This window comes from Doryrhamphus excisus, linkage group LG6 (assembly GCF_037039965.1).
Source record: "Doryrhamphus excisus strain RoL-2023G ecotype Guam linkage group LG6, RoL_Dexc_Guam_v1.1, whole genome shotgun sequence".
NCBI lineage: Eukaryota > Metazoa > Chordata > Actinopteri > Syngnathiformes > Syngnathidae > Doryrhamphus > Doryrhamphus excisus.
Window position 1 is genome coordinate 9,067,662 of NC_136362.1, and position 107,228 is coordinate 9,174,889.

The 107,228-nt window shown below is 40.9% G+C and overlaps 2 protein-coding genes and 59 non-coding genes across 67 annotated transcripts; all 61 read left to right on the plus strand.

Moving 5' to 3' along the window:
* Positions 1-11,731: 11,731 nt before the first annotated feature.
* map4l (microtubule associated protein 4 like) lies at positions 11,732-87,922 on the plus strand. Of its 7 annotated transcripts, XM_058066067.2 has the most exons (16): positions 11,732-11,788; positions 23,797-23,996; positions 28,465-28,551; positions 28,743-28,820; positions 29,047-29,286; positions 50,057-50,415; positions 51,653-51,820; positions 52,075-52,183; positions 54,020-54,079; positions 54,306-54,562; positions 57,262-57,321; positions 79,234-79,326; positions 83,341-83,422; positions 84,098-84,207; positions 84,300-84,498; positions 85,597-87,922. In XM_058066067.2, exons 2-16 carry the CDS (start codon positions 23,807-23,809, stop codon positions 85,599-85,601), a joined length of 2,097 nt encoding a protein of 698 aa, XP_057922050.2. In that variant the 5' UTR covers positions 11,732-11,788; positions 23,797-23,806; the 3' UTR covers positions 85,602-87,922. The 7 variants fall into 7 exon arrangements, with proteins under 7 accessions (XP_057922050.2, XP_057922045.2, XP_057922047.2 ...); XM_058066062.2 differs by lacking the exons at positions 11,732-11,788; positions 23,797-23,996; positions 28,465-28,551; positions 28,743-28,820; positions 29,047-29,286 and adding an exon at positions 42,519-44,356; XM_058066064.2 differs by lacking the exons at positions 11,732-11,788; positions 23,797-23,996; positions 28,465-28,551; ... (1 more) ...; positions 29,047-29,286; positions 79,234-79,326 and adding an exon at positions 42,519-44,356.
* On the plus strand, positions 59,478-59,549 carry trnah-gug (transfer RNA histidin (anticodon GUG)). Its single transcript has one exon. It is a non-coding gene; the product is annotated as a tRNA-His (tRNA).
* On the plus strand, positions 59,638-59,710 carry trnar-acg (transfer RNA arginine (anticodon ACG)). The gene has a single exon. It is a non-coding gene; the product is annotated as a tRNA-Arg (tRNA).
* On the plus strand, positions 60,382-60,453 carry trnah-gug (transfer RNA histidin (anticodon GUG)). Its single transcript has one exon. It is a non-coding gene; the product is annotated as a tRNA-His (tRNA).
* On the plus strand, positions 60,850-60,922 carry trnar-acg (transfer RNA arginine (anticodon ACG)). Its single transcript has one exon. It is a non-coding gene; the product is annotated as a tRNA-Arg (tRNA).
* Positions 60,995-61,066, plus strand: trnah-gug (transfer RNA histidin (anticodon GUG)). The gene has a single exon. It is a non-coding gene; the product is annotated as a tRNA-His (tRNA).
* Positions 61,463-61,535, plus strand: trnar-acg (transfer RNA arginine (anticodon ACG)). Its single transcript has one exon. It is a non-coding gene; the product is annotated as a tRNA-Arg (tRNA).
* trnah-aug (transfer RNA histidin (anticodon AUG)) lies at positions 61,767-61,839 on the plus strand. Its single transcript has one exon. It is a non-coding gene; the product is annotated as a tRNA-His (tRNA).
* Positions 61,913-61,984, plus strand: trnah-gug (transfer RNA histidin (anticodon GUG)). Its single transcript has one exon. It is a non-coding gene; the product is annotated as a tRNA-His (tRNA).
* Positions 62,219-62,290, plus strand: trnah-gug (transfer RNA histidin (anticodon GUG)). Its single transcript has one exon. It is a non-coding gene; the product is annotated as a tRNA-His (tRNA).
* On the plus strand, positions 62,380-62,452 carry trnar-acg (transfer RNA arginine (anticodon ACG)). Its single transcript has one exon. It is a non-coding gene; the product is annotated as a tRNA-Arg (tRNA).
* trnar-acg (transfer RNA arginine (anticodon ACG)) lies at positions 62,887-62,959 on the plus strand. Its single transcript has one exon. It is a non-coding gene; the product is annotated as a tRNA-Arg (tRNA).
* Positions 64,399-64,471, plus strand: trnar-acg (transfer RNA arginine (anticodon ACG)). The gene has a single exon. It is a non-coding gene; the product is annotated as a tRNA-Arg (tRNA).
* On the plus strand, positions 64,704-64,776 carry trnar-acg (transfer RNA arginine (anticodon ACG)). The gene has a single exon. It is a non-coding gene; the product is annotated as a tRNA-Arg (tRNA).
* Positions 64,849-64,920, plus strand: trnah-gug (transfer RNA histidin (anticodon GUG)). Its single transcript has one exon. It is a non-coding gene; the product is annotated as a tRNA-His (tRNA).
* trnar-acg (transfer RNA arginine (anticodon ACG)) lies at positions 65,211-65,283 on the plus strand. The gene has a single exon. It is a non-coding gene; the product is annotated as a tRNA-Arg (tRNA).
* Positions 65,519-65,591, plus strand: trnah-aug (transfer RNA histidin (anticodon AUG)). The gene has a single exon. It is a non-coding gene; the product is annotated as a tRNA-His (tRNA).
* On the plus strand, positions 66,638-66,710 carry trnar-acg (transfer RNA arginine (anticodon ACG)). Its single transcript has one exon. It is a non-coding gene; the product is annotated as a tRNA-Arg (tRNA).
* Positions 67,589-67,660, plus strand: trnah-gug (transfer RNA histidin (anticodon GUG)). The gene has a single exon. It is a non-coding gene; the product is annotated as a tRNA-His (tRNA).
* On the plus strand, positions 67,749-67,821 carry trnar-acg (transfer RNA arginine (anticodon ACG)). Its single transcript has one exon. It is a non-coding gene; the product is annotated as a tRNA-Arg (tRNA).
* Positions 68,057-68,129, plus strand: trnar-acg (transfer RNA arginine (anticodon ACG)). Its single transcript has one exon. It is a non-coding gene; the product is annotated as a tRNA-Arg (tRNA).
* On the plus strand, positions 68,363-68,435 carry trnar-acg (transfer RNA arginine (anticodon ACG)). Its single transcript has one exon. It is a non-coding gene; the product is annotated as a tRNA-Arg (tRNA).
* Positions 68,508-68,579, plus strand: trnah-gug (transfer RNA histidin (anticodon GUG)). The gene has a single exon. It is a non-coding gene; the product is annotated as a tRNA-His (tRNA).
* trnah-gug (transfer RNA histidin (anticodon GUG)) lies at positions 69,122-69,193 on the plus strand. Its single transcript has one exon. It is a non-coding gene; the product is annotated as a tRNA-His (tRNA).
* Positions 69,282-69,354, plus strand: trnar-acg (transfer RNA arginine (anticodon ACG)). Its single transcript has one exon. It is a non-coding gene; the product is annotated as a tRNA-Arg (tRNA).
* trnah-gug (transfer RNA histidin (anticodon GUG)) lies at positions 69,428-69,499 on the plus strand. The gene has a single exon. It is a non-coding gene; the product is annotated as a tRNA-His (tRNA).
* trnar-acg (transfer RNA arginine (anticodon ACG)) lies at positions 69,787-69,859 on the plus strand. Its single transcript has one exon. It is a non-coding gene; the product is annotated as a tRNA-Arg (tRNA).
* Positions 69,932-70,003, plus strand: trnah-gug (transfer RNA histidin (anticodon GUG)). The gene has a single exon. It is a non-coding gene; the product is annotated as a tRNA-His (tRNA).
* On the plus strand, positions 70,093-70,165 carry trnar-acg (transfer RNA arginine (anticodon ACG)). The gene has a single exon. It is a non-coding gene; the product is annotated as a tRNA-Arg (tRNA).
* On the plus strand, positions 70,238-70,309 carry trnah-gug (transfer RNA histidin (anticodon GUG)). Its single transcript has one exon. It is a non-coding gene; the product is annotated as a tRNA-His (tRNA).
* On the plus strand, positions 70,399-70,471 carry trnar-acg (transfer RNA arginine (anticodon ACG)). The gene has a single exon. It is a non-coding gene; the product is annotated as a tRNA-Arg (tRNA).
* On the plus strand, positions 70,544-70,615 carry trnah-gug (transfer RNA histidin (anticodon GUG)). Its single transcript has one exon. It is a non-coding gene; the product is annotated as a tRNA-His (tRNA).
* On the plus strand, positions 70,705-70,777 carry trnar-acg (transfer RNA arginine (anticodon ACG)). Its single transcript has one exon. It is a non-coding gene; the product is annotated as a tRNA-Arg (tRNA).
* trnah-gug (transfer RNA histidin (anticodon GUG)) lies at positions 70,850-70,921 on the plus strand. Its single transcript has one exon. It is a non-coding gene; the product is annotated as a tRNA-His (tRNA).
* On the plus strand, positions 71,011-71,083 carry trnar-acg (transfer RNA arginine (anticodon ACG)). The gene has a single exon. It is a non-coding gene; the product is annotated as a tRNA-Arg (tRNA).
* trnah-gug (transfer RNA histidin (anticodon GUG)) lies at positions 71,156-71,227 on the plus strand. The gene has a single exon. It is a non-coding gene; the product is annotated as a tRNA-His (tRNA).
* Positions 71,317-71,389, plus strand: trnar-acg (transfer RNA arginine (anticodon ACG)). Its single transcript has one exon. It is a non-coding gene; the product is annotated as a tRNA-Arg (tRNA).
* On the plus strand, positions 71,622-71,694 carry trnar-acg (transfer RNA arginine (anticodon ACG)). Its single transcript has one exon. It is a non-coding gene; the product is annotated as a tRNA-Arg (tRNA).
* trnah-gug (transfer RNA histidin (anticodon GUG)) lies at positions 71,767-71,838 on the plus strand. The gene has a single exon. It is a non-coding gene; the product is annotated as a tRNA-His (tRNA).
* trnar-acg (transfer RNA arginine (anticodon ACG)) lies at positions 71,928-72,000 on the plus strand. Its single transcript has one exon. It is a non-coding gene; the product is annotated as a tRNA-Arg (tRNA).
* Positions 72,073-72,144, plus strand: trnah-gug (transfer RNA histidin (anticodon GUG)). Its single transcript has one exon. It is a non-coding gene; the product is annotated as a tRNA-His (tRNA).
* Positions 72,739-72,811, plus strand: trnar-acg (transfer RNA arginine (anticodon ACG)). Its single transcript has one exon. It is a non-coding gene; the product is annotated as a tRNA-Arg (tRNA).
* On the plus strand, positions 73,550-73,622 carry trnar-acg (transfer RNA arginine (anticodon ACG)). Its single transcript has one exon. It is a non-coding gene; the product is annotated as a tRNA-Arg (tRNA).
* trnah-gug (transfer RNA histidin (anticodon GUG)) lies at positions 74,003-74,074 on the plus strand. The gene has a single exon. It is a non-coding gene; the product is annotated as a tRNA-His (tRNA).
* Positions 74,164-74,236, plus strand: trnar-acg (transfer RNA arginine (anticodon ACG)). The gene has a single exon. It is a non-coding gene; the product is annotated as a tRNA-Arg (tRNA).
* Positions 74,669-74,741, plus strand: trnar-acg (transfer RNA arginine (anticodon ACG)). The gene has a single exon. It is a non-coding gene; the product is annotated as a tRNA-Arg (tRNA).
* trnah-gug (transfer RNA histidin (anticodon GUG)) lies at positions 75,318-75,389 on the plus strand. The gene has a single exon. It is a non-coding gene; the product is annotated as a tRNA-His (tRNA).
* trnar-acg (transfer RNA arginine (anticodon ACG)) lies at positions 75,479-75,551 on the plus strand. Its single transcript has one exon. It is a non-coding gene; the product is annotated as a tRNA-Arg (tRNA).
* On the plus strand, positions 76,090-76,162 carry trnar-acg (transfer RNA arginine (anticodon ACG)). The gene has a single exon. It is a non-coding gene; the product is annotated as a tRNA-Arg (tRNA).
* trnah-gug (transfer RNA histidin (anticodon GUG)) lies at positions 76,236-76,307 on the plus strand. The gene has a single exon. It is a non-coding gene; the product is annotated as a tRNA-His (tRNA).
* Positions 77,470-77,541, plus strand: trnah-gug (transfer RNA histidin (anticodon GUG)). The gene has a single exon. It is a non-coding gene; the product is annotated as a tRNA-His (tRNA).
* On the plus strand, positions 78,384-78,455 carry trnah-gug (transfer RNA histidin (anticodon GUG)). Its single transcript has one exon. It is a non-coding gene; the product is annotated as a tRNA-His (tRNA).
* On the plus strand, positions 80,036-80,108 carry trnar-acg (transfer RNA arginine (anticodon ACG)). The gene has a single exon. It is a non-coding gene; the product is annotated as a tRNA-Arg (tRNA).
* On the plus strand, positions 80,180-80,251 carry trnah-gug (transfer RNA histidin (anticodon GUG)). Its single transcript has one exon. It is a non-coding gene; the product is annotated as a tRNA-His (tRNA).
* trnar-acg (transfer RNA arginine (anticodon ACG)) lies at positions 80,473-80,545 on the plus strand. The gene has a single exon. It is a non-coding gene; the product is annotated as a tRNA-Arg (tRNA).
* On the plus strand, positions 80,900-80,972 carry trnar-acg (transfer RNA arginine (anticodon ACG)). The gene has a single exon. It is a non-coding gene; the product is annotated as a tRNA-Arg (tRNA).
* On the plus strand, positions 81,045-81,116 carry trnah-gug (transfer RNA histidin (anticodon GUG)). The gene has a single exon. It is a non-coding gene; the product is annotated as a tRNA-His (tRNA).
* Positions 81,491-81,562, plus strand: trnah-gug (transfer RNA histidin (anticodon GUG)). The gene has a single exon. It is a non-coding gene; the product is annotated as a tRNA-His (tRNA).
* trnar-acg (transfer RNA arginine (anticodon ACG)) lies at positions 81,651-81,723 on the plus strand. The gene has a single exon. It is a non-coding gene; the product is annotated as a tRNA-Arg (tRNA).
* A 10,770-nt stretch (positions 87,923-98,692) lies between the features above and the next one.
* On the plus strand, positions 98,693-98,764 carry trnah-gug (transfer RNA histidin (anticodon GUG)). Its single transcript has one exon. It is a non-coding gene; the product is annotated as a tRNA-His (tRNA).
* A 351-nt stretch (positions 98,765-99,115) lies between these two features.
* On the plus strand, positions 99,116-106,955 carry nop9 (NOP9 nucleolar protein). The gene is made up of 12 exons (XM_058068534.2): positions 99,116-99,192; positions 99,912-100,138; positions 100,223-100,459; positions 100,586-100,783; positions 102,054-102,161; positions 103,826-103,967; positions 104,045-104,237; positions 104,300-104,440; positions 104,508-104,627; positions 106,086-106,298; positions 106,475-106,580; positions 106,694-106,955. The coding sequence occupies exons 2-12, from the start codon at positions 99,913-99,915 to the stop codon at positions 106,846-106,848; spliced, it is 1,839 nt and encodes a 612-aa protein (XP_057924517.2). The 5' UTR covers positions 99,116-99,192; position 99,912; the 3' UTR covers positions 106,849-106,955.
* The last annotated feature ends 273 nt before the right edge of the window (positions 106,956-107,228 follow it).

Consider the following 107,228-nt stretch of genomic DNA (forward strand, 5'->3'; position numbering starts at 1 on the left):
TATAAAAAAAAAATATTTTATTACTATTCTATTCTATTTACGGAGTCGCCACAGCAAATTTTTGAATGACTGATTGATTTGAATGATTAAAATAAAAATGTCAAAACACTGAAAAATATATATATCAAATGAGCTATAAAAAAAGACTTCAGTAAAAACTATCAACTATAAAGAACTATACAAAAATAACAATTATAAACAAGCAGTTGAAAATAATAATTTAAAATAAATGAACGATTAAAAAAATACCTTTTAAAAGTAACAAAAAACAAAAAAGAGCTGAAAAACACTGAATAATATATATATCAAATGAGCTATAAAAATGACTTCAGTAAAAACTATCAACTATAAAAACTATAAAATGAAAATAATGTGTGAAAATAATAATTTAAAATAAATGAGCGATTAAAAAAATACCTTTTAAAAGTAACAAAAACAAAAAAAAGAGCTGGTAAAAATAACAATATAACATAAGAATTACAAAAAAAACCAAAAAATAACTGGACACATAGCAGGGAGCTCCTCCTTTACATGTTGTACTTCTAAACCGCCGTTAGAAGTACTTCTAAACTGCAGTTAGAAGTACAACTGCAGCTTTTACATGACTTCAGGATTGTGAGTCAAATTCCATAAAAGAGTCAAGATACAAGATCATCCACATTTTTCCTTCCTTGATAACGTCTGTCGCCCGTTTATCCAAGTCACGCAACAACATATCAACATATCATATGTGTCCATATCTCAACTCACCGCGCTGCTGGAGACAACCTTCAACATTTTCCATGCAGGAACATGAGGCAACCCCACCGGCTTCACTTCCACCTCATTTGAAAAGCTCAGCGCACCTCCCACACTGACCCCTCGTGCTGGAGAAAAGGGTGGTGGGATGGGTGGGCGAGGCCTCTTGCAGTGCAGCATTGCTGCTGATAGTAAGACATTATGCTGGAGGGGGGTGCTGGAGCCTATCCCAGCTGTCTTCGAGCGATAGGCGGGGTACACCCTGGACTGGTGGCCAGCCAATCACAGGGCACATATAGACAAACAACCATTCACACTCACATTCATACCTATGGACAATTTGGAGTCGCTAATTAACCTAGCATGCAAAAAATCGAATCATAGCCCCGAAAAAAGGATCCCATCGACTGGGATCATCCCCGACCCAAATGGAGGTGGTTACATCCATCCATCTTCTATCCATGCATCCATCTATCCATCATCCACAGATCCATCCATCCACCCACCCATCCATCCATCCATCCATCCAACCGACTCCATCCAACCCCTTCATCCACCCATCCTTCTTTGGGCCCACACATCCATGGATCCATCCACTCTTCCACTCACCCATCCATCAATCCATCCACCCACCCATCCATCCATCCATCCATCCATCCATCCATCCATCCAACCGACTCCATCCAACCCCTTCATCCACCCATCCTTCTTTGGGCCCACACATCCATGGATCCATCCACTCTTCCACTCACCCATCCATCAATCTATCCACCCACCCACCCATCCATCCATCCATCCATCCATCCATCCATCCATCCATCCATCCATCCAACCAACTCCATCCAACCCCTTCATCCAGCCATCCTTCTTTGGGCCCACACATCCATGGATCCATCCACTCATCCACTCACCCATCCATCCATCCATTCATCCATCCTTCCTTCCCTCAGTGGTGATCAAGACCCAGAGATATTTGCACTCATCCATCCGGGCCAACCCACTCTTTTCAGACTGAGAACCACAACCTCGGATGTGAAGGTGCTGAGTCTCATTCCAGAAGCTTCACACTTCGATGCAAACCGCCCCACTAAACATTGAAGGTCACAGCTCGATGAGGCCATCAGGACCACATGGTCTGCAAATAGCAGAGACCAGGTCGTATGGTTCCCAAACTGGACACTCTCTCACACACACACACACACACACACAACACACACACACACCATATGCCATGACCAAGTCCCTCAACATGCACTACTGTAAAGCAAAACAAGTGAATGTTTGTGAGATGCTAGGATGTTTTTGCTAGCGAGGGGAAGCCAAACCCAACCTTGCTGACATTTCATTCATGATACCAGTTTAGCACCACAATCCCTTTGCCAAAATAAGATTCATTCCGCCTCAATAATAAAAACAACCTGATTTCCTTTACGATGATCTTTTTCATTTAGTTTTATCATTATTATTACTCTAACCCTAACCTTAACGCTTTAACTCTAACCCTAATCCTAACCTCAATCCTAACCCTCTATCTCTAACACTAACCTTAATCCTAACTTTCTAACCCGAATCCGAACCTCAACCCTACCCTCTATCTCTAACCCTAACCTTAATCCTAACTTTCCAACTCTAACCCTAATCCTAACCTCAATCCTAACCCTCTATCTCTAACCCCAACATTAATCCTAACTTTCTCACTCTAACCCTAATCCTAACCTCAATCCTAACCCTCTATATCTAACCCTAACCTTAATCCTAACCCTCTAACGCTAACCCTAACCTTAATCCTAACCTTCTAACTCTAATCCTAATCCGAACCTCAATCCTAACCCCCTATCTCTAACCCCAACCTTAATCCTAACCCTCTATCTCTAACTCAATCCTAACCTTAATCCTAACACTCTAACTCTAAATCTAGCCAAATCCTAACTATAGTCCTCTGACTGTAACCCTAACCCAAGCCTCAACCCTCTATCTCAAACCTGAACCCAAGCCCAACAGTAACTGACTTTAAACCTAAATACTAAGCTTAACCCTAACCCTAACCCTAACCCTAACCCTAACCCTAACCCTAACCCTAACCCTAACCTGAGCCTTAACCTTAACCTTAACCTTAACCTTAACCTTAACCTTAACCTTAACCTTAACCTTAACCTTAACCTTAACCTTAACCTTAACCTTAACCTTAACCTTAACCTTAACCTTACCTGAACCTGATCCTGAACCTGATCCTGAACCTAAACCTAAACCTGAACCTGAACCTGAACCTGAACCTGAACCTGAACCTGAACCTGAACCCTAACCTAATCCTCTAACTTTAACTCTAACCCTAGCGCAAACCTAAGCCTCTAACCCTAACTCTAGCCCAATTCTAACCCTCTAACTCTAACCCTAATCCTTCATCCTAACCCCTCTATCTCTAACCCCAATCCTAACCTTAATCCTAACCCTCTGAGTCTAACTCTAGCCTAATCCTAACTCTAGTCTGTAGACTGTAACCCTAACCAGAACCTTAACCTTCTATCTCGAACCTGAGCCCAAGCCCAACCGTATCCCTAGTCCTCTGACTTTAAACCCTAACCTTAACCTTAACCTTAACCTTAACCTTAACCTTAACCTTAACCTTAACCTTAACCTTAACCTTAACCTTAACCTTAACCTTAACCTTAACCTTAACCTTACCTGAACCTGAACCTGAACCCTAACCTAATCCTCTAACTTTAACTCTAACCCTAGCGCAAACCTAAGCCTCTAACCCTAACTCTAGCCCAATTCTAACCCTCTAACTCTAACCCTAATCCTTCATCCTAACCCCTCTATCTCTAACCCCAATCCTAACCTTAATCCTAACCCTCTGAGTCTAACTCTAGCCTAATCCTAACTCTAGTCTGTAGACTGTAACCCTAACCAGAACCTTAACCTTCTATCTCGAACCTGAGCCCAAGCCCAACCGTAACCCTAGTCCTCTGACTTTAAACCCTAACCTTAACCTTAACCTTAACCTTAACCTTAACCTTACCTGAACCTGAACCTGAACCTGAACCTGAACCTGAACCTGAACCTGAACCTGAACCTGAACCTGAACCTGAACCTGAACCTGAACCTGAACCCTAACCTAATCCTCTAACTTTAACTCTAACCCTAGCGCAAACCTAAGCCTCTAACCCTAACTCTAGCCCAATTCTAACCCTCTAACTCTAACCCTAATCCTTCATCCTAACCCCTCTATCTCTAACCCCAATCCTAACCTTAATCCTAACCCTCTGACTCTAACTCTAGCCTAATCCTAACTCTAGTCTGTAGACTGTAACCCTAACCAGAACCTTAACCTTCTATCTCGAACCTGAGCCCAAGCCCAACCGTATCCCTAGTCCTCTGACTTTAAACCCTAACCTTAACCTTAACCTTAACCTTAACCTTAACCTTAACCTTAACCTTAACCTTAACCTTAACCTTAACCTTACCTGAACCTGAACCTGAACCTGAACCTGAACCCTAACCTAATCCTCTAACTTTAACTCTAACCCTAGCGCAAACCTAAGCCTCTAACCCTAACTCTAGCCCAATTCTAACCCTCTAACTCTAACCCTAATCCTTCATCCTAACACCTCTATCTCTAACCCCAATCCTAACCTTAATCCTAACCCTCTGAGTCTAACTCTAGCCTAATCCTAACTCTAGTCTGTAGACTGTAACCCTAACCAGAACCTTAACCTTCTATCTCGAACCTGAGCCCAAGCCCAACCGTAACCCTAGTCCTCTGACTTTAAACCCTAACCTTAACCTTAACCATAACCATAACCATAACCATAACCATAACCATAACCATAACCTTAACCTTAACCTTAACCTTAACCTTAACCTTAACCTTAACCTTAACCTTGAAACCGAACCTAACCCTCTAACCCTAACTCTATCCTAATTCTAACCCTCTTACTTGAACCTGAGCCCAAGCCTAACCCTACAACTCCAACCCCAACATGTACCTCTAACCCTAACTCCGTCCATCCATCTTCTATACTGCCTGTCCTCACCAGGGTTGCGGGTCTTATGCTGGAGCCTAGCCTTATCTCTAACAGCAGAATAAGCCTTTAGGAGTGCAGCAGTTGAACTGTCGTTAGCTTTAGACCGGGATGCCAGATCAAAGAAGTCCAAGCGTGGACTAAAGTAACACAAGCGGAGAGAAAAAGCTTTGAGCCGACTTTTGTTGTTAGGAAGTTTTCATCGTGTGGTCTATCGCTGCACGCACAGCAGGACGCCGACGTTTAGCCAACGTTTAGCCACCGTTATCACAAGCATGCCTATAAATGGCTTTCAAAGGTAATGTAGGAATATTTATGGATGCCTTTTTTTTTTCTTCTCCCTTTATGTCGCCTTCCTCCTTCCTGCATTTCTTCTCGCTCCGACTCGCTCCCTCCTCTTTTCCAACCCGCTTACAACTTGGCCCGAATCGCTCTTCCATCTCTCTCCCACTTCTCTCCGACATGTCGGCAAGCTTCCTGCCCTTTGTGAAATCCACCTCGGTCACATCTTGTTTTCCTCCTTCTATCCTGTTTTAATTGAGCCCCCCCCCCACACCCCCCCATTCTGATACAGCAGAGTCACGCTATTGGAGGAAGCGTACAAACAGTGGCTGTGGAGTGACGGGTTATTCTGGGCAACGTGTGGAGGTAAACATGGAAGGGGTAATGGAGGTAGATGTCCGTGTTGCACTGCGCGGGTGGGCGGGTGGGCGGGCGGGCGGACGGACGGGCGGGCGGCACTCTAACAATAGGTCGGCAGCTTCTGATGTGGTTAAGACTCCCGACAAACCCCTCATTGTCTACTTCAAACATTCACTTTTTCTACCATGACGCCAAAACGCCAAGTTTTGTTACTAAGCATGTAACATGGGTTATATGTAGGGCTGTGGAATGATTAATCACTGTTTTTCAAATTAATTATTCATGATTAATTACAACTATGTGAGAAATCAGTTGAAAACAACTATGTGAGAAATAGGCTGCACGGTGGTCGAGTGGTTAGCGCGCAGACCTCACAGCTAGGAGACCCGAGTTCAATTCCACCCAAGTTCAAATCTCCCCGTGCATTTTCTCCGGGTACTCCGGTTTCCTCCCACATTCCAAAAATATGCTAGGTTAATTAGCGACTCCAAATTGTCCATAGGTATGAATGTGAGTGTGAATGGTTGTTTGTCTATATGTGCCCTGTGATTGGCCTCTCGCCTGAAGACAGCTGGGATAGGCTCCAGCACCCCCCCGCGACCCTCGTGAGGATAAGCGGTCGAAAATGAATGAATGAATGATTAATCACAACTATGCGAGAAATAGGCTGCATAGCGGACGAGTGGTTAGCGCGCAGGTCTCACAGCCAGGAGACCTGAGTTCAATTCCACCCTCGGCCATCATGTTTGAAAGTGTATTTAGAAGGTGGTAAACAGGTTTCCTAGGTCTTATTTTCTGTTATTATATCTACTATATTGGGTGATAGAAGTGTAACTGTGACTATAGGGGTGTTATTTCATGTGTAGAGGGCTCTAATTATGGTAGAAAGTGTATTTAGAAGGTGGTAAACAGGTTTTCTCGGTCTTAGTTTTTGTTTTATATTTACTACTGTAGGGCGGCACAGTGGACAAGTGGTTAGCGCGCAGACCTCACAGCTAGGAGACCAGGGTTCAATTCCACCCTCAGCCATCTCTGTGTGGAGTTTGCATGTTCTCCCCGTGCATGCGTGGGTTTTCTCCGGGTACTCCGGTTTCCTCCCACATTCCAAAAAACATGCTAGGTTAATTAGCGACTCCAAATTGTCCATAGGTATGAATGTGAGTGTGAATGGTTGTTTGTCTATATGTGCCCTGTGATTGGCTGGCCACCAGTCCAGGGTGTACCCCGCCTCTCGCCCGAAGACAGCTAGGATAGACTCCAGCACTTGCCGCTTTTTGGGTTTTTTTAGAAGGTGGCAAACGTGTTTTCTGTCAACTACATAGGGTCGTATGAGTGTAACGGTGACTATAGGGGTGTTATTTCATTTCTAGAGGTCTCTAATCATGTAAAAAAAACACATTTAGAAGGTGGTAAACGTGTTTTCTTGGATTTATATGTCTTATTTTCTCTTATTATGTCAACTATATAGGGTAGTAGGCGTAGGCTGGCCACCAGTCCAGGGTGTACCCCGTCTCTCGACTGAAGACAGCTGGGATAGGCTCCAGCACCCCTTGTGACCCTTGTGAGGATAAGACCCTTGTGACTGAAAGGACAAGATATCAGGTACAAGCGGCCGATCGGCGGACTATGTATGTCTCTCAACTGGACTGGGAAGTCCTCGGGATCTGCCGTAATGAGCTGAATGAAATAGGCAAGGAGAGGGAAGTCTGGGCTTCCCGGCTGCCCCCCTGGACCTGATCTTAGATAAGCGAAGGAATAGGAAGTGATCTAGTGACTTCTTTACTCAATATCTTCCATAGCTTGATTCCATAGGTTCCAAGGTTTCTAGTGTTGTTTTTGATTGAAAATATGGTTAATTGTATTCATCAAAGGTATATTTTCATTATCTTTTATATCTGTGTGTGAGATATAGTTGACAGTGATTGTTAGTTTTACAAAAATATGCTCTTTACGAACTGTTAGGGGGAGGAAAAGTCATTTCCTGTGACTGTGTGCCCTTTCAAAATAAGCACCTCTCCAGTCATCGCTAATGAGTTCTTTCTGCTGCCTTTGTTTTGAGTCTTAAGTGTGCGGCGGCGGACGCGTTCACTCAACACCTGCTCCTTTTAGGAGGAAGTTTTACATTTGTCATGTCGGTGCATGTCATTGGCGGTGGGCGGTACCATACCCATAGCCTTCAGTGGGGACCATCCATCTGTCCATCTATCCTCCTTCCATTCATTCATCCATCCATCCTTCCACGCATCTGTATCCTGCCCCCCCCTGTAGCTCTAAAATGCTGCAAATGGCCATCATCAATACCTCACTGGAATCAATGTTCCATACTGTCCAGCAGAGGGCGGTAGTTATCCGTACTATTTCAAGGGGGAGCATTTTTTTTAAACATGGTGCTGTTGGTGCCCACAAGTGTATAATGCAACTAAACACAATCGTCAATAAGGTCCAATTTTTGCTCTTTCAGCTAACTCTATTGCAAGGGTGTCCAAAATGCGGCCCACGGGCTATTTGTGGCTTGTTTTTTATTTGCTCTTCAACACATTGTAAAAAAAAATAATTTAACAAGAAAGCATCAAAAATGAAAAAAATCAGTAGATGGTATTTTTTTTCCAAATTGTAATATTATGGGAAACAAAGTTGGAATTTGGAGAAAATTAGGTTGCAGAAAAAGTTATACCATTAAGAGAATATAGCCAAAATATTATGAGGAATGAAGTCATAATTACAAGAAGAAAAACTACAAAAAGTAATTAGAAATGGAAAAAAACTGCAGTAATTTTACGATAATAAAGTAAAAATATTAAAAGAAAAAAATGGTTTTGTAATTTAAAAAAAGTTACAATTTTTACGTGAATAAAATCATAATATTATGAGTGAAAACATCATTTTAGAGAGTTTACAAAAATGTAAACAAAAAAGTTGTAATGTTATGAGAAACAAGCTACTATGCCAATGTTAGCATGCTCTCATATAGCATAATAGTGATGAGTGTTTATATACGTGCCTACCCATGAAAATAGCTAAAAATGCTACCATGCTAATGTTAGCATGCTCACATATAGTATAATAATGAGTGTTTATATACGTTTTTACCCATGAAAATAGCTGAAAATGCTACTATGCTAATGTTAGCATGCTCACATATAGTATAATAGTGCTGAGTGTTTATATACGTGCCTACCCATGAAAATAGCGGAAAATGCTACCATGCTAATGTTAACATGTTAACACATAACATAATCGTGCTAAGTATTCATACGTGTCTACCCATGAAAATAGCTGAAAATGCTACTATGCTAATGTTAACATGCTAACACAACATAATAGTGTGAAGGGTTCATATGTGTCTACCCATGAAAATAGCTGAAAATGCTACTATGCTAATGTTAACATGCTAACACAACATAATAGTGTGAGGTGTTCATACGTGTCTACCCATGAAAATAGCTGAAAATGCTACTATGCTAATGTTAACATGTTAACACAACATAATAGTGTGAAGGGTTCATATGTGTCTACCCATGAAAATAGCTGAAAATGCTACTATGCTAATGTTAGCATGCTCAAATATAGTATAATAGTATTATAGTAATATATAGTATAATAATGTTTATATGCGCGTGTACCCAAGAAAATAGCTGAAAATGCTACTATGCTAAAGTTAACATGCTACCACAACATAATAGTGCTAAGGGTTCATATGTGTCTACCCATGAAAATATCTGAAAATGCTACTATGGTAAAGTTAACATGCTAACACAACATAATAGTGCTAAGGGTTCATATGTGTCTACCCATGAAAATAGCTGAAAATGCTACTATGCTAAAGCTAACATGCCCAAATATAGTATAATAGTATTATAGTAATATATAGTATAATAATGTTTATATCGCGTGTACCCATGAAAATAGCTGAAAATGCTACTATGGTAAAGTTAACATGCTAACACAACATAATAGTGCTAAGGGTTCATATGTGTCTACCCATGAAAATAGCTGAAAATGCTACTATGCTAATGTTAGCATGCTCACATACAGTATAATAGTGCTGAGTGTTTATATGCGCGTGTACCCATGAAAATAGCTAAAAATGCTGCTATACTAATATTAGCATGCTAGCAATGGTAATATGCTAACGTTAGCATGCTAGCAATGGTAATATGCCAACGTTAGCATGCTAGCAATGGTAATATGCTAACATCAGCATGCTAACACCTAGCATAATAGCGCAATGTAAAGCTTGATGGAATTTTTTTCATTTTCATTCAGATTTTAACCAATTTTAAACCCATTCAGAACTTATTTTAAACACAAACAAACAGATAAAAGCAGACAAAAACATAACCTCTGCTAAATGTCAAAGTGGCAAAGTCGCATCCAACACTGCCTTTAGCAAATAAAATCACCATTGAGTCAATTACCAGTGACTGGATTGATGATGCCGCAAAACTCTTGAGAAGCGACGCCTGACATGACCTTGTGTCGACCTCTGTCTATTTTTAATATCATACCATGTCTTCTTTTCACTCTACCAACCCCCACCCCTCTTTTTTTTTTAACCCAGACACCCCCTGCACAGCCTCAGCCTAAATCCCCCCTAAAAACTTCAACACTCTCCCATCTAAATCTGCTTTCATTCAACCCCCCCGCACCCCCTCGATGGTCCCACAGCCAACAACTCTCCTCCAATTCAAAACCCTGGATGATAACTTTATTTATTAACACAGACCATATTGATTTCATTTCATTTTAATAAGTGGGATATATTTCCCTTTGTCATTGTTTTCCCAAAGTGTTGACTTTGTGGGTAATATGTGCCACATCTGATTAATATGTCAATCTCTACGCTAAGCTCCAGCACTGCGGGGGTGCACCCCCTATTTAGGTCATCATCATCATCACACATGAGGTCCACTGGAAAAACTCCTGTGGATTGGTCCACACATCTCTAACATCTGCTGTTGTGTGGCCTCATTCGTATATATGTGACATGATGCACACACACGCATGCTATGCTAAATAGGCCTGTGCATCAAAATGTCTTAGAGCCGGACTAATACACCCCACAAAGTGAACCCCCCCCCAACTGGGTTTTTTTGTTGGGTTACTCTGTAAGCATCATCCTCCGGTCCAAGGTTCAGGAACCTTTGGCATCTAAAGAGCCAAAAAAAACCACAATGATTGGGTACAGTGTACAAACCATACAATTGAATGTAGCGGCCATTTTGCTTTTCTATATACAGCAGGGGTCTCAAACTCAATTTACTTGGGGGGGCCACTGGAGCTAGGGTCTGGGTGAGACTGGGCCACATCAGGTTTTCTTGAGACACATGCTAACTAGAGTCAAAGAGAAACTAGAGATCTAGCGACCTAAACGGTAGCCTCCAAGTTATTTCCTTTAAACTTAAAAAAAGCCAAAAACTTACCACTTCCACACGGATAGCGAGGATAACTATTAACAGCTATTTAACCTTTAACATGAACATTAATCAAACGTAATAATTTTTTCTGGGTACATGATACCATACAGCATCCATATCAAACTTTCATATCAAGGCGGGGGCCTCAAACTAGTGTCCTGCGGGCCACATTTGGCCCGCGGGCCACGTGTTTGAGATCCCTGATATACAGTATTCCCACACAATATCAGTTTGTCGTCTATACGGACATCCATGGTTGTCATTGAATGGAAAAGAAGGTTCTCCTCTCATTCTGAAGCTAACTAATTAGCATGGTAGCTTGTGATGCTAGGAGCGGCTGTCTGTTATGTCCCTGCAGTGTTCCCGTAGCCTGAGTGAGTGACTATTTGGGTGTTATTTCATGTCTACAAAGATTAAATCATGTTAAAACCCCATTTTAGAACTTCATAAACATGTTTTATATGCTCTAGCTACTAAAATATTCAATATATGACTGAGAGTCACGGGGCCATACAAAAAGTAAACTGGAGAAGCTAACTAACTAGCATGCTAGCTTGTGATGCTAGGAGCGGCTGTCTGTTATGTCCCTGCAGTGTTCCCGTAGCCTGAGTGAGTGACTATTTGGGTGTTATTTCATGTCTACAGGGCTGAAATTATGTTAAAACCTCAATTTAGAACTTCATTAACATGTTTTATATGCTTTAGCTACTAAAATATTCAATATATGACCGTGTGTCACGAGGCCACACAGGTGGTGCCCCGACACGTGAAGGCAGCCTGGGGCAATTTCGCACACGAGAAGGAACCGTTCTCATTCGCGTCTGAGAATCGGTTGCCTCGCAGAGCCGTTCAAAAGACTCGACTCGTTTGTCAACGGCACATCTCTCGTAGAGAGAGATATTTTAATCCCACGCCGACTGACAGCCGCACACATACACACAGTCAGCGAGAAAACGAGACACCTGCACCGTGAGTGTTTTTTTTCTTCTTCTTCTTCTTCTTTATTTGTATTCATTGTTCCAATCTACGGGCGGCGTTGTGAGTCTTAGCTTTATACCGCCGCGCGCTGCGCCATCTTTTTTTTTTTTTTTGAAGTGAGTGATGCAATTCGTGTGATATTTATGGCACAGCTAGCTTATATAAACATATACAATTAGCAATATGGAATTGTGTTGTTCGCAATGACAGCGTGGTGGGCGTGTAGCGGGATGGAAGGGGGGGGGGTTGTTGTCTGTCTCCTGCAGAGATGCGTGGATTCGTGCTTCTTTGTTACACTGATGCCGCAATCCACGCTCATCCCCAAAATGCTGACATAAACAAATGATTTATGTGCTATTTGTCATCTCAGTACTAGATTATTAATTATGTCTTTGTCTGTCACGTGATGCATTATTGTAGTCCAGGTAGGCCTGGTTACATAAAGCGTCCTTTTCTTTTTTAAATGGAGGCTATTAAACGGTCTCAGGATCCATAATAAACCAAAAGCTATTGTTATACAATGACACCCCATAATACACACACATACACACACACTATAGTACTCGGCCTGTGTATTGTCCAATCCAGATGTGTCTCTTCCTGTCCTGATGTTTGATTCCGGATGCACGCTTTGTTTAAAATGACTGTTTATGTTGATATTGTACACTTTATGTACATTCAGGCTTGTCAGTGACAGGAAATGTGCGGCCTGTGGTGTGACAACGTTATTTTCAGGATGAGCACATGGATTGAATGGGATATTAAGCCCCCCCCCCGTTCCACACCCCCTCCGCCTCGGGAAAAAGGTTGTTTCACGCCGCATATAGATGTACGGCTATAATCTGCTATTACCCACTCACACGCAGGAAGTGAGATTTACAGTGGCCTTCAATTGGTAAAAAAAAAAGATGTGTCATTTTTATTCATTCATTCATTCATTTTCTACCGCTTATCATCACGAGGGTCGTGGGGGGGTGCTGGAGCCTATCCCAGCTGTCTCTGGGCAAGAGGCAGGGGTACACCCTGGACTGGTGGCCAGCCAATCACAGGGCACATATAGACAAACAACCATTCACACTCACATTCATACCTATGGACAATTTGGAGTCGCTAATTAACCTAGCATGTTTTTGGAATGTGGGAGGAAACCGGAGTACCCGGAGAAAACCCACGCATGCACGGGGAGAACATGCAAACTCCACACAGAGATGGCCGAGGGTGGAATTGAACCCTGGTCTCCTAGTTGTGAGGTCTAGGTGCCAAATGTATAAATGTGAAATATACCAGTGTACAGTTACAGTTATGATGACACTACCAACAGCACTAAATTCATCACATAGCAACTTAACATCCAAAAGGTGCACCTGATACAAACATGTATCAGGTACACCCTGGACTGGTGGCCAGCCAATCACAGGGCACATATAGACAAACAACCATTCACACTCACATTCATTCCTATAGACAATTTGGAGTCGCTAATTAACCTAGCATGTTTTTTTTGGAATGTGGGAGGAAACCGGAGTACCCGGAGAAAACCCACGCATGAACGGGGAGAACATGCAAACTCCACATAGAGATGGCCGAGGGCGGAATCGAACCCTTGTCCCTGTGAGGTCTACGCGCTAACCACTCGATCGCCGTGCAGCCCAAATTCAGAAGTTCATTCATTCATTTTCTACTGCTTATCCTCACAAGGGTCGTGAGGGGTGCTGGAGTCTATCCCAGCTGTCTTCAGGCAAGAGGCGGGGTACACCCTGGACTGGTGGCCAGCCAATCACAGGGCACATATAGACAAACAACCATTCATTTCCATCCATTGATATTTTCCTGAAACTTACCAATGTTCGACTGCTGATTATTAAACAATGGAAAAGGTCGGAACAATTTCTTTCTGATGAAAGACAGCGGCCTATTTTACGAGGGTGGGTTTGGAGCCATTCATTCATTTTCTACCGCTCATCTTCACGAGGGCCGCGGGGGGTGCTGGAGCCTATCCCAGCTACTACACCCTGGCCAGCCAATCACAGGGCACATATAGACAAACAACCATTCACACTCACATTCATACCTATGGACAATTTGGAGTCGCTAATTAACCTAGCATGTTTTTAGTCGGGAACTGATATTTTCCTGAAACTTACCTATGTTTGACTGCTGATATTGTTATATTTGGATGTAAAACAACCCATTTTTGTGTCATTTATGTTGGTACATTTGTTTAGATATTTGAGCACAAAAGCAAACAAATTAACCGACCACATTGAGTCATGATTAATCGATTTTAGAAACTTTTATTAATCGAAATTAGGTCAGGCGATATTTTTTCTCTCGTGGTATACCGGTATAGAAGTAGAACGGATAAACAGATGAATGGATAAACCGACCACATTGAGTCATGATTAATCGATTTTAGAAACTTTTATTAATCGAAATTAGGTCAGGATATTTTTTCTCTCGCGGAATACCGGTATAGATTCTTCCAATGCTAATAAAATGACTTATACTTTCTCATCTCTTCGGGAACAAGACAGAAACAGAACAAGGACAAGGAAACTACTACTACTACTACTACGACAAGGGACAAGGTAACTACTGTAGCGTTACCTTCAATTTAGCGGTCAAAGAGGGGTTTAAATTTAGTAGAAACCGGCCCAAACTGCTTTTTTTTTATACTCTAAGGGTTGCCGACCCCTGTCCTAGATGGACCAAATCAATATGACGCAGAAACAAACAGTTTTTGAACATAAATGTCCATTGTTGTTTTCCAAAGTCAGTCTGTCGGAACGATAGTAAGATAATAACTTTATAATATCAAGCACTTGTTATAGGTGGCTGAATTAGCATTTAGCATCCAAATGAGGCACCGACAGCTACGTATGTCGTTTTTTTATCGAGTTGTCATTATGATAGTCCACAAAATTGGAGATATAGCGACATACACTCTGTCTATTGAGCTGATGATGTATAATTTCTCCTATGGGGATTGGTGAGATTACATTCAATCCCTCCCAGATTACCAATCCAGCGGACCGGAAGGCAAGCTTGGGGGTCATCGGGTCTGGTACAGCCCCCGTTTTATTGCCATCTTCCATGGAGCCATACAGCGTCACGCATTAGGTTGTGTGGTGAGCTAATGAAAGTACAGTTAAGGCTTTTTAACAGGCTGCTGTGTCTGCTTTAGTAGGTTGATTCTACAGGAAACGCCCCCCCCCCCACTTCATTCAGTGCGGCAGAGAGAGGCAATAAAACACGGACGCCATCCAACAGCCGTATTGTCCCGAAAAGACAATGACTAAAACTGGAGCTTACATAACACAGTGTAATACAACATGATGACGCTGCCTAACATTTACACCTCTATGAGCTATTTATAGCCTTCAATTATTATTACATGACGTTTTTTTTAAGGAAACTATATAGCCTATGAGCTCACATCCAAACAAATCCTCAAGATGCGGCGACATGGCTCGTAAAGACTGACTGTTGTAAGTAAACGCATCGACCAGGTTCCAGCCGCAACAGTACTCCCCCCTATCCTCTCACCCACCATCGCTTGCCCGCGACAGGAAGTTATCAAGCCAAACAGAGTTGTGATTTTGTCACAGAGCTGACGCCATGTGCCTTACCCCGACAAAAAGCCAACAAATCACAGGTGCCCAAAGTACGGCCCTGAGGTCATCTGTGACCCATGCTCATTCTTGATTGGCCCAAGAAAACCGAAATGTTGACATCAACAATCAGAAAGGTCGGTGACCATGGTGATTAATGTTTATACTCTAAAGTTGAATGTTTCTGAGGAAGTACAATTCTGAATTTGACCAGTTTTGTTATTGTTTTAGTTCTGTTGATATTGGTAATGGTTTTATTTCATTTGAACATGCATCAGACTACAATTGAATGCATCACATAATCAGTTCACAGTTCTACATGTCCAAAAGGAGTAGGAAGAAGCAAAGCTTATTAAATCCTACCCCTCCATCTGGTACTTTTACAATCAGTAACTGTTACATTTGTTCACTTCCTTTCTAATATAATTTAGGTTTTTTTTTAATATATTTTTTTTATTTATTTTACTATTATTTTTATATGGTATTTTTAATGTCACAATTATAAAATTATTAAATTATTAAATTATTAAATTATTAAATTATTAAATTATTAAATTATTAAATTATTAAATTATTAAATTATTAAATTATTAAATTATTAAATTATTAAATTATTAAATTATTAAATTATTAAATTATTAAATTATTAAATTATTAAATTATTAAATTATCAAATTCAGAATTGTACTTCCTCAGAAACATTCAACCTTAGAGTATAAACATTAATCACCATGGTCACCGACCTTTCTGATTGTTGATGTCAACATTTCGGTTTTCTTGGGCCAATCAAGAATGAGCATGGGTCACAGATGACCTCAGGGCCGTACTTTGGGCACCTGTGATTATTAAATTATTAAATTATTAAATTATTTGTACTTTTTTGTCACATACCGAAGTAATGTAATGTAAAAGTATATGTTATTTTTATATGTTATTTTTAATTTCACAATTATACAATTATACAATTATTAAATTATTTGTACTTTTTTGTCACATACCGAAGTAATGTAATGTAAAAATCTATGTTATTTTTATATGTTATTTAAAATTTTGAATTATTAAATTATTAAATTATTAAATTATTAAATTATTAAATTATTAAATTATTAAATTATTAAATTATTAAATTATTAAATTATTAAATTATTAAATTATTAAATTATTGAATTATTGAATTATTGAATTATTGAATTATTGAATTATTAAATTATTAAATTATTTTTACTTTTTTGTCACATACCGAAGTACAAGGTGATATGACCATATACAATGACATAATGATTGAGAAGTCTTATTGTTGTGCTTGATCTTAAAGTCCTCATCATACAAATACACTAGTAAATCTCAAGATGTCTGCATCTTTATGAGGCACTGACAGCTTTCCTGAGTGCGTGTGCATGATGTGTGCATGATGTGTGCATGTGTACGGATGTACGGAGTGACAATGTACTGTACTGTCACCAGTCATCTACACTTATGCTCATTAGACGCACTGCACTGTGTGTGTGTGTGTGTGTGTGGTGCCGTGTGTGTGTCAGAGCTTGTGCCTGTCAAGCGAGCGACACTGAGGAGGTGCTGAGTCACCCTGGTGCTTTTCCGAGCAGCCATCCATGTTTTTTCATGATCAGTGCAGAAGCAAAATGTTTTTCTGCACACAAGTTGACTGTTGTAGGTCACGGTCATCCGAGGTCGGTTGGAGGATGCAATATTAATAACGTATTTTTAGGGGCAGAAAAATGACCAGGGCAGTATCCAGCATGGTTATGTTTGCAAAGGAATATTATTTATTATTTATTATTTATTATTTATTACTTATTATTTATTATTTATTATTTATTATTTATTATTTATTATTTATTATTTATTATTTATTATTTATTATTTATTATTTATTATTTATTATTTATTATTTATTATTTATTATTTATTATTTATTATTTATTATTTATTATTTATTATTTATTAACAATATCAGCAGTCGAACATAGGTAAGTTTCAAGAAAATATCAGTTCCTGACTAAAAAAAGGCTAGGTTAATTAGCGACTCCAAATTGACCATAGGTATGAATGTGAGTGTGAATGGTTGTTTGTCTATATGTGCCCTGTGATTGGCTGGTGACCAGTCCAGGGTGTACCCCTGCCTCTTGCCCGAAGACAGCTGGGATAGGCTCCAGCACCCCTTGCAACCCTCGTGAGGAAAACGTGGTAGAAAATGAATGTATTTATTATTTATTATTTATTATTTATTATTTATTATTTATTATTTATTATTTATTATTTATTATTTATTATTTATTATTTATTATTTATTATTTATTATTTATTATTTATTATTTATTATTTATTATTTATTATTTATTATTTATTATTTATTATTTTTATCATAAATATCCTCAAAATATCTTCACAGTAAAACCTTGGTACCATCATTAACTTATTCATTACGAAAGACGTATTTATATATGTTTTTATATTTTTTTAAATATGTTTTCATAAATCCAAAGGCCCGATCCCATCAACATATTTCTTTTATGTATTTTTTTTTTGCGCAAGAGGCAAAAAAAGGTTATGACATTTTGTGATGATATATTGCAAATATAGTTAATTTGATGTAAAAAAAAGCCATTTTGTGTTGTTTATGTTTGTATACTTATTTAGATATAAACATATTTGCATCAAAGTGAAAGATATACTTGAATGTATCTTTTCTGTTTTTGTTTTTTTTAGTTAGGAACTGATATTTTCCTGAAACTTACACACGTTTTACTGCTGATTACTCAAGAAGAAAAAAAGCTGAAATTTAGTCTACTGTTTCTTTTGGGGGCGGCACGGTGGACGAGTGGTTAGCTCACAGCGAGGAGACCAGGGTTCAATTCCACCCTCGGCCATCTCTGTGTGGAGTTTGCATGTTCTCCCCCGTGCATGCGTGGGTTTTCTCCGGGTACTCCGGTTACCTCCCACATTCCAAAAACATGCTAGGTTAATTAGCGACTCCAAATTGTCCATAGGTATGAATGTGAGTGTGAATGGTTGTTTGTCTATATGTGCCCTGTGATTGGCTGGCTACCAGTCCAGGGTGTACCCCGCCTCTCGCCCAAAGACAGCTGGGATAGGCTCCAGCATCCCCGTGACCCTTGTGAATACAAGCGGTAGAAAATGAATGAATGTTTCTTTTGATAGGTTCAATGTTTATTTAGCCATAGAACACAATATTCTGTGATCCTTGAACGATCGGTCAAAATGGCCGACGGGGTTGTGTTTTGTTGTTGGCTCTTTATGGTTGTTTTTTCAGAAGGCCTTGTAAGCAGTATAGGTATGTCCCATTCCATGCATCCTTCGCTGCCTCTTTTTACCTGTTTGTATATCTTTAGAACGCACAGACAGGAGAAGAGATGTCTTGGTCAACTTCTCTTGTGAATTGAATGTGTTAATGTGACTTATGTTCGCATATACGCATAAACGCATATAAAGCAGTGATGCGGCCTACGTAAATGTACTAATATAATCCCCTGAAAGCAGGAAGGAGTTACTCCTCAGGGCCACTAACCTCTCCATTCATTGCTGTTACATCACCAGCTCAGACCCGGGATGTTGTACAATGACTCATCACTGACCTGTGGCTTGCCTGTTTGCTTTCTGGGGCAGCCAAACCTCATGCTTTCTACTCCGATACTGACTAAAGCCTGGACTGGGAATGGACTTCATGTTTACGTTGAGCTTAATATGAGGTCAGCATGTCCATACAATGTCCAAACAAGTGAGGCATTTTGTCGGCAAAGTAAATAGTGCTGCACACCATAACCAGCACAGAAAGCGTTCTAGTTCTTCCAGAATCTGCACCTATTCATCGAAAGACATATAAGCATCAAAAGAGTCCCGGTTTGTGCCGCTAACTTTATAGGAGTTGATAAACAATATCTTGTAAAAATGTCAGCTTTTAACATGCAACCATTATGTGAGACAGGACAGAAGAAAATACTTGTAAGTAGCTTTAGCATTTTAGCGTTTAGGTTTTCTACAGCAACGTGTAATGTGTTTCGGGTAGAAAACTCAGGTAGAGCCACTAATCGTGGTGGGAAAAGGCTATTAGCAGGCCCGCTTCCTGTATGCTATTATGCTACACAGACAGGCGTTTTTTCTCCATAACTTACACAAAATAAATACAGTTAGGATACTGATAAACTGTTACTGTTACTTACTTGTCTTTTATTATGTCTACTATATCGGGTAACAGGAGTGTAAAGGTGACCATAGGGGTGTTATGCCATGTCTAGAGGGCTCTAATCATGTTTGAAAGTGTATTTAGAAGGTGGTAAACAGGTTTTGTAGGTCTTATTTTCTGTTATTATATCAACTATGTTGGGTGGTAGAAGTGAAACTGTGACTATAGGGGTGTTATTTCATGTCTAGAGGGCTCTAATCATGTTTGAAAGTGTATTTAGAAGATGGTAAACAGGTTTTCTAGGTCTTATTTTCCGTTATTATATCTACTATATTGGGTAATGGAAGTGTAACTGTGACTATAGGGGTGTTATGCCATGTCTAGAGGACTCTAATCATGTTTGAAAGTGTATTTAGAAGGTGGTAAACAGGTTTTGTAGGTCTTATTTTCTGTTATTATATCTACTATATTGGGTGATAGAAGTGTAACTGTGACTATAGGGGTGTTAGGCTATGTCTAGAGGGCTCTAATCATGTTTGAGAGTGTATTTAGAAGATGGTAAACAGGTTTTCTAGGTCTTATTTTCCGTTATTATATCTACTATATTGGGTAATAGAAGTGTAACTGTGACTATAGGGGTGTTATTTCATGTCTAGAGGGCTCTAATCATGTTTGAAAGTGTATTTAGAAGATGGTAAACAGGTTTTGTAGGTCTTGTTTTCTGTTATTATATCTACTATATTGGGTGATAGAAGTGTAACTGTGACTATAGGGGTGTTAGGCTATGTCTAGAGGGCTCTAATCATGTTTGAGAGTGTATTTAGAAGATGGTAAACAGGTTTTCTAGGTCTTATTTTCCGTTATTATATCTACTATATTGGGTAATGGAAGTGTAACTGTGACTATAGGGGTGTTATGCCATGTCTAGAGCGCTCTAATCATGTTTGAAAGTGTATTTAGAAGATGGTAAACAGGTTTTCTCTGTCTTATTTTTCATTGTTATATCTACTATATTGGGTAATAGAAGTGTAAATCTGACTTAGGGGTGTTATTTCATGTCTAGAGGGCTCTAATCATGTTTGAAAGTGTATTTAGAAGGTGGTAAACAGGTTTTCTCTGTCTTATTTTCTGTTATTGTATCTTTTATATTGAGTGATAGAAGTGTAACTGTGACTATAGGGGTGTTATTTCATGTCTAGAGGGCTCTAATCATGTTTAAAAGTGGATTTAGAATGTGGTAAACAGTTTTTCTCGGTCTTACTTTCTTTTATTATATCTACTATATTGGTAATAGAAGTGTAAATGTGACTATAGGGGTGTTATTTCATGTCTAGAGGGCTCTAATCATGTTTGAAAGTGTATTTACAAGGTGGTAAACAGGTTTTGTAGGTCTTATTTTCTGTTATTATATCTACTATATTGGGTAATAGAAGTGTAAATGTGACTATAGGGGTGTTATTTCATGTCTAGAGGGCTCTAATCATGTTTGAAAATGTATTTCGAAGGTGCTAAACAGGTTTTCTAGGTCTTATTTTTTGTTATTATATCTACTATATTGGGTAATATAAGTGTAACTGTGACTATAGGGGTGTTATTTGATGTCTGCAGGGCTCTAATCATGGTTGAAAGTGTATTTAGAACGTGATGGATATTTTCTGTCCCGCAAAGCTAGCAAGCTGCTTGCGTTGGTTCATGTGTGTGTGTTCGTCGAGGTGTATGTGCGCGCTTGCGTGAGCGCTGGCGGTGTTTTGGAAGATGAGATGATTATGTAGCTCGGGTTCAGAGAGGGAGAGGAGGCGGATGCCGGGAGCAAGGGATTGTGGGTACAGGGATGACTTTTAATCTCTCAGAGCTCAACAGCTGTCTCACAACTCCTCATCATCTCTCTCTCTTTTTTGCTCACAAAAGCATTTCGCTTGCTACCGGTTACATCATAATACCAACACATGATGTATATATTTTTTAAAAACATAATCACTGCACCAATTATTAGTATTTTTTTTATTTTTTATATGATTCAATAAATATTATTTAATTAAATAATATTACGAGAGATGGACTGGGAGAGTTCCGTCACATATTTTGATTTATTTTTATAGACGATAAGAAAAGAGTTCATAGTTCAGGCCGGTGAATATTTAGGATTATGTAAATGCTCCAACAGAGAGATGAATTTTGGACGCTAATACACTCACGGTGTGATGGAGATTAGGTGCGACTGCCGGAATATCGAAATGGTTTCTTCACTGCTAGCGTTAGGAGAGCAAAGCAAAGCTGGTGAAAATCGGTGTCCTTTCCCCGGGGACAACGGCCTACAGTTCCCCGCATACTGGCTGCTCGCCATTTTGTGTGTATATGTGTGCGTATGTGTGCGTGTGTTTGTTTTTGGTAACACAATAAGGACTTGTGCTCGGAGCATCGGCACAGCAGGAGAGAAAAACAGACATGAGTGGTTTTCGATGCACAAGTGGATTCTTGGCTCCCTTGGAATAAAACAGTATTTACAGTAGAGTCTTGGTTAGCATACGCTCCAGTTCACGCTGAACACATAAGTTTATTGGTTAGCGTACAATATGTCGTGTTATGAATGTATTTACAATACCGCTTAAAAGTTTTGGATCACTTGGAATTTTTTTTTTGGCCAGTCTGAAATAATGGCTTTTTCTTGGCAGTCCTGCTATCTCAGATATTTGTCTTCTTGCACAATTGTGCAGCGTTTTTGTGTCCTTGTTAGACCTTGTGCTGCTTTCTGAAGGGAGTAGTTAACAGCATGGTAAGAGATTTTAGTTTCGATTTTTAGATGGAGGGCTGCATGGCGGATGTGTGGTTAGCGCGCAGATATCACAGCTAGGTGACCCGGGTTCAATTCCACCCTCGGCCATTTCTGTGTGGTGTTTGCATGTTCTCCCCGTGCATGTGTTTTTTCTGGGTACTCCAGTTTCCTCCCACGTTCCAAAAAAAACATGCTAGGTTAATTAGCGACTCCAAATTGCCCATAGGTATGAATGTGAGTGTGAATGGTTGTTTGTCTATATGTGATTGGCTGGCGATCAGTCCAGGGTGTACCCCGCCTCTCGCCCGAAGACAGCTGGGAAATTGAATGAATGAATGAATGATTAATCACAACTATGTGAGAAATAGGCTGCATGGCGGACAAGTGGTTAGCGCGCAGGCCTCACAGCTAGGAGACCCAAGTTCAATTCCACTCCACTGTGTGGAGTTTGCACGTTGCATGAGTTTGCATGTATATGTCTTATTTTCTCTTATTATGTCAACTGTATTGGGTAATAGGAGTGTAGAGGTGATTATAGGGGTGTTATTTCATTTCTAGAGGTCTCTAATCATGTTAAAAACACATTTAGAAGGTGGTAAACATGTTTTTTTTGGACTTATATGTCTTATTTTCTCTTATTATGTCAACTGTATTGGGTAATAGGAGTATAATGTGACTATAGGGGTGTTATTTCATTTCTAGAGGTCTCTAATCATGTTAAAAACACATTTAGAAGGTGGTAAACATGTTTTTTTGGATTTATATGTCTTATTTTCTCTTATTATGTCAACTGTATTGGGTAATAGGAGTGTAGAGGTGACTATAGGGGTGTTATTTCATTTCTAGAGGTCTCTAATCATGTTAAAAACACATTTAGAAGGTGGTAAACAGGGTTTTCTTGCACGTATATGTCTTACTTTCTCTTATTATGTCAACTGTATTGGGTAATAGGAGTGTAGAGGTGACTATAGGGGTGTTATTTCATTTCTAGAGGTCTCTAATCACGTTAAAAACACATTTAGAAGGTGGTAAACATGTTTTTTTGGACTTATATGTCTTATTTTCTCTTATTATGTCAACTGTATTGGGTAATAGGAGTGTAGAGGTGACTATAGGGGTGTTATATCATTTCTAGAGGTCTCTAATCCTTTTAAAAACACATTTAGAAGGTGGTAAACAGGGTTTTCTTGCACTTATATGTCTTATTTTCTCTTATTATGTCAACTGTATTGGGTAATAGGAGTGTAATGTTACTATAGGGGTGTTATTTCATTTCTAGAGGTCTCTAATCATGTTAAAAACACATTTAGAATGTGGTAAACATGTTTTTTTGGACTTATATGTCTTATTTCTTCTTATTATGTCAACTGTATGGGGTAATAGCGAATAACGAAGGGTCTACATGTTTTAATGAAGATGAATTGAAGTCCATCTGTCCTTTTCATTTCTCCAGTTAGAAGACCATGGACCTGAGCTTGAGAGACGCTCTGGGTGGGGGCGGCGGTGCCGTCCCGGGCGGGGCCCCTGCCGATGCTTTGCTGAAGAGGGACTTCATGAGTGCGTTGGAGAAAGAGAGCTACGACGACAAGGTGGGAGAGAAGATGTCCAAAAGTGACTACCGACCTTTACTGGACGGGAAGGACACCAAGAGCGGTGAGTCGCCACGGAAACCGGATGTTTGCACAAGCTGTTGATGTTTTTAACCATCGATGGCGGGCCAGGGGTGTCCAAACGTTTTCTTGAATATCGTAATAGAAGTACTTCCAAATTCAATATGTTAGATTTTGGTATATCAGCTTGACCGTCAGCATGAATGATTGACTAGCGGAATTCAACATCAGCATCCTTGCATCCATGCCGTCCGAGTGAGGTCCTTACACACACACACACACACACACACACACACGCAGTGTCCTCGGCTGTCAGAAGGAATAAGTAAGATGGCTGTGTGAGTGTGCTGAGTTGAGCAGATACGCTGAAAGGTGATTGAAGCTTTTGTGCCACATCGTACCTGTAAGTCATGTTAGACTTGCTTTCTGTTTGTTTTGCTACGGAGCGTACCATGCTCATGTAATGAGGGGGTCTGCCGCCGAGCATATGAGCCAAACGGGCAAAGAAGTCTGTTTTGACACGGCAATGTTTTGCTTTGAATAAAACTATATTGGGTAATAATGGTGTAAAGTTGACTATAGGGGTGCTATTTTATGTCTAAAGGTCTTTAATCATGTTTAAAACATATTTAGATGACGTGAACAGCTTTTCCATGGCTTATATGTCTTATTTTATCTTACTGTCTACTATATAGGGTAGTAGGAGTGAAAAGGTGACTATAGGGGTGTTATGCCATGTCTAGAGGTCTCTAATCATGTTAAAAACACATTTAGAAGGTGGTGAAAGTTTTTTCTTGGATTTATATGTCTTATTTTCTTTTATTTTGTCAACTATATAGGGCAGTATGGGTGTAAAGGTGACTATAGGGGTGCTATTTCATTTCTAGAGGTCTCTAATCATGTTAAAAACACATTTAGAAGGTGGTAAACTGAGTTTTCTTGCACGTATATGTCTTATTTTCTCTTATTATGTCAACTGTATTGGGTAATAGGAGTGTAATGGTGACTATAGGGGTGTTATTTCATTTCTAGAGGTTTCTAATCATGTTAAAAACACACACATTTAGAAGGTGGTAAACAGGGTTTTCTTGCACTTATATGTCTTATTTTCTCTTATTATGTCAACTGTATTGGGTAATAGGAGTGTAATGGTGACTATAGGGGTGTTATTTCATTTCTAGAGGTCTCTAATCATGTTAAAAACACATTTAGAAGGTGGTAAACATGTTTTTTTGGACTTATGTCTTATTTTCTCTTATTATGTCAACTGTATTGGGTAATAGGAGTGTAAATTTGACTATAGGGGTGTTATTTCATTTCTAGAGGTCTCTAATCATGTTAAAAACACCTTTAGAAGGTGGTAAACATGATTTCTTGGACTTCTATGTCTTATTTTCTCTTATTATGTCAACTGTATTGGGTAATAGGAGTGTAATTGTGACTATAGGGGTGTTATTTCATTTCTAAAGGTCTCTAATCATGTAAAAAACAAATTTACAAGGTGGCAAACGTGTTTTCTTGGACTTATATGTCTTATTTTCTTTTATTATGTCAACTACATAGGGTAGTAGGAGTGTAGCGGTGACTATGGGGGTGTTATTTCATTTCTAGAGGTCTCTAATCGTGTTAAAAACACTTTTGGAAGGTGGTAAAAAGGTTTTCTTGGACTTATATGTCTTATTTTCTTTTATTATATCAACCATTGGCTCATAGGAGTATAAAGGTGACTATAGGGGTGTTATTTCATGTCTAGATGGCTCTAATCATGTTAAAAAGCGTATTTGGAAGCTCGCAAACAGGTATTTTTATGGTCCAACTACAAAAGTATTCTATGAAACCAATTAACCACCGTAAACAAGGCACGACTGCAGCGACGCCAGCCAAGGTTCCTCGGCCTAAATGATGATGAGCTGGTGCGTGAAGGCAGCACAGCTGGACATCAGTCGTGCCTCTGAGGACTGCAGTCAGTGTCAAGCCTCAAGGTCAAACTCTTTTTTTTTTAAAACCAAACTGTACTTCTGCATCAGTAAACTGAAAGCTCTCGCCGCCAGTGGGGTGGGGGGTGGGCGGTTAAGTGATGTGCTTTCAAGTTGCCATCAAGTCCTGCAGGATTTCATAAGAGGCTAAACTGACCTTAAGCTCAAACAAAAGTAACTCAGGTTCTCAGTCACAGTGCAGGCAGGACTACTATGGGATGTAGATGCCCCCATATCGTGCTACTAATTCCCATGTTGACCCTATTGACCCGTGTCGGTGGCCATTATGCATCTCATACGATCATGATGCTATCTTTTACCATTCAAGTGTCCACACACACACATGTGATGATTGTCCAAGATACTGTGGCCAAAAGCGAGTGTGGCTCAAGGAAGCACAGATGCTGTCGTGCTCTGACGGTGTAACCATGGTGATAAAGCCGACAGCGACATGTTTTGCCCGCTTGCATCATTGTCAAACGCGCCCAGATACTCCTAGGACGAGAGAGACAGTAAAAGAGAGAGAGACTTCCTGGCTGGTGGAGCCGCTTAAGTGAAACGTTAGAGTGATTATGTTTTTGGATGAAAATTTCAGGACATGGAATAACTGATTCAATTTTGCGGGTGATCCGGATCACCGTCTGGATCCAGGAATGTTTTAAAGGATTCTTTAACATTGCAACATTTTCACAATGTTAGCCTGTTAACACCTAGCATGATATTGCTAAGTGTTAATATAAGCGTCTACCCATAAAAATGCTACTATGCTAACATTAACATGCCAGCAATGCTAACATGCTAATGTTAACGTAGTAACATTAGCAAGGTCAAATTTTTTGGTCATTTTCATAAAAGGACTTTATTATGCTAGGTGTTAGCATTTTCAAGAATGTTAACTTAGGGATTATCATGCTAATGTTAACATGCTAATGTAATTATACTAATATTTTTAGAATTTTGCGCTATATGCTAGATGTTAGCATGCTAACATTAGCAAGCTTTAAGTTTTAGTCATTTTCATAAAAAGACTGTTATGCTAGGTGTTAGCATTTTCAAGAATGTTAACTTAGGGATTATCATGCTAATGTTAACATGCTAACGTAATTTTACCAATATTTTTATAATTTTGCGCTATTACGCTAGATGTTATCATGTTAACATTAGCATGGTCTAATTTTTAGTCATTTTCATAAAAAGACTATTATGCTAGGTGTTAGCATTTTCAAGAATGTTAACTTAGGGATTATCATGCTAATGTTAACATGCTAATGTAATTATACTAACATTTTTATAATTTTGCGCTATATGCTAGATGTTAGCATGCTAACATTAGCAAGGTCTAATTTTTAGTCATTTTCATAAAAGGACTCTATTATGCTAGGTGTTAGCATTTTCAAGAATGTTAACTTAGGGATTATCATGCTAATGTTAACATGCTAACATAATTATACTAATATTTTTATAATTTTGCGCTATATGCTAGATGTTAGCATGTTAACATTAGCATGGTCTAATTTTTAGTCATTTTCATAAAAAGACTACTATGCTAGGTGTTAGCATTTTCAAGAATGTTAACTTAGGGATTATCATGCTAATGTTAACATGCTAACGTAATTATACTAACATTTTCATAATTTTGCGCTATTACGCTAGATGTTAGCATGCTAACATTAACAAGGTCTAAGTTTTAGTCATTTTCATAAAAAGACTGTTATGCTAGGTGTTAGCATTTTCAAGAATGTTAACTTAGGGATTATCATGCTAATGTTAACATGCTAATGTAATTATACTAATATTTTTATAATTTTGCGCTAGATGTTAGCATGCTAACATTAGCAAGGTCTAAGTTTTAGTCATTTTCATAAAAGGACTCTATTATGCTAGGTGTTAGCATTTTCAAGAATGTTAACTTAGGGATTATCATGCTAATGTTAACATGCTAATGTAATTATACTAATATTTTTATAATTTTGCGCTATATGCTAGATGTTAGCATGCTAACATTAGCAAGGTCTAATTTTTTGTCATTTTCATAAAATGACTCTATTATGCTAGGTGTTAGCATTTTCAAGAATGTTAACTTAGTGATTATCATGCTAATGTTAACATGCTAACATAATTATACTAACATTTTTATAATTTTGCCCTAGTATCCTAGATGTTAGCATGCTAACATTAGCATCTTAGCATTCTTCAAGTCTTCCAAAAATGGCAAATTTGTTTTGTTTGTGTGTTAATATTGCGACTTTAAAATATCATGTGTTTTTTCTAATATTTCAACACTCAATTTTATTTCAACAAACGAGCTTATTCATGTAAAACTGCCCTTTTTTCATAATATTTTTATTTTATTTTACTTTATTGTTCTGTTTGTTACTATGTGGGATGATACAAAAAGCAATCGGCTCCCCGGGCCGCACTTTGGATACACCTGGGTTGGCCTAAATCTGCTGTTGATGGGGGTGTATTCTATCTGTTGAAATGACGTGAAGTGTTCATCCTTCATGATGATGACGGGTGTTTTTATTCCTTCAGGGCCTGGGATGATGTCATCAGTGATGCAAACGGGCGGACGTCAAAACCCACCCGGCCAGCCGGCCTTCACCTCCGATTACCTGTCGGGTGAGTCTGGGGATGAGTATAAAGGTGACTATAGGGGTGTTATGTCATGTCTAGAAGGCTCTAATCATGTTAAAAAGTGTATTTAGAAGGTGGTAAATTGGTTTTCTATGTTGTATTTTCTCTTAGAAAATATGAGTGTAAAGGTGACTATGGGGTGATGATACCTTTTGTTATGTGTCTTGCTTTGCTAGGTCCGATGGTGGGAGGAATGACGGACCAGTGGGGACAGAACAAGACCAAGGACTGCAGCATGCCTGACTCGTTTCTAGGTTCTCTTCTATTTTTGTTTTATCTATTATCTGAAACGTTGGCGCGGTTTAACACCAGAATCCAACATCTATAGGTGTAATGCACATTTGACCCACTAGGTGGCTCTCAAGTATTAGCCACATTAGCTTGGCAAACACACATACTTCTACGTACATGACAGTTTATGCACATGTTTTTTCATGGTTGGATTCGATATTAATTCAGCATCTGCTTCTCCGTCGGCAGGATTCCCTCCATCCGGACTGAGCGGGACTACGGGTTCGGGCATGCCGCCATTCCAAAGTGGTGTTAACGCCACTCTTGGTCAGTCCGGGATGGGTAAAGCTCTGGACTCTCAGAAGGGTTTGGGTCTGATTGGATCTGATCCCCAAAGCATCAGTAATCCCGGTGGGAACAACCCCTTCAAAACCAGTGAACCCTTTTCTTCTGGTGGTACTGGGATCCACACTTTGGAGCACAGTCCAGGTAAGAGAACGGGCTTGGTTGCGTGTGTTATTGCTGGGGTGTGAAACATATGAAACCTTTCCTAGATGAACGTTCTTCTTCATTCTTCTTCTACCGACGGCAGAGCGAGAGTGTGGCTGATGACATGACCACAAGTTTACTCCTATCTTTAGATTCCCCGCACCTTTTCATTTATTCATTGGAGTTACACAACTCACTGCTTCCTGTACTTTCCTGTTAGAGGGCGCTAGTTATCGCTACAAATAAAATAACACAACATGGCATGAAGGTGGGCCACTGGAAGTACCCTTGGCCATAATACCCAACCCCCAGCCCTTTGACTACCCTGAGGGTAAAAAAAAACACGGCAGTAATCCCTTCTGGCATGTTTTTGTCATTTTTGTAGCACGGAAAACTTCTTTACTACCTTCTAAATACACTTTTTAACACTATTAGAGCCCTCTAGACATGGCATAACACCCCTATAGTCACAGTTACACTTCTATCACCCAATATGGTAGATATAATAACAGCAAATAAGACCTTGAAAACCTGTTTACCACCTTCTAGATACACTTTCAAACATGATTAGAGCCCTCTCGACATGAAATAACACCCCTATAGTCACAGTTACACTTCTATCACCCAATATAGTAGATATAATAACAGAAAATTAGACCTTGAAAACCTGTTTACCACCTTCTAAATGCACTTTTTAACATTATTAGAGCCCTCTAGACATGGCATAACACCCCTATGGTCACAGTTACACTTCTATCACCCAATATAGTAGATATAATAACAGAAAATAAGACCTAGAAAACCTGTTTACCACCTTCTAAATACACTTTCAAACACGATTAGAGCCTTCTAGACACGAAATAACACCCCTATAGTCACAGTTACACTTCTATTACCCAATATAGTAGATATAATAACAGAAAAGAAGAGCTAGAAAACCTGTTTACCACCTTCTAAATACACGTTCAAACATGATTAGAGCACTTTAGACACGAAATAACACCCCTATAGTCACAGTTACACTTCTACTACCCAATATAGTAGATATAATAACAGAAGAGCTAGAAAACCTGTTTACCACCTTCTAAATACACTTTCAAACACGATTAGAGCCCTCTAGACACAAAATAACACCCCTATAGTCACAGTTACACTTCTATTACCTAATATAGTAGATAAAATCACAGAAAATAAGACCTAGAAAATCTGTTTACCACCTTCTAAATACACTTTTTAACATGATTAGAGCCCTCTACACATGGCATAACACCCCTATAGTCACAGTTACACTTCTATCACCCAATATAGTAGATATAATAATGGAAAATAAGACCTAGAAAATTTGTTTACCACCTTCTAAGTACACTTTCAAACATGATTAGACCCCTCTAGACATGAAATAACACCCCTATAGTCACAGTTACACTTCTATCACCCAATGTAGTAGATATAATAACAGAAAATAAGACCTAGAAAACATGTTTACCACCTTCTAATTACACTTTCAACCATGATTAGAGCCCTCTAGACATAGCATAACACCCCTATAGTCACAGTTACACGTCTATCACTCAATATAGTAGATATAATAACGGAAAATAAGACTGTTTACCACCTTCTAAATACACTTTCAAACATGATTAGAGCCCTCTAGACATGACATAACACCCCTATAGTCACAGTTACACGTCTATCACTCAATATAGTAGATATAATAACAGAAAATAAGACTGTTTACCACCTTCTAAATACACTTTCAAACATGATTAGAGCCTTCTAGACATGACATAACACCCCTATAGTCACCTTTACACTCCTATCACCCATCAGAGTAGACATAACGGGAGTAAATAAGACATAAGTAAGACTTGTGCTGTAAAAGTGTTCCCTAGGGTCATGGTTCCCAAGCAGTGGTACGTGCACCTCTGGCATGTACATGAGCAAAGTACAGGGGGGTTACATGGGAAGATTAAATTATCGTAAATTACGGTCTAAGCACGTGGATGCGTCCTTGCTGTTCCAGTTAGAGTCATCACGTCATGCCGCCATGTTTGCCTTTCATGCATGTCAGGTGCTGTGCCACCATGAAGACGTGCATCCGCTAAACACCCTATCACCTTGTAGCGCTGTACTTGGTGGGAGGGGCATGTTGCTCAGACAACAACAGCCATCAATGGATTCTATCTGTATGCGTTACGCTCCTCATCCTGTCAGAGGGCTTTGGTGTATAGAAATGAAAAGTGATATTGGAAATGCTATGCTATGATTTGCATGCGTTTTGTTGTTTATGTTTCATGTGTTTGTATGTTGATGTATTGTGAGAATGCGAGCATGCGTTTCTCAGTCTGTATGCACCATGCACGCCCTGCATTGTTGCGGACTTTACGTCTCCACCATCCCAACCTCAATCCAGCAATCCATCAGGAGTGTAAAGGTGACTATAGGGGTGCTATAGGGGTCTAGATGGCTCTAATCATCATAGAAGGTGTGTTTTAGAAGTTGGTAAACCGGTGTTGTATGTCTTATATGTCTTATTTTCTGTTATTATGTCAACTGTACTCGGTAGTTTGAGTGTAAAGTTGACTATAGGGGTGTTAGTTCATGTCTAGTGGGCTCTAAAAGTGCATCTAGAAGGTGGGAAATATGTTTTCTATGTCTTATATTTGTTATTATGTATACAATATTAGGTAATAGGACTGTAAAGTGACTATAGGGGTGTTATATCATGTGTAGTGGTCTCTAAAAGTGCATCTAGAAGGTGGTAAACATGTTTTCTATGTCTTATATTTGTTGTTATGTCTACAATATTAGGTAATATGATTGTACAGTGACTATAGGGGTATTATTTCATGTCTAATGGGCTCTAAAGTGCATCTAGAAGGTGGAAAACATGTTTTCTATGTCTTATATTTGTTTTTATGTTTACAATATTAGGTAATATGATTGTAAAGCGACTATAGGGGTGTTATTTCATGTCTAGTGGGCTCTAAAGTGCATCTAGAAGGTGGAAAACATGTTTTCTATGTCTTATATTTGTTTTTATGTATACAATATTGGGCAATGTGATTGTACAGTGACTATAGGGGTGTTATTTCATGTCTAGTGGGCTCTAAAGTGCATCTAGAAGGTGGAAAACATGTTTTCTATGTCTTATATTTGTTATTGTGGATACAATATCAGGTAATATGATTGTAAAGTGACTATAGGGGTGTTATTTCATGTCTAGTGGGCTCTAAAGTGCATCTAAAAGGTGGAAAACATGTTTCTATGTCTTTTATGTGTTATCATGTCTACAATATTGGGTGATAGGACTGTAAAGTGACTATAGGGGTGTTATATTATGTGTAGTGGTCTCTAAAAGTGCATCTATAAGGTGGTAAACATGTTTTCTATGTCTTATATTTGTTGTTAGGTCTACAATATTAGGTAATAGGATTGTACAGTGACTATAGGGGTGTTATTTCATGTCTAATGCGCTCTAAAGTGCATCTAGAAGGTGGAAAACATGTTTTCTATGTCTTATATTTGTTTTTATGTTTACAATATTAGGTAATGTGATTGTACAGTGACTATAGGGGTGTTATTTCATGTCTAGTGGTCTCTAAAAGTGCATCTTTAAGGTGGTATACATGTTTTCTATGTGTTATATTTGTTATTATGTGAACAATATTCGGTAATGGATGGGTAACTGACTATAGGGGTGTTATGCCATGTCTAGAGGTCTCTAATCATGTTTGAAAGTGTATTTAGAAGGTGGTAAGCAGGTTTTCTAGCTCTTATTTTCTGTTATTATATCTACTATATTGGGTGATAGAAGTGTAACTGTGAGTATAGGGGTGTTATGCCATGTCTAGAGGGCTCTAAAAATGCATCTAGAAGGTGGTAAACCTGTTTTTTATGTCCATTATGTGTTATTATGTCTACAATATTAAGTAATAGTATTGTAAAGTGACTATAGGGGTGCTATATCATGTCTAGAGGACTCTAGAAAAAGTGCATTTACAAGCTCTAATTGCGTCAGTATTTAATTTATAGATGAGGAATCGTATTTAGCAGAAATTGACTGATCACTGTGGGGTGTGGAACCAATTACCCGCCATGATGGAGGGATTACTGTACAGTAGAACCTCAAATATTGAACCTGATGTGACATTATGGAGCAGGAAAGAAATTCATAGTTGATATTTTCGGCATGATAACAGTGGAGGGAGCCGTGGAGTGATGGTTACCTCCGAAAGTAGACGCTCCGTCACTCCTATTTTATGAAAATGACATTTCGGAAGAAGGCTTAATAAAAAAAATTCAATTCACGTTCAGGTAGCTAATTTTTAAAGTATGCAAGTGGTTCCTCCTCTTATGAAAACTTCCCCCCTCGGCAGCTCCCATCCTCTCTCCCAGCGGCTCAGTGGATGACAGCAGCCCCGCCTCCTCCACTTCCGAACACCTCAGCCCCGAGCGTTCGGGTCCTGGCGGCTGCGACGCCGGAAAGCAACAGCAGAGGCACAAGAAGAAGAAGAGGAAGGACCGTGACGAGGCGTACGGTTTCTCGAGTAGCCAGAAGAATGATGACCAGCACGGGGCGGCGTGGGTGGAGGAGGACGAGGAGGAGGACAACTGGGAGTGGGAGATCAGAGAGAGCGGAGCCGGGGGTCGGGTCAGAGGCAGGAAGGCTAAAAGCCGGGCGAGGCTACCGGAGGAGTGGGGTGCGCCCCAGCAGGCGGCAGCGAACTCCGGACCCTCAGAGTTCCCTTCCATGGATCCGCCCACAAGTTTCACCAATCATTCCCGTCACATTCCCAATTCAGACGGGCCGGAATCTGCTAGCAAACCTCAGCCCATTCTCGAATCAACTGCCGGAAAGAGCGGCGTTCCTTTAGCGCTGATGACGGGGGACAACCTGAGCCCGATCTCCCAGACGTTCTCCTTTCTCGATTCGGTCCTCCAGACCCCGCCGGGTTCCACTCCTGACTCGCAGAACCCCGCCCCGATCGCTACCACTCCCTGTCTCGCATCTGCGGAAACCCAGCGTCCCAAAACCGCCTTCGAGTCGGTCCTCAACGCCAACGCTAAGCCGTTTGTTCCCGGTGGCGCCGTGTTTACTGACGGTGACGCTTCTAGGCCTCCGTCGTCAGACGCTTCGGCCACGCCCTCTTTCCCCACCACCGCACCGGCAGCCTCTCCCTCTGTTCTTGCACACCCCAAGAAGCAGGAGTCCGCCTCGCCACTGCTCCCCCCACTGGAAGGTTGGTGAACTGCAGGATAACACCAGGCTAGTTCATGCTTGGATAGCGGGAAGCTAAAGTCGTTTTTTTTTGCATGTTTTACTTTTTCGATTGAGTACTAGACTCCCCTTGGTGCTTGCTCTATATTTCTATACTACTCATCAAAATATTAAGATTGGCAAGAACGTACATTTTGCACTGTTGGACTGATCTTTCAAGGCACACTGATTATTGTGTTCTATTGCTATATCAACATGGAAGCTACCAAAAGAAACATTAGACTCCTGTCTTGCTACCTTTTTGCGTTCTTTCATTCATTTTCTACCGCGAGGGTTGCGGGGGGTGCTGGAGCCTATCCCAGCTGTCTTCAGGTGAGAGGCGGGGTACACCCTGGACTGGTGGCCAGCCAATCACAGGGCACATATAGACAAACAACCATTCACACTCACATTCATACCTATGGACAATTTGGAGTCGCTAATTAACCTAGCATGTTTTTGGAATGTGGGAGGAAACCGGAGTACCCGGAGAAAACCCACGCATGCACGGGGAGAACATGCAAACTCCACACAGAGATGGCCGAGAGTGGAATTGAACCCTAGTCTCTTAGCTGTGAGGTCTGCATGCTAACCACACGACCGCCGTGCCGCCTTTTGCGTTCTTTAGTAATCAGTAATTTAGTAACAAGCAGGAGAACATTAAGATTGTAAGTTTCAGGAAAATATCAGCTCCCAACTAAAGAAAAAGAGAAAAGCAGCTTTTTTGTGGAATTATATTATTGGACAGAACTCGGCACCTTTATTTGGGTCTAGGATGTTCAGATTAGATTAGATTGTAAAGTGACTATAGGGGTGTTATTTCATGTCTAGTGGTCTCTAAAAGTGCATCTATAAGGTGGTAAACATGTTTTCTATGTCTTATATTTGTTATTATGTATACAATATTAGGTAATAGGATTGTAAAGTGACTATAGGGGTGTTATTTCATGTCTAATGGGCTCTAAAAGTGCATCTAGAAGGTGGTAAACATGTTTTTTATGTCTTATATTTGTTATTATGTATACAATATTGGCAATAGGATTGTAAAGTGACTATAGGGGTGTTATTTCATGTCTAGTGGTCTCTAAAAGTGCATCTATAAGGTGGTAAACATGTTTTTTATGTCTTATATTTGTTATTATGTATACAATATTGGGCAATGGCATTGTAAAGTGACTGTAGGGGTGTTATTTCATGTTCCTGTGTCTTCACAGACAGCCAATGGGAGCATTTTTTAGGTTCTACTGCTTAACGTTTTAGTTCCATGAGCCTCAGGATGTTTTTGACAAGTGTGAAACCTTGAAGGTCTGCATAGAACCTTCTTAAAGTCCAACAGTGCAAAATGTGCATTATTTTAATGTTGGAGCAGTGAGTTCAATTCCTTTATTTTTACACAAGACCACAAACATGAAGAGCGGTTAGCATCTTCTGGCTGAACTTTAGCTGCTCAGATCTTCTAAGCGTCACTTTCTGAGGTGGCCTGCTGATGCTTTGGTCGTTCTATGGTGTGTTGTCTTCTACTAGACATGCAAGATGGTCGTAGTGCTTTTGAGCAATGTTTGTGGAATAAGTAGTTCTGCTTCATTTTCCATCTTCTCTCACGTTCCCGATTGATTGTTTGCCATCCGTAGAGAGATCCCTGGTTTTGTTGTTGTTTTCACCTCTAAATACGGTCGGCACAGGCATATTATTTATATCAACTTCACTCCTTGCTTTTTTTCTTTTCCAAATATTTTTTATTATAATATTATTTTTAATATAATTTTTTAAATATTATATTAATATAATAATATTTTATTATAATATTTTTTAATTATCATACAAGGTTATTTTTACACAACAGACTGAAATAACCATGTTTGTCTACCATAACATCAGCTGTTGCTTGGTACTGTCAATCTATGGCTCATCTTTTGGAATTTTTTTTTTCCTTGGTTGGTACCAGGAAAGGAGCTGAACGGAGCGATGCGTACTGAAACACTACCAACCGTCTTCTCCTGCATTCTCTTGTATTCACTCTTCTAATGCTTCCTACCTGATGACTCATCACACAGCAACTTAACACTCAGATGTTACATTTGTTAAAAATATAAACATATCCCAATGCCTTTTTTTTATATGAAAGAAAACAACATTTCATTGGAGGAGAATATGGCACTGCGTAGAGGACCTGGATCTAAAAGTAAAAAGACAGAAGCTGACGTCACTGCAGCACCCTATTGTATGTAGATTTTTTTTAAAGTCATATTGGTACATGTCGGTATATTTCTATACAGTATACACCTTTTGGGTATTAAGTTGCTGTGTGATGAATTTAGTGCTGTTATGTTGTTATACTGGGTATATTTAGACCTCCAATGGGTTGACAAGCTTGTTGTGAGTGCCACTGATAGCTCCTGATAGAAAGAGCTACTGTTTACTCACTGGATAAGCCGCAGTGTTCAAACTTTTAAGTAAAGTAGCGGCTTGTACACCGGAATTTCTGGTCGTTTTCTCACATTGAAGAAATTGGAGGCAAAATAAACGCCAACTGCGGCTTCCTATTGGTCAGGTTCATCACATTTACAATACTTTGTATGCCTACATGAATATTTATTCTTAACATTGTGTTTCTGTCCCTCCCTTCCCCTTGTCTCTCTCTTACTATGCTGCCAATGATGTAGTACTAGGTAAGTCGCATTTATATATATATATATGTATATATCTATATATATCACATGTTTTACGCACTTTACTGCCTTCTACGGTCCTGTAAAAATTAATTTTGGCCAGTCTCTGGACAAACAAAAACAGGCTGCCATTGGCCGAACCAGAAGAAAACAACACCAGCAAACTCCACCGTCCTTAACACAGACAATCATCCATAAATACATGTGTGTCTTCCACCTCCAGACCGACAGGAAGAGGGTACACGCTGTACATTGCTTTCCATAGAACAACGGCGTGAATGGAGTGAGCCTTTTTGTCAGTCATACAGTCTCTTTACAGACACACTTGACACAGTTGAGAAAGGCTAGCTGGTTTATTCAGTGATATAGACACTCTGAAAATACCAATGACATCAAGGTCACAACAATTCTTCAATGTATTCCCTGGAAGCACAGCTTTTTGGAAAAAAAAAACATTTAGAGAACATCTTGTGTAATAATCATGTCACATACTGTGTCATATAGCACTTTTATTGGGGGTCCCAAAACCCCCAAAACCAACCAAATAGCTCTGTTTCTCGAATAGGTTGACAAATGAATTATATGGGGATCTTGATGCGTGTCACTAGGTGGCAGTAATGACACCAAACATTGATGAAAGTAACTTAAACTTACCTTAAAGGGACCCTGACATGATTCATTAAATATTCAAAGAATAATTGAAATATAAGCGACCATTCTTACCATTCTGTGGTCATCTGAAGGCACCAATCCATGACTTAAAGCTTAAGTCAACATTCTAAAAGTTCTTTATTTCATCTCCAAATATTTATTCCTCCCCCAAAACTATTTACTCATGGCTAAAATTTTGGCTATGATTGCTATAAACATTCTCTGCCTTGTACATCGCTATGTTTATGTACCTTTATGGCATCGCCTCTGGAAATGAGCTAGCTCGCTCGTCATGGCTAGCCCCATCAACTATAAATGTAACATAAGTCCAAATAATATATAACATATTTAAACAAAGTTAATGAATCATGTCAGGGAGCTGAAGCAGGAAAAAAGTAACCTAAATGACAGACCTTGTTGCATCTATGATTTTAACTCTTTGGCGTCATCGTGAGGCTGCAAGCTGAACTGCAGCTCCTCTTCATGATGGTAGCTGTAGTCCATGGTGTTTTCACCATCACATCACAGGTAACCCATGTGATGGGTCACACCAGGGAATAATAATAATAATAATAATAATAATAATAACAATAATAATAATAATAATAATAATAATAATAATAATAACAATAATAATAATAATAATAATAATAATAATAATAATGTCTACTTCAAGAACTTGTTTATTTATTACACATGATTTGTATGTGCTAGTTTATTGACCATCAGCAAATGCTAAATATTTTGCCTTGTTTTGTTTATTTTTCTATTATTATTTATTTTATTTTTTTTAAATTCAAGTCTATGCTCTTAAAACCTTCATAGTATTATTAATTTAAATACAATTCTGAAGTCTAAAATAAAAATATATAATATTGCGTAGACAGAAAGACCATCAGCATCAGACCATCAGGTTTATTGACCATCAGCAAATGGTATATATTTTGCCTTGTTTTATTTATTATTTATTATTTATTATTTATTATTTATTATTTATTATTTATTATTTATTATTTATTATTTATTATTTATTATTTATTATTTATTATTTATTATTTATTATTTATTATTTATTATTTATTATTTATTATTTATTATAAATTCAAGTCTTATGCTCTTAAATCATGATTTAATCTTGCTTAAATCATGCTCTTAAAATCATAGTATTATTAATTTTAATACAATTCTGAAGTCTAAAATAAATTACTGTTTATTTTTCTATTATTTATTATTGTTTATTTTGTTATTATTTTTTCCATTTTGATTGTATTATTTTATTAATTTTTAATTTTTAATTTTTAATTTTTAATTTTTAATTTTTAATTTTTAATTTTTAATTTTTAATTTTTAATTTTTAATTTTTTTAAATTTTTTTTAATTTTTAAATTTTTTTTAAATTTTTTATTTTTTATTATTAGTAAATTCAAGTCTATGCTCTTAAAATCTTCATAATATTATTAATTTAAATACATTTGTGAAGTCTAAAATAAAAATATATAATATTGCATAGACAGAAAGACCACTTTGATGCATTTGGTCCCTTTAAGAAGACTTCCTGTCTGTTTGGAGACGAGAGACGAGGAAATCGGACACGCGTGCACATGTCAGCATCATTGATTGTGCGCCATCCATACTCGGATACAAACTGTACGTGTTTACGTTCCTGAACGTCTCACATGTCCACCGTGTCTCCTTGGTTTGGTTGACATCACGTCTTCCTGTGTCCGCCCACATCCTCTGCATGTCCGCCACAACGTAATCATCAGCGCATCTGCACTGCAGGGGTGGGGCGGGCAATTGAGGGTGTTGGTGAGGAAAGGGGAGGCGTTGCCAGGGAGACGTGGGAGGCAGTTGCCATAGCAACTAAGCCATGCAATCGGCAAGTGAGGGGATGGAGGACTATAGAGAAGGAGCGGACCGGGGTTTGACATTCAGTGAGGCTGAAGATTAAAAATAGAAGCGCTGTGACAAGATCCCCAGCCCTCTGCCCCTCCTACGCCCCCCCGCATACCACCCCACCCCCCCCCCCCCCCCGCCCCCACCCTTCCTTTCTCCTCGCCCAGCAGCGCCGGCTGGCATGCTGTCAGGTGTAGGATCCTCCCTCCCGTCTCCTTTTGGCTTCCATTTCTACAGCTGCTCAGGAATATGTGACCTTCAAACATTTGCAATGACCTCTGTGATTCCATCGGCGGAGAAAGACGCGCAAATCTAATTTGGAGATAATAATATTTGTCAATATCAATTTTTAATGTCATCTATCTTCATAATGTTTCTTAATCTTCATAATTTGCCCTCATTTCAAGAGGAGAGGATTCCTACCTGGCAACCGTTAGGGTTAGCCTTTGGGGTTAGGTCAGGGGTTTAGGATTAAGGTGGTTAGGTTAGGTGGTTAGATTTAGGGCTTCCGGGTTGGGTTAGGATTAGGGCTAGGAGGTTAGGAGTCAGGTTAGGTGCTTAGGATTAGGGTAAGGAGGTTAGTGGTTGGGTTAGGGAATTAAGATTAAGGTTGAGGTTAGATTGCGCTGGGGGTTAGGTTTAGGGCTGAGGGTTAGGGTTAGTCTTTGGGGGTTGGGATTAGGATTAGATCAGACGGTTAGGATTACGTGGTTAGGTTTAAGGTTAGGAGGTTAGAGTTAGGTGGTTAGATTTAGGTTTAGGAGGTTTTCTGGGTCGGGTTAGGATTAGGGCTAGGAGGTTAGGAATTGGGTTCGGTGGTTCGGGTTAGGAGGTGAGGTGGATTGGATTAGGTGTTTAGGATTAGGGTAAGGAGGTTAGTGGTTGGGTTACGGGATTAATATTAGGGTTGAGGTTAGATTGCGCTGGGGGTTAGGGTGTTAGTATTAGGGCTGAGGGTTAGGGCTAGTCTTTGCGGGATGGGATTAGGGTTAGATCGGGGGTTAGGATTAGGTGGTTAGGTTTAAGGTTAGGAGGTTAGGGTTAGGTGGTTACATTTAGGTTTAGGAGGTTTTCCGGGTCGGGTTAGGATTAGGGCCAGGAGGTTAGGAATTGGGTTTGGTGGTTAGGATTAGGATTATGAGGTTAGGGGTTAGGGGATTAATATTAGGGTTGAGGTTAGATTGCGCTGGGGGTTAGGGTGTTAGGGTTAGGGTTGAGGGTTAGGGTTAGTCTTTGGGATTAGGGTTAGATCAGGGGGTTAGGATTAGGTAGTTAGGTTTAAAGTTACGAGGTTAGGGTTAGGTGGTTAGAATTAGGGTAAGGAGGTTCATGGTCGGGTTAGGGGAATTAAGATTTGGGTTGAGGTTAGATTGCGCTGGGGGTTAGGGTGGTAGGATTAGAGCTGAGGATTTGGGGGGGTTGGGATTAGGGTTAGATTAGGGGGTTAGGATTAGGTGGTTACATTTAGGTTTAGGAGGTTTTCCGGGTCGGGTTAGGATTAGGGCTAAGAGGTTAGGAATTGGGTTCGGTGGTTAGGGGTCAGGTTAGGTGGTTCGGGTTAGGAGGTGAGGTGGATGGGGTTAGGTGGTTAGGACTAAGGTAAGGAGGTTAGTGGTTGGGTTATAGGATTAATATTAAGGTTAAGGTTACATTGCGCTGGGGGTTAGGGTGTTCGGATTAGGGCTGAGGGTTCGGGTTAGTCTTAGTCTTAGTCTTCCTTGGGCATCTGGCGACTTGAGAGGCTCCCAATTGTCAACCCCCCCCCTCCCCCCCTCTGCCTTTAAAACATACTGTAACTGAAATGAATTGAGAAAAGGTTATAAAGCCATTTCTAAAACTTTAGGACTCCAGCCAACCATAGTGAGAGCCATTATCCAGAAATGTCCAAAAAACGGTGGTGAACCTACCAAAATGACCCCAAGAGAGGTCACAAAAGACACCACATCATCCCAAAAAAAGTGCCGTCCATAAAACATCAGGAAGGCATCTTAAAATGTTGGTTTAGTAGTGGTTGCAATGGTTCAATTCCTACTCAGTGTAAATGGCTGTCTGTGTTATTGACTGGCAACCAGTCAACAGCGTGTTGCCTGAAGGGAAGCCGGAACAGGCTCCGCCTTCTTGTGACCCTGAACAGCAGAAAGCAGCATGGAAAAACGGATGGATGGATGGATGGATGGATGGATGGATGGATGAGACATGGTAGCAACGTTAAATGTGACTGACTGGGAGTCTGTCCGGGTTGTACCCAGCCTGCCCCCAACCCCCCCACATCAGATTACAATTGAATGCATCACATAATCAGTTCACAGTTCCACATGTCCAAAAGGAGTAGGAAGAAGCAAAGCTTATTAAATCCTACCCCTCCATCTGGTACTTTTACAATCAGTAACTGTTACATTTGTTCACTTCCTGCTTTCCTAATGTAGTTTAAGTTTTTATTTTTTTATTTTTTTATTTTTTTTAAACTTTTGTCACGTACCGAGTCTGTCCGGGTTGTACTCAGCCTGCAACCCCCCCCCCCCCCCATACACACACATCAGATTACAATTGAATGCATCACATAATCAGTTCACAGTTCCATCTTGTACTTTTATAATCAGTAACTGTTACATTTGTTCACTTCCTGCTTTCCTAATATAATTTAAGTTATTTTTATTTTATTTTATTAATTTTAATTGATATGACCATACAATGACACAATGGTTACCATAGTAATCTTTGAATCACATTGGTTTCGTTTATGGATACAATGAAAGCTTACCTGTTTTCATAATAAATTACACATGACTTACAGGCACATAGACGCCAAGAAAGCACCCTTGTAAGAAAAATCATGTGGTATCATTCTCTTATTTAATTTGCGTCCCTAACTGCGTCACACTAGCCTCAACGCGGTGAACGACCAAGCAGCCAATCAGGCTCGTATATCGGGTCAACGCCGGGGCTGCCGTCTGCCAGCTGAGCCGCTGTGACAGCCATTGATGTACGTCTCGTGTTGGATGTAAAAAAAAAATCCAGCCAATCCGATGAAGGAATATTCCTGCTTGTCATGTGACTGTGTGATGTCAAGGAGAGAGAGAGAGAGAGAGCAAGGTGTAATTTAGCCCGCACAGCTGATGTGTGCAGCGCTCAGACCGAAACGGAGACGACGCGGTCGCCATGCGTATTTATGTACGTCGCATGCACGCATGCACTTTGTGCACACATAAACAACTCCAAGGCATCACTTTAAGGACTGGATGGATTTCTTTCTTTAAGTGCCTTTGAGCAAAGGACATTTCTCCCTCCAGGAAAGGAGCTCAATGAACGTTTTTGGATACCAAAACAACCGAGAAAAGACGGAATAAACGGAGTAAAAAAAAAAAAAAAAGCAAAAAAGACGACGGGAAAATGTCCTTCCTGTCTGGCTCACAGTGGCAGCAGCCTGGCGTTATCGTCGCTAGCAACGGGTGCAGACAACCTTCCAGTGGGCAGCAACCTGCAAATGCCCCCTCGTCCTCCGGCTCGTTTGACCCAGCCAAGGTGGCCCCCGGTGGGGCGTTTGCGTCCATCCCGGAAACGGTGTTCAAAGTGACTTTAACGGAAGGTGAGCCGAGATCAGGGTGTGGCAGAACATCCCCAGGAACCCTGGGTCTAAAGCCGCCCATTCTGATGGTACACGATGACGAGTCGACGGGTGGCAACCAATCGGAAAAAACGACGGGGCTTTCACTGGGGAGCGCGGGTCAAAGTCCCAGCAGCCCGTTTTCTTCCTACTCATCCACGTCGTCTCCTTCCATTTCACCCGGGAAACCATTTCCGAACTCAACACTGGAACTGAAGCCTGCGTCAACAACCGGCGTGGACCCGAATCTTCAGCAACTGAAACCAAACTCCGCTTTTCCGAGCAGACTTCAACATTCCCAAGTGGTTCCTCCGAAGCAGGACACAACATTTAAGGACGATCTTTACCGCTCCGTTAAGGGAAGTCCCACTTCGGAGATCAGAGAAGGCCTTATTGAAGATACAAGACCCGAGTCACCTTCCGGAAGGCAAAATCGGAACGTCGTTGCTCCTACAGTAGGAAATCTAACAGAAAGTAAAATGGCAGTACCTCTTTCGGATGACAGATTGTCGGAAAATGGAAATTCTAAACGGAAAGACCAAGTGGGATTAAATGTTCCACCTGGCAACGGCATCACAGACAGTAAGGATCAAATGTCACAGGATTCCGATGGAAAAGTGGGATTAAGCGTGACTGTAAACCCGGAGAGAAGAAATATCCAAGCCAACGAACTTCCGCCGCGAAGTTTAGTCAGACGGGCGATGTCGGACTGCTCTCACCTGTCTGTCCCCACATTAAACGCCGAGATGTACCCCAACAGTTTGGGAATCTCGTCCAGGAGGATGCCTAACCTGGAAACGGCATGTCCGACCAGGGTGCCCTACCCACACGGCGCCGTCCGACGCTCGCTCACAGTCACGGATGGCACAGAAGCCTCCGCCGCCATGGCCTCCATGTTATCGTCTCCGTTAATGCCGTCATCCCCACCGCCTAGGAGGCATCCTGGCGTCTGTGAAAGCAACCTTTTAATTTCCGTTCCAACCCCAGCAGGTATGGAGGGCTACCAATGGGGAAGACATCTTTCTTTGTAGCGCAGTGTCCTGGCGACCTAGGTTGCTAAATGTCCACTGAAAAATGTTCCTCAGTAACTACTCTACTCGCCAGTTTATTAGTTCCTCAGTAACTACTCTAAATGTAAGAGTTTGTCATTTGTTCCTCAGTAACTTCTCTACTCGCCAGTTTATTAGTTCCTCAGTAACTATTCTAAATGTATGACTTTGTCATTAGTTCCTCAGTAACTACTCTAAATGTATATGATTTAGTCATTAGTTTCTCAGTAACTACTCTACTCACCAGTTTATTAGTTCCCCAGTAACTACTCTAAATGTATGACTTAGTCATTAGTTCCTCAGTAACTACTCTAAATGTATGACGTTGTCATTAGTTCCTCAGTAACTACTCTACTCACTAGTTTATTAGTTCCTCAGTAACTACTTTAAATGTATGACCTAGTCATTAGATCCTCAGTAACTAATCTAAATGTATGACTTTTTAATTAGTTCCTCATTAACTACTCTACTCACTAGGTTATTAGTTCCTCAGTAACTACTCTAAATGTATGACTGTCATTAGTTCCTCAGTAACTACTCTACTGACTAGTTTATTAGTTCCTCAGTAACTACTCTAAATGTATGACTGTCATTAGTTCCTCAGTAACTACTCTACTGACTAGTTTATTAGTTCCTCAGTAACTACTCTAAATGTATGACTTGGCCATTAGTTCCTCAGTAACTACTCTAAATGTATGACTTTGTCATTGGTTCCTCAGTAACTACTCTACTCACCAGTTTATTAGTTCCTCAGTAACTACTCGAAACGTATGACTTTGTCATTGGTTCCTCAGTAACTACTCTACTAACCAGTTTATTAGTTCCTCAGTAACTACTCTAAACGTATGACTTTGTCATTAGTTCCACTGTAACTACGCTAAATGTATGACTTAGTCATTGGTTCCTCAGTAACTACTCTACTCACTAGTTTATTAGTATCTCAGTAACTACTCTAAATGTATGACTTTGCCATTAGTTCCTCCGTAACTACTCTAAATGTATGACTTTGTCATTAGTTCCTCAGTAACAATTCTACTCACCAGATTATTAGTTTCTCAGTAACTACTCTAAATGTATATGACCTAGTCATTAGTTCCTCAGTAACTACTCTACTCACTAGTTGATTAGTTCCTCAGTAACTACTCTACTCACTAGTTGATTAGTTCCTCAGTAACTACTCTAAATGAGTAGAACTTAGTCATTAGTAACTCAGTAACTACTCTACTCAATACTGTATTAGTTCCTCAGTAACTACTCTAAATGTATATGACTTAGTCATTAGTTACTCAGTAACTACTCTAAATGTATATGCTAATTTTTGCTAATTCCAAACCTTGAAGAAGACCAGGCCTTTGAGGAGTTTTTTTCTTCTCTGATGGAATTCACATGAGGAATGATTGGGGGAGGAATGATCTGCTCAGTCATTCGATGGAGTCGAGCAGTGATAGTAATCTGCCAATGAAACTGCTCCTCCGTCGGGAGATGATGCAAAGTTAAGGCAGCCAAAAGTGCGAGGAAAGGCACGGAGTAATGAAAATAATCATAACAAATCATAACATAATTCCACTAAGGCTGCTAAGGATCAGCGCTCATGACCAATTAAATTCTGCGACATACTCCACAGGCTGTTTGGCACATTGAGTAAGAATATGAAGTTAATCTTTGGCGTTCCCTTGCAGCCCGTTACAATACCAACTGTATGTATCCACCTGTTTTCTTCTTCTGCTCCGAAATGTAAGGCGTTCACATTAGCTTTGAGCGAGCAATCATCAGGGAAAGGCTGGGACATTGATTAGACATTCACTGCACTCACGGAAATATAGAGCAGCTATTTTGAGCCGTGTTAGCACACACACACACACACATACATACACACACACACACACACACCGTTGTGTAGGTGAAGAGCTTCTAATGACGTGATGTTGAAGATTTTAAAGGCGCAGTGTCCTGCGTGTGTAACATCATTAGCTAACAAGTGTCACCGGGAATCAGAAGGTCATTAAACAGACGTCGTGCTGCCTTCAGGGCCCACCTAAGCGGCAGTCACCTATGACTACTGGATGGTTTCTTCTTGTGAGCGGTGTAATATAAATGACTACTAATATGATTTGTGTGTGGGGGGGGCACGGTGGTCGAGTGGTTAGCGCGCAGACCTCACAGCTAGGAGACCAGGGTTCAATTCCACAGCCATTTCTCGGCCATGTCTGTGTGGAGTTTGCATGTTCTCCCCGTGCGTGCGTGGGTTTTCTCCGGGTACTCCGGTTTCCTCCCACATTCCAAAAACATGCTAGGTTAATTAGCGACTCCAAATTGTCCATAGGTATGAATGTGAGTGTGAATGGTTGTTTGTCTATATGTGCCCTGTGATTGGCTGGCCACCAGTCCAGGGTGTACCTGATACACGTTTATATCAGGTGCACCTTTTGGGTGTTAAGTTGCTATGTGATGAATTTAGTGCTGTTGGTAGTGACAACATCATAACTGTAACTGTACACTGGTATATTTGCACATTTACACATTTGGCACCGAGACCTCACAGCTAGGAGACCTGGGTTCAATTCCACCCTCGGCCATCTCTGTGTGGAGTGTGCATGTTCTCCCCGTGCGTGCGTGGGTTTTCTCCGGGTATTCCGGTTTCCTCCCACATTCCAAAAACATGCTAGGTTAATTAGCGACTCCAAAGTGTCCATAGGTATGAATGTGAGTGTGAATGGTTGTTTGTCTATATGTGCCCTGTGATTGGCTGGCCACCAGTCCAGGGTGTATCAGGTGCACCTTTTCAGTGTTAAGTTGCTATGTGATGAATTTAGTGCTGTTGGTAGTGACAACATCATAACTGTAACTGTACACTGGTACGTATATTTGCACATTTGGCACCTAGACCTCACAGCTAGGAGACCCGAGTTCAATTCCACCCTCGACCATCTCTGTGTGGAGTTTGCATGTTCTCCCCGTGCATGCGTGGGTTTTTTCCGGGTACTCCAGTTTCCTCCATAGGTATGAATGTGAGTGTGAATGGTTGTTTGTCTATATGTGCCCTGTGATTGGCTGGCCACCAGTCCAGGGTGTACCCCGCCTCTTGCCCGAAGACAGCTGGGATAGGCTCCAGCTCAAAAAGCGGTAGAAAATGAATGAATGAATGATTTGTGTGATGATTATTTATGATATTTACTGTTTTTGTAAAACATACACATTACAACTGAACCCATAGTTGTGAATATGAGGTCAAAAATGTCGAAATTCAATCTGACTGAATGTTAATGATCAATATTAAATATGAAATATTAATGTGAATCTTAAAAAAGCGACATTCAGCACCAAGCTGAAGGTTTGATTTCCTAGTCTGCATGGAAAAGCAGTTTCATGCATTGCAGGTTCTAACAATAAAGCTGCCTTGACAGCAGGAAGTGGTGACGGCGTGGCGCCGGCTTCATCAGCGACGTAAATAGAATGATGACACACTCCGGCCTGCCAATCAATTCGACAAGAGAGTAGCAATTTTGTAGCAAGAACAGAAGCAGAGTCTATGTTGGAGGGAAGTGAAATATGGGATTCTTCCATTTCCCACTGGGGCTCAAACGTAACGTTTTTTTTTCTGTCAAACGCTTGGCTCTCGTCCAATCACAGCCTCTGATGTACATAAGTTGGAGTTTGGGAATCGTCAACCTGTAATGTTGGTAAATGTCATCCATTTACATCCGCTACATCCGACCGGAAGCAAACTAGCGGGGATTTCAGGCTGTCTGCAGCGGGACTCGAACCTCCCACATGCATGTAGATGGACGTTTGAGGAAAGATCACAGAGCAAAAATGAGCACCGAGGGTGATTGAAGGGGCATTAACGCTGAGTGGAAGCAGATGTCCTCTCGCCGTTATGTAACGCCTCATACGTTCCCATCACCCAAGCGCCCGCCTCCAAAGCCTTCTTGGTGTACAAAATACAGTACCTAATCACTACTCATCAGTTCCTCAGTAACTACTCTACTCACTAGTTTATTAGTTCCTCAGTAACTACTCTAAATGTATGACTTTGTCATTAGTTCCTCAGTAACTACTCTACCTACTAGTTTATTAGTTCCTCAGTAACTACTCTAAATGTATGACTTAGTCATAAGTTCCTCAGTAACTACTATACTCACTAGTTTATTAGTTCCTCGGTAACTACTCTAAATTTATGACTTAATCATAAGTTCCTCAGTAACTACTTTACTCACTAGTTTATTAGTTCCTCAGTAACTACTCTAAATTTATGACTTAGTCATAAGTTCCTCAGTAACTACTCTAAATGTATGACTTTGTCATTAGTTCCTCAGTAACTACTATACTCACTAGTTTATTAGTTCCTCGGTAACTACTCTAAATTTATGACTTAATCATAAGTTCCTCAGTAACTACACTACTCACTAGTTTATTAGTTCCTCGGTAACTACTCTAAATTTATGACTTAATCATAAGTTCCTCAGTAACTACACTACTCACTAGTTTATTAGTTCCTCGGTAACTACTCTAAATTTATGACTTAATCATAAGTTCCTCAGTAACTACACTACTCACTAGTTTATTAGTTCCTCAGTAACTACTCTCAATTTATGACTTAGTCATAAGTTCCTCAGTAACTACTCTAAATGTATGACTTTGCCATTAGTTCCTCAGTAACTACTCTACCCACTAGTTTATTAATTCCTCAGTAACTACTCTAAATTTATGACTTAGTCATAAGTTCCTCAGTAACTACTCTAAATGTATGACTTTGTCATTAGTTCCTCAGCAACTACTCTAAATGTATGACTTTGTCATTAGTTCCTCAGTAACTTCTCTACTTACTAGTTTATTAGTTCCTCAGTAACTACTCAAAATTTATGACTTAATCATAAGTTCCTCAGTAACTACTCTACTCACTAGTTTATTAGTTCCCCAGTAACTACTCTAAATTTATGACTTAGTCATAAGTTCCTCAGTAACTACTCTAAATGTATGACTTTGACATTAGTTCCTCAGTAACTACTCTACTCACAAATTTATTAGTTCCTCAGTAACTACTCTAAATTTGTGACTTAGTCATAAGTTCGTCAGTAACTACTCTAAATGTATGACTTTGTCATTAGTTCCTCAGTAACTACTCAACTCACTAGTTTATTAGTTCCTCAGTAACTGCTCTAAACTTGTGACTTAGTCGTTAGTTCCTCAGTAACTACTCTAAATTTATGACTTAGTCATAAGTTCCTCAGTAACTACCCTAAATGTATGACTGACATTAGTTCCTCAGTAACTACTCTACTCACTAATGTATTAGTTCCTCGGTAACTACTCTAAATTTTTGACTTAGTCATAAGTTCGTCAGTAACTACTCTAAATGTATGACTTTGTCATTAGTTCCTCAGTAACTACTCAACTCACTAGTCTGTTAGTTTCTCAGTAACTACTCTAAATGTATGAGTTAGTCATTATTATCATATGCTGAAGTCAATCACAGGATAAATGAAGGTTTTGCAGGAATCCAGGAATCATATTCCAGGAATCATATCCGTATTTCTTCATGCGTTCCTCATAGCGGCTTTTTCTATTCACGTCTGAAAGTCAGCATTGCAAGGATTTGGGTAAACAGGCCGATACTAACTTTGCTTTTCTTCTTTGGCAGTGAAGGCAGACAAGGACAAGCAGGAGAAGACAGATCTCTTCCCCGGAAAGGCGCAGAAAATCGATGCATTTGACAAGAAAGAGGTAGCGGAGCAGCAGAAGAAGGACAACGGCCCGGACAAGAACGTCAAATCTGAGAAGATCCTGAAAGACGAAGACAAGCCCGACAAGGTGAATGCAGAGAAAAACAACAACAACAAGGCCAGCGAGAAGGCGGAGAAGACGGATAAGCCAGAGAAGACCAACAAAGATGACAAGAAGGAGGAGGAGAAGAAGCCGGTTGAAAAAAAAGACGACAAAGGAGGAAAAGGGCTGGCGAAGAGTCCAACGGGCAATGGCGGCCCAGACAGTAAGAACAAGGTGGGTCTCACTCTCATTTCCTTTAGCAAGTAAGCTAATGGTTGTATTGACAGTCGTCATTCATAAACGCTGATGGGCCAAATATCCGTCTATGGAGGTTCCTTGGGAAAAGGCATCGGAATGGTTGTCTGTGGGTTGTGTTCAGGTGACCTGGTTCTACTTGGACCCCAACTCGCTAAAGCAGGCGCTCTTCCTCGTTCTTCCGCTTTTCTCATGCTTATTGGTGCTGGAGCATGATGACGTATTACTTTATCATTTTTTTATTTTTTTATATATTTTTTTATAAAATATAAAAATATAATATAATATAATATAATATAATATAATATAATATAATATAATATAATATAATATAATATAATATAATATAATATAATATAATATAATATAATATAATATAATATAATATAATATAAAACAATATATCACTTTATCATTTCTTTTTTTAATATTTATTATAAAATATAATATATATATTTTATATATAATATAATATAAAAATATAAAAAATATATCACTTTATAATTTCCTTTTTTATATTTATTATAAATATAAAAATATATATATATAATATAATATAATATCAAAATGTAAAACATATATATCACTTTATCATTTCTTTTTTAAATATTTATTCTATAATATAAAATATATATATTTTTTCAATATAATATAACATAAAAATATAAAAAATATATAACTTTATCATTTCTTTTTAAAATATTTATTATTAAATATAATATATATTATAATATAATTTAATATAATATTAAAAAATATATAAAATATATAACTTTATCATTTCTTTTTTAATATTTATTATAACATATAAAACAATATATATATTATATATAATATAATATAAAAATATTTAAAAATATATCACTTTATCATTTCTTTTTTATATTTATTATAAAATATAAAAATATGGATATTTTATATATAATATAATATAAAAAATTAAAAAATATATCACTTCATCATTTCTTTTTTAATATTTATTATAAAATATATATATTTTTTCTATATAACATAATATAAAAAAATATATCACTTTATCATTTCTAACTTGTTTTATGATTGTGGTAATTGTTGCTTCCTCCATTGATGCTTCTTGTTTTCTTTTGTTTTTTTCTATGCCTCCCCCCAATTTGATCTTTACACATTTCTTTATGTCCATATTTTATTTTCTCCCCCCCCCCCCCCTCCTTGTGGTTCCTTTCAAATTGACCATTAGTCTGACGTGGCTGCCGCCAAAACAAACACATCCAAATCCCGCCCATCCACCCTCTCTACCAATGGTGAGGCCGCCTCGGCCAAACGTCCCTCCCCAACCGCCACCCCTGCTAATAAAAAAAGCCCCCAACCCAAGGCGAGGCCCCCAATTGCACCCGGATCTGCAAAGGTGAGTAGGCGACATGACGCATGACGCATGCTGCATTACGGAATCTAAATATAGATTTGTTTTCTTTGTTGCTGAACTTATTTTGGACTCTATTTTAAAACCTTTTTTTTTTTTGCTTCAGCTAATTTTGTCTCCTGCTTTGCACATGAACGACCTTTCCAAACACAAAGAGACAAAAAAATATCTTTTATGTACCCAGACAAACACACACACACACACACACACATTTCTCTTTCTGGTGTTCTAATTTCCAGACTCCAGAAAGTGGAGCAGCGGAGAAACGCGCAGCAGTGCCAAAGGCCACCCCCAATTCCGCCCCCAACAAGAACACTTCGTCTGCATCTCCTGCTAACAAAACTGCTGGTAAACACATGCTCATTCCTGGTATCTTTATCCAGATTCTCACCAAATGTAATCCTATTTATTAGACATTCTGAGTATCCTTTTGGACTGTTAGCAGATATTAGCAGCATTTTTACTGTATAAAACTTATAAATAATAAACCTTTTTCTATTATTAGAGCCCTCTCGACATAAAATAACACCCCTATAGTCACCTTTACACTCCTATTACCCAATATAGTAGACATAATAAGAGGTATTTTAGGCATAAATAAGGTAAAATAATAATATTAGCGGCTATTACTGTAGTGCACCAGCTTGTGACTGTTGTCTCATAAGTGTAACACTACTGACACCTGGTGGCCGGTGTAGAGTACTACTCTACTGCCACAGAGAACCCTTCATTATTAGATATGGTACTACACTTTGAATACTCTATATTTGGATTTTCCTTCATTTTGCCATTTTAATGCTTTAATATTCTTCATTCGGGACACAAATAATATTTTTTTACTAATACTAGACCATATTTAACCACAAAAGAGTGATTTATTAATGAATATATTTTGTAAAAAATGTGATAGAGCGAAAGCCTAATGTAGCAAGGAAAGGAAGGAAATTAAATGGCACCCCCTAGTGGAAAAAAAATAATTTACATTTTTTTAATATTAACATTTCACTCTCAAAATGTGATAGTCTTAAGCTCAAATAGATGGAAATTGAGATGTGAATGGGCAAATTCAATAGCACCCTCTGCTGGTGAAAAATGGTTTTACATTCTCCATTACTGTAACTGTACTGGGTTGATCCAAGTTTTTAAATTTAAATGTCAAGCTGCACAGCGGTCGAGCGGTTAGTGCGCAGACCTCACAGCGAGGAGACCAGGGTTCAATTCCACCCTCGGTCATCTCTGTGTGGAGTTTGCATGTTCTCCCCGTGCATGCGTGGGTTTTCTCCGGGTACTCCGGTTTCCTCCCACATTCCAAAAACATGCTAGGTTAATTAGCGACTCCAAATTGTCCATAGGTATGAATGTGAGTGTGAATGGTTGTTTGTCTATATGTGCCCTGTGATTGGCTGGCCACCGGTCCAGGGTGTACCTGATACATGTTTGTATCAGGTGCACCTTTTGGGTGTTAAGTTGCTATGTGATGAATTTAGTGCTGTTGGTAGTGACAACATCATAACTGTAACTGTACACTGGTATATTTGCACATTTACACATTTGGCACCAAGACCTCACAGCTAGGAGACCCGAGTTCAATTCCACCCTTGACCATCTCTGTGTGGAGTTAGCATGTTCTCCCCGTGCATGCGTGGGTTTTCTCCGGGTACTCCGGTTTCCTCCCACATTCCAAAAAACATGCTAGGTTAATTAGCGACTCCAAATTGTCCATAGGTATGAATGTGAGTGTGAATGGTTATTTGTCCGCTGGTTCGATCCTCATCCTCCATTTCAAGGCTGCTTCTGCGGTCCTTCGACATACCGTTCCAGTCCATGCAACCTGTCGCTTGGCTGGTGTGCGTATGGAAAACGGTCAACCGACTACAACCCACCGTCAGGTCCATGCAGTTGTTAGAAAATGACTCAGAATGCATTGTACGTGCACGTGCGACGTGAACGCACCGCTGCAGGCAACGCGTTGACGGCCACCGTACGTTCGCTGTTACGCTTAGCTGCTTTAATACGACAGCAACACTTTGTCTCGCCACTAAGCCGGCGAGCTAAATGAGTCAGACTCTCGCTTTGTGCTTTTTAGCTCCCTCAGAGAATATGATTCATGTAGCATAAGCTGCATTCTTTTCACATGAGTAAAAACAATACACATACTGTATGTGTGCTTTTTCCTCCTAACAGCGAATAAAAACAACACGACTGAGAACAAACCAGGAGAAGCCAAGAAACCCAAAGCCACAGGTGAATAACCTCACGCAGGCCATCCTCGGAATATAAAAATCTTACCACTTCCACATGAGACAGGAGGATCATTATTTCACTCTATCATGTGGGACACACCAATGCTACATATCACTTTTATTTCAGTGTGTTTTCACTCACTAAACTAACTAACAGGCCATTCCGTGTTCCTACGAGTCTTGCAAATAGATTCATACGTTGGAGACGTGTCGTCTTGTGTCTGTAGCTCGTCCACGTCCAGCCTCCACCGCTTCTCCCACGACTCCAGCCAACACTGCCAACGGTGAAGCCGCTCCCTCCCACCGCCGTCGGGTCATCACCAAGCCTCCCGTCCCCAAGCAAAGCGCCCTGGAAAAGAAACCGCCGGTGCCCCGTGCTCCACGGAACATCAGGCCCATCAACGCACCGACACCGGACCTGAAGAATGTCCGCTCCAAGATCGGGTCCACCGACAACATGAAGTACCAACCTGGTGGAGGAAAGGTAGGACCTCAGTGATTATTTTTCTGAAAAATGTCCCTTTTATAAAAACCTCAATTATAAGACTTTGTAAGACTTTGATGTACGTTGACGTTAAGTACGGTAAGAATAGCATTTAACATAAAAATCATTAAAAACAGTAAAACAATAGGCTTAAACCTGTGTGCAATTGACACAACCATGAATTTGGCCCAATGCTAAAGTGCTAGGTGCTTTACTATGAATGCATTGCAACCAGTGATGGGAATAATGGCGTTGCTAACGCCGTTACTTTTTTTCAGTAACGGGTAATCTAACTAATTACTTTAACTGTCAACATAACGCCGTTATCATTTTGGACACCCCGTTACTGCACGTTACTGAAGTCGCCTAAAATTATATCACCAACTTCATAACTAATCTGCACCGCTGTGAGAGTTTTACAGAGTGACAATGGAGGTGGTGAGATAACCACATACGCAATGAGGATTGGCTAAAGTTTAGTAAGAGCGCTTTTTTTAGCCAATCAGAAACTTGGATGGGCGGGTGTTTAGAGCACATAAGCAATGAGAATTGGCTAAGGTTTAGTAAGATTGCGTTTTCAGCCAATTAGAGAACTTTGAGGAGGCGGGTGTTGAGAGCACATAAGCAATGAGAATTGACTCAGGTTTAGTAATATTGCGATTTAAGCCAATCAGAGAACTTGAGTGGGCGGGTGTTTAGAGCACATAAGCAATGAGGCTTGACTAAGATTTAGTAACATCGCGTTTTCAGCCAATCAGAAACTTGGATGGGCGGGTGTTTAGAGCACATAAGCAATGAGAATTGGCTAAGGTTTAGTAAGATTGCGTTTTCAGCCAATTAGAGAACTTTTAGGGGGCGGGTGTTGGGAGCACATAAGCAATGAGGATTGACTCAGGTTTAGTAATATTGCGATTTAAGCCAATCAGAGAATTTAGGTGGGCGGGTGTTTAGAGCACATAAGCAATGAGGATTGACTAAGGTTTAGTAAGATCGCGTTTTCAGCCAATCAGAGAACTTGAGTGGGTGGGTGTTTAGAGCACATAAGCAATGAGGATTGACTAAGGTTTAGTAAGATCGCGTTTTCAGCCAATCAGAGAACTTGAGTGGGTGGGTGTTTAGAGCACATAAGCAATGAGGATTGGCTAAGGTTTAGTAAGATTCCGTTTTCAGCCAATCAGAGAACTTGAGTGGGCGGGTGTTTAGAGCACGTCCAAAGTGCCGGGTAGTAGATACAAGATTACAGCATAGCAAGAGATGAATGAGGAGTTAGGAGGACTCTAGTGAGAAGACAGCGTTTGCCAAATGGAAGTACAGACACTACTTTAACCTCGTTGATGTCAAAGGTAAAATATACATTATGTCCACGTCTTGTGTGAGCAACTCAAACCCACAGAAACACCTGTCGACTGCAATAAAGGCAAACCTCTGTAATGGTACCCGTCTTTCCTGTTGGGGGGAGGGGGGGGGTGTAGTTACTTTTTTACTGGTAACTAGTTACTACTAGTTACGTTGGTAGTGGAGTAACTCAGTTAGTAAGTCAGTTACTTTTTTTGAGAAGTCACTATAACTAATTACTTTTTTAAAGTAACATGCCCAACACTGATAGCAACCCATTCACACAACAACAATAACAATATTGCTGTAGCTTGGTTGACATGCAACTCACATGTGAATGAAGCCTTGTTGGCCCTTTTAGGAGGTTTTTTAGGAGGCCCATTAGATTGTGCATGATGGACAATTAATTAATTAATTAATTTGGAATTAATTACCAATGCTTTGTTTAAATAGAAGGCAGTTGCATATCAATCTTGTTTTGTTCCATTGATCATCTTCACTGTTCACTCCACTCTGGTACTCCCATCCTTCCTGCAAGTGGTACTTTTACACCAGCACACCTCCACTCATGCATTTAATTTATCATTCTGAACTCTGCACCATGCCTGGGGCGCATCTTGCTTTTGGGGTCTCTTCACTGCTTTGGGAACAATTCAGCTTGCTCTCTAACTCAATTATTGTTATTGTGTGTGTTTTTGACTTACAGTATGTGTCCAATGTGTTATATTGAGTTAATAAATACTGTTTTTTCAACCATGCCTTTAATTCCCTAAAAAATTGAGAACAAGCTTTATAATCTGGTTCCAAAATCTGTAAAAATGTTGTTTTACTTCAGGAAGGGCTCCGCTTCATTGAGTGTTGGACCATTTTGTGCTATCACAGGGATGAAATACTACACTTGCAGCGATAAACCAATCAGAGAACACGTAATACGTATGTATCACTGGTTCCGGGCCCGACCGCGATAAGCGGATTTCCAGCAAGTAGTATTTAATATGAATAATAGATGCAATATTTTGTTTTTTAGAGCATAGAAAACATGTTTATGACTTTCCAAATATGGGTTTAAACATTATTAGAGCCCCGTGGATGGGAAGTAACACCCCTATAGTCACTTTTACACTCATTATTCTTTGTCTACATCACATATTTTTGTTGTGGTGTATCCTGGTTTAGGAATAAATTTGTGTATTGGCGTCAGAAAAGTGACCTTGGTTGTAGTATTAGAACAGAATACTGTACACCCCCCCCCAGTCATCTTTTCCACCTTCCACAGCCATCCACCTGCTCTGTGACCCTTTGTGTTGTGGCGTGTGGTTGGTGGGTCAGAGGTTGTATTGACCACGGGGTGGTTGTCTCCCCAGGTTTCTTCCACACAGAACAACAAGACTTCAGATCCCTCCAACCCTTCCACCAAGGCCAGAGTGAGTCCCCGCCATCCACATGTTGACTTGTAAACACCACAACCACCTCCCTCGTCCCCTTCACATCCACCACCTGCACCACTGGGTCACACATAGAATTTTTGGTACGGCGGCGCCTCGGTTCCCGTCATGGATCCGTTCCAGAAGGTCCGACTTTAACTAAAACTGACTGTGTCAGGCACATTTCAATGCAATAAACAATCACAGCAACAGCTATTTAATGTAAGCGTCTGAACCAGCATGTACATTTTTGTATTAATATCTAATGTTAGATCAAAGACGTCACGCAGAATGGGAACTTTTCTATTTTAATCTTTATTTTTAGAGAATATAACATCAAAGGTTCTCCCATTTTGGACATTTTTGACACAGCAGGAATGCAGGTGAATCACAAGCATGACGCCTGGATTAGCCTGCTGCTGTTTTTAAGGTCATTGTCACTTCATTTTCTTCTCCTATTCATGACACAGAAACATATTACATGGGTCCCGTGAGGTGGTCCACGTGGTGACACGCATTGCGGTCTCTGATGAGCAGTCCAGTGAGCCCTGCAGTTTTAAAGGCAATGATAGGCGATCATTTGATTGATTAAGATTACAAGTGGCTGTGTTAATTACACCTTCTCTCCTCCTTCTTTGCCACTTGTGCTGGTGGAGGGAAGGAGGTGTGGGTGCGCCGGACTGCGCCGTGTGCTGGCCACACCCATTGGCATAGCGTAGGTATAGAGCCCATTGCGTCTTTTTGGGATAATCATGTAGACAGTGAAGGTAAAAGTAACCTTAAATGTTCTTTTATCCCATGCATTTGGGATTGTAAACATATAAAAACAATTTTTGTGTTAACATTTTTGGCTTTCTGGAACAGATGAATGGGATTGACATGACTCGAGTCGGACCTTCTGGAGGAAACGAATGACGCCGAACAAAGTTCCACGGCACAATGCAAAGCTAAGACCACAAGTGTTTTTCAGTTAATAAACAAGTAAACGGGACTAAGTGGTTTTGGCAGCAGTATTGTCGGCTCCATTGCTATGATTGGTTGCAATATTTAGTCTTTATGAAGGGCCTTAACTCAAGATATTGTAGATACGCAACGTGCATGGAAGGAAATACAGAAAATTAATACCTCAAGGTCAACTGAAGGTTGCAATAAAAGCGATCCAATGAGGAAAACGACTCGACGGTTCACTTGTCACCGTCTGGTCTGAAACTAATTAACCTCCATAAACAAGAGATTACCTTATAGCTAATATTTCATAATTTGTATTTATTTATAGTTACAGTTACATGGCAATTTTTCCAAATACTTTTCTATCATGATTTCATTTTTATGTTCTTTTTACACCATTGAAGTGTGTGTGTGTGTGTGTGTGTGTGTGTGTGTGTGTGTGTGTGTGTGTTTGCCACTGTGGACGCTTACTCTGTGTCATGCAATGCTATCTCCACGCTATACCTGCGTTAGCGTTATCATCCCCATTATCATCAAGATGAAAACAGAGAAAAAGATATGAACAGTCACCCCCCCCCGCACAGTTATTAATATCTCTCCCCCGCTATATTGCAGGTTTAGTTAGTTTAGTGAGTGAAAACACACTGAAATAAAAGTGATATGTAGCATTGGTGTGTACCACATGATAGAGTGAAAAAAAGTATCCTCCTGTCTCATGTGGAAGTGGTAAGATTTTTATATTGCGGGCTTGCGAGCTAAAAGTAGTCCCTGCAGCATAAGAGTTGCAATATGAATAATTGGAATGTAAAGGTGACCACAGGGGTGTTATTTTATATCTCTAGGATTTAAATAATGGTAAAAAAAAGCATATATATTTACAAAGTCATAAACAGGTTTTCTATGCGATAACTTAAAAAAATTTCCATTTGTTAACATGGAATTCCATATATAGGAAATTAATTGAACGCAGTCGGGTCTGGAACCAGTTAGCCGCCATCAAGGGTGGTTGACTGTATAATAAGTACCCAAACTTGTATTTAGAGGGAAGTACGATTAAATAGTAGGGCTAGTGGTGCAATGGATAATGCGTCTGACTACGGATCAGACGATTCTAGGTTCGACTCCTGGCTAGCTTGCCATAATTCTTTATAGACCATGAAACAACATATTTGGAAATATGAGTTTCTGGTGTTATTTCAAGCAAACCAGCCGTGATCGTATAGTGGTTAGTACTCTGTGTTGTGGCTGCAGCAACCCCGGTTCGAATCCGGGTCACGGCATAAGGAAATCTCTGAAAAGTTAGCTTTTAATGTTGTCTGGAAAGAATTCTCGCCAACTCAGTCCGTGTGGGAAGAACTGAAAAATGTAGGGCTAGTGGCGCAATGGATAACGCGTCTGACTACGGATCAGAAGATTCTAGGTTCGACTCCTGGCTAGCTCGCCATAATTCTTTATAGACCATGAAACAACATTCTTGGAAATATGAGTTTCTGGTGTTACTTCAAGGTAAACAGTCGTGATCATATAGTGGTTAGTACTCTGCGTTGTGGCCGCAGCAACCCCGGTTCGAATCCGGGTCATGGCACAGGGACACCTCAGAAAACATAATTTTTAATGTTGTCAAAAAAGAAGTCTGATAAACTCAACCCGATTGGGAAGTATGATGAACTGGTAGAGCTAGTGGCGCAATGGATAACGTGTCTGACTATGGATCAGAAGATTCCAGGTTCGACTCCTGGCAAGCTAGCCATAATTCTTTATAGACCATGAAACAACATTTTTTGAAATATGAGTTTCTGGTGTTATTTCAAGCTAAACAGCCCTGATCGTATAGTGGTTAATACTCTGCGTTGTGGCCGCAGCAACCCCGGTTTGAATCCGTGAAACCTCTGAAAAGTTAGCTTTTAATGTTGGCTGAAAAGAATTCTGATGAACTCAACCCGATTAGGAAGTTTGATGAAATAGTAGGGCTAGTGGTACAATGTATAACGTGTCTGACTATGGATCAGAAGATTCTGGGTTCGACTCCTGGCTAGCTCGCCATAATTCTTTATAGACCATGAAACAACATTTTTAGAATCGTGAGTTTCTGGTGTTATTTCAAACTCAGCAGCCGTGATCGTATAGTGGTTAGTACTCTGCGTTGTGGCCGCAGCAACCCCGGTTCGAATCCGGGTCACGGCATAGGTAACCTCAGAAAACATCCTTTTTAATGTTGTCTGAAAGGAATTCTGATAAACTCAACCCGATAGGGAAGTGTGAAGAAATAGTTGGGCTAGTGGCGCAATGGATAATGCGTCTGACTACGGATCAGAAGATTCCAGTTTCAACTCCTGGCTAGCTCGCCATAATTCTTTATAGACCATGAAACACCATTTTTAGAAATATGAGTTTCTGGTGTTATTTCAAGCTAAACAGTTGTGATCGTATACTGGTTAGTACTCTGCGTTGTGGCCGCAGCAACCCCCGGTTCGAATCCGGGTCACGGCATAGGGAAACCTCTGAAAAGTTAGCTTTTAATGTTGTCTGGGAAAAAATTCTTGCCAACTCAACCCGTGTGGGAAGAATGGAAGAAATGTTGGGCTAGTGGTGCAATGGATAACGCGTCTGACTACGGATCAGAAGATTCTAGGTTCGACTCCTGGCTAGCTCGCCATAATTCTTTAGAGACCATGAAACGACATTTTTGGAAATATGAGTTTTTGGTGTTGTTTTAAGCTAAGCAGCCGTGATCGTATAGTGGTTAGTACTCTGCGTTGTGGCCGCAGCAACCCCGGTTCGAATCCGGGTCACGGCATAGGGAAACCTCTGAAAAGTTAGCTTTTAATGTTGTCAAAAAGGAAGTCTGATAAACTCAACCCAATTGGGAAGTACAATGAACTCGTAGGGCTAGTGGCGCAATGGCTAATGCATTTGACTATGGATCAGAAGATTCCAGGTTCGACTCCTGTCTAACTAGCCATAATTCATTACAGACCATGAAACAACATTTTTAGAAATATGAGTTTCTGGTGTTTTTTCAGGCTAAGCAGCCGTGATCGTATAGTGGTTAGTACTCTGCGTTGTGGCAGCAGCAACCCAGGCTCGAATCTGGGTCACGGCATAGGGACACCTCAGAAAACATCAGTTTTTAATGTTGTCTGAAAAGAATTCTTACCAACTCAACCTGTGTGGGAAGGACAGAAAAAATGTAGGGCTAGTGGCGCAATGGATAACGCGTCTGACTACGGATCAGAAGATTCTAGGTTCGACTCCTGGCTAGCTCGCCATAATTCTTTATCGACCATGAAACAACATTTTTGGAAATGTGAGTTTCTGGTGTTATTTCAAACTCAGCAGCCGTGATCGTATAGTGGTTAGTACTCTGCGTTGTGGCCGCAGCAACCCGGTTCGAATCCGGGTCACGGCATAGGGAAACCTCTAATAAGTGAGCTTTTAATGTTACCCGGAAAGAATTCTCGCCAACTCAACCTGTGTGCGAAGAATGTCAAAGCGTAGGGCTGGTGGCGCAATGGATAACGCGTCTGACTATGGATCAAAAGATTCTAGGTTCGACTCCTGGCTAGCTCGCCAAAATTCCTTATAGACCAGGAAAAGAACATTTTTGGAAATATGAGTTTCTGGTGTTTTTTAAAGCTAAGCAGCCGTGATCGTATAGTGGTTAGTACTCTGCGCTGTGGCCGCAGCAACCCCGGTTCAAATCCGGGTCACGGCATAGGGACACCTCAGAAAACATAATTTTTAATGTTGTCTGAAAAGAATTCTTACCAACTCAACCCGTGTGGGAAGGACAGAAAAAATGTAGGGCTAGTGACGCAATGGATAACGCGTCTGACTATGGATCAGAAGATTCTAGGTTCGACTCCTGGCTAGCTTGCAATATTTCTTTATCGACCATGAAACAACATTTTTTGAAATGTGAGTTTCTGGTGTTATTTCAAACTCAGCAGCCGTGATCGTATAGTGGTTAGTACTCTGCGTTGTGGCCGCAGCAACCCCGGTTCGAATCCGGGTCATGGCATAGGGAAATGTCAGAAAACATAGTTTTTAATGTTGTCAAAAAAGAAGTCTGATGAACTCAACCCGATTAGGAAGTTTCACAAAATAGTAGGACTAGTGGCGCAGTGGATAACGCGTCTGACTACGGATCAGAAGATTCTAGGTTCGACTCCTGGCTAGCTCGCCATAATTCTTTATAGACCATGAAACAACATTTTTTTTAAATATGAGTTTCTGGTGTTGTTTCAAGCGAAAGAGCCGTGATCGTATAGTGGTTAGTACTCTGCGTTGTGGCTGCAGCAACCCCGGTTCGAATCTGGGCACCATAGATAACGCGTCTGACTATGGATCAAAAGATTCTAGGTTCGACTCCTGGCTAGCTCGCCAAAATTCCTTATAGACCAGGAAAAGAACATTTTTGGAAATATGAGTTTCTGGTGTTTTTTAAAGCTAAACAGCCGTGGTCGTATAGTGCTTAGTACTCTGCGTTGAGGCCGCAGCAACTCCGGTTCGAATCCGCGTCACGGCATAGGGAAACCTCTGTAAAATTAGCTTTTAATGTTGTCTGGAACGAATTCTCGCCAACTCAACCCGTGTGGGAAAAACAGAATCAATGGAGGGCTAGTGGCGCAATGGATAACGCGTCTGACTACGGATCAGAAGATTCTAGGTTCGACTCCTGGCTAGCTCGTCGTAATTCTTTATCGACCATGAAACAACATTTTTGGAAATGTGAGTTTCTGGTGTTATTTCAAACTCAGCAGCCGTGATCGTATAGTGGTTAGTACTCTGCGTTGTGGCCGCAGCAACTCCGGGTCATGGCATAGGGAAACCTCTGTCAAATTAGCTTTTAATGTTGTCTGGAAAGAATTCTCGCCAACTCAAACCGTGTGGGAAAAACAGAACCAATGTAGGGCCAGTGGCGCAATGGATAACGCGTCTGACTACGGATCAGAAGATTCTAGGTTTGACTCCTGGCTAGCTCGCCATAATTCTTTATAGACCATGAAACAACATTTTTGGAAATGTGAGTTTCTGGTGTTATTTCAAACTCAGCAGCCGTGATCGTATAGTGGTTCGTACTCTGCGTTGTGGCCGCAGCAACCCCGGTTCGAATCCGGGTCACGGCATAGGGACACCTCAGAGTTTTCAATGTTGTCTGAAAAGAATTCTGATAAACTCAACCCGATTGGGAAGTGTGATGAAATTGTATAGCTAGTGGCGCAATGGATAACGTGTCTGACTACGGATCAGAAGATTCTAGGTTCGACTCCTGGCTACCTAGCCCTAATTCATTATAGACCATGAAACAACATTTTTGGAAATATGAGTTTCTGGTGTTGTTTTAGGCTAAGCACCCGTGATCGTATAGTGGTTAGTACTCTGCGTTGTGGCCGCAGCAACCCCGGTTCGAATCCGGGTCACGGCATAGGGAACCCTCTGTAAAGTTACTTTTAATGTTGTCTGGAAAGAATTCTCGCCAACTCAAGCCGTGTGGGAAGAATGGAAAATATGTAGGGCTAGTGGTGCAATGGATAACGCGTCTGACTACGGATCAGAAGATTCTAGGTTCGACTCCTGGATAGCTTGCCAAAATTCTTTATAGACCATGAAACAACATCTTTTTAAATATGAGTTTCTGGTGTTGTTTCAGGCTAAGCAGCCGTGATCGTATAGTGGTTAGTACTCTGCGTTGTGGCCGCAGCAACCGCGGTTCGAATCCGGGTCACGGCATAGGGAAACCTCTGTAAAATTAGCTTTTAATGTTGTCTGGAAAGAATTCTCACCAACTCAACCCGTGTGGGAAAAACAGAACCAATGTAGGGCTAGTGGCGCAATAGATAATGTGTCTGACTACGGATCAGAAGATTCTAGGTTCGACTCCTGGCTAGCTCGCCAAAATTCCTTATAGACCAGGAAAAGAACATTTTTGGAAATATGAGTTTCTGGTGTTTTTTAAAGCTAAACAGCCGTGATCGTATAGTGGTTAGTAGTCTGCGTTGTGGCCGCAGCAACCCCCGTTCAAGTCCGGGTCATGGCATAGGGAAACCTCTGTAAAGTTAGCTTTTAATGTTGTCTGGAAAGAATTCTCGCCAACTCAAGCCGTGTGGGAAGAATGGAAAATATGTAGGGCTAGTGGCGCAATGGATAACGCGTCTGACTACGGATCAGAAGATTCTAGGTTCGACTCCTGGCTAGCTCGCCATAATTCTTTATAGACCATGAAACAACATATTTGGAAATATAAGTTTATGGTGTTGTTTCAAGCTAAACAGCCGTGATCGTATAGTGGTTAGTACTCTGTGTTGTGGCTGCAGCAACCCAGGTTCGAATCCGGGTCACGGCATAAGGAAATCTCTGAAAAGTTAGCTTTTAATGTTGTCTGGAAAGAATTCTCGCCAACTCAGTCCGTGTGGGAAGAACTGAAAAATGTAGGGCTAGTGGCGCAATGGATAACGCGTCTGACTACGGATCAGAAGATTCTAGGTTCGACTCCTGGCTAGCTTGCCATAATTCTTTATAGACCATGAAACAACATCTTTTTAAATATGAGTTTCTGGTGTTGTTTCAGGCTAAGCAGCCGTGATCGTATAGTGGTTAGTACTCTGCGTTGTGGCCGCAGCAACCCCGGTTCGAATCCGGGTCACGGCATAGGGTAACCTCAGAAAACATTATTTTTAATGTTGTATGAAAAGAATTCTTGCCAACTCAACCCGTGTGGGAAGGCCAGAAAAATGTCGGGCTAGTGGCGCAATGGATAACGCGTCTGTCAGCCTAAGCAGCCGTGATCGTATAGTGGTTAGAACTCTGCGTTGTGGCCGCAGCAACCCCGGTTCAAATCCGGGTCATGGCATAGAGAACCCTCTGTAAAGTTACTTTTAATGTTGTCTGGAAAGAATTTTCGCCAACTCAAGCCGTGTGGGAAGAATGGAAAATATGTAGGGCTAGTGGCGCAATGGATAACGCGTCTGACTACGGATCAGAAGATTCTAGGTTCGACTCCTGGCTAGCTCGCCATAATTCCTTATAGACCAGGAAAAGAACATTTTTGGAAATATGAGTTTCTGGTGTTTTTTTAAAGCTAAACAGCCGTGATCGTATAGTGGTCAGTACTCTGCGTTGTGGCTGCAGCAACCCCGGTTCAAATCCGGGTCATGGCATAGGGAAATGTCAGAAAACATAGTTTTTAATGTTGTCAAAAAAGAAGTCTGATGAACTCAACCCGATTAGGAAGTTTCACAAAATAGTAGGACTAGTGGCGCAGTGGATAACGCGTCTGACTATGGATCAGAAGATTCTAGGTTCGACTCCTGGCTAGCTCGCCATAATTCTTTATAGACCATGAAACAACATTTTTTTAAATATGAGTTTCTGGTGTTGTTTCAAGCGAAAGAGCCGTGATCGTATAGTGGTTAGTACTCTGCGTTGTGGCTGCAGCAACCCCGGTTCGAATCTGGGCGCCATAGATAACGCGTCTGACTATGGATCAAAAGATTCTAGGTTCGACTCCTGGCTAGCTCGCCAAAATTCCTTATAGACCAGGAAAAGAACATTTTTGGAAATATGAGTTTCTGGTGTTTTTTAAAGCTAAACAGCCGTGATCGTATAGTGGTTAGTACTCTGCGTTGTGGCTGCAGCAACCCCGGTTCAAATCCGGGTCACGGCATAGGGACACCTCAGAAAACATAATTTTTAATGTTGTCTGAAAAGAATTCTTACCAACTCAACCCGTGTGGGAAGGACAGAAAAAATGTAGGGCTAGTGGCGCAATGGATAACGCGTCTGACTACGGATCAGAAGATTCTAGGTTTGACTCCTGGCTAGCTTGCAATATTTCTTTATCGACCATGAAACAACATTTTTGGAAATGTGAGTTTCTGGTGTTATTTCAAACTCAGCAGCCGTGATCGTATAGTGGTTAGTACTCTGCGTTGTGGCCCGCAGCAACCCCGGTTCGAATCCGGGTCACGGCATAGGGACACCTCAGAAAACATAGTTTTCAATGTTGTCTGAAAAGAATTCTGACAAACTCAACCCGATTGGGAAGTGTGACAAAATTGTATAGCTAGTGGCGCAATGGATAACGCGTCTGACTACGGATCAGAAGATTCTAGGTTCGACTCCTGGCTACCTAGCCATAATTCTTTATAGACCATGAAACAACATTTTTGGAAATTTGGGTTTCTGGTGTTATTTCAAGCTGAACAGCCGTGGTCGTATAGTGGTTAGTACTCTGCTTTGTGGCCGCAGCAACTCCGGTTCGAATCCGCGTCACGGCATAGGGAAACCTCTGTAAAATTAGCTTTTAATGTTGTCTGGAAAGAATTCTCGCCAACTCAACCCGTGTGGGAAAAACAGAACCAATTGAGGGCTAGTGGCGCAATGGATAATGCGTCTGACTACGGATCAGAAGATTCTAGGTTCGACTCCTGGCTAGCTCGCCATAATTATTTATCGACCATGAAACAACATTTTTGGAAATGTGAGTTTCTGGTGTTATTTCAAACTCAGCAGCCGTGATCGTATAGTGGTTCGTACTCTGCGTTGTGGCCGCAGCAACCCCGGTTCGAATCCGGGTCACGGCATAGGGACACCTCAGAGTTTTCAATGTTGTCTGAAAAGAATTCTGATAAACTCAACCCGATTGGGAAGTGTGATGAAATTGTATAGCTAGTGGCGCAATGGATAACGTGTCTGACTACGGATCAGAAGATTCTAGGTTCGACTCCTGGCTACCTAGCCCTAATTCATTATAGACCATGAAACAACATTTTTGGAAATATGAGTTTCTGGTGTTGTTTTAGGCTAAGCACCCGTGATCGTATAGTGGTTAGTACTCTGCGTTGTGGCCGCAGCAACCCCGGTTCGAATCCGGGTCACGGCATAGGGTAACCTCAGAAAACATTATTTTTAATGTTGTATGAAAAGAATTCTTGCCAACTCAACCCGTGTGGGAAGGCCAGAAAAATGTCGGGCTAGTGGCGCAATGGATAACGCGTCTGTCAGGCTAAGCAGCCGTGATCGTATAGTGGTTAGAACTCTGCGTTGTGGCCGCAGCAACCCCGGTTCAAATCGGGGTCGTGGCATAGGGAACCCTCTGTAAAGTTACTTTTAATGTTGTCTGGAAAGAATTCTCGCCAACTCAAGCCGTGTGGGAAGAATGGAAAATATGTAGGGCTAGTGGTGCAATGGATAACGTGTCTGACTACGGATCAGAAGATTCTAGGTTCGACTCCTGGCTAGCTTGCCAAAATTCTTTATAGACCATGAAACAACATCTTTTTAAATATGAGTTTCTGGTGTTGTTTCAGGCTAAGCAGCCGTGATCGTATAGTGGTTAGTACTCTGCGTTGTGGCCGCAGCAACCCCGGTTCGAATCCGGGTCACGGCATAGGTAACCTCAGAAAACATCCTTTTTAATGTTGTCTGAAAGGAATTCTGATAAACTCAACCCGATAGGGAAGTGTGAAGAAATAGTTGGGCTAGTGGCCTAATGGATAATGCGTCTGACTACGGCTCAGAAGATTCCAGGTTCAACTCCTGGCTAGCTCACCATAATTCTTTATAGACCATGAAACACCATTTTTAGAAATATGAGTTTCTGGTGTTATTTCAAGCTAAACAGTTGTGATCGTATACTGGTTAGTACTCTGCGTTGTGGCTGCAGCAACCCAAGGTTCGAATCCGGGTCACGGCATAGGGAAACCTCTGAAAAGTTAGCTTTTAATGTTGTCTGGGAAAAAATTCTTGCCAACTCAACCCGTGTGGGAAAAATGGAAGAAATGTCGGGCTAGTGGCGCAAAGGATAACGCGTCTGACTACGGATCAGAAGATTCTAGGTTCGACTCCTGGCTAGCTCGCCATAATTCTTTAGAGACCATGAAACGACATTTTTGGAAATATGAGTTTCTGGTGTTTTTTAAAGCTAAACAGCCGTGATCGTATAGTGGTTAGTACTCTGCGTTGTGGCCGCAGCAACCCTGCTTCAAATCCGGGTCACGGCATAGGGAAACCTCTGTAAAGTTAGCTTTTAATGTTGTCTGGAAAGAATTCTCGCCAACTCAACCCGTGTGGGAAGGATGGAAAATATGTAGGGCTAGTGGCGCAATGGATAACGCGTCTGACTACGGATCGGAAGATTCTAGGTTCGACTCCTGGCTAGCTCGCCATAATTCTTTATCGACCATGAAACAACATTTTTAGAATCGTGAGTTTCTGGTGTTATTTCAAACTCAGCAGCCGTGATCGTATAGTGGTTAGTACTCTGCGTTGTGGCCGCAGCAACCCCGGTTCGAATCCGGGTCACGGCATAGGTAACCTCAGAAAACATCCTTTTTAATGTTGTCTGAAAGGAATTCTGATAAACTCAACCCGATAGGGAAGTGTGAAGAAATAGTTGGGCTAGTGGCGCAATGGATAATGCGTCTGACTACGGATCAGAAGATTCCAGTTTCAACTCCTGGCTACCTCGCCATAATTCTTTATAGACCATGAAACACCATTTTTAGAAATATGAGTTTCTGGTGTTATTTCAAGCTAAACAGTTGTGATCGTATACTGGTTAGTACTCTGCGTTGTGGCCGCAGCAACCCCCGGTTCGAATCCGGGTCACGGCATAGGGAAACCTCTGAAAAGTTAGCTTTTAATGTTGTCTGGGAAAAAATCCTTGCCAACTCAACCCGTGTGGGAAGAATGGAAGAAATAGTTGGGCTAGTGGCGCAATGGATAATGCGTCTGACTACGGATCAGAAGATTCCAGTTTCAACTCCTGGCTAGCTCGCCATAATTCTTTAGAGACCATGAAACGACATTTTTGGAAATGTGAGTTTCTGGTGTTATTTCAAACTCAGCAGCCGTGATCGTATAGTGGTTAGTACTCTGCGTTGTGGCCGCAGCAACCCCGGTTCGAATCCGGGTCACGGCATAGGGAAACCTCTAAAAAGTGAGCTTTTAATGTTACCCGGAGAGAATTCTCGCCAACTCCACCTGTGTGCGAAGAATGTCAAAGCGTAGGGCTAGTGGCGCAATGGATAACGCGTCTGACTACGGATCAGAAGATTCTAGGTTCGACTCCTGGCTTGCTCGGCAAAATTCCTTATAGACCAGGAAAAGAACATTTTTGGAAATATGAGTTTCTGGTGTTTTTTAAAGCTAAACAGCCGTGATCGTATAGTGGTTAGTACTCTGCGTTGTGGCCGCAGCAACCCCGGTTCAAGTCCGGGTCATGGCATAGGGAAACCTCTGTAAAGTTAGCTTTTAATGTTGTCTGGAAAGAATTCTCGCCAACTCAACCCGTGTGGGAAAAACAGAATCAATGGAGGGCTTGTGGCGCAATGGATAACGCGGCTGACTACGGATCAGAAGATTCTAGGTTCGACTCCTGGCTAGCTCGTCGTAATTCTTTATCGACCATGAAACAACATTTTTGGAAATGTGAGTTTCTGGTGTTATTTCAAACTCAGCAGCCGTGATCGTATAGCGGTTAGTACTCTGCGTTGTGCATGTTGAAAATATGTAGGGCTAGTGGCGCAATGGATAACGCGTCTGACTACGGATCAGAAGATTCTAGGTTCGACTCCTGGCTAGCTCGCCATAATTCTTTATAGACCATGAAACAACATTTTTCGCAATATGTGTTTCTGGTGTTGTTTCAGGCTAAGCAGCCGTGATCGTATAGTGGTTAGTACTCTGCGTTGTGGCCGCAGCAACCCCGGTTTGAATCCGGGTCACGGCATAGGGAAACCTCTGTAAAATTAGCTTTTAATGTTGTCTGGAAAGAATTCTCGCCAACTCAAGCCGTGTGGGAAGAATGGAAACTATGTTGGGCTAGTGGCGCAATGGATAACGCGTCTGACTACGGATCAGAAGATTCTAGGTTCGACTCCTGGCTAGCTCGCCATAATTCTTTATCGACCATGAAACAACATTTTTCGAAATGTGAGTTTCTGGTGTTATTTCAAACTCAGCAGCCGTGATCGTATAGTGGTTAGTACTCTGCGTTGTGGCCGCAGCAACCCCGGTTCAAATCCGGGTCACGGCATAGGGAAACCTCTGTAAAATTAGCTTTTAATGTTGTCTGGAAAGAATTCTCGCCAACTCAAACCGTGTGGGAAAAACAGAACCAATGTAGGGCTAGTGGCGCAATGGATAACGCGTCTGACTACGGATCAGAAGATTCTAGGTTCGACTCCTGGCTAGCTCGCCATAATTCTTTATAGACCATGAAACAACATTTTTCGCAATATGTGTTTCTGGTGTTGTTTCAGGCCAAGCAGCCATGATCGTATAGTGGTTAGTACTCTGCGTTGTGGCCGCAGCAACCCCGGTTCAAGTCCGGGTCATGGCATAGGGAAACCTCTGTAAAGTTAGCTTTTAATGTTGTCTGGAAAGAATTCTCGCCAACTCAACCCGTGTGGGAAAAACAGAACCAATGTAGGGCTAGTGGCGCAATGGATAACGCGTCTGACTACGGATCAGAAGATTCTAGGTTCGACTCCTGGCTAGCTCGCCATAATTCTTTATAGACCATGAAACAACATTTTTCGCAATATGTGTTTCTGGTGTTGTTTCAGGCTAAGCAGCCATGATCGTATAGTGGTTAGTACTCTGCGTTGTGGCCGCAGCAACCCCGGTTCAAGTCCGGGTCATGGCATAGGGAAACCTCTGTAAAGTTAGCTTTTAATGTTGTCTGGAAAGAATTCTCGCCAACTCAACCCGTGTGGGAAAAACAGAATCAATGGAGGGCTTGTGGCGCAATGGATAACGCGTCTGACTACGGATCAGAAGATTCTAGGTTCGACTCCTGGCTAGCTTGCCATAATTCTTTATCGACCATGAAACAACATTTTTCGAAATGTGAGTTTCTGGTGTTGTTTCAAACTCAGCAGCCGTGATCGTATAGTGGTTAGTACTCTGCGTTGTGGCCGCAGCAACCCTGGTTCAAATCCGGGTCACGGCATAGGGAAACCTCTGTAAAATTAGCTTTTAATGTTGTCTGGAAGGAATTCTCGCCAACTCAAACCGTGTGGGAAAAACAGAACCAATGTAGGGCTAGTGGCGCAATGGATAACGCGTCTGACTACGGATCAGAAGATTCTAGGTTCGACTCCTGGCTAGCTCGTCGTAATTCTTTATCGACCATGAAACAACATTTTTGGAAATGTGAGTTTCTGGTGTTATTTCAAACTCAGCAGCCGTGATCGTATAGCGGTTAGTACTCTGCGTTGTGGCCGCAGCAACCCCGGTTCGAATCCGGTTCACGGCATAGGGAAACTCTGTAAAGTTAGCTTTTAATGCTGTCTGGAAAGAATTCTCGCCAACTCAACCCGTGTGGGAAGGATGGAAAATATGTAGGGCTAGTGGCGCAATGGATAACGCGTCTGACTACGGATCAGAAGATTCTAGGTTCGACTCCTGGCTAGCTCGCCATAATTCTTTATCGACCATGAAACAACATTTTTCGAAATGTGAGTTTCTGGTGTTATTTCAAACTCAGCAGCCGTGATCGTATAGTGGTTAGTACTCTGCGTTGTGGCCGCAGCAACCCCGGTTCAAATCCGGGTCATGGCATAGGGAAACCTCTGTAAAATTAGCTTTTAATGTTGTCTGGAAAGAATTCTCGCCAACTCAAACCGTGTGGGAAAAACAGAACCAATGTAGGGCTAGTGGCGCAATGGATAACGCGTCTGACTACGGATCAGAAGATTCTAGGTTCGACTCCTGGCTAGCTCGCCATAATTCTTTATAGACCATGAAACAACATTTTTCGCAATATGTGTTTCTGGTGTTGTTTTAGGCTAAGCAGCCGTGATCGTATAGTGGTTAGTACTCTGCGTTGTGGCCGCAGCAACCCCGGTTCGAATCCGGGTCACGGCATAGGGACACCTCAGAAAACATAGTTTTCAATGTTGTCTGAAAAGAATTCTGATGAACTCAACCCGATTGGGAAGTGTGACAAAATTGTATAGCTAGTGGCGCAATGGATAACGCGTCTGACTACGGATCAGAAGATTCTAGGTTTGACTCCTGGCTAGCTCGACATAATTCTTTATAGACCATGAAACAAAATTTTTCGAAATGTGAGTTTCTGGTGTTATTTCAAACTCAGCAGCCGTGATCGTATAGTGGTTAGTACTCTGCGTTGTGGCCGCAACAACCCCGGTTCGAATCTGGGTGCAATGGATAACGCGTCTGACTATGGATCAAAAGATTCTAGGTTCGACTCCTGGCTAGCTCGCCATAATTCTTTATAGACCATGAAACAACATTTTTCGCAATATGTGTTTCTGGTGTTGTTTCAGGCTAAGCAGCCGTGATCGTATAGTGGTTAGTACTCTGCGTTGTGGCCGCAGCAACCCCGGTTCGAATCTGGGTCACGGCATAGGGACACCTCAGAAAACATAGTTTTCAATGTTGTCTGAAAAGAATTCTGATAAACTCAACCCGATTGGGAAGTGTGACAAAATTGTATAGCTAGTGGCGCAATGGGTAACGCGTCTGACTACGGATCAGAAGATTCTAGGTTCGACTCCTGGCTAGCTAGCCATAATTCTTTATAGACCATGAAACAACATTTTTGGAAATTTGGGTTTCTGGTGTTATTTCAAGCTAAACAGCCGTGGTCGTATAGTGGTTAGTACTCTGCTTTGTGGCCGCAGCAACTCCGGTTCGAATCCGCGTCACGGCATAGGGAAACCTCTGTAAAATTAGCTTTTAATGTTGTCTGGAAAGAATTCTCGCCAACTCAACCCGTGTGGGAAAAACAGAACCAATTGAGGGCTAGTGGCGCAATGGATAACGTGTCTGACTACGGATCAGAAGATTCTAGATTCGACTCCTGGCTAGCTCGCCATAATTCTTTATCGACCATGAAACAACATTTTTGGAAATGTGAGTTTCTGGTGTTTTTTAAAGCTAAACAGCCGTGATCGTATAGTGGTTAGTACTCTGCGTTGTGGCCGCAGCAACCCAGGTTCGAATCTGGGTGCAATGGATAACGCGTCTGACTATGGATCAAAAGATTCTAGGTTCGACTCCTGGCTAGCTAGCCATAATTCTTTATAGACCATGAAACAACATTTTTGGAAATATGGGTTTCTGGTGTTATTTCAAGCTAAACAGCCGTGGTCGTATAGTGCTTAGTACTCTGCGTTGAGGCCGCAGCAACTCCGGTTCGAATCCGCGTCACGGCATAGGGAAACCTCTGTAAAATTAGCTTTTAATGTTGTCTGGAAAGAATTCTCGCCAACTCAACCCGTGTGGGAAAAACAGAATCAATGGAGGGCTTGTGGCGCAATGGATAACGCGTCTGACTACGGATCAGAAGATTCTAGGTTCGACTCCTGGCTAGCTCGTCGTAATTCTTTATCGACCATGAAACAACATTTTTGGAAATGTGAGTTTCTGGTGTTATTTCAAACTCAGCAGCCGTGATCGTATAGTGGTTAGTACTCTGCGTTGTGGCCGCAGCACCTCCGGTTCGAAACCGGGTCACGGCATAGGGAAACCTCTGTAAAATTAGCTTTTAATGTTGTCTGGAAAGAATTCTCACCAACTCAACCCGTGTGGGAAAAACAGAACCAAAGTAGGGCTAGTGGCGCAATAGATAATGTGTCTTGACTACGGATCAGAAGATTCTAGGTTAGACTCCTGGCTAGCTCGCCAAAATTCCTTATAGACCAGGAAAAGAACATTTTTGGAAATATGAGTTTCTGGTGTTTTTTAAAGCTAAACAGCCGTGATCGTATAGTGGTTAGTACTCTGCGTTGTGGCCGCAGCAACCCCGGTTCAAGTCCGGGTCATGGCATAGGGAAACCTCTGTAAAGTTAGCTTTTAATGTTGTCTGGAAAGAATTCTCGCCAACTCAAGCCGTGTGGGAAGATAGGAAAATATGTAGGGCTAGTGGCGCAATGGATAACGCGTCTGACTACGGATCAGAAGATTCTAGGTTCGACTCCTGGCTAGCTCGACATAATTCTTTATAGACCATGAAACAACATTTTTCGAAATGTGAGTTTCTGGTGTTATTTCAAACTCAGCAGCCGTGATCGTATAGTGGTTAGTACTCTGCGTTGTGGCCGCAGCAACCCCGGTTCGAATCTGGGTGCAATGGATAACGCGTCTGACTATGGATCAAAAGATTCTAGGTTCGACTCCTGGCTAGCTAGCCATAATTCTTTATAGACCATGAAACAACATTTTTGGAAATATGGGTTTCTGGTGTTATTTCAAGCTAAACAGCCGTGGTCGTATAGTGCTTAGTACTCTGCGTTGAGGCCGCAGCAACTCCGGTTCGAATCCGCGTCACGGCATAGGGAAACCTCTGTAAAATTAGCTTTTAATGTTGTCTGGAAAGAATTCTCGCCAACTCAACCCGTGTGGGAAAAACAGAATCAATGGAGGGCTTGTGGCACAATGGATAACGCGTCTGACTACGGATCAGAAGATTCTAGGTTCGACTCCTGGCTAGCTCGTCGTAATTCTTTATCGACCATGAAACAACATTTTTGGAAATGTGAGTTTCTGGTGTTATTTCAAACTCAGCAGCCGTGATCGTATAGTGGTTAGTACTCTGCGTATTGGCCGCAGCACCTCCGGTTCGAATCCGGGTCACGGCATAGGGAAACTCTGTAAAGTTAGCTTTTAATGTTGTCTGGAAAGAATTCTCGCCAACTCAACCCGTGTGGGAAGGATGGAAAATATGTAGGGCTAGTGGCGCAATGGATAACGCGTCTGACTACGGATAAGAAGATTCTAGGTTCGACTCCTGGCTAGCTCGGCAAAATTCCTTATAGACCAGGAAAAGAACATTTTTGGAAATATGAGTTTCTGGTGTTTTTTAAAGCTAAACAGTCGTGATTGTATAGTGGTTAGTACTCTGCGTTGTGCATATTGAAAATATGTATGGCTAGTGGAGCAATGGATAACGCGTCTGACTACGGATCAGAAGATTCTAGGTTCGACTCCTGGCTAGCTCGCCATAATTCTTTATCGACCATGAAACAACATTTTTCGAAATGTGAGTTTCTGGTGTTATTCCAAACTCAGCAGCCGTGATCGTATAGTGGTTAGTACTCTGCGTTGTGGCCGCAGCAACCCCGGTTCAAATCCGGGTCATGGCATAGGGAAACCTCTGTAAAATTAGCTTTTAATGTTGTCTGGAAAGAATTCTCGCCAACTCAAACCGTGTGGGAAAAACAGAACCAATGTAGGGCTAGTGGCGCAATGGATAACGCGTCTGACTACGGATCAGAAGATTCTAGGTTCGGCTCCTGGCTAGCTCGCCATAATTCTTTATAGACCATGAAACAACATTTTTCGCAATATGTGTTTCTGGTGTTGTTTCAGGCTAAGCAGCCGTGATCGTATAGTGGTTAGTACTCTGCGTTGTGGCCGCAGCAACCCAGGTTCGAATCCGGGTCACGGCATAGGGACACCTCAGAAAACATAGTTTTCAATGTTTTTTGAAAAGAATTCTGATAAACTCAACCCGATTGGGAAGTGTGACAAAATTGTATAGCTAGTGGTGCAATGGATAACGTGTCTGACTACGGATCAGAAGATTCTAGGTTAGACTCCTGGCTAGCTCGCCAGAATTATTTATCGACCATGAAACAACATTTTTGGAAATATGAGTTTCTGGTGTTATTTCAAACTCAGCAGCCGTGATCGTATAGTGGTTAGTACTCTGCGTTGTGGCTGCAGCAACTCCGGTTCAAATCCGTGTCACGGCATAGGGAAACTCTGTAAAGTTAGCTTTTAATGTTGTCTGGAAAGAATTCTCGCCAACTCAACCCGTGTGGGAAAAACAGAACCAATGTAGGGCTAGTGGCGCAATGGATAACGCGTCTGGCTACGGATCAGAAGATTCTAGGTTCGACTCCTGGCTAGCTCGCCAAAATTCCTTATAGACCAGGAAAAGAACATTTTTGGAAATATGAGTTTCTGGTGTTGTTTCAAGCTAAACAGCCGTGATCGTATAGTGGTTAGTACTCTGCGTTGTGGCCGCAGCAACCCCGGTTCAAATCCGGGTCACGGCATAGGGGAATGTCAGAAAACATAGTTTTTAATGTTGTCAAAAAAGAAGTCTGATGAGCTCAACCCGATTAGGAAGTTTCACAAAATAGTAGGACTAGTGGCGCAGAGGATAACGCGTCTGACTACGGATCAGAAGATTCTAGGTTTGACTCCTGGCTAGCTTGCCATAATTCTTTATAGACCATGAAACAACATTTTTGGAAATATGAGTTTCTGGTGTTATTTCAAACTCAGCAGCCGTGATCGTATAGTGGTTAGTACTCTGCGTTGTGGATGCAACAACCCCGGTTCGAATCTGGGTCACGGCACAGTGAAACATGAGGAACAGGCTCGGTTAATGCTGTTCCGTGCTTGTTTTTGAGGTTCTTGTCATGTCAAACAAACTCTACGGGTGCTTACATTTTTCTTTTTCAGGTTGCAAGACAAACTTCCACACTTCATACGTCTTTGTGCTTCATCTGTACGGCCAACGTGTGTCTTTCATACATTTTTCTGATGTCAACTTTGGGCAAAATGTCCATATTTTTATTTGTCGATATTTCCTCAGTCCTTCATGCGTGATTCCTTCATATTCTCCACAAACAAAACCAAATAATGGTACGTCCGGTTGTGACCGAACCATCTTCATCATCATCCTGACAGGTGTTGCATAATCCTGACTATTACCGAGCGGCATGCGTCGACTATGTTGTCTGTGCAGTACTGTGTTGCATGCGCCATCCGGCCTGTCCGCTAGCTTGACTTTAATGCTGTCAGTGGAAGCGCTCTGTTATTAGGACCTCATCTCCTTCATACCTCAACGTCCATCTTTGTAGCCTCCTGCATCAGGTCCGCATTTCAAAGCAGGTCCTGAATGAACTTAAAGACTCCTTGACATCATTCATTAACTTTGCATCGCTTGGAATCATGTTCTACATTGTTCTGGTTATGAAACGGTACAGTTGCAAAACTGAGATTTGTAGCTCTCGCTGTTCAGTCCCGTTTTTCCGGAAGTGACGGCCATTACTCAGATACACAAACATGGCGATGTACGAGATAGAGGATGTTTTTAGAAGAGATAGAAGATTCCAGGTTCGACTCCTGGCTAGCTCGCCATAATTCTTTATAAACCATGAAACAACATTTTTTGAAATATGAGTTTCTGGTGTTATTTCAAGCTAAACAGCCGTGATCGTATAGTGGTTAGTACTCTGTGTTGTGGCCGCAGCAACCCCGGTTCGATTCCGGGTCACGGCATAGGGAAACCTCCGAAAAGTTAGCTTTTAATGTTGTCTGGAAAGAATTCTGATAAACTTGACCAGATTGGGAAGATTACAAAAAATGTAGGGCTAGTGGCGCAATGGATACCGCTTCTGACTACGGATCAGAAAATTCAAGGTTCGACTCCTGGCTAACTCGCCAAATTTCTTTATAGACCATGAAACAACATTTTTAGAAATATGAGTTTCTGGTGTTGTTTCAAGCTAAACAGCCGTGATCGTATAGTGGTTAGTACTCTCTGTTGTGGCCGCAGCAACCCCGGTTCGAGTCCGGGTCATGGCATAGGGAAACCTGAGAAAACATTATTTTTAATGTTGTCTAAAAAGAATTCTCGCCAACTCAACCCGATTGGGAAGTTAAAGAGTAGGGCTTGTGGCGCAATGGATAACGTGTCTGACTAAGGATCAGAAGATTACAGGTTCGACTCCTGGCTAGCTCGCCATAATTCTTTAGAGACCATGAAACAACATTTTTGGAAATATGAGTTTCTGGTGTTGCTTCAGGCTAAGCAGCCGTGATCGTATAGTGGTTAGTACTCTGCGTTGTGGCCGCAGCAACCCCGGTCCGAATCCGGGTCACGGCATAGGGAAACCTCCAAAAAACATCATTTTTAATGTTGTCTGAAAGGAATTCGGATAAACTCAACCCGATTGGGAAGTGTGAAAAAATAGTAGGGCTAGTGGGGCAATGGATAACGTGTCTGACTACGGATCAGAAGATTCCAGGTTCGACTCCTGGCTAGCTCGCCATAATTCTTTATAGACCATGAAACAACATTTTTGGAAATATGAGTTTCTGGTCTTACTTCAAGTTTAACAGCCGTGATCGTATAGTGGTTAGTACTCTGCGTTGTGGCCGCAGCAACCCCGGTTCAAATCCGGGTCACGGCATAGGGTAACCTCAGAAAACATAATTTTTAATGTTGTCAAAAAAGAAGTCTGGTGAACTCAACCCGATTGGGAAGTTCAACCAACTAGTAGGGCTAGTGGCGCAAGGGATAACCTGTCTGACTACGGATCAGAAGATTCCAGGTTCGACTCCATCTAGCTCGCCATAATTCTTTATAGACCATGAAACAACATTTTTTGAAATATGAGTTTCTGGTGTTGTTTCAAGCTAAACAGCCCTGATCATATAGTGGTTAGTACTTTGCGTTGTGGCCGCAGCAACCCCAGTTCAAATCCGGGTCACGGCATAGGGAAAACACGGAAAGCAAACATGGAAAATAGACATCCATTATGATTGTGAACATCCAGCAGCAACACGATGTTTTGGCATGACTACTATTTGCATGAAAAATGGCCTCACTTCCATAAATGAGACTGAACTGCGAGAGCTAGCTCGTCAACTATTAATGTCATTTTTGATAATTTATCGTTTGTTTTGAAAAATGGAACGATGTAGAACATAATTCCAAACGATGTATAACCCATTGAAGCAAGATTGATGAACGATATCAGGGTTTCATATTTAATGACAGAACTTCCATGTGTACAGTTTGTAAAGTTTTGCTGCCAACTTGAAGCCGCCAGCTGATCTCCTCTTTCTCTCTCCGTCTCTATTCTTTCTTTCTGAACATCTCTATCTGATATCTATCCTTCTCTCGCTTGCCTGTGTGTCCCCACCCACCCCCACCCAAACCCCACCCCCACTCCCACCTGTCTTTAGGTTCAGATAGTGCACAAAAAGTTGGACTTCAGCCATGTCACGTCTCGCTGTGGCTCCAAGGACAATATCAAACATGTCCCTGGAGGTGGCAATGTAAGTAAAGCTGCTGTTGATGGGCGTCGCCCGATTGGGCTTCCGACGCAGATCACCTGATTTTATGCCAAATCCAAATGTATGGAATGAGGAAATGAGGAAAAGCCTACAGTGATCCCTTGCCACGGCTTCACTCTAATACACAATATATTTATTTACAACTCTTTTGAATGGTTGAATGTGGCCTATTATTAATTTTAAAAATGCATATTTAAGCAAATGTATTTTCTGCCTAAATGAAGCATTTCAAGCATAAAAATACTGTATAAGGCATTCATGATGTACTGATGATATATATAGTATTGTACACTGGTCACTAGGTGTCAGTAATGTTACTGTAGTGTTGGATGAGACACACAAGCACCAGCCTTGACGGTCGGAACAACGGGATTGTATTTCAGTTTTGAATTTTTTAAGAAAATTTGAGAAAATAAGACATATAAGACATAGAAAACTAGGTTTTTCGAGGTTCAACTCCTGGCTAGCTCGCCATAATTCTTTATAGACCATGAAACAACATGTTTGGAAATATGAGTTTCTGGTGTTATTTCAAGCTAATCAGAAGATTCTAGGTTTGACTCCTGGCTAGCTCGCCATTAATTCTTTATCCAGGTCACGGCATCGGGAAACCTCAGAAAAGTTAGCTTTTAATTTGTCTGGAAAGAATTCTCGCAAACTCAAACCGATTGGAAATTACGTTGAAAATGTAGGGCTAGTGGTGCAATGGATAACGCGTCTGACTACGGATCAGAAGATTCTAGGTTCGACTCCTGGCTAGCTCGCCATAATTCTTTATAGACATGAAACAACATGTTTGGAAATATGAGTTTCTGGTGTTATTTCAAGCTAAGTAGCCGTGATCGTATAGTGGTTAGTACTCTGCGTTGTGGCTGCAGTAACCCCGGTTCGAGTCCGGGTCACGGCACAGGCAAACCTCAGAAAACATAGTTTTTAATGTTGCAAGTGAGAACTTCGGGATCAGAAGATTCTAGGTTCGACTCCTGGCTAGCTCGCCATAATTCTTTATAGCAACCTCGGTTCGAATCCAGGTCACGGCATCGGGAAACCTCAGAAAAGTTAGCTTTTAATTTGTCTGGAAAGAATTCTCGCAAACTCAAACCGATTGGAAAGTACGTTGAAAGTGTAGGGCTAGTGGCACAATGGATAACGCGTCTGACTACGGATCAGAAGAGTCCAGGTTCGACTCCTGGCTAGCTCGCCATAATTCTTTATAGACCATGAAACAACATGTTTGGAAATATGAGTTTCTGGTGTTATTTCAAGCTAATTAGCCGTGGTCGTATAGTGGTTAGTACTCTGCATTGTGGCCGCAGTAACTCCGGGTCACGGCACAGGCAAACCTCAGAAAACATAGTTTTTAATGTTGCAAGTGAGAACTTCGGGATCAGAAGATTCTAGGTTCGACTCCTGGCTCGCTCGCCATAATTCTTTATAGCAACCTTGGTTCGAATCCAGGTCACGGCATCGGGAAACCTCAGAAAGGTGAGCTTTTAATTTGTCTGGAAAGAATTCTCGCAAACTCAAACCGATTGGAAAGTACGTTGAAAAGGTAGGGCTAGTGGCGCAATGGATAACGCGTCTGACTACGGATCAGAAGATTCTAGGTTCGACTCCTGGCTAGCTCGCCATAATTCTTTATAGACCATGAAACAACATGTTTGGAAATATGAGTTTCTGGTGTTGTTTCAAGCTAAACAGCCGTGATCGTATAGTGGTTAGTACTCTGTGTTGTGGCCGCAGCAACCCCGGTTCGAGTCCGGGTCACGGCATAAGGAAACCTCAGAAAACATAGTTTTTAATGTTGCAAGTGAGTACTTCCGGATCAGAAGATCAGAAGATTCTAGGTTCGACTCCTGGCTTGCTTGCCATAATTCTTTATAGCAACCTTGGTTCGAATCCAGGTCACGGCATCGGGAAACCTCAGAAAAGTGAGCTTTTAATTTGTCTGGAAAGAATTCTCGCAAACTCAAACCGATTGGAAAGTATGTTAAAAATGTAGGGCTAGTGGAGCAATGGATAACGCGTCTGACTACGGATCAGAAGATTCTAGATTCGACTCCTGGCTAGCTCGCCATAATTCTTTATAGACCATGAAACAACATGTTTGGAAATATGAGTTTCTGGTGTTATTTCAAGCTAAGTAGCCGTGATCGTATAGTGGTTAGTACTCTGCGTTGTGGCCGCAGCAACCCCGGTTCGAATCCGGGTCACGGCATAGGGAAAACTCGTGAAATTAGCATTTAATGTTGTCTGGAAAGACTTCTCGCCAACTCAACCCGATTGGGAAGTACAGTAAAAGTGTAGGGCTAGTGGCGCAATGGATAACGCGTCTGACTACGGATCAGAAGATTCTAGGTTCGACTCCTGGCTAGCTCGACATAATTTTTTATAGACCATGAAACAACATTTTTGGAAATATGTTCGTTAGTTTTTAATGTTGTCTGAAAATAATTCTCAGTGATAGTCGCAAAAAGGTTTTCTATGTCTTAGTTGTCTTATTTTCTCTTATTACGTTAACTAATATTGGGTAATAGGAGCGTAAAGGTGACTATATGCGGTGTTCTAAACAAACATTTACGCCATTAACAAGGGATTACTGTACTTGCTTTTGGAAAGAAATCTAAAAGCACGTGACTGGGCTGTTTTTACACAAAACAACGACTTCTTCAGTCTTATTCATGACCTGGTTGTCCTTTTGCTGTCCTATGTTGAATTCCCTTCCCACTCTAAAAGGTTTGTTTTGTGTTTTGGCTGTGCTGGGCGATGAATGTGCCAAGCGGAACATTCATCGTCTTTGGAGTTAACACCAATGCATGCGTCTGAAAGCACGACTTCACGCTCCTGCTGACACTTAGTGTTTCTCTACAACTCCTTTCAACAGGATGGTAATGAATGGCAGCAAACATCGTCATCTTACTATATGATGCTTTGTTATCATTTGGTTATCATTTTTGTTTCTCGTGGAAATTACTGCATTTCATATTGCCGACGCTTCTATAAATGATCTTCTGTTGAAATGATCTATTGTCAAATGTCAAAACTATGACATAAAAAGGCACATTTTTTTTTAGACAAAACATAATTTTGACATAATAAAGTCAAAATTACGAGACAAAATTCCTAATTATGAGATAAAAAGATGAAATTATGAGATAAAAAGTTAAAATTCAGATCAAACATCAAAACTGAGATAAAAAAAAGATTGAATTATGAGATAAAAGGTTGAAATTATGAGAAAAAAATTGAAATTATGACATTCAAAAAAATAAAAAAAATTAAATTTTGCCCTAAGTCCAGATTATGAAATAACAAGTCAAAATTATGGGATAAAAAATTTTAAAAATAGAGATAAAAAGGTGAAATTTAGATCAGAAGTCACAATTCTGGCGTAAAACATTTAAATTGAGATCAAACTTGAGCCACGATCATTGCTCATAAAGCCCTGACATGAAAACTCTAAATATTATTCTAAGATTTCTACAATTATCCTCCAAAAATATGGATTTAATTACCGAAACTGACAGATGGACTGCAACAATAACACTGACTAATATTGTCTTATGAGGAGTATGATAGTATGCTTTACTAAGAGATGAAGACCATAGACTACCGTTTCGCAAGATATTATTATTCTAAGATTCGTAAGAATTCGAAAGATTACCTTTTATGCGCCTTGCTAGCATGTCAGAACAAGTCAGGTAGGAATTAGCATCGCATTAGCCGCCATGAGCACTAGGATGGCGACAATGGAGAATATTAGCAGGAGAAATGTAGATGTCCTCACTCTGCTACCTTGCTACGCTTTTCCACGGGTTCTTGACTTTCCATCTGTGGGGCAGCATGGAAACATTCCCACGGTGTCTTTTAGGACATGTAAACAAACTGACTCCATCTCCTCCAGTGTTCCAGCAGATGACATGGATGATATCCTACTCTTCTGCAGAGGAGCAGTGGCAGTATCGCATCTTCACACATGCTGCGTGTGCTCCTCAGGTGCAGATCCTTAACAAGAAGGTGGACGTCAGCAAGGTCACGTCCAAGTGTGGCTCCAAGGACAACATCAAGCACAAGCCAGGTGGTTTCATTCACTGTCTACCTACTAGCTTTTAAGGATCCCTGACATGATTCAGCAACTTGGTTTCATCCAAATAGCAGTTATTTCAAAATGTCGTGTTGCTGCTGGATGTTCACAGTATCCCAGTTATACTGGAAGTTTTTTTTTTCTTTTCCAAAAGAGGTTAAGACCACAATGGACGAAGGAGAGACACATGGATGCCCACCTCAGGTTCTGTTCTTTGCAGTGATCATTTCACTGATGACTGGGATGTGTTCCCAATCCACGTAGTAGCCAACTTCTTCTGTTGTTTATTAGCGGTTAGCCAGTAGCTGATGAACTATAAGTACTTAGTATACAACAAACTCTACTGGTAGCAGTAGTAAATACAGTTACACACATACAACAGAGCATCAATAACCCCTTCTAATACACCATAAGGATGCAGAACACAATGTATGTGAAACGCTATATAATATATATTTAAGCAACCATGTCAAACTCAAGGCCGGGGGCCAGATTTGGCCAGCTACATTGTTTTTTTGTTTTTTGGGGGGGACGGGGGACGGGGGGGGGATTTGTTGTGTCCCCATTTCAGCAGAATGTCTTTGCCAGGCAGAGGTCCCACTTCATTGCATCTTAACGACTAACGTTTTGCACCCCAATAAATGCTGAAGCCTGTTATTTTGACCGCAGGGGGCGGCGATGTCAAGATCGAGTCTCATAAGCTGAACATCAAGGCAAAGTCTAAGATCGGATCGCTGGACAACGTGGGACACGGCGACGGGCAGACCAATGGACACAAGGTAGGCGTCAGTGCGCTTCCCAGTCACGCCACTAGATGGGGTGGTAGCATTCCGACTCAGTGTACGTGACGGCCGTCTCTATTTGGCGACAGGAGGAGAAGGCGGATGAGAAGGCGCCCGCACACCAGAACAGCACTCCCAGCGCGGCGCCGGGAGGGGTTGCCATGACAACAACAGCACCGGGAGGGGTCACCGCCAAGGAGAACGGGGTTAAAGAGGCCACGTCTACTCCTTTCGGGGGCGACGGACTGAGGGACCCCCTTGGTATGGACAGGCGCATTGCTGAGAAGAGTGAGTGTGAAGTTCTTTTATTCTGCTGGTGCAAATCCCACTTCTTGCGTATGCTCTGCAGGGGTTCCGTTATCACAGCATATATATATATATATACAGCATCACAACATATATATATATCATATTTTCTATATATATTTCAATATTTGACTTTAGGCTCGTAAAATTATAACTATTTTTTTCCATTTCTGCTGCTGTTTTTTTTAACCAACTATTACAACGTCCTCCTTGTAAATTATTGTTTGATCATTATGACTTTATTGCCATAATATGATAACTTTACCCCCAGGTAATTTTTCCAAAAATTCCAACTTTATTCATTGTTTTGTTTTTGTTATTATATTTATATATTTTTTAAATATATTTATATATTGTAAATATATATTTATATATTTTTTAATGTATTTTTAATATATGTTTTTATATATTTTTAATATATGTTTTCATATATTTTTTAATATACATTTTCATATATAATATTTTTTAAGAAGATATTTTTTCTTTATGCCACTAAAACTACAGAATTTTTCCTCATGTGAGTTTATTCTCGTAAAATATTTTTCTTAATATTTTATTTTATTATTATTTATTTAAGCTATTTCATCATGTAAATTTTCTTCTGAAAAAGATACTTTATTTCTGTAATATTTTCCACTTTATTTCTATAATATTTTCACTTCTATAATAATTTTATAAAAAAAATAAATTTATTCACTTTTACTATTATAAGGCCTCTCTCACTCCCGGTGCGACCAAAATTAACATGCGCAACACATATGTAACAGAACCACATGGACTATGTGGGTATCGAAATGAACACAAAAAAACACAATTTCACACTAAATTTGAACCCGCAAGGTATGCTGGGACACTTCCTGTTTGGGGATTGTATTTCCTAGCATGCCTTGCAGATTACAGATTATATATGAGTATAACGATAGAGTATATAGAGTATAGTGATAGCATCATTCTGAGCACAAAAAAAACTGGATGTCATTTTTAAAATATGAATTTAAATATTAAAATTAAATATTAATTTTCATGCCGATGTCATCAGATGATATCAAATATTTTCTGTTCCCTTCGTCCTCTCTGCAGATTGAATCTCAGCGAGACGGAGCTTGGCTGGGCTACGCCTGACCCTCCAACCCTCCAGGTCACTTCCCTTTGGCCCCGCCCTCCATCTCGCCTCCCCGCAGCACCAAACTGAACGTCCGCCTCTCCGTGTTTCTCTGGGGGTCCACCGCCTGCCAGCACACCAACCCGAACCTTCGATGCCCTCGGGTTGACCTTTGGCCCTCGCTCACGTAGAGAAGAGCACTCGTTGTTTGTCTGTGAAAACATAGCATTCCTCATTAGCGCTGGCGTAGAGGACCTAAATCCCCCTCAGCTCCAAATTTAACCCTTCCCGTCACGGTCAAGCCCACAGCGCTTGCTTGAGCTAAACCGTGTTTCCTCACATAATATACATAACGCAACAATTCGCCGCTCCTCCGGTCGGCGGCGGCGGCGTCACCTTATCCTAACCTCCGTTCCCTTTCCACGTCCTCCACAGCAAATCCTTTCCAGTTTGCTTTAAATGGACACATCCAAATCATCCTTCCCGAATCTAGAATTACCGCAACGCAGGTCTCGAGTCAGTCCCTTATATTTGCACTTCATTATGACTACGGTATCATCATGCATGATATCGACGACAGCTCGCGGAAAAGGCTGGCCTTGATGCGTGAGCAGATCGGGAAGGGAATGTCATCAAATCCGCCGGCATCGTGGCTACTTGCTAGCCGAGCTCAGCAGACCGAGAGCGACTGAGTTCCATTTGACAGAAATCAAGCATGTCACTCATAACTTACATAACAAACAACGATTTCTCTCCCGGTGTCTCAAATGCGACAGCTACATTGAAAATTCCCAGATACACGCTAACGATTAGCATGTCCGCCAAACATGACAATAAAAACTTCTAACGCGGTCGTTTAGCCTCTCACAAATAAACAAGCCACGATCCGTAACCATTTTTAAGTCCGAATGGGATGTTACCACCCACACCTTCGGATCCCGCACCAGGGCTGTCCTACCTAGTCATGTTGCCGATTCAGACCGAGAGCGACTCAGTTCCATTTGACAGAAATTGAGTATATGACTAATAATTTATATAACAAACAACGATTTCTCTCCCGTTCAAAATACATTTCAGGAAATGCGAAAATTCCCAGGTACGTGCTAGCGATTAGCATGTCCGCCAAACATGACAATAAAAACATCTAACGCGGTCATTTAGTCTCTCACAAATAAACAAGCCACAATCCGTAACCATTTTTAAGTCCGAATGGGATGTTACCACCCTCAACTTCGGATCCTGCACCAACTCTCAGACTAGGGCTGTCCTACCTAGTCATGTTGCCGATTCAGACCGAGAGCGACTCAGTGCCATTTGACAGAAATCAAGTATGTGACTCATAATTTATATAACAAACAACGATTTCTCTCCCGTTCAAAATACATTTCAGGAAATGCGAAAATTCCCAGGTACGCGCTAACGATTAGCATGTCCGCCAAACATGACAATAAAAACATTGCGGTCATTTAGCCTCTCACAAATAAACAAGTCACAATCCGTAACCATTTTTAAGTCCGAATGGGATGTTACCACCCACACCTTCGGATCCTAGGGCTGTCCTACCTAGTCATGTTGCTGATTCAATTCAGTATACCCTGTAAAGCACCCAGCTATCAGTAAATGCAGTTCTTTTTGCTAAGGTACGTTGATGATATTCCCTTCCTGTCTGTCACTTTGACGTCTCTCACAGCGACACAAATAAGTTCAGATATGAGGTAGGACGCATCCGTTTCATCCAAGGTGTCATTTTAGGACGTTATTGCAATAACGTTTTGGATTTATTTGATTATTTGTGACGAAGGACGTGAGATGAGGTTCATCTTTGTATTTTTTAAGCCTAGCTTTGGCGTGTAAATACATACGATAAGTCGATTGGGGTTTTTTTTGTAGGTTCTTTTTTAAACGTTTTTTGCTTAGCTTACGCTGTAAACGGGGACGTCTTTTATGTCATTTGTTTGATGTAGATTACCACTGCAAGTCATCAAAAGTCATCAAAAATGATATCACAACTTTTATGCAGCGCCATTACAAAATTACATCAAGAAATAGTTGACAGCACATCATGAATGCAGCAGGATATTAGCATAGCTACTTTGCAGATGATACGTTAGAGGGTCCGTGATATGACATCATCAAGTTTGCTTGAATATTTTCGTCTAAATTTGTTTTTGAAAGCAAACGGTAAATTTGCAAAAATAAAATTTTCATGGCCGCGCCATTGGCGAGCCAGCTCAGTCATGTCAGAAAGTTGTGTTGCTGCTGGATGTTCACAGTATCCCAGTGAAAAGTTGTTCCACCTCTAGTTCTAGTATACCGGGAATATGTTTGTCGACATCGTCTTTGAAAGCGAACGGTAAATTTGCAAAAATAACATTTACATGGCCGTGCCGTGGCGAGCCAGCTCAGTCATGCCAAAATGTTGTGTTGCTGCTGGATGTTCACAGTATCCCAGTGAAAAGTTGTTCCACCTCTAGTTCTAGTTCTAGTATACCGGGAATATGTTTGTCGACATCGTTTTTGAAAGTAAATGGCAAATTTGCAGAAAAAACATTTACATGGCCGTGCCGTGGCGAGCCAGCTCAGTCATGCCAAAATGTTGTGTTGCTGCTGGATGTTCATAGTATCCCAGTGAAAAGTTGTTCCACCTCTTGTTCTAGTTCTAGTATACAGGGAATATGTTCGTCGGTCGGTATGTTCGTGCAGGTCATGGGTCCTCCAACCAACATTTACATGGCCGTGCCATGGCGAGCCAGCTCAGTCATGCCAAAATGTTGTGTTGCTGCTGGATGTTCATAGTAACCCAGTGAAAAGTTATTCCACTTCCAGTTCTGTTCTTTGCAGTGATGATTTCACTGATGACTGCTATGAAGGAACACACTCCCAAGAATATTTACATTGCCGTGCTATGGCGGGCCAGCTCAGTCATGCCAAAATGTTGTGTTGCTGCTGGATGTTCATAGTAACCCAGTGAAAAGTTATTCCACCTCCAGTTCTGTCCTTTGCAGTGATGCTTTCACTGATGACTGCTATGAAGAAAAATGCTATTCCACCGATATTCCAGGAAAAAATTTACCGTTGGCTTTCAACAATGTAGGACCAAAGTTGATGAATGACATCAGGGACCCTTTAACATGTTTTATTCCACGATGGATTAACTCTAATGAATGAAATTCCGACATTTTAGGTTTAGAATAACACTGTGATGTACCGGTCGGCGGTTAACGGCGAATATTTGAATGTGTTATCCAGGTTCATCCCACCATCCACTTCTGGGAAATGCCTTTTTCGTTCATCCCTTCCTTAGCGTCATGTATTACGTCTGCACGGTAAAGGTTTTTGTGAGGTCTTTGTAGCCGTAGTTGTCAGATGTGTGAAGTGTTGCCGCTGCATCCATCCCGTAGAGAGCGCTGCTTTAGCCTCTGGAGCACTGATAGTCTGGCTCGGGAAAAACCTTTACAGCTTAAGTCATGTTATTGTATTTGTGTGTCCGGCACATGGAATACTATCCCAATCATACTCGTTGTGTACAGTTGGCAACCTTGGCAATACCAATACCGGCGGTTTTGTGCACTTTGAAATGCGGTTCCGTTCCGTTCTCGAGGCACTAAAGTGATATAAACGTTGCTTTACTGTGTATTGGCTGTGTACCGTACATCTGTGCTTTTTGGAAGCCAGTCTCAGTAGTTTTATCTCGTTAAGATAGTCCAATAGCACCATGAATGCTAAAAGCACCATGTCGTTAATATTCTATATTGTACTGTACCCTCAAAAATATCACATTTGTATCAATTCCTCCCCTTCAGCATACAGTATGTTCGGTTGTTTTCATATTTAACAACCACAGAACCAACCGCAGTTTAGATTAAGGTTTGGTCTCCGCCATTTAAAGGCACAGCAAAGGCTGCAGGATTGGGTCTCGGTTCTGTTTTGAGAAGGCCAGGCTCAGAATCAGGACTTCCAAGTCCAAGTTCATGGGTCTCGGTTCCGTTTTGAGAAGGCCAGGCACAGAATCAGGACTTCCAAGTTCATGGATCTCGGTTCCGTTTTGAGAAGGCCAGGCACAGAATCAGGACTTCCAAGTTCATGGATCTCGGTTCCGTTTTGAGAAGGCCAGGCACAGAATCAGGACTTCCGAGTCCAAGTTCATGGGTCTCGGTTCCGTTTTGAGAAGGCCAGGCACAGAATCAGGACTTCCGAGTCCAAGTTCATGGGTCTCGGTTCCGTTTTGAGAAGGCCAGGCTCAGAATCAGGACTTCCGAGTCCAAATTCATGGGTCTCGGTTCCGTTTTGAGAAGGCCAGGCACAGAATCAGGACTTCCGAGTCCAAGTTCATGGGTCTCGGTTCCGTTTTGAGAAGGCCAGGCACAGAATCAGGACTTCCGAGTCCAAGTTCATGGGTCTCGGTTCTGTTTTGAGAAGGCCAGGCTCAGAATCAGGACTTCCGAGTCCAAGTTCATGGGTCTCGGTTCCGTTTTGAGAAGGCCAGGCTCAGAATCAGGACTTCCGAGTCCAAGTTCATGGGTCTCGGTTCCGTTTTGAGAAGGCCAGGCTCAGAATCAGGACTTCCGAGTCCAAGTTCATGGGTCTCGGTTCCGTTTTGAGAAGGCCAGGCTCTGAATCAGGACTTCCGAGTCCAAGTTCATGGGTCTCGGTTCCGTTTTGAGAAGGCCAGCCACAGAATCAGGACTTCCGAGTCCAAGTTCATGGGTCTCGGTTCCGTTTTGAGAAGGCCAGGCTCAGAATCAGGACTTCCGAGTCCAAGTTCATGGGTCTCGGTTCCGTTTTGAGAAGGCCAGGCACAGAATCAGGACTTCCGAGTCCAAGTTCATTGGTCTCGGTTCCGTTTTGAGAAGGACAGGCTCAGAATCAGGACTTCCAAGTCCAAGTTCATGGGTCTGGGTTCTGTTTTGAGAAGGCCAGGCTCAGAATCAGGACTCCCAAGTCCAAGTTCATGCTTTTTGCTTGGAAAAAAATTGGAGTGCCAGCTCCAGGTTGGGGATCCCAAGAGGGGATCCCAAGATGCGGACTCTGCATCGGTCCGAAAGGCAAAGCTCTCAATCTAGAGTCAATCACGGTAGTGACCGAAAGGACAAGATGGCGGGTACAAGCGGTCTTGTATTTCGGTATCTGTTCAGGATATCTCCCAGGGAAGGCGTTCCGGGCAAGTCCAACCAGTAGCAGGCTGATCCGGCCGGGAAGACTCAAGTCCGGGTTTCTTGTTTTATGCTGCGACCCGAAGAAGTATACTAAATGGGGAATCAACCGCTGATTACATCATAGACGGGCGATGGAACTGACTTCCGGTTTGATTTCCATTTTGTTAGCTAGCTGATAACAACGACGTTTTGTGATAAATTTTGGGTGATAATTACACTAACCAAGGTTCCACCGTGTATAGTACAGTACATAAACTAATACATAATTTAGATTATGAAATACAGTAGCTGAAATAGTGAGATAGTTCCTTATAATGAATGCAACATTAAAGCACTTTACCCCAACCAAACCTGACATAATGTGTGCTGAACCAGAAGCAAGAATCCAGGTTTTTCCTGGTGGGTTAAGGAATCATTTTACAAAGAATATACAGACATGGATACAACTGTTGGTACCCTTCCGTGAAACTAAGAAAAACCCACAATGGTCAAATGGAAACAAATCGAAAACCATCCTGGAATTAGGCATAAGGCTAAACCTAAAGTCAAGACTCCCCAGTGTCAGGAGGTTTGTTCTCAGGTTCAGGTCATGGGTTCTCTAACCGATCCGTGGAGAGTAACGTTATGTCTGGAGATGATGCCCATAACTGGGTAGTTTACTCCAGAGGACTGGACTGGACCAACATACCCGTCGACAGGTCAAGGACAGGAAGTACATGATTGTAGTAATTGCGTCCAAATATTGGATTATGGGTACCATCATTTTGGTCCGGGACAGTTTCATTCGTTTTTTGGTTGTTTTTTTTTTAGAGATACAAACCGATATCAAAGATTATCTACATCTCATCCCTAGTTTAAATTGTATTGAAGATGCATGGTGGTTGAGTGGTTAGCGTGCAGGCTTCACAGCTAGGAGACCAGGGTTCGATTCCACCCTCGGGTGAGGTTGCATGTTCTCCTCCGGGTACTCTGGTTTCCTCCCACATTCCAAAAAAAAAACATGCTAGGTTAATTAGCGACTCCAAATTGTCCATAGGTATGAATGTGAGTGTGAATGGTTGTTTGTCTATATGTGCCCTGTGATTGGTCGCAAGGGTTTTCTATGGGATTAAGGTCTGGACTGACTAGACTAGGCTAAATGGTGTTCGAGTGGTTAGCATGGAGGCCTCACAGCTAGGAAACCCCGAGTTCAATTCTATCGTCCCGTGCATGCGTGGGTTTTCTCCGGGTACTAACGTTAGTTATCATTAATAATGTGCGTATGGGGCTGCACGGTGGTTGAGTGGTTAGCACACGGGCCTCACAGATATGAGACCCCGAGTTCGATTCCACCATCGGGCATGTTTGTGTGGAGTTTGCATGTTTTATCCGAGTACTCTGGTTTCCTCCCACATTCCAAAAACATGCTAGGTTAATTAGCGACTCCAAATTGTCCATAGGTATGAATGTGAGTGTGAATGGTTGTTTGTCTATATGTGCCCTGTGATTGGCTGGCCACCAGTCCAGGGTGTACCCTGCCTCTCGCCCGAAGACAGCTGGGATAGGCTCCAGCACCCACGCGACCCTTGTGAGGTAACTATAGGGGTGTTATTTTATGTCTAGAGGGCTCTAATCTGAAATTATTAGTTAGCAATCTATTTTTAATGATATCGGATTTATCGGCCTGATATCATAACTGATATGAAATTTTAGTAAATTTTTCGGTATGATCAGTGATTCTTGTGGGCTTTTTCCGTCTTCGCCGTAAGGGTACCAACAATTTTGACCGTGTGTGTGCTTTGCTTGATTGCTGTGTTTGCACTTTTGGAATCAATAAATACTCGGTGAGAGGAGGGTCAAGTTCCGGGTTGCAAGCCGTGCAACTTGGACCAAAACGTAATCCATTTGAGTCCCTCTGATGTCCATCTGTATCTGTGTCCAATTACAGCACTGGAATTCTACCTTTCCCTTGAGAATTTCACCATTCCTTGTATATAAACTCCACAGCCTTTTTATCACTCCTAAATGATAGAAAAACACAAAAAATATCTTGCGTCTCAGCAGGGATCACAAACCAGTTCCACCTTCTAGTGGTGTTCTTGCTAGTACATCCACACTGCAACAAAGTCTACTTTTATTTCTTTCTTTTCTGACGTAAAATCAGACTTTTGAAGTCATAAGAATGTTGGCAAATCTACGTATTAAAGATGGAAGCGTAAGAATTCATGTATGAGGTCTGTTCCTGTTGCATTCTGGGAGATGGATGACATGGGGGGGCAGCAAAGTGTGTCGTCCTTAGGTTAGGGTTGGGGTTGGGTTAAGGTTGGTGGTAAGGTTGGGGTTAGGGCTAGGTGTTAGGGTTGGGGTTAGGGTTGGGTTACGGTTGGGGTTAGGGTTTGTGTTAGGGTTAGGGTCGGTGTTAAGGTTGGTATTAGGGTTGGGGTTAGGGCTAGAGGTTAGGGCTAGGTAATAAGGTTGGGGTTAAGGCTTGGTAATAGGGTTGTGGTTAGGGCTAGAAGTTAGGGCTAGAGGTTAAGGCTTGGTAATAGGGTTGGGGTTAGGGCTAGAAGTTAGGGCTAGGTGATAGGGTTTGGGTTAGGGCTAAAGGTTAGGGCGAGGTAATAGGGTTGGGGTTAGGGCTAGGTAATAGGGTTGGGGTTAGGGCCAAAGGTTAGGGCTAGGTAATAGGGTTGGGGTTAAAGCTAGAGGTTAGGGCTAGGTAATAAGGTTGGGGTTAGGGCTAGGTAATAGGGTTGGGGTTAGGGCTAAAGGTTAGGGCTAGGTAATAGGGTTTGGGTTAGGGCTAAAGGTTAGGGCGAGGTAATAGGGTTTGGGTTAGGGCTAAAGGTTAGGGCGAGGTAATAGGGTTGGGGTTAGGGCTAGGTAATAGGGTTGGGGTTAGGGCTAGGTAATAGGGTTGGGGTTAGGGCCAAAGGTTAGGGCTAGATAATAGGGTTGGGGTTAAAGCTAGAGGTTAGGGCTAGGTAATAAGGTTGGGGTTAGGGCTAGAGGTTAGGGCTAGGTAATAGGGTTGGGGTTAGGGCTAGGTTACGACTAGGTAAGAGGATTGGGGTTAGGGCTAGGTAATAGGGTTGGGGTTAGGGCTAGAGGTTAGGGCTAGGTAATAGGGTTGGGGTTAGGGCTAGAGGTTAGGGCTAGGTAATAGGGTTGGGGTTAGGGCTAGAGGTTAGGGCTAGGTAATAGGGTTGGGGTTGGGGCTAAAGGTTAGGGCTAGGTAATAGGGTTGGGGTTAGGGCTAAAGGTTAGGGCTAGGTAATAGGGTTGGGGATATGGCTAGAGGTTAGGGCTAAAGGTTAGGGCTAGGTAATAGGGTTGGGGTTAGGGCTAGAGGTTAGGGCTAGAGGTTAGGGCTAGGTAATAGGGTTGGGGTTAGGGCTAGGTAATAGGGTTGATGTTAGGGCTAGGTAATAGGGTTGGGGTTAGGGCTAGGTGTTAAGGTTAGGGTTGAGGTTATGGTTGGGTTTAGGGTTGGGGCTAGGTGTTAAAGTCGGGGTTGTATTTATTCCAATACTCTAGGGGTGTCACAAGATTTCACAAGATTAAAACTCGTGATGATTACTTGCGGATCCTAGACCTGGACGATAGCAAACTTAAAATAATGACCTATTGAATGAAAATAATTGCCATGTGTATGCGTCTGTTTCCCTCGTCTCTTGGCTCCAAACCAGCAGGAAGAGGCTTCACTCTGTATGTTCATCACCTTGAAACATGAATAGAGTGATCCCTCTTCTCTGTCGTAGTCTCTTTGTCTCGGTTTCTTACCAACATACACACATAGTGTAGCCTCATGAGAAGCAATGCAAGGTAACATAGTAGAAATTATGTCGTCTTGTGACACCCCTAGTACAATTTTTTTAATTAAAGTACCCTGCAATCACAGCAATAACAGTTGAAATAAAATACATATTGTTGGTAGAGGACACACACTGGCCAGCCTGATCTTCCTTATTAAAATATAAAAGAATGGCATCATAACATCATAACAGACTGAGGACGACCAGCTATTGTCTTGAAGCATGTCTTTAAAATGAACGCTCTTATCTTAGATCACATCTACGTGATATTGCCCCAAGTATCGGCACGTCTACCACCAACTTTCATCACCCTTGGCACTTTTCTGGGAATACAGTAATCCCTCGTAGACTCACTCTATCAAATACGGATTATGATTGTTAGTCAAATCGTTTATCATAGATTTTATGTAGCAATTTTGTTTGTTTATTTCGGCCTTTTTCTGTTTTTCCTTTTGGCGATTACTCCAAGACTATGTACTACTTTGTGTACATTTAATAAAAATATGCGCTAAATTGCCTTCATCTTTAGATCAGAATCAGTCAAAAATAACTAGTTTAGAATGAGTCGCCAAAATAGTCAGATGCAATATGTAGCTTGTCCAAAAAAAGCCATGTAAACAACATGTCAACACGCATGCGGGCATACAAAAACATGTCATATATCCATGTATTACTTTTTTTTTGTGTGTGTGTGGATAGTGTCAAGGTTTTTTTTGTGTGCTTTGAACTAACACACAACATTAGGTGCTCCTGAAGTCATTCTAATGTAGCTAATATTTTGATGGTCGTCTTCAAAGTTCAATGTATAAAACCGTATGCCGCTTTTAGTAGGTCTGAATATTTTTGCATTTTTAGGTTTCTGGTGTACGCATATTTTTATTTTTATTTTTATTTTTATTTTTATTTTTATTTTTATTTTTATTTTTATTTTTATTTTTATTTTTATTTTTATTTTTATTTTTATTTTTATTTTTATTTTTATTTTTATTTTTATTTTTATTTTTATTTTTATTTTTATTTTTATTTTTATTTTTATTTTTATTTTTATTTTTATTTTTATTTTTATTTTTATTTTTATTTTTATTTTTATTTTTATTTTTATTTTTATTTTTATTTTTATTTTTATTTTTATTTTTATTTTTATTTTTATTTTTATTTTTATTTTTATTTTTATTTTTTACATATTTTATATATAGAGAGTCCCCAGGTCACTAGAAAAAAATAAGTTCTCCTCCCATTCTGTGTGGAAATGGTACATTTTTGGGTTTTTTTTTTAATTTATTTAGTTATTTGTCCAAGTATTACTGTCGCAAGGCATGCTAGGTAGCTTGGAGTACACTTTCTCCCAACATTTTTCCATGTTTGTTGCTCTTTGAGGTGGTTTTGTTTTGTTGCACCGTGAGCAAGTACGTCACTCTGCTTGATGCCACCAATAAAAAAAAAAATAAACGAGGGATTACTGTATGACCGTTTTTCATCGGTGAGGTCAGACATTGTTTCGCTGTCATCCCAAAATATCGTCTTTCGGGTTGCGGTTAGTGTCGGTCGAGTTCCTACACATCAAATCTGAAGCGTGAAGAGTTCATTTCCTGCCTGGTTTCATATCAACGTTAACATGGAAGCCAGTGGATGGGGTGTCCCAATACTTTTGGCAATCCATTGTGTAGAAAAATGCTGCCATACCTGCCAACACCAAGGAAGACCACACTAAACAGAGATGGTTTAAAGTGTATTCTTATCTGGAAAGTGTTGGTAGATGTCAGCATTACAGCACTGCAATGTAGAGTACCAATACTCGTCTATCATATAAAACGCAGTATTCCAGTTACAGATGCTAATAGTGGTTTACCTGGTATTGTTTGAACCAAGCTGCAATGTGAAGAAACTCTACCTTTCAGTCCTGTAAAGCGGGCCTGCAGCGTTCCTGCACCGGAGTATGAAAGCATGCAGAAGACCACAAAGTACCTGCTGGTTGTCACCATGCCGTCCATTCTCAGTATTTGGTATGGAAGCCATGTTCTTTGTGATTATTTGTCAACCAGTGATGTGAATATTCAGCATCAAATAAACAAGCTCAATAAAACATTGAATGTCCTGGGGTTAGTTTTTGTGTGTGTTGTTGTTTTTGGTGCCACCTTTAATACCGTAATTACTATGGTACCCATTATGTCATTGTATGGTCATATCACCTTGTACTTCAGTATGTAATAAAAAAATAAAAATACAAAAAAAGATAATAATAAAAATAAAAAATAAAAATAAAAAAAATCTAAATACAAAATACAAAAAAAATTAAAAATACAAAATAATTTTCAAAAATGATATTAGAAAGGCAGGAAGTGAACAAATGTAACAGTTACTGAGGGGGTAGGCTTTAATAAGTTTTGCTACTCCTTTTGGACATGTGGAACTGTGTATGTAACAAAAAAAATTAATTAAAAAAATCAAAATACAAAAAAATCAAAATACAAAAAAAATTAAAAATACAAAATAATTTTCAAAAATGATATTAGAAAGGCAGGAAGTGAACAAATGTAACAGTTACTGAGGGGGTAGGCTTTAATAAAATTTGCTACTCCTTTTGGACATGTGGAACTGTGTATGTAACAAAAAAAAATTATAAAAAAAAATCAAAATACAAAAAAATAGATCAAAATACAAAAAAATCAAAATACAAAAAAAATTAAAACTACAAAATAATTTTCAAAAATTATATTAGAAAGGCAGGAAGTGAACAAATGTAACAGTTACTGAGGGGGTAGGCTTTAATAAAATTTGCTACTCCTTTTGGACATGTGGAACTGTGTATGTAACAAAAAATAAAATTAAATCAAAATACAAAAAAAATCAAAATACAAAAAATCAAAATGCAAAAAAAAATTAAAAATACAAAATAATTTTCAAAAATTATATTAGAAAGGCAGGAAGTGAACACATGTAACAGTTACTGAGGGGGTAGGCTTTAATAAGCTTTGCTACTCCTTTTGGACATGTGGAACTGTGTATGTAACAAAAAAAAATTAAAAAATAAAATAAATAAAATAAAAATACAACAAAAATCAAAATACAAAATAATTTAAAAAAATCAAGTTAGAAAGGCAGGAAGTGAACAAATGTAAAAGTTACCGAGGGGATAGGCTTTAATAAGCTTTGCTACTCCTTTTTGAACTGATTATGTGATGCATTCAATTGTAATCTGATGCATGTTCAAATGAAATTAAACTATTACCATAATTTGCTTTGTATAAGCGGCTAATTTCTGGTTAAATTCTAATTTCATGACATCTCTTTTACTTCCAACAAAACTAGGTTAAAGTGATATAGAATATTCATTGTCATTATTTCTTGTTAACATTTATGGGTGGATTCATTGGAATTATTATGGATAATGATATATTAATGATCATTTTCTTTCTGGAATAGATGTCATTAACCAAGGCACCACTATACAATAATCCCTCACTATATCACGGTATTGAAGTTGTTCAAATAATAACAAATCCATAAAAGATGGCTGTTTCATTGTTGGAATTGTTGTGTAGTATTAGTAAAAACAGAAAGTTACTTCCTAAAACAAGTAACAACATAAGGAATGTGCAGTGCAACAAACAGCCCACAGGCGGCAGCAGATCCACAGAAAATAACAATGTGCTTCCCTTTTACACTGCATGGAGACCCGCTGTTGAACCAACAGGAAAGGCCGACATGTGGGAAAAAGTATCTCCTCTCATCAAGTGGTTATATCTGTCCTCTTTGCTTTCCTTCCCCCTCTCCGTTTGAAACACTTTCTTAAGTTTTTGACACATTGGAAAGGCTAACTTGCTAGCTAGATCGCTAGCTTGTTTAAGTCGCGGTGGCCATTCCCTTTTGGCCCTGCAGTGATCCCGTAGCCTGAGCTAGTGGTGGGCGATACCGCTAGATTTGGTATTGATCCGATACCAAGAATACTTTGAAAAAAAATAAGTTGGACGCATCATCAATCTGAATCTAAATCTGAAATAATTGTTATAACCTTTTATGATTTATCTTTTAGATTATTAATCAATTAAAATTTGGGTAGCGTAAATATGAAACACGTCATAGACCTGAGGGGCAGACAAGTGAACACCTCCTGTTGAATTACAGCCGTGATCGTATAGTGGTTAGTACTCTGCGTTGTGGCCGCAGCAACCCCGGTTCGAATCCGGGTCACGGCAAGTGATAAAAGTCAGAGGCTGATAATTTTTTTGTTTCAGCTTCACACGATGTTTGGGACAAGATGGCTGACTTTGTAGGGTTAGTAGTGGTACACGACGGATCAAAGGGTTTTAGGTTTGAGTCCTTGCAAGGTTGGTGTAATATTTTCCAATTGTTCTTTTTTTGTTTTTGTTATTTTTGTTATAATTGTTATTTATTATTTGCAAATATGTTTAATGTTACGGTTTCATTTCACTGTATTTCCACGGCCATTAAGAATTAGCCCTCAGAAGTAGCCTGCTGTCATTGATGTACTATAGACAATTCCTAAACTGACCACATGATGGCGGTAGTTGGTGATTTACCGTTGATTCGTAGAAGAAGAAAAGCGTCCGCCTTCCCCGGAAATTTGCTCGACTTTGTGCGGAGTAAGACTCATATTCTACACGTGAGTAAATGCTTTCCGTCCTATTAATGTTACTGTCGAATTTAAATTTCTTACCGCGAATTTAGGAATTAAAGTTATATTGTGTCATATTCGACTCTCTTTACCGGAACGTCGCAATGTCGTACACCTTCACGTGCCATATTAACAAGTCTTTAACCAACCCGCCTTCAAATCATAATCAAATTATTTATTTTCACATTTACTTCAGCAAAAGGAAGTTGATAGTTAGTATACACTGAAAAGGCATTTACAAATCTTAAACTACGGTGAAGTCATGTGGAATCTCCGTTTTATGAAGTTATATTATTGTTTAAATGAATAGCATTATACCCACGCGACGTCCCTGTACAGAGCGGATGTTTGCGTTGAAACTTCAAATTAAGAGCATAACATTAGTTGAGTTTCTAATATGACTCTTTACTTGTAGGACAATCACTTGGCGAATCAATAGTAGTAGTAGTGAGTAGTGAGTAGTAGTACTCAAAGAAATGTGTTTTAAGCAACACTAGCTAGGACCGGATGTTAGCATTTTATTTTTCAAAATCCGTATAACCATTACGGAATTGAAAACCTGTTCCTGTAGTTACAGTATCACTTTAGACCTCTCCAATTGTGCAGTAACGGATGCAGAAATGCTGAAGATGGAAATAAAATGATACATTTCCAGCTGATTTCCGCTATCTGGAATCTTAACTGTGTTTTACATTTTCAATGTAAAGGATGCTGGAAAAGGCAGAACCGAAGAAGTCTCGGAAAGGAAGTAACAAGAAGAGACCGGACTCCGTGAATGCTGGTCATGGAGGGGAGAAAAGGAGGAAAATGGCAGAAGAAGGGTCAAAGTCTCAGGGAGAAAGTGGAAAAAAGAAACTGGATGCAATGAGCGTTGGGTACTTTCGGCGAGTCGGGGAGCGACTGAGTGAAGAATTTGAAGACGATGAGGAGAGAGGTACGAATTTGGGGAATAACTACATTTTAAAAACTTGCCTTTTTATTGACAGCCATTTTATGGTCTTTTTTTTTTTATTTACAGTGATGTTTGTGGAAAACGTCCTCGCTGAAGTGAAAGGAAAAGCAACCCTGGTGGCAACGGATTGCACAGGAAGTGTCACGCTGCAGCGCCTCCTACCGCTGTCCAGTCCCGACCAGGTGGCAGAGCTGCTGTCTGAGCTGGGCGGCGAATCCGGGACGGAGTTCAAGGCCGTTTCTTGTGACCGATGTGGCGGCCATGTCGTGGAGAGCGCGGTCAGGCAGGTGTCCAGGTTGACGGGTATGTTGAGGTTTCATTGGATCGCAGCGGATCTACCTGAAGAAATACAATAATACCGTTATTCAAAGCAGATCTCTGATTAATTAACCTTTTCCTGTGCGATTATTTCCCCCGTTATTGTATTAGAGTCATCTGCCACTGCCGATGAAGAGGAGGAGGATGATAGCGATGGCGTTCTGGAAGTCCAGGTGTTGTCTTTAAGTCGAGTGGTAAGAGACAACAGCGCGGAGTTCATCAGGCATGTTCACGGCTCCCACGTGGTCCGCACGCTTTTACACGTGCTAGCTGGCTGTGTCGGACCTCCTCGCAATGAATCCCGTTCAGGTACACGCACACACATTCACGTAATGTAATTTCTGGATTAAAAAAATGCGCACGGCTGCACTGCGGTCGAGTGGTTAGCACGCAGACCTCACAGCTAGGAGATCAGATTTCAATCCGAGGCCATCTTTGTGTGGGTGTTAAGTTGCTATGTGATGAATTTAGTGCTGTTGGTAGTGACATCATCATAACTGTAACTATACACTGGTATATTTACACATTTGGCACCTAGACCTCACAGCTAGGAGACCCGGGTTCAATTCCACCCTCGGTCATCTCTGTGTGGAGTGTGCATGTTCTCCCCATGCATGTGTGGGTTTTCCCCGGGTACTCCGGTTTTCCTCCCACATTCCAAAAACATGCTAGGTTAATTAGCGACTCCAAATTGTCCATAGGTATGAATGTGAGTGTGAATGGTTGTTTGTCTATATGTGCCCTGTGATTGGCTGGCCACCAGTCCAGGGTGTCCAAAGACAGCTGGGATAGGCTCCAGCACCCCCGCGACCCTTGTGAGGAAAAGCGGTAGTGAATGAACGAATGAATATTACTTTTTTCTTATTATTTTATTCTTATAAATTAATTCTACTATGGTTTCTACTCGGCTGCACGGCGGTCGAGTGGTTAGCGTGCAGATCTCACAGCTAGGGGACCCGATTTCAATCCGAGGCCATCTCTTTGTGGAGTGTGCAGTGTGCATGTTCTCCCCGTGCATGTGTGGGTTTTCTCCGGGTACTCCGGTTTCCTCCCACATTCCAAAAACATGCTAGGTTAATTAGCGACTCCAAATTGTCCATAGGTATGAATGTGAGTGTGAATGGTTGTTTGTCTATATGTGCCCTGTGATTGGCTGGCCACCAGTCCAGGGTGTACCCCGCCTCTCGCCTGAAGATAGCTGGGATAGGCTCCAGCACCAAGGAACACGGAAAGTGCATTGTTGTCGCCATGTTGTGATGCCAGAACATCAGAAGCAAAACATTGGCTCAACATTACATAGGATAGAACTACATCTACTGGTCACATTTGGTATTACAGTATTACTACATGAACCTACCGACACGTCTCCACACGTTCTCCGCGATGAAGGCACTGCTCAGAAGCACACGAAATGTTGCAAGACCACGTATATAAGCCCCATCACTCTATAAGCCGCAGAGTTGAAAGCATTAGCAAAAAAGTAGCATCTTATAGACCGGAAATGGCGGTAAATACTGGATTGTATTATCTTTCATTGGTATAATGTTATGCCTTATTCCCGTGTTTCTTCCTCTTCCAGGTACAAAAGACCGCAACGCTTCTCCTCAGCTGACAGACTTCGAGATTCCAACATCGTTTTGGTACGAGCTGAAAAGCCTCACCGAGAGCCTGCTGGACAACGTGAACCGTGAGTCACCTGATAAGAGTTGTTCCTTGTTTATCGCGGTTAATTGGTTCAAGACCTCACCGCCGTGAGTGAATTCCCGCGAAGTAGGATCAATATCAACAAACTGAATATTTTCATAGTTAAAGCACAGAAAACTTTCTAAATACGACTTTTAGCATGAAATAACACCCCAATCGTCATTACACTCGTATTACTCTTTGTTTACAACAGTGTGTCAAACGGTGCAAGGAAGAAGGACAAATAATTACCACTTCCACACGGAATGAGAGGAGAGCCTTTTTTTTTTTTCGTTTGATCTCAGGCATGGCATGTCGGACTGAGCACAGTACCGTATATAAGTAGAGGCCACTACATGATATAAGGAAACAAGGAATGAGCTAGTTTTTGTGACGACGGGTACAAGCTAGCACAGCCGTCCCGCTCCACATTGCGGATCGAATTTGGCGGCTTCACGTTTTTTTTCAAAATTATATGAATGCTTGAATTCATGGTTGAATACGACCTGTGATCAGTCAAAAAATATACATTTTTCACTAAATTGTGCATTATGATGATTATTTTTTTTAACCAAAATTAAGCATTTCAACAAAATAAGGCATTCAGAAGATGCATTCAAAGACATTACGATGCTATGCAATATTTGACACTGGTTGCTAGGTGTCAGTAATGTTACTCTAATCTTTGCTGAAGACATACAAGACTGCAAAAAACAGACTCTTTGCAGGCTTGAACGTCTCAACAGGAACAATAATAATAATAATAATAATAATAATAATAATACTAACAATAATAATTATTATTATTATTATTATTATTACTATTATATTATAATGTATTATATAATAATAATATAATAATAATTATTATTATAATGTATTATATAATAATAATAATATAATAATTATTATTACAATATAATAATATTATAATGCATTATATAATATTATTATTATATATTTAATAATAATTATTATAATAATAATTATAATAATATTATAATATATAATAATAATAATAATTATTATTATATAATAATAATTATAATGTATTATATAATAATAATAATGTAATAATTATTATTACAATTATAATATTATAATGCATTATATAATATTATTATATATTAAATAATAATAATAATTATAATAATATTATAATATATAATAATAATAATTATTATTATTATTATATTATAATGTATTATATAATAATAATATAATAATTATTATAAATATAATAATATAGTAATGCATTATATATTATTATTATTATTATTATATATTAAATAATAATAATAACAATAATAATAATTATTATAATAATATTATAATATATTTTATATATATAATAATAATAATTATTATTATAATAACAAGATGGACTACAGTTGCCACGGTAATCCACCTGTCACTTCCTGTCCCTCACGTCTGTCTTTCTCTGATTTTGTCTACTGTAGTGTGTAATAGGAGTGTAAAGGTGACTATAGGGGTGTTATTTCATGTCTAGAGGGCTCTAGTAATGTTAAAAACGACATATTCGGGAGGTGGTAAGCAGGTTTTCTTTGCTCTCGCTACAAAAGTATTAGATTTATAAGTAAGGAATCCTACGTATGTACACGTACGAAGTATGACTATCGGGTTTTTCTTGTGTTGCGTCTTTTCCAGTCAGCATCACAAACTCTGTCGCCAGCGCGGTTTTCCAGACTATGCTGACCGTGTGTCACAGGAAACGACCCAAACTCTGCAAACAGCTCCTTAAGCGAGTCATGGAGTACCTGACCAGTTGCCGTTCCGCTCCAGGTTTCAGGTCTGCAGATCGGACTTGACTCTGATATCTGTAAAGTAGGAGTTTTTGTTTTTAAAAAAATTGTAATATCATTCCAGCCCGCTTCTGGTTTTCCTCAAGGACCAGGCCTCCAGTCATCTTATTGAAACCATCATCCAGCTGTCGCACAAGTCTCTCCTCCGGGACCTTTACAAGAACCACCTGAAGGGTCACCTGGTCGACCTTGCCCTCCATCCGATCGGTAACTTCCCCGTCCAGAGGCTAACGGCGGCCATGGCCGGGAACAAACTGGTGGGTTTAAATCGTCACACTGCACATCGAAGCAAGGCTGACTGTCTTTTTCCATTTTGAAGTTCCCAAGCTTGTTCGATGAGTTACTCCAAGGCGCGGAAGCCATCTTGGCGGCAGGTCACATGGGCGTCATAGTGCAACTGGCAGAAAGCTGTGCTGAAAGTAAAGAAAGACAGGAAGAATTAATGGAGTGTCTGCTCCATGTAAGTGTCAATTTATGATAAAGTGCATAATTTTTTTTTTAATTTAAAATTTTTCACTTCCTCCCAGGCATTCCACTGTGCAGAACCCGGGTCCCGACGTGTCCACTGCCTCCCTCTGTTTATGTCCCTTCTCACCTATGATGTGTACTACCACTCTGAAACAGCAGAGGGCAATATACATACAGAGGTAAGCGCCGGTATCAGTCTACACCAGGGGTCTCAAACTCAATTTACTTGGGGGGCCACTGGAGCTAGGGTCTGGGTGAGACTGGGCCACATCAGGTTTTCCAAAAAAAAAAAAACGCATTTATTAAAATTTTATTTTATAAAAAAAAATTAAAAAAACTTTGCTTTGGTTCCAATTTTCTACAATAAAAGCTCTGATAAAACATTCCACTGTTCTAAAATATCTTAATTTTTATTTTTCTGCACAAAATAAGATGAAAAATAAATAAACAAATCAAGAATAAAGAAAATCAATCAATCAGTAATAAATAAATATAATAATAATAAAACGGCAAAAAATAAAAACTTAAGAAACCACATATAGTTGGTGGGTAGACAAATTATTTTTTTCAAATTAAAATGAACAAAGCATTATTAGAGCCCTGTAGACATGACAAAACACGACTATAGTCACATTTATACTCTTTTTATTTACAACATATTGCGCAACTGCAGGGTCTTGAGACACATGCTAACTCGCAAACTAGAGAGCTAGCGACCAAAACGGTAGCCTTCAAGTTATTTCCTTTAAACTTAAACAGCCAAAAACTTACCACTTCCACACGGATAGGGAGGACAACTATTAACAGTTATTTAACCTTTAACATGAACATTAATCAAACGTAATATTTTTTTCTGGGTACATGATACCATACAGCATCCATATCAAACTAACATTAAACTTTCATATCAAGGCGGGGGGCCTCAAACTAGTGTCCTGCGGGCCACATTTGGCCCGCGTGTTTGAGACCCCTGCTTTAATGGGAATAAGTAGCCTTTTCCACTACCTTTAATTAAGTGTCGCCAGACTGCTTGGCTTTGCCCTCGGCAGAAGCCAGGCCACAGATACTCTGGAGAGTTCTGCAAAAAAAACTTACCACTTCCACACGGATAGGGAGGATAACTATTAACAGTTATTTAACCTTTAACATGAACATTAATCAAACGTAATAATTTTTTCTGGGTACATGATACCATACAGCATCCATATCAAACTAACATTAAACTCTCATATCAAGGCGGGGGGGGCCTCAAACTAGTGTCCTGCGGGCCACATTTGGCCCACGGGCCGCGTGTTTGAGACCCCGGTTTTAATGGGAATAAGTAGCCTTTTCCACTACCTTTAATTAAGTGTCCACTTCCACACACTTACCACTTCCACACGGATAGAGAGGATAACTATTAAGTTATTTAACCTTTAACATGAACATTAATCAAACGTAATAATTTTTTTGCGGGCCGCACTAACATTAAACTTTCATATCAAGGCGGGAGCCTCAAACTAGTGTCCTGCGGGCCACATATGGCCCGCGGGCCGCGTGTTTGAGACCACTGGTCTACACCTTTTTTTTTAGCCTTTTTTAGGCTGAGTAAATGTCAGACACGCAGCAACATAACAACTACGGCTCGTCCCGGCCAGGTCCCGCTGTCTTCCATCTGTTACCATGGCTCCCGGCTGGTGCAGGCGCTAGCCCGGTTCCAGGAGCGCTCCCACCTCCTCAGCAGTCTACGCACCCTGACCCCGGAGGACCTCCTGACGCTGGCATCCGACCCGTCCGGCAGCCACGTGCTCCAAGCGCTCGTCACCACGTCCAGCGACAAGGGAAGGGGCAAGATCCTCAAGAGGCTGGAGGTACGATGGACTTAATGATGTATCGATTCCGTAAAACAAGCGCGACCGACCCCGTTAGAGGAAAAGGAAATACGTGTGATGCCTGCTGCTTTTCTCCTTAAGTTCATCCTTGAAAAACTGATTAAGTCTTCTGGGTTTTATTGTTTACATTTTCCCTTCCACTTTCTTCCACCCAGGGTCAATATGTCCGGATGGCGTGCTCCAGGCTGGGAAGTCGAGTACTCGAGTCCATATGGAGCAGCTCCTCAATCAGTCAAAGACAAACTATCGCACAGGAGCTGGGTAATACCATTTAACATTTACGTGGCAGAGTGGATTTAATTTCTGGCTTCGCTTATTAATGATGCCCCCCCCCCCCCCCTCCCTCTCTTCCTCTCTCGCTTTTTCCATCCCAGTGCCAAGTGAAAGCCAGCTGAGGTCCGACCAGTTTGCTCGTCACGTGTGGGCCAAGTTCGCTCTCTCCCACTTCATTCACCGACGAGCCCACTGGCAGGAAATACAATCCGGCGAATCGAAGAAGCGCAAGCTTTTTAATGATATTCTGGAGTAAAAAAAATAAAGCAGAAAATCATTTTAGTATGTTTTATTATGATTGTTCGGATACTGGATTTAAGACTATTCTCTGTTTTTTTTTCACAAATACATTCATAAATCATGCTGTTTTGTGGTTGAATTTGTCAAATATGCATATTTCAGTACATTTTACATATTTATTTGCCTTAAGCATTTTCAACAAAAAAAATATACGGCATTCAGTAGATATGTTCAAAGACAACATGCAGTATTGTACACTGGTCACTAGGTGTCAGTAATGTTCATTGATACACAAGCAGGCAGTTATTGCTGGTTTAAATGATCTCACGTCAGAAACGTACTCATCAACGTAACATGGGCTGCATTTGCGGTGGTGATCCCCTAAAATGCAACTTT

Coding starts and splice junctions, on each gene's coding strand:
- nop9 (XM_058068534.2), top strand. CDS start 99,913: ATGCTGGAAAAGGCAGAACCGAAGAAGTCTCGGAAAGGAAGTAACAAG. Junction 103,968..104,044: donor CGTTCCGCTCCAGGTTTCAG/GTCTGCAGATCG, acceptor ATATCATTCCAG/CCCGCTTCTGGTTTTCCTCA. Junction 104,441..104,507: donor TAATGGAGTGTCTGCTCCAT/GTAAGTGTCAAT, acceptor ACTTCCTCCCAG/GCATTCCACTGTGCAGAACC.
- map4l (XM_058066062.2), top strand. CDS start 43,153: ATGTCCTTCCTGTCTGGCTCACAGTGGCAGCAGCCTGGCGTTATCGTC. Junction 54,080..54,305: donor CAAGAAACCCAAAGCCACAG/GTGAATAACCTC, acceptor TTGTGTCTGTAG/CTCGTCCACGTCCAGCCTCC. Junction 79,327..83,340: donor ATGTCCCTGGAGGTGGCAAT/GTAAGTAAAGCT, acceptor TGTGCTCCTCAG/GTGCAGATCCTTAACAAGAA.